At 32.9% G+C, this 144,179-nt stretch overlaps 4 protein-coding genes across 5 annotated transcripts in view; 3 read left to right on the forward strand and 1 right to left on the reverse strand.

The window, feature by feature from the left end:
• Positions 1-315: 315 nt before the first annotated feature.
• Fkbp14 (peptidyl-prolyl cis-trans isomerase Fkb14) lies at positions 316-60,585 on the forward strand. The gene is made up of 4 exons (XM_077444889.1): positions 316-808; positions 58,165-58,253; positions 58,415-58,602; positions 58,785-60,585. The coding sequence occupies exons 1-4, from the start codon at positions 426-428 to the stop codon at positions 58,968-58,970; spliced, it is 846 nt and encodes a 281-aa protein (XP_077301015.1). The 5' UTR covers positions 316-425; the 3' UTR covers positions 58,971-60,585.
• A 4,924-nt stretch (positions 60,586-65,509) lies between these two features.
• On the forward strand, positions 65,510-81,481 carry LOC143922741 (phytanoyl-CoA dioxygenase domain-containing protein 1-like). 2 transcript variants are annotated; one of them, XM_077446077.1, is made up of 7 exons: positions 65,510-65,567; positions 66,574-66,684; positions 80,229-80,399; positions 80,511-80,600; positions 80,683-80,833; positions 80,904-81,149; positions 81,234-81,481. In XM_077446077.1, exons 2-7 carry the CDS (start codon positions 66,622-66,624, stop codon positions 81,416-81,418), a joined length of 906 nt encoding a protein of 301 aa, XP_077302203.1. In that variant the 5' UTR covers positions 65,510-65,567; positions 66,574-66,621; the 3' UTR covers positions 81,419-81,481. The 2 variants fall into 2 exon arrangements, with proteins under 2 accessions (XP_077302203.1, XP_077302205.1); XM_077446079.1 differs by having other exon boundaries at positions 65,510-65,571; positions 81,234-81,480.
• Positions 81,482-89,131: 7,650 nt separating this feature from the next.
• LOC143922338 (uncharacterized) overlaps positions 89,132-144,179 on the reverse strand; it is a 186,979-nt gene continuing 131,931 nt past the window's right edge. The window contains exons 3-14 of the mRNA XM_077445562.1: positions 141,084-141,325; positions 128,448-128,735; positions 97,145-97,296; positions 94,646-94,759; positions 94,455-94,564; positions 94,255-94,381; positions 94,064-94,170; positions 93,836-93,993; positions 93,297-93,386; positions 90,805-91,820; positions 90,455-90,617; positions 89,132-89,222 (exon numbers count right to left, since the gene is read on the reverse strand). Coding sequence (XP_077301688.1) covers positions 89,132-89,222; positions 90,455-90,617; positions 90,805-91,820; positions 93,297-93,386; positions 93,836-93,993; positions 94,064-94,170; positions 94,255-94,381; positions 94,455-94,564; positions 94,646-94,759; positions 97,145-97,296; positions 128,448-128,735; positions 141,084-141,223 — 2,556 coding nt within the window. The 5' untranslated portion in view covers positions 141,224-141,325. The remainder of the gene's footprint in view (positions 89,223-90,454; positions 90,618-90,804; positions 91,821-93,296; positions 93,387-93,835; positions 93,994-94,063; positions 94,171-94,254; positions 94,382-94,454; positions 94,565-94,645; positions 94,760-97,144; positions 97,297-128,447; positions 128,736-141,083; positions 141,326-144,179) is intronic.
• Positions 121,725-123,054, forward strand: LOC143922783 (uncharacterized). The gene is made up of 3 exons (XM_077446114.1): positions 121,725-121,841; positions 122,116-122,397; positions 122,470-123,054. Exons 1-3 carry the CDS (start codon positions 121,725-121,727, stop codon positions 122,623-122,625), a joined length of 555 nt encoding a protein of 184 aa, XP_077302240.1. The 3' UTR covers positions 122,626-123,054.

Raw genomic sequence — 144,179 nt, forward strand, 5'->3', positions numbered from 1 at the left:
AATCGGTCAAGATTCTCTTGATGTTAGACCTGAATTGATGTAGGGAAATACCAAATAGATCAACCTCATTCAGCTCTCCGTTAAACATACGATAAACGCGCTGCAGATAAAAAAAATATTTTTGGGAATTAGTATTGAAAGGATCAAGTGAAAAGAGTGCAACGCGTCTAGAGTACCGAACTGGGATTCTGAAATTAACCTTATTCAGTAAATCATATAATTTACTAGTTGAATATTGTATTCGAATATGGATGACCTAAAACGCCAGTTGGAATAAAAAAAGGCTGATATGTACATGTGTAAATGTGCAACGCCAGCACCGATGCACGCGTAGAGTGTAGTGCGTCGACGCGAACCGCGGCAAATTCGAACTCGTCCGAGAGAGTAGAGGGAGAGTCGGCAGCGGCGTGCTGCGTCCCTCTCTTATGCACGCACCAGAAAGGCCAGCGAGAGCGAGACGCGACTATCGGCAACACAGCGTCATTACATATAGCGAACTTGGTCAAAGTTGCAGTCAGTTTCGGGTGGGAAGTCACGTCGCGCGCACCGGCGTTCGCACACCTCATAGCCCAAATAAACACGACACAACCAAACACACAATGGCACGATTCCTCGTAGCTTTGATGGCCATCGCCGTGTTCGGGATCGGTGCGGCCGTCGACAACGCCAACTCCAAAAAACACAACGGGGAATTCAAGGTGGAGGTTCTGAGCGCACCTGAGGCTTGCTCTATCAAGACCAAGACTGGCAACACCCTCACCATGCACTACGAGGGCAAACTCGTCGACGGCACCAAGTTCGACTCTAGGTAACTTTTTTTCTATTTATTTTTCATTCATTATTATCATCATTGTTTTTTAACAGTTCGGTGACCGTTTTGGAAGGAAAGACGTGGCTGGCCGTCGATACGTGTACCGTTATCTCAGTTGAGTATCCACGCGGTCGGCCTACGTGGTATCGTTTCAAGTCCACGTATCCTCTCGCGTTCGTTAGTGTGTATTTTATATATATGTACATACATACGAACATATATACATATAAGAATTTAGTGTGTGATTTCCCGGATTTCGGTACGATGCGTGATTCCGCTAATCGGATGATTTTGATTTGAATTGTATGGTTTTTTTATTGGTCTTTGCCGTGGTTCGGCTTATGATGAAATGTGGCTGGTTTGAAAAGTGAAATATGTGTAGCCTTGAAAGGCTACGTTTTTTCGTTTTTTTTTTTTGCATACAATTTAATTTCTATGTAAAAACTTAGAAATTAATTCAACATTGACTCACTTACCGTTTGATATAAAAGCGCATTTACTCATACGCACTTTTAATCATACATAAATCATGATTTTTTTTTTTAATTTATTTATTTATGCATATTTACTTGAAACTGTATTGTTTTAATTTATTGTCGTTGTTTTAATTAAACGGGTAAAATCCAACTTTTGGTTTTTTTTTTGCAAAAAAATTTACTTTATTGCAGATAAATTTATTTAATGCGAAATTTCCATTGAATAATAAACTTTTATAAATGTACGATTGGACCATGAAGTGTAACTTTTTTTTAATTTTTTTATATAACTAAATTGGCACACATACAGAATAAAATATAAAAAAAGAAAGCAGTACAGTGAGACAAAAAATATACAAATATAAATGAAATTATGTATATTATATTCCTTGTACAGTGAGCACCACATGGTAATATAAAGCAAAAAAAAAAAAAAAATTACAAATATATGTTAAATATCAAACAAAAATTAACACAATATTGATCTGGGAAATTAATTAAGCCTTTAATTGATTAATTCATTGCTTTCCATATAAATAATACTCGATTTAAAAAGTAATACTTTGATCATGAACCAATAAAGTGGTAATATATTTAATTAAAAGGATTTCCTAGTACATATAACATAACATTTTAATCGTTTTTTAAAAAGTTCGCGTCCGATTTTAAATTATAATTTCAATAACTAACTGACTAGTTGTAAATTTTGAATTATATTAAAATTTAAATCGTTTTTTATCAACGCGAATTTAAAAAAATATATATTTATGATTTTTTAAAACTCGGTCGGCAATTTTCCGGTTTAAAATACCGGATTGCAAATCGAACTGTAAATAAATCAACTTGAGATTTATTGCGATTTTTATTAACTCTTCATAAGTGAGTCGAATGTTAACGACCGGCGACGCTAATTCGCGTCTCGAACAATGTGTTTTTATAATAAAAGAAAACGACATGTCGTAAATATGCAGTCAAATAAAATTCGAACACATTATTTTGTCAAAGTGTTTATTGCATTATATATTTATAATCAATGCGTTTTGCCAGTGATGACGTATGGATGTGAAACTTGGACACTGAACGCCAAGATGCAAAATAAAATCCAATGCACTCAAAGAAGTATGGAACGCTGTATGCTTGGCATAACGAGGAAAGACAGGAAGCGGAACACGTGGGTGAGAAATATGACAAGGGTAGTGGACATAGTGGATAGAGTGAAGAGATTGAAATGGCAATGGGCGGGTCACGTAGCTAGGAGGATGGACGAAAGGTGGACAAAAGAAGTGCTTGAATGGTACCCGAGAGAAGGCAAAAGAGTAAAAGGAAGACCGCAAGGAAGATGGGTGAACGAAATTAGGAAAATGTGCGGAATGAGATGGATGAGTGTTGCGCAAAACAGAGACGAGTGGAAGCGTGTTGGAGAGGCCTTCATCCAGCAGTGGATGGCGAATGGCTGTAAATGATGATGATGATATTTATAAGTACATATATTTTTTTAAATTTTAGATAGTAAAATTAAACTCACCGTAATTTTACTTCTAATTCAACACATCTCTGAATATTCTTTTGAGTTTCTTTAATTGTATATTATATTATATTATCACTAATAAAATTAATAATTATTTGCATTAAGCGGTAGAGTAGGTTGAATATTTGCGTTCGTTTTAATGATAAATTCATAAAAAAATAGTGTACGTATTTTTTAAATTAAATTCAATAAAAAACAATTGCTCAAATATAAATTGCATTATTATATTCATTTGAATATTTCAATTTAAAACGTAAGCTTTACCAGATCTCGTTATTTATATTTCAGACTTAGTGGGTTCTTATCAGCGAAAGAATCCTCATATATATTAAAATTGAGCATTACTGGTTTTTATTTATAAATGCTATTTAAAATGTGATTTGATGAAATGTTTAGATTTTGTTATTGTACGTATATATTTACATATTCACAATCTTTCTTAAATTTATGTAAATTTGACACCGGTTGATTTAAAAGCGAGACAATTATACTTTGTATTAAGGAAATGGTGATTTTTTCCGATATACATATGTATGTATTTCCTCGTTGCTTGTTCATTTCAATGGTGCTAAAATATATTCTCTTTTAGATTCAACGAATATGTTAACATATGTACACATATTGGACTTCGAAGGTTCAAGAATCGTTCTTGAGTCCAAAACTCCGACAATTTTATTTAAATGATCGTATAAATTTTCTGAAGAGGAAAATTTTAAGGCGTCACGTGCAACTATTGGAGGAAAATTGAAATCAAATATACATTTAATGCGCCATTTTCAAAAGCATTTTCCTTGAACTCGTTTATATTTTACACCAGTTTGTAGCAATTACTCGTGTAATCCTATTGCGGATGACAAGTGGAAATTCCTAGAATTGGACATACATACATATTTTCCCAAAATACACGTGTGTTTAGTTTCGTTTGCTCACAGTGCTTATATATACATACATATGTAGGTATGATATGTGCACAGAGTGACACTCGTTTTGTCAATTCTTTATTTTATTTGATTTTAAATTAAATCTCGTGGATTCAAATCTACATTTAAAATCATTATAATACTTATATGATATACATATGTATGTTTTTCATTTCTTAAAGCTTTCTGACATTGAAATTGATAAAAAAAAACTGTCAAGAACGTATTAGTATTTATGTGGAAGGCTATTGCAAATTGAAAATAAATTATTTAAAACGGTTACCCTCTTCAAATGTCGTATATTATAAACAAATTTATTTATTTTATTTTATATATATGTATATACACACATACCAGAAAAGGCTAACAGGTAAATTCTATTTTTTTCGATACAAATAAATTCAATAAAAAAACAAATTAATATTTACTATTAGATTCGCCATGTTTAAGCTGTTTATATTATAAATACTGAGCGACCGAGCCGGGTAGAACAACTAGTATATTATAATTGCTCGTTCAACACTTTCAATTCATAACACTATCAATTCATTAACACTTAATGGCAAAAAAAAACTAATTGCACAGTTGTTAGTTGTGTAAACGTGTAGTTTTAGATACGAAATTGCTATTTTTATATTGATTTATTATGCAAAGCGATAAAACACCAGCTGAAATTTCATTCAAATGTTCGCTGCCGGAAGCTGCAGATTAGTACCAAATCGTTCTCGATTTCATTCACTATCGCAATTTATTTTCATTTTCGTATAAACTTCTACGGAATATAATTGAACTTGTGAGGAATGTTAGTATTGACTATCTCCACGTTAGATTGATTCGAAACAGATTGATGTTTTTGAACTAGCGCATTACAACAACCGGTTTAGTTAATTCCATCCAGCCACAACGCTACTTTGTCCACTTATTTAACGCGATAGAATAAATATGCATTCAGAGGTGACTTTTCTTCGATAATTTTACATATTTTATGTACGTGTTGATGTCCCGAATGCAAATATTTATACAAATTTGATCGGTGCAAATTAATAATGCGAAAGGACATTTAAATTTCGATTGTGTTTGAAAATTTCAATTGATGATGCTTTCACTCACATCTATCTTATGTGGTAGGTTTGATACTTGCACATTCACTTTCTCCACGCGTTTACTTGTAATGCTGACAATATGCATACATATGTACATACATGACGCCATCATTGAAAATAAAATGAATGCCATTTCAGATAAGATCGAATGTGTTAATCAACCAACAGATAATTGTTAAATCACGAGTTCAAAGACCAAAGTCTTGGAGATTATGCTCCGTAAGTGAAACATTTCTTCGTAATTGAAAGTGAGGTATAGAAACTAAAAATCACGACCAAATACCAAAATGTTTTTAATTAAACGTTTGAGTGGTGACGTCTTTTCTGTTGAAAACCAGCCACGCTGAAAATTTCGCCAACATTTACAACTACAATCATTTAGAAATCCAATAGAAAGCAGGTATAAAAAATTGTATCTAGTCAATAAACCCTAACAAACCCTAGATAACCGCCGAGGATTTCGAGTTTTGTAAAGGTGTGTTTAGACTCTCTAATATATCTTGCAACAATATAAAATAAACAAAATAAGTTTTTTGATGAATGAATAATAAAATAATAAATAAATAATAAATTGATAATATCAACAACTTACGTAGTTTGTATTAAAATTTTGTTAATATAAATATTTCAAAATACGAAACAGAACTCAAAACTAACAAAAAATAAAAATCAAATTCTAACGACCGCTACACGCACGGACAATGTTGTATTTCTTGCCCAAAATGCAATGCGAAACTGAAACGAAATGTAATTGGCCATCGCGTATATACATTTTACGTAAGTCTCATGCTAGATCGATTCGACTTTATATAGCCCAATCCCGTAGAGATTTTATGGCAGATAAATTTGTCGACAAATCGCTACGAAGAAAAAAAGGCTACGATGGATCCCGCTTGATGCATATCTGATTGATTGTATTATGTTGTGAACTGCCTTACAAGTTGCTCGTCGCTGAAAAACAAGCAAACGACGAACAAATTGCCAAACAATTGATTTAACTGTAGACAGACCGGACAGTATTAAATTAAAATTTAATAGCTATTCCGTTCGTATATATATGTACATATACTCAATTCAGCCCGTAATTTGCATTATTGCGAGTGTTCAATTAAGATGTAAATGTGGCCAATGACAAAACGAAATGATCGATTGATTGATGCCACTGAATTATATTGCGTTTGTTTGGATATCGACTGAAAGCTTATATTTACGAACAGCAAAAGAGTATCGAATTTGCATATTACATGTTCATTGATCCGTTTTAATATATATTTTAATTTAAAATATAATGTTACCGATATCAATCCCCTTCCGAAAGACATTTCGTGGCGTTTCTATCCAAAGGTTAATTAAATGTGGGAAAAATGGTTATCGATTCGTCAGAACGTACATATACATAGTACATACATATGTTCATGTCCATGTCACTCATATATTCTCGGAGCTATCGATTCTGAATCATCTTCGACGACTTTCACTCTGAACAAAGATGCGTCTTGAAGATTCGAAAGTTAATCCATCGACAGTTATGACGCTTTAACTAGATTTTTTCATCGCAACAGGGTCCATTTGATCCGTTCTATAATTGAACGTTGAGATTATACTGTAATATAAAAACGAAATGCTCTTATTTGCGAATTGTGCTAAACATGTACTAACTATTGTATGTATACCACTAACCGAAATGTACTGAACACGAACGTGATATTTAAATTTAATCATGATTTTGAAATGCATATACTACATACATTTGTATTTGTGCATTTCCAAGCGCTAATCACATTTGAAATTTATTTACAGTTAAAAAAATAACTAAAATAATTGTTAGAGATGTCATTTTAGAATGAAATAAAAAGTACATATACGATTCTTTGATTTTCGTTATAAATATTTAAAAATATTGCAAAAAAATAATACAAATCCAAAATGTAATAATGTCTTAAATATCACACGTCATTCGTGCTCACTGTATTCGAATAAATTTCCTATATACATTATAAGCAATTTTAAAAAATCGTTTGTACTTTTTGTTTTTTAAAAACAAAAAGTACAAACGTAAACAATATTATGATTCTAGCGAAAATTTATTTGTACATTTTCGATGATTGCGATCCCTACACGGAATGTTGACAAAGCGGCTGTAATGTAAATGATTGTCTTACAAATAAACCATGAAATGATTATATTAAAAAGAATTATGTGTGCAAGAATCTCTATAGTGAGGATATGCCTATGTATGTGTATATGCTATATGTAATAATATCTATAGCGAGGAAATGCTTTATGCAAGAATCTCTGTGGCGAAAAAAGGTTAATTATATTGTATTATATGTATGTATGAATTTCTATAGTAAAAAAATTATGTATGTAAGAATCTCTATAACTATTGCAAAATGCAAGAATCTCTGTAGTGAAAAAAATATATATGCAAGAATTTTTATAGTGAGAATATGCTACATATATGCAAGAATCTCGTAGTTAAAAAAAATTAAATGTATGTACCTATGTATATCCAAGAATCTCTATAGTGAGCATATGCTATATACAAGAGTCTGTGTAGTGAAGAAGTGTTAAATGTACATATGTATATACAAGAGTAAAGAGGATATGCTCTACATATGTACCAATCAATGTAATGAAAAATCAATAATCACTGTAGCGAAAAGAAGCTTATTGTATATTCAAGAATTTCTATAATGAAGAAAAGCTATACGTAAGAATCTTTATAGTGAGAAGATGCATTTTCGATGGTAAAAAAATGTAAATATTCTATAGTAAAAAAATGTTAGATGTACACGCAAGAATCTCTTTAGTGAAAAAATTCTATATGCAAGAATCTTTATAAGGAGAACGTATTATATGCAAGATTGTCTGTAATAAAAATTTTTTTAAATGTATGTATGTATGTATATACAAGAATCTTCATAGTGAGGATATGCCGTATGCAAGAATCTCTGTAGTGAAAAAATGTTAAATATGTATATATGCAAGAATAATATTTAGAGTGAGGATATGCTTTATGCTAGAATCTCTATAGTGACGAAACGCTATACATATGTAAGAATCTTTATAGTGATGAAATTCAATATTCTCTCAATTGAAAAGCTATTGCATGCGAATAATTTAATCACCAAAGCAATAATCAACCAGTCAACATTCTACGTAACGATCGCATCAATCGAAAACGGCCCTTAAACAGGCACGCGTCCCACAAATCCATCAAAACCCTTCAAACACTCCCGAATTTTTAACAATTAAAAAATCACTGACAACTATCATCATCATCATCACCATATAGCCAAGCGAAAAACTGTCCATTGCTGCACAACGTTAAGTGGTTCCACGTTTAAAGGTACACGCATAGCGACGTGGGGCCAACATTTTTCGAGACACACCTGTGACACATTGAACCAAGTCCAATATTTGCCTATTCGAGCGATTGATTGATGGCTCGTTGCGATGACTGCGAAACGTCATTTGATGATTTGTTCAAGTTTTCGACACTCTGTTTACTCATTTTAATGCATCGTGTGGCATACATATGTATGTACTGAGTGTGGTGCACAGCGCGAGAATATCCACAAACATTGTGCGAATTATATTTTTAATCTAACTTTGATATATGTATGTATGTAGATATGTACATACATATGTATGTATTATGTCTGTGCCTGTGTGACATGTCCTTCCAGAACGGTGTGCGAAACATTTTCAATTTGGTTTGTCGTTTGCGAGTTTATTGTTTGAACATGTTTGTTTGTAATTATTATTGGACTGCATTTTGCGCAACGTTCACACTTACTTAGTAATAAGTTACGTAACGATGTAACGTTTTTGTTTGTATGGTGTAATTACACGTACGTACATATGTACAAATGAACGTTCGTTGAAACGACACTTTTATACTATTTGCCTCGTATCGTATGCGACTGAATTTAATTTGATAAACTGAATTAGTTTCTGGCAAAATGATAAACATATATACACATATTTAGATAAAATACATTTTATTTTAATACAAATATTATATACATACGTATATGTAAGTGTAAAACGTACATGCAATCGCATTCACCCTCCACACGAGCCGCGATGGCCAATTACATTTCGTTTCAGTTTCGCGTTACATTTTGATCAAGAAATACAACATTGTTCGTGCGTTTGGTGTTCGGTAGAATTTGACTTGCATTATTAAAAATAATATTTACATTAATAAAATTTTAATATAAAATACGTAGGTTTATATTTTTCCTTTAATTTACGTTTTTGTCACTGCTTTCGTAACGATCTTTCAGCGAATGGTTTGTTTTCAAAAAATTGAAATTATTGAAGCGTCTAAATATACACACATATTACAGACGAACAGTAAAATAAGGGGTGAACACATTCGAATATATTAATTCTACATATTGCTTTTCGATAACAATGAAATTGGTTCATCACTTCACACATTAATAAGCATACATTTTGTGAAGCGAATTCTATCGACGTGCATAATATATAATATGTATTGCGAAAATAATCCAAATGTACTTGCTTTCGTATGCGCATATTTTTTTACCCTCGCCGATTAAATTATTAAATCCTATATATAATTTTGTGTGAATTATTTCAATGCAAAATCAGCATTTTAGAAATAATACTCGCCGACTTCTTGCGCGGATGGAATTTTTTTTAAATAATTCCATTTTATCGCCTTACCGGTTTCAGGTAAATCGAAACCGGTTAGGGGCAAAATTTACAGCCGAAATATGCTAATTATACAATAGCATGCGTTTCGTGTTTCAATTTGCCAAACAATGCTTGATTACCCAAATTGCCAGATATGAATATTCTTTTTTTCGATCTGCATACAAAATCTTTAATTTATTTTTAAACCGCGTGCATCGCTTTCAATGTCAATGCATATCTTAGACATATCTTTGGCAAGGGGCAATAATATGTGGTGCATTGATTTTAGCAATATTTTATTAATAGATATACCTGAGAAGCCCACTTTCGAAGAGACAGACAAGTACGCAGCTAAATACATAAGTATCTGCCTACGGCTTTCTTATCTTAGCGTAAAGACGCAGACACACACGGCATGCCTAGGTAGACTCCAGCTGTGAATAGGCGTGTCTTCGTGCCATTGCTAATTCATACGATATTTCTATTTCGAAAATTTATCCTGCATTTCTTCAAATATGAGAATCCCCGTCAAACTCATGTATGTCAATAAAAGGATAAAATATCACCGAAATCATTCCAGGGGTCTTGAAATCATGCCTGGATCTTCATAGCATACATTGGGCGTGCTAGCGCTCGTGAAAGAAAAAAAAAAAAAAAAAAAAAATATATATATATATATATATATATATATATATATATATATATATATATATATTGTTTTTCTTGAATATTTTTTCTTGATCAAATTACGGATTGTATTGTTTTGAAAACAATACTCTTATCAACTGACAGACGGTCTATTTGTACATGTGAAAATAAGTACGACAAACAAACCATTTATCTCAAACAAATCTATTCGTCAATGGGTTTCATTACGCACAATACAGCCGAAACGATCTCCCTCGACTCATTATAGCCAATTACATTTCGTTTCAGTTTCGCATTGCATTTCGGCCAAGAAATACAACATTGTACGTGCGTATAGCGGTCAGTAGAATTTGACTGTTATTTTTTGTTAGTTTTGAGTTCGTGTTTCGTGTTTTGAAATATTTATATTAATAAAATTTTAATATAAAATACGTAAGTTGTTGGTATTATTAATTTATTTATGGAATACGTTTATATTTTATTTTAATGGAAATTTATATTTTTAGACGATGAAAGTAATTGTCTTAATCACGCTATGGACAGCAAAGCTTACAGCAATAATATTAAAGACCTTGCATTGAATTGTATTGTAATAATATTATATAGACTTCATCCTTAAAATAATAAAATTCAGCCATGCCATTTTTATTTTTGACATATATTTTTGCAAAAAAAAAATCAAAATCAAATCAAGTTTGAAATATGACATTTACAATTTTGTCCATTCGATATTATACATTTGTATGCTAATTTATACATTAAAATGTACTTGAAAACAGCCGATGGACACGCAAAAAGTCAAAGCGTATTATTTATGTATATAGTACTAATATACTATACATAAATGGCGAAAGCATAATTTTGACATTGTTATTGTTGTGTTATTTATTTTTTTTATCGTTCAAAACACAACATGCTCTTTGTTATGTCGATTTCACTTCGCCAATTAAAGAGGACGCGTGCGTACATTTATTTGCATTTAATTTGTAACGAAAATGTTTTTAAAGCATACACATTACGGCCTAATGACAATTTAGCGATTATTTTTACCGTTTTTATTTTATCTAACCAGTTAATATCTCAAATTAGTCGAAATTGTAACGGATCATAATCAACACGTGAAGTATAGGGGCTATGCGTTGAATATAATATGTAAAATATGTACATACTTATTATAGTTATCTACATTATTTTCACTTTAACTGTATATATGTACATACGTGCATTTCTATATGTATGTATGAATTTTTTTAATTATACGTTTGAATTCGTTTATTAAAAATACGGTTATAGCGAGAATATGAAATGGTCAATCTATCTGGTTCAAACTTTTTTTCCATTCAATCACGTATGTGCATACATATAAAAATAACGAGCTCACTATCTGAATATAAGATATCAGGTTTCATAGATAAAAAATGAAAAATTGCGAAAAAATCCAATTATATTTTTGTAAATGTTATAGTCTAGGAGTACATTTCATTCGTTCATACTACATAGTTTGTTCATTCACGAACCAAACTGGCCAGTTATGGTATTCACAAAATAACAAATTGACAAATGAACTAGTTTGTTCATGCACAAATTACCAGGCATAAATATTCTTAATCGCCTGTTCCATCCTCCGATATTTTTAATATTACCGGAAACGGGAATTATAGCAACGCTGTAATGCGGTCCCATAGGATATCCTTTTTAAATACTTGGCATTTCATAAATTTTCACAGCTAAAAGTTTCACCTACATATGTATATATTTTGTCTATTAGCACTAAAACTAGGACCAATAAATAGTTCGTATATGAACAAACTAGTACATATGTTCATAACGAACCGAAGTGAACACTTGGACGGGATGTACTTATGTTTTTTGCATGGACAAGTATGGAGATTTAAAAAAATAAATATATGTAAATTAATAGACCTGTAGTCACATATCCAAGGTCTGGCCAGCAGCACCGGGCAGGGATCGAACCCATGACCACTCAGTTTACATGTTAACCACTAAGACCGGGCGAGTCGTGCGTATTTTATATTAAAATTTTATTAATGTAAATATTTAAAAACACGAAACACGAACTCAAAACTAACAAAATATAAAAGTAAAATTAAACATGTCGCATTTCTTGACCAAAATGCAATGCGAAACTGAAACGAAATTAAATTGCCCATCGCGGGTCGAGTGGGGGGTGAATGCGATAGCATATATATTAGACTAGATCGGTTCGAATCTATATAATACATTTTGAAAATTAGTTCATTTCAAAGTGGCCCTTCTCAAAAGGCACTATTTTAAATCTATCAATATATGTAATTCCCATACAAATTACTCTTTTGCATTTTTTTACATATCAGCAAAGACGACTGATTCGAACGACACTTATCAGACAGCGGTGAATGTGGCACGTGGTTTTTTTTAGATAGTTTTAAGCATATAGAAAAAATGTGACATTCATGACAAGCGTGCATGGGACTTGTGCGATATTGCTGAACAACCGTCTCGTTCTCCGACGAAAGGGTCGTTGTGTCCTCATGTTGAGGGCTTTAAGGGTCAATTCCTTGACCTTTAAAGTGGGCTTTAACACATTCGACCTATTTCGTTGAAATTGTATGATTTATCCTTGCTTGACGGTGATACATCCATTCCAAAACCAACCTTTGGACCATTTTCGTTAAAAGAATATGGGATACACAGTTATCGATCAATGTCAAGCAAGGATACAATTTTACCGACAGTGGTCCAAAGGGTCGTTTTGATATAGATCACTGTCAACCAAGGATAAACACTGCCATACAATTTCAACGACATAGGTCGAATGTGTCGTTTTGAAAGGAATATCCCATGCATGAGTTAAGGGCTGAGGACAACCCTCTACCATTATATTAAAATATCACCAATTCGTCACTCGTATGACACCATCATATTAACAATAAAACGACTAACCAGCAGAGATAAAAGACACACCTTATTTAATAAGTACCATTGATTTGTGGCACACCTAATTTAATAAATAACGCCATTGATTAAGCACTGATTAACCGAAATTATACAACACGTGTCTTGTTTTATTGTATTTACAATTCATTGTTTTAAATAAGAGTATATAAACTCGACACTGGTTAGAATTTAAGTTAGTCCGTAATCAGCCCTTGTACTGAATATTTGAATGGTTTGAATAAATCATTATTTTTATTCAAACCATTCGTCTGCAACTCTTTATGCCACGAACGTCACATTTTTTTCTATATGTTTAAAATTATCTATAAAAAAACCACGTGCAACATTCACCGCTGTCTGGTTTCGCGCTTAGTCGTCACTTGCCTAAAATTTTCCGAATTTTATTCTTGAGTTCGATTGTATGTGAAAAGTTGAATGGAAAGGTTGTGTCAAAAGCTCTATGGCATCATATGCGAGTGAAAAAGTCGATTTTTTTCAAAGCCATAAGCTCATCGGGCCGATGATGTCACAGTTTTGAGAGCTCGCGATCTGCGGCGAACTCGATACTAAATGACCCTGTTTGGCAAATGCCGTTACAGAAATAAATGAAATTGGCAAACACGGGCAGAAACGAGAAAAGAAAGCGGTCGACATACGAGAAGAATGTATTAAGTGTATGCACACACACACAGGTGATTGTATACATACATACATATTTGGCGTTACGACAAGTTTGAAACTGGCGTTCGTGGAAAATGTGTCCTGAATAATGAAAACTCTTAGGTGTCTTCTCTGTGCGCTTTAAATTTTATATCCGCTACGAAACCGATGAAATAACCGAGGGAAAAGGAGTGAAAATACCCGGCAACTTTTGACTTTGTTGTTTTCTTCTTCTATATACATATTTTGCTTTTCGCGAAAATCATACCGACCGACGCTTAACATGCATACTTAATGAATAGAACTGTCAAGATTATTTCCTTTCGAATTTTTTTGTTTAGATTTATGTATTTGCGTATATATGTACATCTACTACTGTCTCACCTGAATATGAATGATGCGTTGTTTTATATTGCTATGACGGATTCGACGATTTTCCGGATATTTGATTCAATTGTCAATATTTTTTCCATATATGAGCCGTTATATTTGAAAGTGGAGGAAGTCCCATTTTCAATTCAAAAACCATATTTCTGTTTGACTTAATTCACAAATTGTTATCACTTATTTTAATTCGATATGTCCATAATCTCGGAAAAGCAGAATAGACGTATTACAGGCCACAAGTATTTTTAAATATTTTTAAACGCAAAGCTTTTAGTTATATATTTAGTGTTTTACTAGATATTTCTCGAAATAAAGAAAAGTGGAATTATGCCACTTTCAATTATAACGGCTCATATAGTCAATACTTTAATAGGTAAACGGACTATTTAACAATCGTGAATACAGAATATCTGGCTCTAGAATTTTTATTAGTGTGATAGTTCTCGAATTTTTATTAGTGGGATGACCATCGGTGGGTGGAATTTTCGAGTGTTTAATATTCCGTGATCGAGATTTTAGTGACATGTGCGAGATAGCTATGTGCGAAATACTCGCCGAATCAATAAAATTATATTCAATATTCAATAATATAATTTTAAATCGCATTTATACATATATTTTTTAATATTAATAGGAGCAGAAGATTTTTCATTTTAAAATTTTATGCACATATTACATGTTAAATCATCTTAAATTCAAATGTATTTGAAATTAGCGAAAGTTTTATTTAATTATTTTTTTTCAAAATTATTATTGTAGGCAGGTGACAAATTTGTTGAATTTCTTGTTCATAATATAAACCTGTCAATAAAATGGAATAAATTATATAAAAATATATAAAAATTATAAAAATTAATTAAATTGATTTATTCCATTTCATATACATATATATATTATTTTATAAATTCTTAAATGATTTTTTTTATTTGATTTCAATATCCTTTTTCGATATTTTCAATACTTACATACATATATCTAAGGGTCCGAACTATGTAAGAGCCGAATGAACAAAATGGATATTTCATGGGTTTTTCACAGAATTATTATAATTTATCAAATAAAAATTATTTTTTAAACAATAAGAGAATGATATATTTTGAATGTAATTAGTAGTACCAAATCAATGATAATCTAATATAATATTTTATATGGACCAAAAGTCTCCCTCTGACCAATTAAAAATAGATGCGCCAAGGACAGAAGAAAGTTGATAGTGGATAAGACAATCAAGAAAAATGTAAAGTTATTTAAGAAGCAGTTGTCAAATTCGTTTTGAAAACTCTTTTATAAAAAGCAAAAAAAAGTTTTTTAAAAACATACCTCTTTTATAATTTGTATATAAAATTATTATTTTGAAAAAAACACCAATAATTTTTTTTTCTATCGCCATCTATGTTTAAAACTAATAAACAAACGTCAACGGTAAACGTCACCGAGTATCTCGCCGGGCAGATTTTAAAAGCTTCTTAAACGATATTTTATCTCTATCGTAATGGCGGAGGATCCATATTGATGAGCAATATGGCAAAGTATGAAAACGATCGGATAAGAGGCAAACTTTTTCCTGAATTGTAATCGTAAGTGAAACGTAAAGGAGGTATGTAAAAGAGACTATTTTTATTATAGGTATATTAACGTTAGTTTTTAAATACGATTTAATTTATATGTGCTACCAGTATGACCCATTATCAACTTGCCCCGCTCCAAAAGGACACTGCTCTCGTAAAAGTCCGACCCTTACATACATACATACATATATCTCAAATTAGAATTAATGATTCTTTTTATTTTCCTAAGCATTCGATCCAAATTCGGCAATAAACATTTATCTTATTGCTTTTAATTGGTTTGTACATATTTCCTCCTGCACGCAAACTGTGTAAACTTACTTCCTTCATTAGGATACTTCATTACTTGTTAAACTCCAAAAAATTGAGTAATGTTTCCACGGCGAAACATAAATTGAATATATACCTTCAGCGAGATGAATAAAATAATAGAATTGTCGTGTTTTCATGTCAGTGTTTTTATTGTTTTATTCAGAAACTCTCGTAATTTTCTTTTTTTTTATATTCATTTCGCACGATACCGTCTTTTGTATTTCGACTGAAATTTTTCTGATAAAGTTTATATTGAATAGTAATAACGTAATTATATACATTCATACATTTTTCGATTTTTATTCCACTATTTTTTTTCGAACCTTTAACATGTTTGCTCTTTACGAGAAAATTTAAGTATAGTCCTTGTATCAATGTGATGAAAAGGAAAAAAAAGTCGTTAAATTTAATAAACCGGAAGTGGAATTTTTTCCTCTTCAAAAAAAGTCAAAAATCTTGTGACCACACGATTTTTTCCACACCCCTGAACGTATTTAGTTGAAAATTTATATTTGTGTTTGCTATGTACTAACTTAGAGTTGATAAGGTTTTGGTCAGAATTCCTAAACCGGAAGTAGTATTTTTTTTTAAAACAATATTTCATTATATTATTTTGACCTTTTAAATTATTTTTATCTTCTTGATATATTTATTGTGTATAATACATATAGTGATTTCTAGTGACAAAAAAAATTGAACAAAATCCGACAACCGGAAGTAGAAATTTTGTCTTGTGTAAGTTTACCTACATTTGCGCTTTAATTTGTATTGAAAATGCTGTCATATCCGTTACGTGTGAACTTGTATTTATGTTTCATTATTGAATTTTGTTTTTTATCCTCCTTACATTCCTCAAATACATAGGTAAAGTCGTGGGTTGGTCACATCCGAATTATTTTTATATACAATCGATTGATTTACAATTTTCAATATGAATTGAAATCACTCAACGATCCTGAATATAACAACCAAATCACTGTTATTTTTCTATTTATTTTTTTTTTAAAAAACATCCGATAAAATCAGTCCTATCTTTAGTTATTGAATAAAGCTCATTTCGTTCACCGAAATATCTGTAATGCATCGTTTTCATTATTCAAACCACGATTCAATATATGTATTGACAGGTAGATTTTTAATGTGCTCGAATTATTTTTGATATCTGTCAGCCATTTCATATTAATCCTGTTCATTTTTAAATAGAATAGGTTTAATAACGTGTGCACGATCAAAGCCAAATTTAATATATGTTACATATCTGCCTTTAAATTCGATTCGACTGCTGGCAAGATCTGAATGTTATTACAAAATCCAGATCTTGTTACCAATTAGTTTGCCAATTAAACTCAATTGTAGTGTGGGATCTAATAAAATCAACCCTTCCTCTTTGGCATATTCGGCTGGTCATGTTGATTGTTGCAAGTGAAACATATACTTGCGGTTTATAATTAATATGTGTATACCTACGTTGTATAGTGTGTATACGGTTACCTGTAGCATCGATTTTCATGGCAATTATATACGCCGCAGGTGTATTTTTCCTATACATATATATATATATATATATATATATATATATATATATATATATATATATATATATATATATATATATATATATGTATATATATATGTATATATATATATATATATATATATATATATATATATATATATATATATATATATATATATATATATATATATATGTATATATATATATATATGTATATATATATATATATATATATATATATATATATATATATATATATATATATGTGTATGTAGTACATAGATATGTGCGTAGTAACAATAAAGAAAATTCGAACTATAGAAGTGTTTGAATTCAATTATCTCCCAAACCGCTAACCGAATCAGACTGAAATTTTTTACATGTAATAAAAATTCCAATCGATATTTTTTTAATATTTTTACCTCGACCGGAAGTAGAACTTTTACTCTAGAGAATCGAGGTTTTTTATGTTTTTCTCAGAAACCTTTTAGTTTATTGAACTGAAATTTAAAATCTCAAAGTTTAAAATTTACACCAAATTTTGTATAAAACTTAGTAAGCATTCGGTAGTTTACTCTTATCCGATTTTCCTTACACTATATTTTTCGACCTCTTAAACATGTGTCCTCTTCACGAAAAAGTAGATTTTTTCCTCTTAGAAAAGTCAAAAATGTTGTGACCACACGATTTTTTCCACACCCTGAACGTATCGAGCTGAAAATTTATATTTGTATTTTTTATGTGATAAGCTTATAAACTTAGAGCTGATAAGGTTTTGGTCTGAATTCCTAAACCGGAAGTGGTAATTTTTTTTAAAACAATATTTCATTGTTTTATTTTGACCTTTCAAATTATTTTTATTTTCTTGATATTTAATGTGTATAATATTTATAGTAACAAAAAAATTCCGAATAAAATCCGACAACCGAAAGTAGAACTTTTATCTTGTGTAAGTTTCCCTACATTTGCACTCAATTTGCATCGAAAATGCTCTCACAACCGGTACGTGTGGACGTGTATGAATATTTAATTATTGAATTTTGTTTTTTATCCTTCATATATTCCTCAAATATATAGATAAAGTCAAAGGTTGGTCACATCCGAATTTTTTTTAAAACAATATTTCATTATTTTATTTTGACCTTTTAAATTATTTTTATTTTCTTGATATTTAATTTGTATAACATTTATAGTGACTTTAAGTAATAAAAAAATTTCGAACAAAATCCGACAACCAGAAGTAGAACTTTTGTCTTGTGTAAGTTTCCCTAATTTGCCCTCAATTTGAATCGAAAATACTCTCACAACCGCTACGTGTGAACGTGTACATATGTTTAATTATCGAATTTTGTTTTGTGACCTTTTAATATTCCTCAAATACATACATAGATAAAGTCGTGGGTTCGTCACATCTGAATTTTTTTATACGTTTGTGTATATAAAACGATAAACGTTCGTGATTGAAACTGTAAAAGTGATGGGTTGGTCAACATCCGAATTTTTTGTATTGTATCGAACAATATGATTTTTTTCATTGAAAATTTCACACTGCACGTAACATACATATGTCTACATTACAGTTTGGAAACTTCTGCTTTATTTATGGTATCATTTGAACGAAGGGTTTGCACGTGACACCGTTGCAACTGACGTCGAACGATGCAGGCGAAAGTCGGTTGCAACCAACTGGTTCTGATCGCCACGTGAAAGTTCGAAGTGCTGATGATTCACATCGAACTCGATGCTTACTCGAAATGAATTTTGAGCGGATTTTCCCGCCACTTAACCCTCTAACCACCGCTAAAAGGGGGGTCGACACCGATTTCGAAAGGTCGCTTTCTGTTTCGAATGAGACGTGGCGACTTTAAACGGACCAAAGCGGCGGGTTCGCTTTCACCGGTAATTAAAGGCTTCGTGCCCAAATATTTCGGCCGTCAAACGTGACGGGTGCATCTCTCGTTGACCGTTCGATCCGTGTTCGATTGTCGAAAAGAAACGAAAGCTATTTAGCATTTTCGAGTGTCGCAGGCTCATCTGTATACGGAGCACGAGCCGGGCCGCAACGTGTTATTTATTCGCGCCTTGAGGAAATATGAATATCGTTCTTTGACTTTTTCATTCCGTGGAGCAATAATGTTAGAATTAATGACGCTTTCGTGTGCGGCGACGACTTTCCTGAACGCATTCCTATATTTGTATGTCTTTCAGTGTTGAATTTGTATACGAGTATGCGAAACTTTTCTATCGATTTGGTGCAGTTTCAATCTGATTTTCTTTAAATTAATTTAAATAAAAATACGCATTTAATAAATGGGGGAAAAATCCGGCATATGCTATGTTTGATTTTGATTTTCAAATGCTTTTTATTATTACTAAATTATGCTAACAATACATCTTATATCTATTTTAATAGCTAGTGATCTACTGATTATTTTCTATTTTATAATTTAAATTTAATTTTGTTAGTAATCATAGTATTATATTATTCTAATGTTAATGTACAGCTTAATAGGAAAAAAAGCTCAAAAACCTATTTACAATTCTTATAAATGCTCATAATATATCTAATATATAATATTAATTAAAGACTCTAAAGTTTATTCCTGAAGGGTATACATATATATGTACATTTTGTTGTAATCACCGAGACTCTTCACAAGTGTGTTAGTATGGTTATTAGTGATTCTATCATTGAATCTACTGGTTAGTTTGTAAGTAATGTCTGTAACTAACGGAATATTATTTACGGCATGCAGTTTTTTCAAGTTATTATATATGGGTGTGTTATAAATTATTTTTAGGGATTCATTTTGTATTATTTGAAGCTTGGAAAGGTTAGTATTCGAGGCGTTATTCCATACATGTGAGGCATGGGTTAATAATGGTAATATGAACGCGCGATATAATTTTATTTTATTTTGAGTTGATAAAGAACTATGGCGATTAAATATTGGGTATATTGAGGATATACCCCGCATCACCTTGCATTTCGCTGCCTCAATGTGAGGTGCCCATCTCATTATTTTATCGAACGTTACTTCTAAATATCTTACATATTATTGATTGCCATTTTAGACTTTCTCCAGAGTGGATTTTCAGATCTGAATTTGGCTTATGTTTTCTAGTTATATGGTATGTAAGTCAGTATCAATATTCCCGCCATAGCGATTTATCGAAGAGCAGCATTTTTTTTATTTAGAGGGCTATAGGGGCGTTAGCCCCCCAGACCCCTAAATTTAAATAATATATTACAATTATGAAAATGATGTATATATTACACGATCATTCAATCAATTCTTTGTCTTGAATTTAACCCACATATTTTATTTATTTTATTGAATAAACAAGAAAACCGAAATATTTCTAAGAGATGACAGCTAGCTATCTACACGCCTCTATTTGCCACCCATTAAAACAGTGGTAAAGCTACTTTTTCACTCTCATTTATTTTTCTTCTATATATGTACGTACATACTACAAATATATGTACAATATGCAGGGGCGAGATATTACATACTACACATCTTACTTAGGTGATGCATACACACATATTATATTATACATACATATACTAGGAGCTTTACTAGTTGAGTGCCATTTCCGGTGGATAGTCGAACGTTTGCTCCACACTATATATGTACATACATAGACAAATAAAGTACGCTTTTAAAATTTTGCCACTTTGCATTTTAAATAATAATGAATGTTCATTCTGTTTTTGTCCGCCATTGTGTTTTCGTTTCTGTCGCTAGCGTTTTTTTATTTCCTGATTGTTTTCTTTATTTTTTTTATATATTTTGTTTCCTATTTTTGGCAAATTTGGCGTTTCGAGAGCGAATTGCGAACTGAGCGAATTGCGTTCCTTTTTATTTGTAAACAATTTTTGGAGCAAACGACTGATTGTCATCCGAATTGGTTGTCTCAGATGGACGATGGGAGTTCTCCCTCTTTCGCTCCATTTGCCAGGTCTAAGCAACTTCTTCCGAAACGAGTCGTAATCGAACCAAAAGGTAATCTATCCTCTATTTAACTTCTATTTTTTTCCCTACCAACACACACACACACACACCTACCCACTCATACAAATCCAATATCTCAAATTTCTTATCGACACGCTCTTATCGGCAAATTGTGTTTATTTTTTAAATATACACAGATAAAAGTGTCCGGATGCTCGATTTTGTCCTCTTGAAATTATTCTCTACGATGAGTTATAAAACTGAAACACGTGCCTTGAGTGGAAGAAGGATCGTTTTCATTTCAGTTCGCGGTTCGCGAATCAAACGCGACTCTCATTTAACCCTCATGATGTCGGCCCTTGAAAATGCTAAGAGACGATTTCGTATACTTCAGCCGAAACGCATATACATACATATGCATATAAAATAATATATTCACGATTTCACGATCTAACATGATGTCAATTAAAATAATTAATTTAAAGTATCCGCCTTCGCTTTTTGGTAAATATTTATGGATGGTGTGTTACGTGTTATACATATTTACATATTTACGCGTCTGTAGATACTATCGGTATACTTATGAGTGAAGTAAAAATATATATGAAACATAAAGAGAGCCTATTCTACAAATTATATAAGATATTGTGTGAAAAAGATAGAGTTATAGGCGATTAAACAATCAAAGTCTGAAAAAACGATAGGGTGAAAAAACAAGAGGTCTTGTAAAAATGGAACTTAAGAGGGCTGTACACCCGAAACCTTAATTTTGTTACCGTTCCTTTCTTCGATATATATATTGAGTGTATGTATATATTGAGTGAATGCGAAAATATATATCAATATATATATTGAGTGAATGCGACAGTTGCGCTTCGACCAGATAAAACGTATTTTAAATTGACAAAATCGAGGTTTCGTATTCTCCTATTTTCTCCTCCAAAACTGGACCAATTTTTAAAAAAATTTCATCATCGGTATAAGAAAGATACTTTCTGTGCATCTATCGGCGTATTTTTTTTTTAAATCAACCGTTAAATAAGCACGCTGGACTCTTTTCGTGGGTGTAAAAAAGAGGTGATTTTATAGATGTTTGGCGGCTCCAAGCTCCTATAAAAAATAATTAATCAAAAAAATAAAACGATAGATGCACCCCAATGGTGGATATCCATAGCATATTAAAAAATGATTTCTCTAGTGCCATAATTGAGGAAGGGAGAAGTATAGTACGTTTGTATGGACAAGGCGCTGCTGTCCAGCCCTCTTAATGGTATTTACCATTTTGACATTGAATCAGTCGTCTCATGTGTCAAAAGAATATGAATGCGTAATCTAAATACATATGTAGCCAAATATAAAATTTGGTCCAGAGTAGTAGCGTGCCGGCATTGGACTAGAGCAGTGGTTCCCAAAGTAGTTCATGTGGATCCCTTTGTGTGCCTTTGACCTTTGAAAAGGGGTGCCTTTGACCACTGAGGGGGTCTGTGGCAAATTAAAAATCATTTGGGGGTGCATGGACAACGTTGGGGGTCCGCTAAAGGTTTAATACAAAAAAAAAATTTACACTTTTTCATTAAATTCATCTTAAAATAAATAAATTGGTAGTGATTTTTACGTCCTGAGTAAAATATAAATATACTAAAATGTTTTATTTATATTTTTACGCCAGGATTTAACCATTCAAGACATCAAAATTAAATTTATAATTTTTCTATTATGCAGTTATGTATAGCTATTTCATTTGGGGGCTCGTGGTTAGGTTTTTGCTTTAAGAATTGGTCCATGGGCAAAATAAGTTTGGAAACCACTGGACTAGAGGGACTAGCGTAGTCCCTTAAAATCTTAAAAATATCAACAATCCAATTACAATAAATTCAAATCGTTGTCCATAAAGTTCAAAAATTTAAATCGGCCCTATCTGAGGTAATTGTTGTAGTAGTGGATTGTTATGTATAGTATGGTCCTTCACGTCGTTCACTTGCACGGCTTTGCCGTCTCAGTTATGTTCCCTTCGCAGTACTGGCGAATTGTTATCCGATATATTCGTTTCATCAAAGACAAAACATTTTTTTATTTACTCGTCTCGTCAAGCATCTATGGAATTTTCGCTAAGATTATTCTGATTTGTGTCGATCAAACATCATTCTGAACTATTTTTTTGTTAAAACAACTCACATTTACATGTAAACTTTTGAATACAAAGAAGGCAATGGACTCGGGTCACGAAACGATTCCCTCAGAACAAATAAGTGCAGAGCGCGCGGAAATAAATACCGAAGCCTTGGAATGTTACATTATCGATCGATTGTTCGACAAATCATTCAGAAGATTAAATTTTGAACACAAACTAGATGTTGTTAAGTAATGTAGACTACTTAGAATATTTCTGTAGGACAAAAAAAAATTATACTCATCACTTCAAGATAGATTATTATAATTAAAAAATTAATGTTTTTTTATATATATGTATTTTTGTCCATTCCCAGTCCCCTGTTTTAAAAGTCACGTCACGCCAATGGTCCATAGCATTCATGACTTTTTAGAATCATATAAAAAACAAATTTGAAAAGTGTAATCAGCTTACCTTCCCCGGCACTACAATACTATAGGTACAATCTGCTATTTATTAGTATACTACAGAATATTACCATGCAATCGAACTATGTACTTACGTAGTTTAATACGAACATGGCCATTACGAGAAAATGGCCACGATCATTTGGGTTTGAGCGTTTTCCTATACAATTGCTCTCAAATATGTGTAACATGACGAGCTCACTACCTGGAATAAATACAATGTAAAAATAGTTTTTCAAAAGCCACTCAGCAAAAGCTTTGCTTTTTCGTAAATAATGGGTTCCTGAACAAATCAAGCCAGTTTGTGAAGACGTTGAAAATATACGTATTTCCAAAGCCCTCTCATAAGGAACCTTTGAGAGGGCTTTGGCTTATTATACATTATTATATATATGATAATATATTATACACGTTCCTATATCGACACCAATTAGTAGTCGACATTTTGTATTTGAGTTCTTAATGACTCTTGGCATTCGGCTAATCACAAAAATATCGTATTTGCATAAAATTCCTAAACACAAAACTTTTATTATGAATCCCCCCATCTTAGATATGTACATACATTACATAAAAAAATAATGAAAAAATAATTAAAATTCCCATTAAAAAATGGACGAAAAAACTGTTGATGAAATAATAATATACCTCATTAGGGATTGCAAAAATACCGAAATTTTCAATATTGGTATAACCAAAAGAAAAAACCGGCCATACAGATAGTACCGGTACTTTAAATTAATTAATTAGTAATATAAAAGAGCCGTACGCCCAAACCCCCCCTCCCCCCCACCCGAGTATGGCTGACAAATATCTACATGATTATTCAAAAACACGTCAAACCCAAACATTCAAAATACAGGATACTGTAAAGTATGTATGTAAGTACGGCCCAGGTGCAAGGGGTTATAATAATTCGTATAAATTTGTATTTTTACTTTATTTTTTTTTATAACTGCAACTTTTCCAGAAATGCCTAAAAATAAATACGTAAATCTTATATATGTACATATATGATTTCAAAAGAGACTTTGCATGTTAGTATTTTTAGTTGGGAACATCGAAAACAAGTCAAAGTTTCTATGACGACGATTCGATTGGTTGAATATTATATTTTTTTCGATTCAAATAAATTTAATAAAAAAACAAACGAATATTTACTATTACATTCGCCACGCTGCAATTCGTTTACGCTGTTTATATTACAAATACTGAGCGAAGCCGGGCAAAATACTTCATAAAGTACTTACTTTTTATCAATGATATCAGTTTGGTTGTCAAACACTCCAAGTTTGCACTCTTTGCAAACGATCTAAAGCTATATATCACCGCTTCGACTACATCATGTAGACAATAATTGCAATCAGATCTCAATAGAGTCTGGTCGTGGTGCGAATCAAACAATACGAGTTTAAATATCACCAAATGTATATCATATAAAATTTACCCGTAAAAAGAAACCCTTACAATTTGACTATTCAATTAATGGTGCACTTCTACAGGAAGTGCAATACTTGGGATCCTAATTGATAAGCGACTTTCCTTTGTTTCTCACATGGATCATGTTATTGGGAGATCCCTTCAAATGCTGGGTTTTCTTAAACGTAATACCACCGAATTTCGCTCAGTTGAAACAAACATTGTACTATTCAATGCGTTAGTGCGAAGTCACATCGAGTATGCTAGTATAGTGTGGAACCCATTATATAGCCGTCATTCACAGCGCATTGAATCAATTCAACGCTCGTTTACGAAACACTTAGCATTTATGTACTTCTCCTGAAATATCACACAGATGTCCCTATGACCAACGTTTAAATATTTTTAAAATGCAGTCCCTAAAATCGCGTTATTTCCTGCACAAAGCAGTTAATAACGAAATTGATAGTACTGACATCCTTAATCATATATCGCTTTATATACCCTTTAGATACCCTAGATACCCCTTTACTAAAACCTTCCATATCCCTGTCTGTAACACTAATCTCGGATTAAATGCACCTATTGCAAGATTATGTAGAACCTATAATGAAGTAAACTCTGAACGATGTAATACAGATATTTTCAATGATTCCATTATGATGTTTAGGAAGAAATTATTATTATTATTGTAATCGACAAATATGTCTCAATTGTTCTACTGTATTCTAGATTAATTGTTTAACATTTAAAAATAATTTGTAATATACTATAATATATGTATATATAATGTTGTGCACACCTATAAGTGATGTACATACATATGTATATACTAGAATCATAAATGTGTAAAGAATATATTGCGTAATGTATGTACATTATTGACGAGCCTTTTTAAATAAAATAAAGCTATTTTACTTCGAAATCCCACGCCAATGACAACACATTTAATCCCTCACAATCATCATTTTAAAAGCTTTTATTTGGTTTCACGTATTCTCCGCTTAAGCCTGCTTACAAAAACATACAAATCGAACATTTTCCTATATTTCAGTCATGAAGGTATTGTTTTCAACAAATAAAATGTATATATACATTTGAAAAATCGATACAACCGGTATTTGTTTTTTTAACACCGGAAACACCGAAGGCTGATTCCAGTATTACCGGTATTCCTAAATATAATACAGCGGTGAAGAGTCGATTTAATCTCACGTACTAACACATCTACATAAATTTCGGTATTGCCCTATAAAAATCATTATTTATTTTATTAATTTTAATTAAACCATAAATTTAAAACATCACTGTGGCCGGAAACATAAGAACCAAATACAAAATTAAAACAAAAACAATACTAATTAAAACGTCAACATTGATTCAACCTGTAATAACCAAGGATCAATATTGCAACATTTAAGTATTTTTTACGTCATTTACAACATTACAACATTTAAGTATCCTCATAAATAGTGCTCATTTTTACTAGCCTCTTCTTACTTCAGAATAGATTTTGTCGTGTGACGAAGTTTGGGTTCTTATCCGATCGTTCTCAAACTTTGCCATTTTGCTCGGTTTGGTCATTACATTTTCGATCATTTTCGTATTAATCGATCTTGTTCAAGAGTTTCATTTCAAGTCATAAAAAGTATCGATAGGCGATATTTAACTTGTGAAATTATTTTCTATATCATTTAAAATGCACTAAAAGCAATTTCAAAAACAATCGAAAAAAAGTATTTTTCGTGCACTGCATTGCACGGAAAATACTAGTCATGTCCACACTATACAGCACCGTTCATGCTTGTTTTGAATGAGTGCAAGGCAACATTGACTTACATACATATGTATCCATATATTACAGAGCGCGACAATACGGCGAAATATTGCTTGCAATGTACCATAGAGATGATATTGTCACAATATAAGGTTTCTGAAAATATTCACATGCACATGGCAGCACTTTCGTTAGTACAGGTGCACTCGCCACTATGACGTCACATCACGCGTGAATATTTCCACAATGAAATCCATTTCTGCTCGATATGTTTCGGTGACATGTACTGCTGTATACAAATGAATAGATCGTGCCGGTTGCTGCTGTTTCAATACAAATGTATCCTTTTAGAATATTTTTCGTACTGCTGTTTACGTGCAATTTCCAGCATGATACATATAAATAAGCCTTGAATAATAATAATCAATTCTAACTAAATTCAAATGTAATTTTAGAACACTTTAGAACAACAACGTATTAAGCTGGCTCTTTTCGCTTGATTTTTTTTTTAATTTTGACCGTCCCGTTTTTGGAATGGGTGCTGTTTTTTTTAATAAAAACACTTTTATCTTACCCCAACATTACATAACTACATGCGTATATCGGGTGTCCTCATTTTTAATGATCGAGATATGGCGACCCTACTTAAAACCGTCGAATCGCAGGTAAACTGAATAGGTACATACATTTGTATATAGAGGTAGTAAACGAATCATACCATACGCCGCGATTTTTGATCTCGATTAATATTACGGGTGTTTTTATATATAAAAAATACAATGCACAAACTGCATGCAGATACATACATACATACATACATCTAGCTTTCGCCAAAACGTCCGCAAACTCAAATCCAAAGTAGCGTTTTCTCTAACGGGTTTTATTTGATTAGTGCCGGTGTGTACTCTCGTCTCTTAATTGCCGTGTAGCTCGCGTTAGCAGCCGCTTAACGCGATTAGCCATCGCCCGGCTGCATGTTGGGAAACACTGGAGTATGATAAAGAAGTGTCATACATACATATGTACATATATATGCATATACATATGTAAGCAAAAAGATAAATACGCCGGGAACTTTGAGTTTGATTTCGATGTTTCCATTTTTAGTATAGTAGAATGTACCTGATCGTTTCCTTTTTTTGCTCTATTGTAGTAAGCACTGTTGGAACGTGTATTGTGAATTGTCATTGCCCTAATTACCATTCGTTCGCTTGTTAAAGCTTTTCAGAATATGTATACGAGACAATTGCCAGAAAAACTATCCACCATTTTATTGGGAACGTCTTTTCAGTCAGAACCTCCCCCCCGTCGAAAAATAACTGAAAAGACGTTCCCAATAAAATGGTGGATAGTTTTTCTGGAAATTGTTTCGTATACATATTCTGAAAAGCTTTAACAAGCGAACGAATGGTAATTAGGGGGGAGGGGGACAAAGGTTCAAATAATAAAAATTAAGTCGTAATTATTTTATATATATATAAAATTGAATGTCTGTTTGTCTGTCTGTCTGTCTATCTCGTATAGGCTCAACCTCAACCACTCAACCGATTACGATGGAAGTTTCAGGATTTGTTGTATGCATATCCGGGAAGCTTACCGCGAAATAAAACCGGGAAAAAACTTCTTAATAATAATATTCGTAATTACGATTTTACCGACGCGAAAGTTTGAAGCGCCATTGTGTAGTCAAGGAAATGTGTACGTTGATAACCACGTTACCAGTTGGTTTATGACGACACGGCGTTGAAGAGACGCTAGTAGAGCTCCATCATCGTCACTTGAAACGGGAACGGGAACGGGAATTGCATGCCTCATTCTGGCATTGCAACGCATGCCAGGTTCAGCTACTACATAATAATAGTTAAATATAAGGATACATTTTTAAGAATGTGTTGCATCCACAGTCAACGAGAAGAGGACAGATCTAAATTCACTCATACATCTCATTCAATTATGAAAATAGTGATGAGCGCAGGCTGCCATACAAATAGATTAAAATAATCACTGGTAATATACTCTCACTGAGGTGGAAAATATCACATTCAGCCACGACACCAACGATTTCATTAAGAAATCCAGTAGAATAGCAGCCATCCGATAAAGAGCTGTGTGTTATGATAACTTCTTATCAACATGCACATATAAGCTTGGCTTGAACTCAAGTAACGAATAATCGATTTGATTAAGATTCCTAGTATTTCACACCTGTTCCTGGCCTGGCCAAATCTAGGAGGGCAGAATCACCCCCAACCCCCCTATATATCTCCCCTTCATTATATCTAGACAAGCCGGAGAATCACTATCGCTAAACCCAATCGTGATCTATCATTACTGCTTTAACACTTACTTGGATTGATGTGATCGTTATTGTTATAACATATGAGCGACTATCGTAATATATATATATGTGCATATATGTATATGTGCATATTTACAATCTATTTCAATAATGACGACCACGATCTACTTATCATGACTTAACATGATACATAATTTTTGCATACATTATAGTAACTAACATTTATGTACAAACATATATGCAATGTATGTACATATATAAATTTTCATGAATTTTTATTGAAAATTGTCAAATACTACAAAGTAGCTGAATTGCCCGGCATTGCTCAAGCGATTTTGCAGGCCCTCAGATCCAGCATCAGACATTTTCTAAACACCTACAAAATCCATGAATCAGTATACCAAATTTTGTGATCTTAAGTTGACATAAGATGTTGAAAAACAAACACGAAACAAGAAAAACGCAAACAAATCAGCGATTAATAACAAATGCAATCAGTCTTGAAATAATATGCAGCTATTTTCCTTCGATACAAAAACTTGCATTCCTAAAAACATTGCTGCAAAATGAGAACCACTTCGTCTTAATACGACGTGTACATATTTGATTACGAATCCGATGAAAGGATACATATGTATATAATATAATATATGTATAATATAACGACAAATCTATGTACATATATTGACTTTGGTCCTTCATCTACAGACTACAAAACAAACATCTACATACATATACAAAGTTAGGTGTGAATAAATCACAGTTACTTTGGAGATGAGGCTTTGAAGTATTCGAATTACTTCGAGGTTTTCGAATCGAATTACGCAGCTACGGCTGCACTCGAATCTGCATTGATCGTTGCAGTTTCCGACTCGACATTAAATCAATTAATTCGAGATTTAATTATAGCCGCTTTCAATTGATTCCGGCGACAGACGTCAAACGTTTAGAGCTTCCGATGCTAATTTTTGAATTTAACTCTGATCGCAACCTCGCCTGATGAAAAATCCAAATTCTATTTTTATTCAATAGTACATATTTATTAATCAGCAGCGTAGTCTAGTGGTGATTATTGAATTCTTCCATGCTTGATGTCACGGGTTCGATTCCCACTAAGAGTTTCGTTGTTGCACCAGACCTTGGTTTGTCGAGGTCGATCGTTTCTTATCAGAATTTGCCAATTTTTCTGATTTTCATTGAAACGGTTCCTGTAAAATTGGCTTTTCCTTCCCAATTTTCTGTTGCAAACCTTGAGCTATTGTTGTACCGCAGGTTTCGCCAGATTTCTCACCGTAGATGTTTCTGTGATTGTTTATCGAATGTGAAAATTCGTATTGTTACATGAAAAATGTTATTAATCGTATTTATACGATGTTTGTCATATCTGACCATAGATGTTAGGTACTGTTTCGATTTACATGTGTATGTATGTAATAATTATGAGTTTTCAATGTCTCGTAATAAATTAGACATAGTGACGACGTGGAGCTAATCTGTAATGTCACTATGTCGAAATGGTAAAAAATTAATAAATAAATAAATATGTAAAAGTACACACCAGTGGTGTGCCGTGACTTTTAAAACGGGGGACTAGGTATAGACATCTTATCTTTAAAACTTATTCTTCTGAATGATTTGTCGAAAAATCGATCGAGAATGCAACATTCCAAGGCCTCGTTATTTGTTTCCGCACTGATTTGTCCTGAGGGAATCGGTTCGCGAGCCGTGTCCCTTGCTATATTTTTAAAGTTCTGTGTAAATATGTATTATTTTAATAAAAAAAATATTTCAGAATGATGTTTGATAGACACAAATCAAATTTAGTAAAAATTCCGTAAATGCTAGAAAATACGAGTATATTAAAAAAATGTTTTGTCTTGGATGGAACGCCTATATATATATGTACATAACAATTCGCTAGTGCCTTGAAGGGAACAGAATTGAGACGGCGAGTCCGTGCAAGCGAACGACGCAGCGGACCATACCATAACAATTCACTACCACTACTGCCTCAAGTTGGGCCGATTTTCGCTAACCCGAGTGTACAATATCAATATGGATAAAGATTTGAATTTATTTTAATTGAATAGTCGATATTTTTTAATTATAGCTAAAAGAATTTATAGCACTAGCCCAGTGCTTCTACATAGTCCAATGACGGCTTGCGACGTATAAATATATACCGGGTTTTTATTTTTAATTTTTTAAGAGCACAATACGTCGATCAATTAGGTCTATTCTAAAACGGGAAATTTACTGGCCCTTACCCAACCCTACGATTTTTATTCGTATTACTCTATTGATATATTTACATATCTTTACCACCAACTAAACTAGTCCATGCCGGGAATATGTCTGTAACGGATAATGATTAGGCATGTACATATGTATGTATGTACATATATATAATATATGTATACCACATTTGAAAAAACTTCGGACTTATGTAGACATACGAGACCCTCAAAGAGACAAATCTTCGTTTCTAAGAAGTCCCTGAAATATATGTACAATAATAATAATTTTTATTCCAGACGATAGGAAGAATAATGCAATCCGTATCGACCATATAGATAAAACTTAAATACATAAATATAATAATAATGAGATTTACATAAATAGATAAATGTATACTATTTTTCAAATATATGAGCCGTTATAGCCAGCAGCGTGGCTCGGTGGTTGGGCTTTTGCCTAGCACCGACAGGCGCCGGGTTCGATCCCGTGAGTTGACCTCAATTGAAAAGAATTTAATCAGACTTGGATATTTGTCACTCCAGGTCGATCGTTTCCCATCAGAGTTTGCCAGTTTTTCTGAGTTCATCGTTGAAACGGTTCCTTGATTAAAATTGGCTAAAAACCTTCCTACCTACTATGTCACCACTATGTACATATGTAAGAGTATGATTAATGTGCAGTAAAATGTAGTATGTTCAAGTTAAAATTCATAGATGTCTCTTCAATTTCGAGTGTTCAGTGAGTGTCTCGTAATTCGGCGACTTGCATATGTAATAAAAATGCTGCATTGTTTGTAATTGGCCAGGAAGGCGCATTGGGGTTTACCTGTTAGGCCTTCCTGGTATATTAGATATATTTTATTTTTATTTTACATCAATTAATCATGCACCCTCGCCTAACAGATTGCTCCAAAGCGACGAGTGTGCTAAATAGATTAAGACAAAGAGATAAATACATGCATTACACAATAAAGCATAAAGTAAAAAATAAAAATAAAAAAAGAAATAGAACCAAAATATACACACATATATGTAATACAAATAAATATTTGAAAGTGGCAGAAGTCCATTTTTCAGTTCCAAAAATACCATTCTGTTTGACTTCTTTCGTTTTTGTAGGGGAGAGTGATAGTTGGAAAGTTGAGAGAGGATGTAAGACGGTGGAATTTACATAGTTTCGTGCAATGTTTCGGCATTGCAACATTTCCTGATGCTGATGTCACCATCAAAGCAATCCACTACCGTCCGTTAAGAAGTTTTACTTTTAAAAAAATCAAAAATTTTCAACGAAATGAGAAATTCAACAGCTATGATGAAAGGAAACTGTCTCCGGGAAATCTACCCCAATTTTAAGATTTCCACTTTTCCTGCGGAGCCCGTCGTATATTTCGCGTCTACCTTGCGCCGGAAAAAATACTGCAAAAGGCATTTTAGCGGCTGAAAGTCGTTCCGTTTCCACGCAGACTTTCACAATTGCACGCTTACCCAATGTCACATGTTGAATATTTAACGAACAAAGTGCAAGAAATGATCTCCGTTCGTTCAGACGCTGAAATTCCCCTTTCAGACTCCCACCCCCAACCCCCCCAACGAAGTCAAAACCGTCTGTCATATCGTGCATTATGTAAGCGCCAATCGTTTCCAGCGTAATTAATATTAAAATTATAATTTACCCATCAAAAACACAGCACTTCCGTTCGGCTTATATGTAGTTGTGTATTGATTGGAATCGGCATCGTTTGAACTTATGTACATACATACGTTCATATGATATTCATTCACGTGAACATATCGAAGCATGAATGGTGACACTTGTTGCTCTAAGCTGCGTGACTAAGTAAAGCTACGATTTTTTGGTCCATTATTAAAATACACACACAGTTGGTCAGTCAGAGCATACATTTATATGATTTGTTTGCGAAAAAGTCCATTATAAAAAAAATTTCAAGTCCCTCGCGTATTTTTCTCGCCATAAAATCATTTAACAAACTATGTATGTCAAACTATTATATGAACCAACTATCAAAACAAACTGGCAATCATACCTGGCAACCTAAAATTAGCATTAGCGCAACCACAATCCGTCAATCAGAGGTTGCCGAATTCGATTTTCCGAGTATTATCTTTAGTGCTGCTGGTCATACTAGGATATTTGTGGATGCAAGTCGATCGTTTCCTATTGAATTTTACATATTTAACTAATTTTATCGTTGTAACGGTTCCTCGTCAATTTGGCACAAACCATACTACCCAATATGCCAAAACTATTTAAAAAAATTATTATCAATAAATTTATATATGCACGTTAAATATCAAAGATGTCACTAGAGACAACCCAAAAAGAGATCATGGGAAAATATGAAATTGAGTCCATCGGTTAGTCACCTTTATTTATTTATTGAAAAATCAACAGGCCTTAAATGTAGACATTCATAAAAATAAATAATAAATATAAAAATATAACATCTGAACCCAATTATAGATTTTTACAAAATACATAATATACATATCTATGTTGTACAAATAGACAAAAAAATGAAAAATAAAAGAATAAAAACTAAAATGTGACTAAATAGGACAATGTATAATTAAAAATAAAGTTATATAATATAATTGGATAAATAATATATAATAGAAATATAAATGGATCACCTACCCCAAGTTTTTTTTATTACATTTTTTTATAATAAAATATATTTTTTATTGTCTATATATGTATGTAAGTAGATATAACCGATAATTTATTAAAATTACTAACCGTTTCTAATACCCAGTTGATACGATGTGAGTAGCTTGGACCAAGTCTACGCTCCAAGTTATTATTACCGAGTATTTTGAGATATTTAATGATTCTAAATTGAAAATTAACATATAGACTTTCATACCAAATAACCAAAAATTAAAGTCGAATTGTCTCACGACCACTATGTATATGAGCCGTTATAATTGAAGGCGGCATAAGTCTACTTATCTTCATTTCTAGAAATATCTCGTAAAAAATTCAATGTAATGTTTTGCGTTCAACAGTATTTAAAAAAAAAACTGATGGCCTGTTATACGTTTATTCTGCTTTTCCGACATTCTGGACATATGCAATTAAAAGACATGGTAGCAATTTGTGAATAAGTCAAACAGACATCGTTTTTGGAACTGAAAATGGACTATTATAGTATATGCATGTACGTCCATATTAAATGTGTAATTACGCATTTATCTTAATTGTACCTAATTGAAGATAATGATAAATGTATTCTGTCGGACAATCAGTGGCCAATTTTCTATTCATATAATAATTTGTATAATGGCGACACAGTGATAGAGTAGTATGAAGTTGTATCAAATAGTAGTAAGCAGTTGTTCTTATTCACATATTCATTTTTAATACGAAAATAAGTATGAAGTACATACATACACACATATACATAGGTATATATTAATCCAAAGCAAGGTCTACAAATTGTCGTGTAATTATATGTAGGTATCTCCAAATTAGAGTACTATACAAACGCTCGTTGATTAAACTGATTCAATATTCACGATACGTCCAACGCCACTCAAACTTCTACTCCGACAACTGTTATATTGTATTATATTATATTATATGTTCAACATTTATATTTATATGTGTGTTTTTTTCTTCTTTCAGGTTAGTAAATTTTCATCAAAAGAGATACGTTTGTTTTATCTGAGTGCGCGCTTAACCTTTTAAGTGACGGATCAAATCGGTAATGTACGGATCAACGGATCAAACGTAAGTACACATGTATAGAATAAATTTTCAACACTTTCAACGACTTTTGGTTTAAATAAAAAATCGTATTGCTTTATTTATATACATATGTATGTATTATAACTTTGGCTTATATAACGTTAACCTACAATGGATATATTTTTAAACTGTTGTTTGGATATATTTTATACGCTAGCGGTGGGGAACCTTTTTAATAATTTCTTTATATATCATACTAGCTGAACCCGGCATGCGTTGCAATGCCAGAATAAGGCATGCAATTCCCGTTGCCGTTTCAAGTGATGATTGGAGCTCTACTAGCGTCTCTTCAACGCCGTTTCGTCTTAAACCAACTGGTAACGTGGTTACCAACAAACACTTTTCCTTGACTACACAATGGCGCTTCATACTATCGCGTCGGTAAAATCGTAATTACGAATATTATTATTAAGATGTTTTTTCCCGGTTTTATTTCGCGGTAAGCTTCCCGGATATGCATACAACAAATCCTGAAACTTCCATCGTAATCGGTTGAGTGGTTTAGAAACCTATACGAAAGAGACAGACAAACAAACAAACAGACATTCAATTTTATATATATATAGATAATAAAATCGTTGAATTGCACATATTTTGATGTGATCTAGCCACAACCGATGCTTCCCCAGTCTCATGGTTTTTTATTCTCATTTTTTTACTAAATGTATTTACTTTTTCATTTAATTATTTCTATTGTGTTACCAATAATTCAATAAATTATGTTACATGTCAATTTTTAGTGATTTTTTAAATTCCTCTAATTATTTATATTTTTAAATAATTTTATACGTTGGCAAGAAAAGTCCGCCTCACTAAAATCGTTCAAGTTGGGGTCGGAGATCGGAGTTGGTGTAGGAGTCGAAGCCAAATCATAAAATAAAGTCGGAGTCGGTAAATTTTAATCCGACTCCACAGCCATGATAAGATGAGACTCGTTGATCGCCCCAACGAACTGTCGTTCGTCCCGTTGCATGTACATACAAAACGACAACTTAACCATTCATCAACTCGTGCATGCCAACTAGAAAACTGAATCCCACACTAGTGCCCAACATTCTATAGTTAAACGTCAATATTGAAATGTAAGAAATTTTTATTTTGACGTTTTCCAACTTCTACGCCACTGGATTTTATACATATATAGATATATATATATATATATATATATATATATATATATATATATATATATATATATATATACATGCACAGTCAACGGTTGTAATCTTAATTTATCGTGTATGAAGAAGTACCACGTTGAGGAAGTGGTAACAGATGAAGTTAGTGTCGCACGCTGTGGAAACAGTGAACCAAGTCCACGTCGAGACGTATTTACATAGATACGGCAACAACGTACAAGTACACTCATGCATACATACTTGCTTTCGACAGAGAACTTTAAAACTGCCAAAGTTAAGTACATACATACATACATATATGATACGTGTATAGTGTTTTACTTGAGAATTTATAATGGTATTTAATACGTTTATAAATTCTCATATAAATATGTATGCATACATATGTATGTATTAGATTATTGTGTGAGTTCAAGCCCGATTTTTATAGACGATGGTGAACGTTTTTTTAAATCAAATTGTCGACAAACAAAAATCTCTTGCTACGACAAATTGCGCGAGACAAATCTTGTAACTCTCTATGGGCCGACAACACATATGTACATACGTTGTTTTTTTTTAATAACATTTCATTCAAATATCGTCAACACAACGTGTTCTTAAATCCTTCAAACTTATTTGATTTAGTTTCAAACATCCATTCATACGAGCATAACTTTATGGAAAAATTCGACAAATAAATAAAAAATTCTATGGCTTAAAGTTTGACTATTTTTTCCAAGAAATTTATCAATCAAATTCCAAAATTATAATATTCAAATCGAAATTGAATTGGTTTTTTTTATCGCGTAGCATACATAATCCTTAAATTGAATATTATTATTATTACGTGAAAATATACCGAAATGAATATAGAATTTAATAACTTCAGTTTGAAAAATGTCGAAATTCATTCGGTCGAAGACAACTGTGAATAAGATGCATTCCAATTTTAAATTGCATTGATATAAATTTTGAGGAGTTTACAAAACCTACCACTTATCCGTTACTTTGCGAAGAATGCGCAAACTCTCATGGATAGTTTTCGGAAAATTCGAGCGGTCCATAATGAGTTAATTTAAACGCTTAAACTTTTTCTTTAAGAAAATTTGGGTATTTCACCAAAACAAATTTCTTACGATGTACACAAACAACTAATACCCGCTTTTACAGCCCAAGGATCGGTTAATTTTTTTTATAAGGGTCGAAATGTAAGTTTTCAACATTTGCGTGGGCCGATTTGCGCGGGCTCATTTCCAACCTCAAGATTATGTATATACCTACATATGTAACAACTACCTACTGAAATACAAATGGAAATAAACAAATTTCCGTGAATAATATAAACTGAATTGCTTAAAACAATTTTTATAGGACGATTCATCATCAATCAACGATTTAAATTTACTTCACACTTTCAAAATAACATTTGATTATACTTCGACAGTATATAGTACACACTTTTAAACCGTTCCGAATATAAAATATATTCATAATCTACATAGACAAATCCATGTATATAGAAATATAGGATAGGGGGCTCGCACCCCAAAAGCCCGATTTTCAATTAATATTAATCGAAAATATTATGCAGTTTTCTACCGAAAGTAAAAGCTGCTTTTATGATGCATTCTATTTACCTAGGACAAGGGTTAAAACGAAATATACAATGTAATTTATGGATCCATTTTGATTTTGCCATTTTTTTGCACCTAAATTTGTTTTATTTTGTTATATGGGGGGGGGAGAGACAATTTTTTTCAGCCCTGGGTGGGCCCCCTTTGACTCCTGGCAAGCACAGATTTCAGTCCCAGTCCGCCACTGCTCACGATCAAAGTTTACGGAGAGAATTGGTGATTTATCAATTAAGTTTTTTATATACATTTTTTTTCTCAATTAATTTATAAATATGTATAAATCAAACCCCTTGGGTCTATCGACTTTTCCGCCTCCCCCGAGTATGTTAAATTAATAAATATGCATGACTTTTAAACAATAAACGTTAGACACCCTACTACTATGTAGATACATACATACACAGTGGCGTCATCCCAACGACGGGTTTCCAATTTTTTTTCAATAAAATTATTTTGAAAATATAAATATATTATCACATGAAAGTTCATTAAATTTTCAAGATTTATATAGTTTATGAGAAAAATTATATGAATTTTTGGATTAAATAACGGGTTTCAGGAAACCATTAGGGTGACACCACTGTACATACGTACACACATACGTATGTTCAATGTATGTTTTAAGTTAAAATTGCATGCATGCAGTTCCCTTTGACATCAGAGAAAGGTCATTCATACAAAGGTAGCCCAACTTTAGTAAATGCAATCAATTCCCGTCATGTGAGCGAAACCGCAACGATGTTTACCGCATCACGGAAGGGTGGGGGGGGGATGATGGGGGGTTGGATAGAGGGAGTAGGAAGCTGGATAAAAAGGGAATATGATGCGGAGCAAGCACCGCGGGCGTCTTTATCTTCTACATAAATGCACCGAAAATAAATAAACATGGGTGGGTACACACTCGTGCCCTAATCTTGTTCCAAGCAAATCTCCCGAGATGGAGAGAGAGAAAGCGGGGGTGGGGGGTGGGGGTGGGAGGAGAGATGGGGATGCGGAAGACGACACAAAACCTTGTGACAAAAAATAATGGCTGCCCGACTTAAGCCTCGCTCGCGACTGTAGCTGTCGACTTGCCTGCGAATATCTGGCAACTTTGGAAATTTATATGATCTTGATAGTACTCGTCGTGTGATGACACGAAACGCACTCACATGTGTACATACATACATACATACATATTATAATTTGTATTCACTTTCTAACTATGCACCTTTTGTAATAAATTGTGTTAATAATACGCGGTACGTCTCCATAACTACGCTACAACGCACGGGATATAATCAGGGTCATCACTAGAGGTAGGATAACCAAGGGGCCGCTCATTGTTCCATTGTTGTAAAAAAGGTTCGGCAAACCTTTAACAGTGCATTTGCAACTTTTGAACAATACGCGGCACCTTCCGGGTCCGGTGACTAGTCATCACATATAACCAGCAGCATAGCTCGGTCGTTAAGCTTCTGCCTAACACCGAGAGGCGCCGGGTTCGATCCCATGAGCTGACCTCGATTGAAAAGAATTATTGGATTATCGGAGAACAAGCTGAACCACCCAGCGTCACTCGGTTTAGTAAATTGAGTGTAAAATTTTCTATTGATCCCTGGCTATAACTGCATATGATATAGTGTACCATTATTACATAGTATAGTGTATTTGCTAGGCAAACAAAAAAACTAACATTGAACTTAATGGACATACTAGTGTTATGCCCGTTGAAATTTCAACGGGTGGTTTTTGAAAAACGAATTGAGAATCGGAACTGAAAAAAGAATCGATATATATAGCCAATAGCATGGCTCGGTCGTTAAGCTTCTGCCTAACACTGAGAGGCACCGGGTTCGATCCCATGAGCTGACCTCGATTGAAAATAATTTTTCTGAGTATATCTGTAGTGCTGCTGGTCAGACCCGGATATTTGTGACTCCAGGTCGTTCGTTTCCTATCAGAGTTTGCCAATTTTCTCTGATTTCATTGTTGAAACGGTTCCCGATTGAAAATTGGGTAAAAACCTTCCTACCTACTACACCACTATTTGAGTATGATTAATGTACAAAAAAATTCCATGAATATGTGCAAGGCACGGCCCATTTTTTTCGCATGTTTAAAAGTATCTAAAAAAAACCACGTGCCACGTGCATCGCTGTGTGTTTTCACCCTAACTGTTGCGACGGATCCAAATAATCGGTATCCTTCCCCTAAATTTCTCGCAAATTCGAGTAATTAGCGAATATCGAATTTGTTGAATCTTATTAAAAATACTACCTACATAACATATTTCTCACAAATTTGCTGATTGTCCATAGATGTTTCTATCAGAGAAATGTTTTCTCCATAACTAGCTACAACGCACGGAATAAAATCAGGGTCATCACAAATTCACTACATAAATTAAAGTTTTATATTGATATAGATTTATTTACAATTTGAGTATATGGCGGTGTTGGGCGTTGTTGGTCAATCCGTTTCTTTTCTCACTTGACGGATTATTTTTATCCACCTTTTTGTATTTGTCCGTCCTTGGAAACTCTTAAATCAACGTGTAATGTATAGTTTCTACAAAAATATGTATAATATAAAATTTACGATGTTTATATAAATTAAACTTAAATAATTGGTTATTAATATAATTGAGTATTCGGCGCCACCGAGAGAAATGTTTTTACATTTATTTAAAAATAATTTTTACATTTCTCTGGTGGCACCCCTGAAATTGTATGTAGAATGCATGCAGTCGCCATGACACTTTTAAAAACTGTCAAACTACGATGTTAATTGAATAATATGTTACTTAAATTATTAATTTACCTATAAAAATGTATCCCGTGTTGTTTATTGTGTGTTTTTGAATGCATTGTGCAATTTTTAACGATGCACTTGCCCATCTTGCGAGTAATATGAACAAACAGAGAAGTTTTTATCGGACATACATATATATGTACTTCGAGCACCAAGCATCAAAATTATTTGCAAGGTCTGTGGACATTCCTCACTTAACAACAATATTGCGCCTAAAGCCACTTCTATTATTATGGCATTTAATAGACGTTGCATTTATTATAGCATTTATTGGGTGACTCTCTAATATATTTTTGCGTAGGATTAAGGAAATCCACGCACTGCCAGTGCTCCGTCCAGAATGCCTCGGTATGGCCTAAGTACCTGCTTATAAAGGGCAGATCGCTCACTGCATCTTCCTCGACGAGTTTGTTTACCTATTGTTATAGTCACGTACTAGATATGCAGTCGCACGGTCTCGGCACGCAGTTCCATGCTTTCGCGCTGTCAGTTCTGAGACCTCTAGCGGGAAGTGACCGAATGCCGTTACCGACCAGTAAGTCCATTCGGGGGGGGGGGGGGTCTCCATTGTTATCTGACTGCACTTAAGTCTGGAGATAATCCTCGAAAACTAATCATAACGGCGGCTCCTTTTAGCATATGCTACAGTATGTAATGTTGGTAACAATTTATTATCCACGGCTCGTCATTGCGATCGAGCTTATCGAATCGACGGCTCCCTGTCGATGTAACCGATTTTTTTTGTGCATTTTTAGTTTTTTTTTTCACTTCTACTATTCTTATTCCTTTTGTACATGGCGATATTTTCATTTAAAGTCCCCTGTCGCACTGGCGGGACCTCCCAGTATTAAATATTCGTGAGGTCTCGTTTTTATTGCCGCGCTACCCTTGTCGCATTGCAAAACTTAAGGTACAACCCCCTGTACAAGATGTGCTTTTTTTTTCTTGTACTTTGTCTACATACTTGTTTTTTTTTATTATTATTTATTTATTGTTCGTCTTTCGATGCCACTATGTTTTCTTTTTTAAAGTGCATATGCAATGATTAGCTTATCTATGAACATATTATACAAACAAAAGTACATTATATGTATGTACCTGCAGTTTTCGTTTGAAATAAATTCAGATCTGAAGATCGAAGATTTCCCACTAATGTATGTGCATATATGTATGTAGAAGCTTCTTCCTTATATTTTATTTGTGGTGCGACTTGACAAGTCAGCGTCAAGTTGCATTTCTTATGCATTATTTATCGTCGTCACGTTTCAGCATATCAGGCCGCAGTGCATTCCGGTTCCGGTTTTCGGAAATTCAGTTTTCCGTGCGACTTCCGTTTCACTTTAATACGTCCCGCCGACTGTCGTTACAAGAACTTCGTTAAATTTTCATTTGACTTTAAACTAGTTCCTCGAACCGTTCGACAAAGTAAATTAAATAGACTGATTCGATGCTGGCACGCTTTTTTGTTCAATTCAACGCGGGGTCCCGACAAAACCGCGCGGGAAAAAATCGCTAGGACGAAACCGCGCAGCGACAAAATCGTGCAAGCCAAAAATAACGCGGCGACAACATCGCACAACGCATATATAAACAAATGCAAGCAAGAGAATAAATACAAAAAACAACTAATATAAATATCGGGTAAAATCACTAGCATAAATATATATATGTATGTACTATGTACATATGTATATATTTTTATTTTGCTCAACTCTCTGTATTTTTTCGACTCCTGTAATGCCACAATGGTCCAAACTTAAACATAATCAGGGGCGTCATTTCAGCTTTTCCCAGGGTGGGTGGCAAAATTTTTGACTAGTAAGGAATGACTTTCTAGGGGAGGGTGTATCTATTATATCAAAAAAAATGAGTGTATATAAAGTACAAAATAATCTCCTAAAAATCTTTCAAACAAACCAAAATATATTTGGGAGTTAACATTTTTTTCTAGGAAAAATCGACGTGTTTATATACCTGACAGTGTTCTAAACAATTTCAATATTATATTTTTGTTGGTTTAGTATTTTAATTCAAATTCATAATTATTGATAAAAAGCTGGCAATTAATGGATCGCCAAATCTTCTAAAATAAAATTTGCTTATGACCGACGGGTTTGATTGCAAATATTTACATTAAAAAAAAAATTCATAATAAAACATTAAACAACGTGGATAGTCCCATTCAAATTTAGGGGGGCGGTTCATTCTACATACATGTGTATGTATGTAGAATGAACTGTTTTAGCCGCACTGTCAAAAATTCACGTCGAGATCAAAAATGGAAATGTAACAAACTTCACAGCGACTGAAACTATAATAAAAGTTCGTAAAATATCGCAAAGTGGTTTTAAAATAGTTGAGCTCTTCGCGGGACAGTTGACAACAATCCGACTGACCACGTTCGAAGTGTCAAAGATTTACCGTTAGCGGTCGGGTGTAGGCATTGGCCACAACAAGTATATCGATCAACATTTTAACATTCATTATCAACACTATGAGTGAACTAAAAATACATATGAGAGATAATGAAAACCTATAAAGAAAATTTTATAAATTATATAGTGAAAAAAGAAAAAGTTACAGGCGTTTAAACAATTAAAATCTGACATAGCGAGAGGGTGGCGAAAGGGGAAAAAACGATCGGAAGCGTGTGGATAAATACGGCAATGTGGATAATAGACGTCACCGAGAACGATAATGGAGTTTTATCAAACGTGTCTATGTATTTATTTATTTTTTACAATTTCGCCATAGTGACATTACAGATTAGCTCCAGGTCGTCACTATGGCCAATTTATTACAAGACATTGAAAACTCATAATTATTACGAGACACCTACATATGTACATAATTATTACATAAGACATCTATGATGATAAATCTGGCGGGAACCTGAGATATAACAATAACTCAAGGCTTGCAACAGAAAATTGGGAAAGAAAAGCCAATTTTACAGGAAGCGTTTCAATGAAAATCAGAAAAATTGACAAATTCTGATAAGAAACGATCGACCTTGACAAACCAAGTTCTGACCAACGACGAGACTCTTAGTGGAAATCGAATCAATCACGAAATAATTCCATACCACTAGACCACGCTGCTGGTTATATATAATATATATATATATATATATATATATATATATATATATATATATGTGTGTGTATATATATATTGTATATTATTGATCAAACCGCTGCTGGTTAATATACTGATGATCAATCCGAGCAAAATGGCAAAGCTTAAAAACGATCGGATAAGAACCCAAATTGAGCAAAGAAGAGGCTAGTAAAAAAATAAAACCTACCTGTGGTAAGCATACTACCGAATTCTATATTTAATTCTACAGACCAATCATGGACTATTTTCCGGTCTCACTGTCAATACGTCATTCGCAAACAACATCCAAATCACAGCCTGGACGAAACGTATCCTACAAGCGATACATACATACATACATACTACTGCCCATCAACGCGCACAGACAGTCTGACATGAAACGCGGAAAAGTGGAGGCTTCGGTTCGAAAAAACCTGAAAATTATCGACGTGTACAGGGTGTCCGCGAAAGTGGTGCGGCCGAACGTGTATGTACGTACTCCAGAAACCTTCTTTTCGGTATGCGGTGAATGTTTTATGCAGCGAATTTGGTTTTGGGTGATACATATTGTATGGTCGCGACGGGCTGTACCCTCCCCGCCTTTATATATTTCGGGGATCGAAAAGCAAATAAATAGACTTTTAATAAATATTAAAGCGCGAGGGCACCAGGTGGCTGACGCTCAAGACGGCACCCCTTCCACCCCCACGGTCTCACCTCATCCTACGTCTTCTCGTTCCTCTCCTCCCCCCACCCCGTCTCGCGTGTGTGATGGGAGGTTTGTATGTGAAGGGTTTGGTTAAAGGAGGCTGTTGAGGGACGGAAGGAAAGGGGGGGGGGTGGGGGTGGCGATATGGGGGTAGGATGAGCTTGTGCCACACATACGTTTTTAAATTTGTAATTTTTGCCCTTCACGACAAATCCTTTTTTTTTTTGCTCATAACGTGTATGCTATAAGTAATATAATAAATTATAACGTCTCCGCTCTATACAGGTTGGTTTGATTTTATTTATTTATTTTTGTATTGAAACTATTCGCTCAATGTGTATAAATATGCGATTTGTTTACGGCGTTGCTTACGCAGATGAAAATGAGAAAAAAAGATTTCTGAAAATCTTCCAAAAACCGTCTACAATCTAAGCTAGACTGTGGGGCTTCCAAGCCGGCTTAAACCGAAACCGGAAAACCGGCTTTTTGACCGTCTTCCAAAAAACCGAAAACCGGATTTTTTGGCTCGATCAACCGGCTTTTTAAGATTTCCTTTAATTAGTGTTTTCTTCCTCAAAACTAACTTTTTCTATGAAAGATCAAAAAAAATGTATATTGGTTCCAAACTTTCTTTGAACAACAAAAAAAGGTATGGCACTTAGCGGTGGCTTTGAGATATAGTAATCGACGAAGACCAGGTCATAAACCGATAAAATCTTATTGAAAGTATTTTCAATAACCTACACAAGGCCTGTCAGAATTTCGGCAAATTGGGTTTTCCATAATTTGTAGTTTTTGCGCGTTTTTCTTCTTGATAGAGTAGCTGATTTAAATCATTCAACTATCTGTGCGTATCCATTTTACGGCTGTGATATTTGTAATAATAATATATATGTATAATTATTATTACAAATATGTATAATGATCTTATGAAAGTTCATAATGTTTATAACTCAATTTAATTTATAAGTAAAATAACATATATGTATATTGAAAATATTTACAATGTTAACTAAAACCACTCGTTGATATATCATCGGGCACAACACAAGTCCGTACATACATACCTAATATATCAAAAATCGACTGTACAAATTCCATCTAGGTGGGATGATTTTAAGTATTTCATAGAAAATAAATGATTAGATCCGTTTAGGGTTTACGATAAATATACAAATTAATTAAAATAAATATATACATATGTATTTATACTCGTTCTACAGCCTCAAAAGCAAATAGCTTACCGATGAAAATTTCACCTTATTGAAAAATAATAGACAGACAACTAATACGTAGACAATGGTTGAATGGACACGTCACAAACACGGACGTTTAGTTTAATGCTCGAACAATTCTTTATATCGAAACAGCCACTGTCACACGCAATACGAGACAACACGTGAATGCACACACACACACACACAAATATACATATATGTATGTATGTGTGTAATATACCCGAGAGAATATTGAATTGTGTATGATTATTTTGAATGCGGCACCGTCTTTAAGTGATCTATTGTCGCGCCAACCCTAGCACGCATGCAACACTGGACCAAGTCCTACTATTTTACAAGGTTTTTATTAGTTTCGCTTGTTATTACAAGATTTTTCTTAGTTTAACTTGTGCAACGATGAGTGATCCCTTCCTAAAACTCTTCGGATCGCTTTGAATCTTTGTCATTGTGCGAGGTTTGGCCGCCGATAGAGATTTCAATGGGGTCCGCTAAGTTGATGGTTAAATATAATCGAAATTAACATGTTTAAACATTGAAAAAATAGTGAGACTACTTTATCCATGTATTTGAGGAATATAAGAAGGTCACAAATTAAAATTCGATAATTAAACACACATACCAGTTATGAGAGCATTTTCGATGCAAATTAAGCGCAAATGTAGGGAAACTTACAAATGTCAAAAGTTCTACTTCCGGTTGTCGGATATTGTTCGATTTTTTTTCTATTACTTAAAATCATTATAAATATTATAAATTTTAGATATGAAGGTAAATAAAAATAATTTAAAAGGTCAAAATAAAATAATGAAATATTGTTTTAAAAAAATACACTACTCCCGGTTTACGAATTCTGACCAAAACCTTATCAGCTCTAATTTATTCCACAAAGAAAATAAATACAAATTTTCAGCTTGATACGTTCAGGGGTGTGGAAAGAATCGTGGTCACAACATTTTTGACTTTTCAAAAAGGAAAAAATCCCACTTCCGGTTTATTAAATTGAATTAAATTTATTTTTTATTTTTATCACATTGACACAAGAATTATACCTGAATTTTCGCATGAAGAGCACACATGTTTGAGGGGTCGAAAAAAATAGTGGAAGAAAAATCGAACAAGAGTAAACTGCCACTTCCAGTTGACGGATTCATACCAAATTTTATACATAACTTGGTATTAAGCTTAAACTTCTAGATATGAAATTTCAGTTCAATAAACTAAAAGGTTTCTGACTACTTCCGGTTCAGGTAAAAATATTCAAAAAATATTAAACTATAAAATTTATAATTTCTGTTACATCTTAAACTGCTACACCGACCGCCTTGAATAGACATAAAATTATTATTATTTATTATTATTGGACTTATTTATTATTATTTACTTATTATAATTATTATTATTATTATTTATTATTATTATTATTTATTATTATTATTATTATTTATTATTATTATTATTTATTATCAGTAATATTTATATATTTACTTATGTATTTATTTATTTATTTTTTGTTTACTGTTTTTCAATACTTTTTTTATTATCTATATATTATTTATATGGGCGTTGGGGATTGCACTATTCTCCTCATCGTCTGGAATAAAAGCTATTATTATTATTATTATTATTATTATTAAAAAAATTCCGTCCGATTCAGCTAGCGGCTTAGGAGATAATTGAATTCAAAAACTTAAAAAAAAGAAGACACCTATAAGGGGAGGTACCATTTCCAACTTAAAAATTTACGTCGATAGGACTAACGGTGTTCAAAAAATCGCCAAAATACACAGACACACACACACACATTTTTTCTAGATCACGAAAACGTGATCAGTGGTCGATTGTGAGTTCGAATCAGTCATAATCTCGAGTTCAAATTTTCGCATGATCACCAAACTTCATCTATTGTTACTATGTATGTATATAGATAAAGTAAAAAGTTTATATAAAAGGCAACGCTAGCCATTCTGTTATAAAATACCACACAAATTTACATTTATAGTGATCAATTACATAATTTTTCGGTTAGGTCGCGCGCGATCGGCGAATCGGTTCACTTTTGTGAGCCCGGGGAGTCCCACGGGTATCCACTGGCCCTCGTTGAGTATATCAAATGCAGCGACGGACACGCCGAACCCTAAATCAGGGCTGGCCCTTATCGCAACGGTGATTATCAAACCGGTCTCCAACGTCCTGGTCCACAATGCACGTTAATCTCACATAGCCGACCATATTAATGAGGTTTCCCATTCATTGTTCGGCGTTTCCGAACATCCAGCGGATCTGATTTGCGGCGAGATGGTCCCGTAGGACTTTGCGTAGAGCCTCCGTTCTCCTTTGACTTCAGTTGCATCGAGACAATGGATTTAGCACTCTGATCAATTCACAGCTACAGATCTAGATCTGCTCGGGTGTTTGATGTTGTATTAGTAAAATTCGTTTGTACTAGTGTTGTGCCCAGGGCCAACACAAAGGGGGGGGGGGGGGTGAACCGGGGTATAGTTCCAGGGCCCGGACTACTCGATGGCCCCGTGTCGGAAATCGTACCTGTTATACAATATTTTCTTATTCAATTATTTAAAAAAATTACAACCAGCATATAGGTATTTTTCTAATAGTTTGATAAATTTTTCGGATATTAACCTTTGAAGATCGAACGAGTGTTCCGAACCGGGGTCGAGTAAGATTTTTTAATCAAAATACAGCTTTTCTCAATACAAATGGGTTCAATATATATCTTATTAATCATTTTACATAAAAAGTCCTATAGCAAGTTTTTGACTATTTTTTTATTAAAAGATAACGACAAGCATCAACATGCAAACGCACATATGTAGTTAAGGCCAACAGGCGACTGCATGACTCAATAGCCACGCGCCAAAAGAGACGAAAACAATAGCTTACGATGTACCCCTTTTCTAAATCATGCAAAATCTATTAAAATAAATTTCTTGTAGTTCATTCTAGGAATACAAAAAATATAGGGTGTTTAGCTTAATGAAATTAAAGAAAACCACATACATAGTTATTACGAAAAACGTAAAAATTGGGGCACTTGCATACCCCACTTCAGCGAGGGAGGGTTAAAAATATATCTACATATAAGTTTTTTTGTAAAAAATTGTAATTGGGCCCGGAATTATTTTTCACGTGGCTCGGGATTCCTCTCGGCGGCCCTGGCCTGAGTCTCTGGCTATGATATTTACCATAGTTAAGACAAATCTTTAAAGCTACAGTGATTTTTCAAATGATTTTATTAATTTTATTATTACCTTAGTGAGCGTAAATTGTCGGAAATTACTCTAACCCATTTATCTGGTAGTCTGCGCTCATCATTGTTTTCATGATTGATTGTGATTTATGAGTGAAATTTTGATTAACTCTCTTCCATTTGGGCCTTACAGGGATGTTTTGTATTTGTAGTCGTTTCTTACATATTTATTGAAACTGGCTGTAGGTGCAAGGCATTCCTTATGCTATATTTTATTTGATATTTTTACTTTATCTGTTATTATTAAATGCTACTTTTTATGTTTATGTATGGATGTATTTATGTTTATGTTCAAATGTATTATTGATGAGTATATTATTTTCGTTATGTATTTATTTATGTTTAATTGTTATTTTGTTTTTTTTTGTGTTATATTTTTTGACCATTGTGGCGCTTTAGGAATTCCTGTTATGCCACAATGGTCTGTTTAGAATAAAATAAATAAATAATATAATATAAATAAATAAATAAATGAATATAAATAAATAAAAATGCTTACAGATAAATTAACCTGCCAGTTGAATTAAATCTCCTACCTTCACTGCAACCTAACATGTTAGATATAATATATAAAATTAGTATATCAATAAGTTGCATATCAATTTAATAATACGTGAAAATTCACCAGTTGTATGATGTCTCCATAGCAATAGTTTTAGCGCCTTATCAATCATCTTCTTGAAATACACGTTCAAAAAGATTGCACACAATTTAACAAACACTGATATTTATTTTTGATACCATTTAGAATGATATTTTATATTTATATTATTGAATTTATACAAAAAACAAATTAATTCCACATGCGAAGTACGGTTTCCCAACGGATAATATTCAATAAAACTATAGTCAATACTTAAAGTATTAAAACTATAGTCGAGAATAATTTTCTTGAAAAGTTTCAACTTCATTCTTGAATGATATACGAGTATTTGTATTGATTGTTGATGAATTGAAACGTTACATATTCGCGTAAAATTTTTGCCTAGCGTGAGGCTCGACCGGTATTCGTTGACTGAAGTTGAATAAAAATAAACAAGTGAATAAAATTTATTCGTTAATTTAATTTAAATATATGAAAAATGTTTCGTGATCGGTTTTATCATAATGAACTTTAATATGTATTACTTTCAAGATAATTGAATTAATTTTTCGACCCTATCGCTCATTCAATCACCAACCATCCATTTATGATTCCAATATCCGCGATGAGATGGAAAAAAAAAACACGATGAGCAAGCACACTTACCTGACAAGAAAATTTGTAAAAAATAACTCATAGCCAAAATATGTACACACTTTTGAAAGTTTTCACTTTTGATGATCCCCAAGGATGCACTTCAAGGTTTTCAGTCAATGTATCTGAATATGTCCTTTCTTGTATATTATGTTAATCATTTTAGATTCATACATCGTAAATATTTTTCTTTTTGTGTACAAGATTTTGATTATCTTTTTTATATACATACTACTTAATTATAATACATATATGAGTTGATTTACCCGGCTTCGCTCAGTATTTGTGATATAAACAGCTTAAACATGGCCAATCTAATATTTTTTTATTAAATTTATTTGAATCGAAAAACAATAATATTCAACCAATCGAATCGTTATAGAAACTGACTGACTTGTTTTCGATTCCCAACCAACAATACTTACAAAGTCTCTTTCCAAATTATGTATATGGATATTAGATTGGTCTCCGTGACGAGACAGAATGTTAAATTACAGAAAACGCAAATATCGGAAGGCAAAGATCGAAAATCGAAAGATCTTAAGTCGAAAGATAAAAAAAAATGGTGCATGGTAAACGGTACATATTCACTTAATTTGCGCGAGCAGGATACAACAGGAACAAGAGGAACAGGCCTTTCCTCCCGTATTAATGTGCGCGCGCAGAATACTTACAGCGCCATTTTTTTTTTGATCTTTCGACTTAAGATCTTTCGATTTTCGATCTTTGCCTTCCGATATTTGTGTTTTCTGTAATTTAACATTCTGTCTCGTCACGTAGACCCATATTAGATATATAAAAAGTGCCACGATGTATGTATCTTTATGGGTATGTGCGGTGCATCGACAAATATGGAGATTTCAAAAAATAAATTTTAGAATACCAGAAGTATACATATGTTGTGCCTAGATATACATATTTAATAAAATAAATACACGCGAACGAAGCGTACAACCAATCAGCAAGAAGTGGACTAAAACGTTTGACCAATAAGAGCAACGAAGATACATTCTATGTATCCGCTATAGGGATGTGGCGTGACGATCGATCGTGTCGAGGAGACGCGGGGAAGCGGGGTAGCGTCTGACATGTGCTCTTGATATTGAGCACCTGACTTGGAACGGGTGATGTTAGCGTCAGATGCGCTGTGCGCGAATGTACACAAATACAAACATCCAAACACATTCATTCATCATTTCGAACGGGTGAACGGGAATGCGAGCACTCAAAATTTTACTATTAATACGTGCGCGTGCCTATAAATTACCTTACATTAAGTTTATATGTAACACGCAACTTTATTTTAATTCGTGTACTAATTACTTTCCAAAACCACCCGTTGAAATCAACGGGCACAACACGTATGTTTAACATTTAATTTCGAAAGAGACTTTTTATGTAAGTAGTTTTGGTTGGGAACATCGAAAACAAGTTAAGGTTTCTATGACGACGATTTGATTGGTTGAATATTATTTTTTTTCGATTCAAATAAATTTAATAAAAAAAATGAATATTTACTGTTAGATTCGCTATGTTTAAGCTGCTTATATTACAAATACTGAGCGAAGCCGGGTAAAACAACTAATCTTGTATAATTTTGTATTTTAAAATCCAACATTCCTTATCCAGTCATTGCACTTGTTTAATATACAATTACATATATTGTTTTACAGTTCAGTTAAATTCGATATATGCAAAGTTGCATTGAAATGAATGTCAATGAACTTCTTTCAGTTGCATATTTATGTAATAATGTGCGGCATTAAAAAAATTAAAAATGTTTGAACGTCAAAACTACATACATATGTTGCCATTTGCATAATAATTATTTTTAAAATATAAATAAAAGGCGAATCAAAAGCCAAAAAACCAAAAATATATTGAAAAAATAGCCAAAAAAAAACTTCATACATAATCATACGAAATCCTTATTTCAAACCCTCGAATACAGTTCTGTGTATCGAGTAGTAGTCACAAAACTCATAATAATACATATTCGAAAGCCATAGGTAAATCTGCCCAACCAAATGTACATATGTACATACATACATGCATATCCATATATATATATATATATATATATATATATATATATATATATATATATATATATATATATATATATATATATATATATATATATATATATATATATATATATAATTATATATATATATATATATATATATATATATATATATATATATATATATATATATATATATATATATATATATATATATATATATATAATATATATATATATATATATATATATATATATATATATATATATATATAATATATAATTTTATATATATATATATATATATATATATATATATATATATATATATATATATAAAATTGTCCTAACAAATGCCCTGCACTCCGTTAAAGACGTTAGTGTTTTAAGTAAAGTAGATATAGGTAGCGATCACAGATTAGTCCGTGCCAAGATGGCCATTAATATAAATTGCGAACGTAGGAAATTAATAAAAGGATGCAGTAACTCTCCAGATTTCGCTCAACTAAGGTCTAGGAAAAAGGAATTCGAACTCGAACTTGGAAATCGATACGGGAAATTAAACCCAGAAGCAGACATCGAGGAATTGAACACTGTAATTAGTTCGGTTCTAACCTCAACAGGTAAGAAATTAGGTGGATTCAGGAAACAGATTAAATTAAGCAAAATTTCAGCGGAAACAAAAAACCTAATTAAGCATAAAAGGAATTTAGATAGGGATAATAATAAGCAAGAATACAATCTAGTAAATAAGGAAATTAAAAAGAGAATAGTCAGGGATGTCAGGGATTTTAACAGCAAGCTAATAGAAAATACCATTAAGAATAACCGTAGCCTGAAAAAGTGCAATCAGGATCTTTTCTTAGGCAAAAACCAAATGATCGCAATCAGATCAGAGAGCGGAGTAATAATTAGGAATAGAGAAGAAATCATAGACAGAGTTTACACGTTCTATGCAAAACTATACGAGAACGACAACGGCCAATTCCCCGCTCTGGAATCGACACACGGCCAAAGGGTTCCTGCAGTATTGCCTAGCGAAGTAGAGGCCGCGCTAAAAACTGCAAAGAACGGTAAAACCCCAGGGGAAGATAATATTCCCATTGACTTACTAAAATGTGGCGGCCCCCCCCTAATTGATATCTTAGCTAGGCTTTTCAGCAAATACATCCAGAACCAAGCTATACCAGAAGGATGGAATAACGCAACTATCATTTTAATACACAAAAAAGGCGACAAAAGCGATATCAAGAACTACCGACCCATTAGTCTACTTTCAGCGGTCTACAAGCTCTTCACGAAGGTTATTACAGAAAGGCTGAAAAATATCCTCGACGAGAACCAACCTATAGAGCAGGCAGGGTTTAGGGCAAATTTCAGCACAATGGACCACCTCCAAGTAGTTGGCGAACTAATCGAGCGCGCCAACGAATATCAACGGCCATTGTGCCTAGGTTTCGTCGATTATGAGAAAGCCTTCGATACAGTTAGTCATAATGCAGTACTTAACGCTCTAAAAACACAGGGAGTGCCGGAACCCTATGTGGGACTGTTAGCTGCAATATATAAGAATGCCACAGCTTCGGTTAAAATTTTTTCAGGTACAGATAGATTTAGCATAGGAAAAGGAGTAAGACAAGGAGATACAATCTCGCCCAAGTTATTCAATGCGGTGCTTGAGGGAGTTTTCAGGAAATTGGATTGGGATACAGCCGGAGTAAGCATCAATGGTCGCTTTTTGAGTCACCTTCGGTTCGCAGACGATATAGTTTTAGTAGCTCGTGATTCAGCTGACCTACTTATCAGACTAACACAGCTGGACAGGGAAAGTAGAAAAGTAGGATTAAAAATTAACGTAGATAAGACTAAACTAATGTTCAATAGTTATTGCATGCCTGATAGCATCCCCTTAGATGATAAACCAGTAGAAGTAGTAAATAATTATTTATATTTAGGTCAAATAATTGACATGTCTGGTAGTAAAAATGAAGAGATAAAGAGACGTATGAAATTAGGGTGGAGTGCATTTGGACGGATGAATGCTGTTTTTAAATCAAAAATGCCACTCTGCCTGAAGAAAAGGATCTTTGATCAATGCGTTTTGCCAGTGATGACGTATGGATGTGAAACTTGGACACTGAACGCCAAGATGCAAAATAAAATCCAATGCACTCAAAGAAGTATGGAACGCTGTATGCTTGGCATAACGAGGAAAGACAGGAAGCGGAACACGTGGGTGAGAAATATGACAAGGGTAGTGGACATAGTGGATAGAGTGAAGAGATTGAAATGGCAATGGGCGGGTCACGTAGCTAGGAGGATGGACGAAAGGTGGACAAAAGAAGTGCTTGAATGGTACCCGAGAGAAGGCAAAAGAGTAAAAGGAAGACCGCAAGGAAGATGGGTGAACGAAATTAGGAAAATGTGCGGAATGAGATGGATGAGTGTTGCGCAAAACAGAGACGAGTGGAAGCGTGTTGGAGAGGCCTTCATCCAGCAGTGGATGGCGAATGGCTGTAAATGATGATGATGATGATATAAAATTGAATGTCTGTGTGTGTGTGTGTGTCTCAAATAGGCTCCTAAACCGCTGAACCGATTACGATGGAACTTTCCGGATTTGTTGTATGCATGTCCGGGAAGATTACAGTGAAAAAAAAACGGGAAAAAACCTCTTAATAATAATATTCGTAATTACAATTTTACTGACGCGAAAGTAAAGCTATCCCATCCCGCCTTCAACGCATCGCGCCGCGAGTGACAATAATCGCGCCACGCCTACCTCGCACTCGAATGTACTGACCATTCAGGGCTGTACCACAAACACACAGCGGATGGCCCACGTCAGCAAATATATCTATACCTATATATAAAATTGAATGTTTGTTGAACTGGAACGAGAACGGGAACGGGAATTGCACGCGTTATTGTGGCATTGCAACGCATGCCGAGTTCAGCTACTGCACTACTAAAAGTTTGAATGTAATTTTTCTTATTATTGTATCCTCAGTGGTTATTGTACGTTAAATTCCCACCCGTTCGTGTTAATATTGATATATAATCGAGATTTCTTTTGGAATGGGAAATCGTTTTGAAACTGAATCGTCGATTTTCCGACTTCCGGTTTGACGATAAATCTCTCTGGCCGGCGGATAAATAAAATTGCGCTAAGCACCCGACCCTTATTTATATGACGAGCTTGCTCAGAGTCATAAATAGCAGTTTTGTAGCACTCCACCGTTTCCTCGAAGCCCTCTCCGATTTCTACCGTCACTTATCCAAATGGGAATCCTGGAAAAAATCAATTTTCCAGCTAGTATTTTATTCACCGTGCATCTATTCTTCAAACGCTGACCGAATTCTGTTAAAATTAACTTTGTTAGCTTATACCGTTCGAGTCTCATGAGTAGAGCCCGGATAACCAAGGTGCCGTTTATTGTTCAAATGTTGTAAATGCATTGTTTTGCCGAACCTTTTTTACAAAGCATTTACAACAATGGAACAATGTGCGGCACCTTGGCTATCAGTAATCTACTCATGAGTGTGCTACACGGATTTAATATACGGCCAGTTCTACTGACCACATCTACTGAAAGCTTCTATACTGAGGTTCAAATCGAATGTTTTAAAACTTGAACTGTATATTTATTGATATGGCGATTTTCATAAGAGAAATAAATTTTCAAGGAAACGCATTTATCAAAGCATTGAATTTTCAAAGGTAATATTAATTAAATAATAAGTTAAAATTTTCAAATAGGATGAAATTTTTTTTATCAACCATCTTAAAATAAAGCAGTTCTCTTGATACAGTTTTAGACAATGTAATAATTTCATAAAAAATTAAGAGAAGAGTTGAAATGATTCTCACTCTATTCCTCGACTTATAGTTACTATACTTATAGTTATAGAAATTAAATTAAGAATTAAAAACATTAAAAAGAATTTTGAAGAAATAAAATAGAATAAAAACAAACTCTATTTATATAATACTTTATATAACTATGTAGGTATAATATAAGCGAACAAATTAAACGTCGATTTTATAAAATAAATGTGCATTTTAAGCAATTTAAAAAAAAAAATTTACATTAAAAAAGTTTCTGTACATTACAAAATATTTGTCTGCATTTCTAAATGACGGATACAGATTGCATTAGAATCTTTGTTTTGATCATTAAAAAAAATATTTGCTGCTTAAAAAGCGGATGAAATCTGTATTAAAATGACAGATGAACTGTGTCGGCAACGTTGCGAATACCAAAATACGAACCGACAACGACCAACGCTTCTCTCTGCTGGATTCCTTCTTTTTTACTCTTCGGCTTGCGACCTTCGACACCCACGTCCTTGGCTTCGACTATACGACCTGACATCATCATTCATATTCATACGTAATACGTAACCATTATTTTGAATAAAAATACCATTAATTTTATTTTACTACCGCCATCTATGTATAAAATTAATGACTACGAGCGTCACCGAGATTAAAAATTTTCGACCTTGATACGCTTCTTTTTTGCACCATCGTAATGGCGGAGGATCCATTTACTTATATTGATGACCAAAATGAGCAATATCTTTTCATTTTTATCTTTTTTATTATCTTTTTCATTTTTTTTATAATATTTGTAAAAATCTGTTATTGGACTCGGATGTTACATATATTATATATTTACTATTTGTTTTTTATACATATCTATGTATGTACATCCTGTTGTCTGTTGATTTTTCAATAAATAAAATAAAATAAAATAAATAATACCAAAATATTTTATTCGATGCGCAATACGAGATTGTTTAATGCACCGAAAATAATGCAAATTTTTTATGCACACACATTTTTTTTAAGATACACAGTATTTCTCTCAATGCACAGTTAAATCGCACCCATAATATAATCATAAGTCTGATAAAAAAAATCAAATGGATCAAAGCCTTCATTAGAATGATTCAGTCTAAAATCTTTTTGGACTGAATTTTTAAATTACATATTTATAAAGCTTAATCAAATAAGCGACACACTTTACGAAAAACCATTTTATTAGTTTATTTAATTTACAAAATAATACATACATATTCAAATTAATTTTATACTATAAATAACTGATCCGTCACTTAACATCTTATGGTACATATGTAAAAAGATGGTTTCTATCGAGTATTGCATCATTTTCATTTCATCTTCGAAATGAAAATGTTACGCTAATATTACGAAATTAATTCAATTTACTTGAGTAATATTTAAACCATGGCAATATACTTAAATTTTAAACAATATAAAAGCAAACTATATGTCATTAATCGTATTATAAATTTTACAAGTTTGCTAATATTTTACATAACAGATCTATGAACAATGCAATGGTGTAAATATTGTACAATTAGTTTTTCAAAATATGTAAATATATCCATATAAGTAGCTGAGAATATTATTACATGGATTCTTATTTAACTTTCAGCTATGACCGCGATCAACCCTTTTCATTCCAACTTGGTGTTGGACAAGTCATCAAGGGATGGGACCAAGGATTACTCGACATGTGTGTCGGTGAGTATCCAAATTATAAGACCAATCAAATTAAATTAGTACATTTATGCCTTATTTCATCTCAACTACCTATCTCTATTAAACACACAAATACATCATACAATTAATTAGCACAAGTTGTCTTATTTCATGTCCTCAATTTTCATGTTTACAATTTCCAGGAGAGAAACGTAAATTAACTATTCCTGCTTCACTCGGCTATGGAGATCGTGGAGCCGGCAACGTTATACCCGGAGGTGCAACCCTCATCTTCGAAGTTGAGCTTATCAACATCGGTGACTCCCCACCAACCACCAACGTCTTCAAAGAAATCGACTTCGATAAGAACAATATGCTGTCTAGAGACGAGGTTTGCTGATCAAATATATATTATAAAGTTATTTATCTTCACAAAAACAAACATTCAAATACACTTGAATACCATTAATGTATAATAGTAGTCTGTAAGATATGTTGTTTTGAAAAATCTTCTATACTGTTTGGATTATTGGTCATATTTTGTATGCTTTAAATGTAATGTATGTGTTTCAGGTCAGCGAGTATTTGAAGAAGCAAATGCTCGCCGCCGATGACAGCGAAAATCCAAGCGAAGAAATCAAAAACATGCTTGAAGATCATGACAAATTGGTAGAAGAGATTTTCCAACACGAAGATAAAGACAAGAACGGATTCATCAGTCATGCTGAATTTTCCGGACCCAAACACGACGAGTTGTAAAAACAACGACGAAATATAAGCGAAAAGGAAATACAAAAAAAAAAAAAAAGATAATTTAATATTATCAACAAAAAAAAAAAAACCAAGAACTCCTGTTTAAATGAGAAAGTAAAAAACAAATAGGATATATTATATATGTATATGTGTTAGTAAATGTTCATTTAAAACGAAATAGATTAAACACAATTTTGTATTTACCGATCACAATTATTCATTCAATGTTTACAAGGAAGCTGTATCTATGAACCAGAATTACGAAAGTAAAATCAATTACGTTAATTTCTCATTAAATATACGAAAACCTTTAAATTGCCTAAGTTTTACCGCTAAATTGTAAAAACATATTTTTCATTCACTTTTGGCCTTATTAATTGTAAACAGTTACATTTTCATTTCACTACAACTTTTCTACGATGGGTATAGTTTTAATGATCAATTTGTAATTGAAAAGAATCATATGAACATTTGACGTGTATCAAATATTAAAAAAAAAAATAGTATTTATACGAATATTAATCGTCAGAGGGTATGAAAAATATTTTTCATACTGTCCATTTTTAATATCGAATTTTATATAAGTCAATTTTCAACGTGTTAGTACTTAATTAAGACGGTTTTAACGATGAAACCTAAAAAAATCAACTAGCATTATGTTTTTCCGCTTTTCTGCATACAAAATGACTCATCCGAGACTCGTCGCACCTGTAGTATACGGGCGACAGTACGAGTCCCCAAATTCATCTGTTCTATCTCATAAACTCTTGTTTGTATTTATATTATTAATATTTAGTAGATTTTCTATTTATTATATTAATTATACATATAATTTTTAATGCGTATCAATAGATCGGTGTACATAAGAAATATATCTGGTTAGAAATACATATATAATTTTGTTTTTATTGAAACATTCGATATATAATATAAAAAATTATATATATATATATTGTGTTATTCCTTTGAAATTTGTATTTTACATTCCGTGTTTTGTATTTTTATTTCAATTATGTTGTTTTTTTTTGTTAAATAATTTTTGTCCTTGTGAACTCTTCTAAAACACAGTTTTTATAATATTCAAAAGTGATTTTGTATTAAAGTTTGGAAAATAAATATTTTTGTTATTTTTTTTTATTTATATCCTTGTGTTTTGTACTTATATAAAGCTTCCTGAACTGATAATGTTTTAATTTGATTTTTATAACTAAACATAAGAGTAAATACATACTATAAGAAGACCAACAGAGCAAAAATTGGCATTAAATATTTTGATAAATATGAGGATAGGAAGTAAATTTATTATTAAGTTATAGCAAAACTTACTTATTAATACAATATCCTTGGGTAAACTGTTCATTTTAAAACCAAGTTCATTTTATGATAATAAATGTCATTAAAAGAAATGAAAATGACTGTCTACTTTTCATATTAATGTAGTGTTGGACTTGAACCAGAAGCTGATGTATGGGCTATGGCTGAGAAAGAAAATGTTATGGGAATGATGACTGATTTTGGGGAAGGGATGAAAGTAGCAGGGATGGAAGCATCAGTGGCAGTTAGAACTGCACTCATAGCGGTTTGCTGTTAAGCCCCGCATGTATTATTATAATAAACAACATGATTGAAAACTGTACGTGTTTGGTTTTAACCTCACCCACCACATCCCACCGTGGTCCTGGACAGCCCTATCTGCCAGGATTCACACCTTCATATTACATATCCCAGATTGAAATATTTATTTAATTTAAATTATACCAGGAAGGACTCACTTCCTGGCCAGAAACATTGTACATTTGATTGAACAATTTGACAGAAACATTGTATTATTAGTATTATACAAATTACATAAATACATATAAAGCAATAAAAAATACATATAAATTACATAAATACATATAAATGGTCAAATTTTTAAATTTGCAGCATTTTATACAATTCGGTGAAATTCGAGATTGCGGAAAACTCGAGATTTTGCGAGAAAATTGGTAAGGTTGCCAATTTTTTGGAACCGTTTCAATGAAAATCAGATAAGTTAGCAAACTCTGATAAGGAAACGATCGACCTGGAGTCACAAATCCAAGGTCTGAATCCAAGATATGAAGCTGTGACCACTCTGTTCAAAGCATTATATGCTAACCTCTAGTCTATTCTGCTGGTTGACTATAAATGACTATTACTTTATATTAACATTGTTGGTTCAAGTTTGTGAATAAAACATTTGCTTGATTTATTTCCTAATATTTATTTAGTACTACTTATATAAATATCGTTAATTTATTTCGACTCATTACTTACTACATTACATCATAATCTTGACTTAACTTATAGACGTGTATCTATTTGGTAATCAACTTCAATTAATTTGATTTGCAAATAGATGACCAGTGAGTTAAGGCACACACACTGAATCGTACGCCATGTACGTCCTCTGGCTTCCAGCTGGGAAGGGAGTTTCTTCAGGTCATTATTAATTCATACGATCTTATTTTTTCGAAGTTTCTCCTACATTTCTTCAAATATAGAAATTACCAGTTTTGATCACTGTCAAACCTATGTAATAAGTAAAGTCATTCAAATTATTTATTTAAATTATCAAAATGAATTAAAACAAATGGATTCGCATTATATTTAAGGTTAATTTTACATGTTTTTAGGTTATGTGACAAAACCAAGGCATATTTTTCTAAAGAATGTTTCTTGATACTTGAGTTATTAAAAACGTTAGAAAATCATGAATGCACATTTATGAAAATAAAAATATCGAATATACATAGATTCCAATATCACTGAGCAACAAAAAATCACACTGAATTCGAATATGATAATGATTTTTGTTGGTTCGCGATCGTTTCCGAGTTATGAGCGCTTAAAAAATGCGCAGTTTTTTGGCTTTTGCGGTCTTAAACTCAAAATCTAGTATTGCTGTGCTCAAAGTGAGTATTGGAATCAATAGTCAGATGTTTTTAAATTAATTAAATACATTAATACTAATAATAAATTAAAATTAATTAAATAAATTAAAATTAATTAAATAAATTAATAATAATTATAAATTAAAATTAAAAATATTTTTTTTAATAATAAATTTAATTAATTAATTAATTAAATAAATTTTCATTAGATGCCCCAAATTCTCGGAGACTTGTCAAGAGGAAACATTGGTAGCAAACAGTATATGTTGAATTTTTTTCTTTCGTTATTATATTCGTACATTTTGTTGACAGTGTTTTAGCTGTGACGTACATACATACATATGTATGTCGAATCAAAACGACTATTAGGTCGAAATCACACAGGAAGGAACTCGGTACATGGTTTTTTGTAGATATTTTTAAACATGCGAATAAATTGTGGCATGTCTTGCACATATTCATGGCACGCCCAGCACACACCGTCCCAAAATCACCCCCTGGAGTGTTTTCGGTAAAATTTTATCCTTGAATTTATCCTTGCTTGACAGTGATCGATAACGGTGTATCCCATATTTAAAGAAATGTAGGAGAACTCCCACAGCGGGGAGCCAAGCACATGACGTGCCGTTCTTCCCTGTGTGATTTCGCCTTTATAGTACGGTGAGCGCTATCGCAGATACACACACAGACACACAGAATGGGGATATTATATACATATGTATATGATGTTAATATTGGTCCACATTATATGTACATATGTATGCATAATCCCTATGTGAGAGATAATCATGCATATATTGACACGTTTTCGTGTCGTAACTATCACATAATATGTCGTCTCTCGCGTATATGTAGATGTATGTAGTTCTGTCTAAAAGTAATGAAAATTTCTGAAAATGCCAAGAAAAAAATGGTCACATTATTATCATGCTAAGACCGAATATCATTAGTGTTGTTGTGATGTAGTAGCGTCACAGACGAAGCACAAGTGACAGAAATAAACGTCAAACTTGCCAAATATTCGTGGGTGTGGTTTATGGGCTCCTTGGCTGTTGTACCAACGTAATATATGTTACGGCAAATGTCAGGATAATGTACAGATGCACCAGCAATTGTACACATTCACCAACCCGAACACGCAAATGTGAGTTTCAGTGTGCACATACATAAGGCTCAGTTCAGTTCATTGACTCAACAGTGCCTTGCATTTCTGGACAATCTATCTGAATTTTTTTGTTTTTATTTTGACTCATTTACTTTGGATGGCTTGAAAGCTATGGCGTACATGTGTAAAGCTGTCACACATTGGACTATACATACATATGTTTGGTATTAAAAACGTCCAGGAACCTACATACGATTAAACATCTTCATAGATATCTCCAGAAGAAACTTTTCAGATGTTTTTTTTCATAGATATCTCCTGAAGAAACTTTTCAGATCAAATACGTTATTGATAGAAGCATATTTCCTACAACGATTAATATACATAGTATAACTAGTTGTTTTACCCGGCTTCGCGTAGTATTTGTAATATAAACAGCTTAAGGGCGAAATCACACAGCGTGGGATGTGGGATGTGGTTTTATTTAGATTATATTAGAATTGTGGCATACATGGTACCATACCTGGTACGCTGAAATGTATAGTAGTAGTGTTTATCCTCGCTTGACAGTGATATATACCAAAACGACCCTATGGACCATTTTTGCTAAAATTTTATCCTTGCTTGAAAGTGATCGATAACGGTGTACCGACAAGTTCTTCAAATATAGGATAAAAAAGGTACAAACTACTTACCTACTTACATATAAACAATATAAAAACACCAACAAAAAAAAATTATTAATTAAATGAATTTTCAATAGATGGCGGTAAATGCTCAGAGACTTTTACCGCCATCTATTGGAAAGAGAAGTATAGGATGGCGCATCATGGTGCCCCATTGCTAATTTATATTGTGAACCTTTTTTTTTTTTGCTCTCTCACTTTGTAGTTTGTCTTCCTTCTTGGAAAAGCACCCTCCTGCGCTAATCTCTGCTTATAAGCAAACAGTATATACATACATAGAAGTTTTTTTCTTTTGTTATTATATTCGTACGTTTTGTTGGCATTGTTTTGTTGGCATTGTGACATACATATCTATATATGTCGAATAGAAACGACTATTATAGTACGGCAAGCGTTATCTTTCACAGACACACAGACAGACGGACACCGAAACACACATAATAGCGATATTATATGGGTATTTTTATTTATCATTTTATATTTGTTTTCATTCCCTACTATTTTTCCTGTTGTATGATCTTTTTTTTGTAATTTTTTACCTTATTTTTCTGCTTTTGCTTTTTGTTCTATGTATATCAATTTTTTTCATTAATTTTCTTATGTAGGCCAATGTGGCGCATTGCGTTCTTCCTATAATGCCACAATGGTCCAAAACTATTAAAATACAAATAAAAATATATGGTAATGTTTTGCGTTTAACAATATTTAAAAATATTGATGGCATGTAATACGATTGTTGGTGATAATGTGATTATTGGTCACAAAGCGCTCGTCAAAAAGTCACTAAAATCTCTATAACGGAACATCTAGCAGCCGAAAAGTCCATCATACTACCGATAACTATCATACTAACGAGAACTCGAGTGCCAAATATTCCGTATTCGCGATTTTCATGGCAAAAATTGTCTTTTGGGCGATCGCATTGTGACTAATAATCTAATTACCGTAATACGTTTATTCTACTTTTCCAAGATTCTAGACATATCGAATTAAAATAAGCGATAACAATTTGTGAATTAAGCCAAACAGAAATAGTGATTTTGGAACTGAAAATTTGACTTCCACTTTCAAATATAAAGGTCTGACCGCACTATACGACAACCGAACAATCCGACACTTCACAACAGTACGCGACCAAATATTGTTTGTATGAAATTGTATGAGACATAACGCACTGCGCGACAGTCGCATGCCGTAGAACGACACCTTGCGTCAAAGTTGACTTTTCGACCAACTTTGACGCAAGGTGTCGTTTGCGACGTGACGCAAATGTCGTTGAGTGGGGGTTGCCTTGCGACAATTATTCTCCTTCTTCATATCGTGACTTTGAAATAGCATGTAGCCATAATCTTTTGGTTTTTCTCTATTGTTCTTCTTTCTCGCATATCAAAGATATGTACCATAATAGCGTCCGTTTCGTCGATCTTGCTCCGAGGTACCGAACTAATGATTGACATAATTTACTGCGGAGTGTCGCATCGCTGTCGTTCAAGTGCGCTTTACCTAATATTGTCGCACACTGTTGTAAAGTGTCGGATCGTTCAGTTGTCGCATAGTGCGGTCAGACCTTAACGGCTCATATATTGAAAAAAAATTGGTTGGAAACCCATTGTTGCAGAAATTGGATGACACCGCTGATTACATATATATTTTGGATAATAATATAGGATCGTGATACATTATATGGACATAGCTGATGTGAGTAATACATATGGGGTCGTCATGTTTTATTTTAATTAAAAATCATCATAGTTTGAGTGCAGCCGATCTAATGTCGTCATTTGAACGATCTCGTGGTGGGGCGACTTTTAGCTATTCTTGGGAAAGCATATGATTATCACTACAATTCATTGTGTGGTGAGCGTTGGGTGTGTGTGCCGATAGCAAAGCAGTACAAGTAAGTTAGTAAACTTTTACTCGAGTGTGCCAACACTTTATAATAATACACCGAAAATGACCGAATACGGAATTTCTACGATAGTCGCCAACAGGTTGATGACTATTTTGATCGTTTTAATGCAGAAATAGCACTAAATATTGACAAGTTTCGTTGATCTTCTGTCAGAATACATCAATTTTTTGTCTGATTTGGTTCTTGAAGCAGTTCTGAACCCAATTCCTGTTCAATATATATTTTTTTTTCAATGCGACTTCTATATTTGTCTCTTACAATATAAATAAATGAAAAATTATTTAGAATTCACCTCTGTGTGTGGATTCGAAATACATAAATTGAATAAATAATTTATATTATACGATATAAAGTAAGATTAAGGGCGAAAACACACAGCGAGGAACGTGGCACATGGTTTTTTTTAGATATTTTTAAATATGGAATGCCTTGCACATATTCACGGCCGGCACACACCGTCCCAACATCACCCCCTGGAGTGTTTTAAGTCAAATTTTATCAAATTGGAAGCCAAGCACACGACGTGCCGTTCTTCCCTGTGTGCTTTCGCCCTTAATCATTCCTCTTCTGCTTTGTATAAAATTTTTAATTTTTGATAGTTTTTCACAATATTTAATAGTATTTCAAAAATAAACTTGAACTATTTTCAATGGTTTTTCGTTTGGTTCAGTGCAAAACTGATTTACATCTCTGAAATCGACTATGATGAGTGTGTTTGCACTTTTTGCGTGCCTTTTTAGCAACGAATACTAATTTCCGGCTTGTTTTCACGTATAATTTACGTCAACAATGTTTACCTATTAATACTTGAGATTGTTTCGAGAATCGTACATATTTGCCAAGAGATGTTTTGCTCGATTATAAATTTTGCGAAAGATACGCTTCAATTTGAACGCGACATTTTCTCAGTTGTGCGATGTTTATTTTATTACTATTTTTTTAATCTCCTCTTCGTTATGTAATGATTTTTTTCATTTCGTTCTTGTTTTAGAAGTCGTTGGGTCGTCGTGTCAACTTTTATCTGAACAACGTCGAGTGTATGAAATATAACAATTTTGTCCATACAAGAGGGAACAAAATGGGAAAACATATCGAAGAACAGGTTTGATTATTAAAAAAAAACAATACATTGCAATTGCCTCATTACTAAATTGAACCAATTTGAATCGTACTAACATTTGACATCTTCTTGAATATCATTTATCCCACATTCACGTAATGATTCGTGTCCTGTTATTAATATCCTACATTTACTTTATTTAAATGATCTCATTTTACAAATATATTCTACGTAGTTTATGTATTGTAAATCAATTTCGTGTTTAAATGAAAGATGCTATTATTATATACTATGCATAAATTTGTATATATAACATATGTATGTACATATGTAGCGGAAAATTTAAATCGATTTTTAATAGCTTTTTAATTATTACAACTAACTCAATAATGTATTTACTAATTAATACTGTTATATTGCGATTGCGTCTTATCAATTTGCTAATTCTTTCAAGCGTGCTATATTCATTGCGTATGTATGAAAATGAAGTGCGGCAGTAAAATGGGCGATTTTTAAACAAAAAAAATTCAATGCTAATCACAGATTTGCAAAGCTTAACTTTTATTTTTGCATTTATACAACTATAGCAATGATGATTTAAATTATGTTGATTTTTAGTGTGCATTTTTTCATAGAAATCCACGCGCGAGTTTATAGATCGTATATTTTTATATTTAAACTGGTGGAATTCTACGTCGAATTTTTAAGCAATTTGAAAATTTAAATATAAAAATTGAGTATGATTTTAATAACGGCATATTTAAAATAATCTTAGTTTTAATTTATTCATAAAATCGTTTAAATTAACAAGCAAAATTTAATAAGCTCCCGTATTTCTGCCGCACTTTACATTTAATTGTTTTGTATGGAAATATTCATATTTTCTTTTGTTTTTTTTTTTAATTTTTAAGTAAAAACGTCAAATATATAAATTTTTAATTTATAAGGCATTGGTAGACGCGCCAAGCGTTGCCCAAGTATATTTATAATAAACATTAAATTGCATCAGAGATTAAATCGAATTAAATGTATCGACAAAGTTTAGTTGTTCGTTTCTTCGTCAAAATTGCATTTAAAAAAACAATCTTTTGTTCGAACGAAAATTTTCAGAAACAAAATCTTGTTTGGTCTTTCGTAGCATTACTAACTACTACAAATATCTTAGCTAGACACTTTAAGAAATACATAATTGTCTCCAGAAGAATCCCAATGTCCACATAAATATGTCACAACATCCAATTTCCGCTGGCCAAGTCTTTACTTAATCATCTGCTCCATCTTGGATCGTCTTTGTTTGAATACATTTTCAACTGCATACAGCGGGGACTGAAGATTCCCACCTCGAAATGATTCATTTCTTATTTGGCGATTGCAAACGATCTATTTCAGCTGGATGTTGTCATTCTTTTCGTCGATGTGAATTCACGGGCGTGCCATTGCCGCCCCCGGTATATCTCGAAAAGAAAAAGCGTATCCCACTTCATAATTCTGGCATAAGTCTAGAAAAATCTCCACTCCCACCCTGCGAGTCGAATCTTTGCGAAGTTGCACCATTTCTGCCAAATTCGAGACGTAAACATAATATGTATATAGCGCATCATGCATTTGGGAATGTGGGTGGGTATGTGAAGAACTTGGAATTTTTGAATTGAGAGCTGGTACATCCATAGTTGGCTATCCAATACTTATCTAATGCTATGTATATACAACCGTTGACAGGATTTGGATTTCGTTCAAAATCCAAATCAACTTGTGAAAATTTTACTATTTGATCTGACTCAGCTGTCGAGATGCATTACAAAAATTTAAAAATCGGCATGAATGTTTTTTTTCTCATAATTAATTCCCAAAATGACTCTGATTTCTAAGCTAAAGCAATAATTTTATTATAAAAAAAAGTTTTTTAAAAACATGCCTCTTCTTTTAATTTGTATATAAAATTATTATTTTGAATAAAAATACGAATAATTTTATTTTACTACCGCCATCTATGTTTAAAACTAGAAAACTGGATAGACGTCAGGCGCTTTTCAGAAATTCAAATTTCAAACGCGTCTTACACGATATTTTTGCACCATCTTAATGGCGGAGGATCCATTTACGTATATTGATGACCAAAATGAGCAATATGGCAAAGTATGAAAACGATCGTATAAGAGGCAATTTTTTTCCTGAATTGTAATCGTAAGTGAAACGTAAATAAGGTACATATGTAATTAGCATTTGGGTTAAACTTCGGATTTATATATCTGCCAAACTATTATATAGATCAGCGTTTCTCAACCTGGGTCCACATGGCCCCTTTGGCAGGCCCAGAACCTCTCAGAGAAGTCACAAACCTAAATTCTACTTTTGGGGAGGCAGTAAAAGCTCTAGGGGAGGCACAGTCAGACTAAAATTATACAATTTTTATAGTTAACAAATATCGAAAGAAGAGCTTAAATGTTGTGTTTCTCATCAAACTGGATATCTGTACGTTTGCATTTCGGAAAATATACTAGCTTGTGCAACTTGAATGGTTGGCAAATATCGAGGATTTATCGCATATCTGAAAACAAATGTGCCAAATATTTTTACTTTATCTATGTTTTTAAATACGGTTGCGAAGGCGTTTCAATATTAACTAAAAAAAGATAATAGTCTCTTAATTAAAAAACAAAAACAAAGATAATTGTCAAATCACGAGTTCAAAGACCAAGGTCTTGGAGATTATGCTCCGTAAGTGAAACATTTCTTCGTAATTGAAAGTGAGGTATAGAAACTAAAAATCACGACCAAATACCAAAATGTTCTTAATTAACCCTTTGAGTGGTGACGTCTTTTCTGTTGAAAGCCCACCAGGCTGAAAATTTCGCCAACATTTCCAAGTAGAATTATTTAGAAATCCAATAGAAAGCAGGTATAAAAATTGTAGCCAGTTCAAACAAACCCTAGATAACTACCGTCGAGGATTTAGAGTTTTGTAAACGTGTATTTAGACTCTCTAATATATCTTGCAACAATATAAAATTAACAAAATAAGTCTAATAATTAGTCACCGGAGCCTGAGGGGGCCGTGTATTGTTCAAAGGTTGTAAATGCATTGTTAAAGGTTTGCCGAACAATGGATAGCACTGTGACTATCCTACCTCTACTAATAATGAATGTATTTTTCCAAAACTAGTTCCATCTTCTTCATTGTTGTTAAAATATAATGCTCACGATCTAAATTCCAAGCCACAATCTAAAATACTCAGCAGTTAAGGATTTCAATAGAGAAATTCTGCTATGGTTATAAATTCAGAAATTCCGGTGTAAACCAGTTTTTATAAACATTGGCACGGATTACACGACCCATGTTCAATGCATTTTTTTTCAATGCTACCTGGAAAGGCTTACTGTTTATATTTTACATACTCAAAGAACAACACCTATCGGCGTATTTCAGACTCATGAACTTGTTGGCAAAACGCCGATCGGCGTTGGTCAGCATTCAAAGGGTTAAAAATATTACGTATGTATGTGTGTTGAAATTTTTAATTATATAATAAAGTTTATATAATATATAATATTTTTAACACTTTGCACTCTTATTGGAATTTCTCTTCACCACTAGTCTACTCTAGGATGGAAAAAATTATATGATTTTTTTTTTAATTTTAGTTGTTCATATTATTAAATTATGTCAAAGATCAAATTGGTGAATTCATTTTAACAAAAAATACGCAATTTTTTTTTTTAGATAAAAACTAAATATTATGCTTAGTTATTTTGGGACTATCTCTTCGTCTCCAATTGCGACCATAATAACATGATGTTGATTTGGGATAGCATTTTTCGAATATAGTCAATAAACTCAATTATTTCAAACCATCATAATTACTAAATCGAACTAAATGATAAGTTCTACATTTCTTGTATTATTTATGACTAGTCACCGGAGCCTGAGGGGGCCGTGTATTGTTCAAAGGTTGTAAATGCATTGTTAAAGGTTTGCCGAACAATGGATAGCACCGTGACTCTGACCTCTATTTATGACAGCAGTTTTGTAAAATAAATGAGTTTTATTACTAGAAACTTAGAAATGTTTTCATACCTACCCTATAGTTCGTTAGGCAGTTTGGGTCCAAGGATGCAAAGCTATGTCTGTTTACTCATTGTATTTTAATGCGTACCCACCCCCATAAAGTGTCTATTGGTTAGTTTTTAAACTGTTAGTTAAAATCATATTTTCTATTCGTTACCTACTTGTAGGACACATCGAAAAAAAAAGTTGGATCATCCCAGAAGGCGGGCAAAGACGAAAAGATTAGATTTAACAGATACACGGTGTTTTTGATCACTATTTTTGAAATTTCAATGTTGCCAACACTTGTATTTATTATTTCTCCATATGCACTAATATTACCGAGCACGTCGTAAAATTATGGTCACCTCATCGAAAATACCTCCTTAGAGCACAATGTATCGATACCGACTGCCCAAATAAAACGGCGCACTCAAATGTAGAAGCAGGTAAAGAATTCAAATATTCTTAGAAACAATATAGACGCTAGCCCTTTACTGTAATTATCCTATTTATACATTTTCTAGCATCTCGTATTCTTTAAGTACCCTATTGTAAAATAAAACCTTCAAAAATTTGCCAATGAATATTAAAAATAAAGCTCCAAAGTAGCCGCTTAACAAAGCCACTATACTGGCTTTCCGAGCTGGCAGCCGAATATCCGAAAGCCAATATAGTGGCTTTCAGAGTTCAAGACGTTAATACGTACTTTTTTTCGAGAATATATGGGGGGGGGAGACAGAAAAATATTTAACGCAAAAGGGGGCCACGGTTTAAAAAAGGTTGACAAACGCTGATATAGATCACCGTTGCTTCAATGTTTTTCAAATTATTAAAATAGTTTAGATGACGTATGTATATATAATATATGTATACAAACTAAATTTAATTGAAAGCTTGTTTACTTGCAGAATTTTTCCATTTTACTTGCTACAAATTTGCTTCAGATATACATAACTCATTGTAAAATAATACTAATTTATGAATTACAGCAGTGTTTTTGTTGGCTGTAATGTTTCACTATTATTCAATTAGAGTTTTTACATATTTACCTCCCAAACTTTGAATTTTAGATCCAAAAAGGGAATACACCTATTATAATTTAAACAAATGTGCAATTATGAGCTATGGACGTGCACATTCGCTCTATTGTCACGGATATTCCATTAGATCCGTCTTGTTGAAGCGTGTGGAATCTATGGTCGATTTGGGTATCACTTTTGATCCTCAGCTCACCTTTCACAACCATATCAAGAAAGTCGCTGACGTTTCCTTTCGTCGACTTGGATTTGTTTTGAGATATGCAAGATTATTCTCCAATCCTTTGTCTTCTCGCTTGCTTTTCAATTCGCTTGTGAGAAGTAAGCTAGAGTATAATGCGATTGTGTGGAATCCGCATGAAGCAAATTACTCTCTGATGATTGAGAAAGTGCAAAAAGCATTTCTTCGTTTCATATATAGGAAAGAATATGGGTATTACCCATATCTCTACCCCACTCCTTTCCTTTTGGGCATGCTTGGGTATAATTCCCTTGAACTTCGGAGAAACTTCTCTTTAATTCGTTTCGTTCTCCTGCTCTTACGTGGTAATACGTCATGCCCGTTGTTGCTGGAGCAGTTGGGACTTTATGTCCCTAATCACTATGTGCGTGGTAGACATCATCATTTGCTGGCTGTACCTCCTGCCCGCACAGTCTTTTTTAGAATGGATCCTATTCCAAGAGCTATTCGACTGAATGAAATCGTTGCTGCCGAGACTGAATGTGATATTTTCCACCTTAGTGAGCGTAAATTGTCGGAAATTACTCTAACCCATTTATCTGGTAGTCTGCGCTCATCATTGTTTTCATGATTGATTGTGATTTATGAGTGAAATTTTGATTAACTCTCTTCCATTTGGGCCTTACAGGGATGTTTTGTATTTGTAGTTGTTTCTTACATATTTATTGAAACTGGCTGTAGGTGCAAGGCATTCCTTATGCTATATTTTTTATTTGATATTTTTACTTAATCTGTTATTATTAAATGCTATTTTTTTATGTTTATGTATGGATGTATTTATGTTTATGTTTAATTGTTATTTATTTATTATTTTTTTTATATTTTTTGACCATTGTGGCGCTTTAGGAATTCCTGTTATGCCACAATGGTGTGTTTAGAATAAAATAAATAAAATAAATAAAATAAATAAAATAAATAAAATAAATAAAATAAATAAAATAAATAAAATAAATAAAATAAATAAAATAAATAAAATAAATAAAATAAATAAAATAAATAAAATAAATAAAATAAATAAATAAATAATGAGAGCGATTGCACTTGAACCAAATTGATTGTATCAATTTTCGTAATAAACAAGCTCGAGTGTGTTTTGTGAAGGTGTGATTTAAAAAGCTCTTGAATCGAAAATCGTCGAATTGACCAATGTTGATCCAAACAAAACCAAAAATAAACCGATCTAAGTTTGTCTCTAGATATGCGTAGTAGAAGCTATGCGCGGGAAACTCTGAACTGAAAGTCATAAATAAATTTATACACGTATGCATATAAACATAAATAAATACAAGGGAGACCAGTGTTTCTCTATGAGTGCGTGCATTATATTTTGCACTATTTATAACCGATGTGCATTTCACGGTAACATTACTTTTTGGTACGCTTTTAGATTGTCACGTTACTATACATTTGTATAGTATTTTTGCATATTTACATACATATATTTATAATTAGGATGGAGTGCATTTGGACGAATGAACGCTGTTTTTAAATCAAAAATGCCACTCTGCCTGAAGAAAAAGATTTTCGATCAGTGCGTTTTGCCAGTGATGACGTATGGATGTGAAACTTGAACACTGAACGCCAAGATGCTATGTACGTAAAATCCAATGCACGTAAAATCCAATGCACTCAAAGAAATATGGAACGCTGTATGCTTGGCATAACGAGGAAAGACAGGAAGCGGAACACGTGGGTGCGAAGTATGACAAGGGTAGTGGACATAGTGGATAGAGTGAAGAGATTGAAATGGCAATGGGCGGGTCACGTAGCTAGGAGGATGGAAGAAAGGTGGACAAAAGAAGTGCTTGAATGGTACAAGAGAGAATGAAAAAGGGTAAAAAGAAGACCGCAAGGAAGATGGGTGGACGAAATTAGGAACATGTGTGGGGTGAGATGGATGAGTATTGCGCAAAACATAGACGAGTGGAAGCGTGTTGGAGATACCTTCATCCAGCAGTGGATGGCGAATGGCTGTAAATGATGATGATGATATCTATAAAGCGGAAAAATTACAAATAGGGAATATGCTGTAGGGCAGTGGTCGCCACGCGGGCTTTTTTCCGGTATTATCCTAGTACTGTAAAGAGTGGATCAAGTTTGCGCCGTTCTTTGTTCATTGTTCGCCGTGCATTGTTAATTTTTATGATGAACCTTTTTTTGCACTCTAGCTTTGTAGTTTGCCGTGTTTCTGGGAAAATAGACCCAAAACGCCCTGTTTCCTGGAAAAAGCACGCTTCCGGTCCTACCTCTACCTATTAGCCTATTTTTTTCTACAGATGCGGTTCATAGGGGTTTCCAATATCCAATATATAATATGTATTTTAATAAAATAAATCACAGTAAAATAAATAAACAAGTACTATTTATTTTAATAAAATAAATCAATAACAATATGAATACTTTCGTGTTAAATATAATAGATTTAAAAGCGTACTCGATGTATGTTTGTGAGTATGCGCGGTGCATCGACAAGTATGGAGATTTCACAAACGCACAATCAATCAGCGTGAAGTGGTCCACGTGGACTAAAACTTTTGACCAATCAGAGCAATGACGATACATTCAAAGCATCCGCTATAGGGATGTGGCGTGCGATCGTGTCGAGGATACTCGGGAAAGTGGGGTAGTAGGAAAGTGGGGGGGGGGGGGGGTGTAGAGCGTCTGACATGTGCTCCTGATATTGAGCTCCGAGCGATTTCAGGCATAGCGAGGGATGACGTCAGCGTCAGATGCGCCTAAGTATATTGTATATTTACAAATCAGCGCATTCAGAAGGCGAAGGTACATCCAAATTCATCCAATTTTACATTTCAGCTATGAATATTATTTATTTTAAATTCAAAACTTACAGTGAAGCCTCATTAAGATGCCGCATATTAGTTGACGGAGCCGGAGAAAGCCATCGGCTTTTGGATAGCCTTAGACGATGCATCCATTGATAATGGATGCCTTTGGGATGTTAAGTGGGGGGACGGGTGGGGGGTGTAGAGCGTCTGACATGTGCTCCTGATATTGAGTGCCGAGCGATTTAAGGCCTAGCGAGGGGTGACGTCAGCTGCGCCTAAGTATGCGCCCAAGCATGCACCGGAACGTACACACATACACACATCCCCGAAGACACACACGTTCATTCATCATTTCGAAAGGGTGAATACGTGCGCGCGCGTGCCTATAAATTACCTTACGTTTAGGGCTTCCAAACCGGTTTAAACCGAAACCGAAAAGCCGGCTTTTTGACCATTTTTCAAAAAACCGAAAACCGGCTTTTTGGCTCGATCAACCGGCTTTTTAAGGTTTTCTTTAATTAATGTTTTTTTCCTCAAAATTAACAATTATGAATTTTAAATTTCTATGAAAGATCAAAATAAATGTGTATAAACGCTCTTAGGTATAGGCGAATATTTCTTTGAACAAAAAAAAAGCTACATTACTTTCTTTCTTGAGCGGTTTCTTTGAGATTTAGTAATGGACCATGTCATAAACCAATAAAATATTATTGAAAGTATGTAGTTTCAATGGCCTACCCAACTTCAGGTATAGAAAGCATCCTTATCTATCGCAAACCCTTATACTTGAAAACATCAAAAAAAGTAGTCAAATGATTTATGGCAAAATGCATAGGAATTTCCGAAATATAATTGATTTTTCTTCGAAGGAATTGCCCTTTAAATATTGAGGCCACATACCTACTTTTATTATGGATTTAAAATGTTCGTGATCAAATGAATTTGCCGTTTCAAATGAATTTGTTTCCGAAATTTGCAACGGTTGCTTTTGGATTTTTTAAGCTAAAACAGATGCGTAAAAACAACTTTGAAATCTTTTTATCTATAATATACCTAGCTTATATAATACAAATTTTATTATTTGTAATATTTGTAATAATAATATAAAGTAATGATCTTATGAAAGTTCATAATGTTTATAACTTAATTTAATTTATAAAAAAAAATTTTTTCTGCATAATTTAGATATTATGCAAATATATACATATTTACATTTTTTTTTTTCGATATAAAAATTTTAAACTTAAAAAATCGTATTTTTCTAAAACCGGTGAAAGCCGGCCAACCGGCTTTTTATTTCGGGCGGTTTTTTGGAACCCCTACCTTACGTTATATTTATATATAACATTATTATATTATATTTATATATATATATATATATATATATATATATATATATATATATATATATATATATATATATATATATATATATATATATATATATAACTTTATTTTAATTCGTGTATCAATTCCTTTCTGAAATCAACAGACACAGCACTAGTTTTGAATAAGATCCGTCGTTTCCATTTTCTCTTTGTCGGGGAGATTTATACCTACTTTTGTATACAGGTTTCCACTTACAATTAACGACATCAGTCCGTCCAACCATAATTAACACTATTTTCTGTTTTAACTATTCGGCTTCTTTGAGAGTACTATTTTTAAATAAAATAAACACCCCGTTGGCAGCTAAATAATGTCTTGCTTACAGAAAAAAGTATTTAGTTAACAGTAATTGCATACAAGAATAGTCTCAATGAACGGAAATAGCAGGACTAATATACCATTTATTTGTCGAATAAAAGGTTCACATCAAAAATAGACAGCGATACATATCGCTAAATATGTATGTACATACAATGTTCGACAACATTTTCGGTATCGCGGCCCCTTTACAACCTGTCTCAAGTTCGCAAACCTTTTCAATTTTAATTAGTGTATGGAAAAATATATATAATTTGTCTGTCGACAACAACTAATTCCCCAGCTGATGGTTGACTCTGCGTTTGCCTCTCCAGTGAGCGATGATTGAGTATCTCATAAGCCTAAATCGGAATTGCAAAAAAAAAAACAAACATTATAATCATTTATATCGGGGACGTACCTACTTCACAGTTTTGTAACTGAATATCCTGTATTTGAATGTTTAACTTTGGAGTATGTTTCAATAAAAATGTGATACACGCAAGCGGTGCTTGTTATATTGAAATCGATGTTTTTTTTTATTGAAAATTAAAAAATAAAAAAAATAACGATATTACCGGTAATACCGGTATCGTTCTTTTTTATTTCGATAATTACAAACCTCCTTTACGTTTCACTTACGATTACAATTCAGGAAAAAATTTGCCTCTTATCTGATCGTTTTCATACTTTTCCATATTGCTCATTTTGGTCATCAATATAAATAAATGGATCCTCCGCCATTACGATATAGATAAAATATCGTTTAAGACGCGTTTGAAGTTTGCAAATTTGAAATCTGGGTGACGTCTATGTAGTCTTTAGTTTTATACATAGATGGCGGTAGTAAAATAAAATTAGTAATTTAAATATTTTTTGCAATCCCTAATAGACCCATCTTACACCAAACTATTATAAGTCTAACAATATAATCCAACCTCAATATTAGCAAGCGTCGTTAGTAGTTTATGAAATAAAATATGATCTAATTTGTTGATATTGAAAAATTGGGGTTTGGCGCATCCGCTCGAAAATCGCCAGATCAACAGAACGGCAGCTTTAAACGTAATTCTCGTTTTCTAGAATGATAGATTTGCACATCAGATGACGAGTAACCTTTCGATGTGCACAGATGCAATTATTAAAATTGAGTTGGATCTTTCTGGCGAGTTTAATAAGGCAATATTCGGAACTTATCGAATCTTCCCTTATTAAACTCGCCTGAAAGATCCAACTCAATTTTAATAATTACCATTTTAATAATTGCATCTGTGCACATCGAAAGGTTACCCGTCATCTGATGTGCAATATATCATTCGATAAGACGAGAATTGCATTTAAAGCAGCCGTCCGTTAATCTGTCGTTCAATTTGTCTGGCGATTTTAGAGCGGATGCACCGCATCCGAAAAATTGGTACTGGCCGAACATTATGAAAACTGGACTAATATAACAAATAAATAAGAAGAAAACGAATGAAACTTTCAATTTAAAAGGAGCTCACCTCTGATTGAGAGGTGCAGTTTTCTCATTGACAGGTCATTTCGAGAGAATACATGCATATAATGAATGAATGATATGTTTCGAATTCCGGAAGCTTCTTTGAATGTCTAAAGGGCTATATTTAACCGTGTGATTCAGGAACATGGCTATTAGCAGCTTTTCGGTCAATCGATCTACTCAATTTGGCACCCCAGACTGCGATCCGACCCACTGGCACACAACTAACTGGTGCATAGGAGAATACAATTTGAATAAGCAACAGCGACACCGAAATCGCAGGAGAAAAAGAAGCAAAAAGTCAACTAACGCGTAGGAATGCACTACACGTGTTGATTCAATGACTGAAATAGTTTCAAGAGCATCTGCACTCCATAACGTGTCCAAATCTTTGTGGAACCCCCACGGAGTATATTTTTTGGGAGTCTAGCCAGTGTTCTGAAGTGCAAAATTATATTTTGAATGTAGTTCTTCTGTTTATATAACATTTTTTGAATTTATGAAACAGATTATCCTTTTATATATGCATACTAGCGTTGTGCCCGATGAAATGTCATCGCATGGGTTGTGGCATATTAAGTTATTATATGTAAATAAAAAAAAAATCAAAAGAAATGTGTCGGTCCTGTGTTCGATCCGCACACGATCGTATGTTTTTCAAATACCTTTTAAATATATTTAATTTAATAAATATATTTAATTGTTTAATATGAAAAAAAAATTTGAAAACCACCTACCTACATACATATAAACAATATAAAACACCAATAAAAAAATTAACTAATTATTTAATTAATTAACTCTTTGAGTGCTGAAGTCTTTTCTGTTGAAAGCCCGCCACGCTGAAAATTTCGCAAACATTTCCAACTAGAATTATTTAGAAATCCAATAGAAAGCAGGTATAAAAATTGGAGCGAATCCAAACAAATCCTAGATAACTACCTGCGAGGATATCGAATTTTGTGAAGGTGTGTTTAGACTCTCTAACATATCTTGCAACAATATAAAATAAACAATAGAATTCTATTAATGAATGTATTTTACCAAAACTAGTTCCATCTTCTCCATTGTTGTTAAAATGTAATGCTCAAAATTTAAATGCCAAGCCACAATCTAAAATACTCAGCAATAAGGGATTTCCATCGGGAAATTCTGCTATGGTTATAAATTCAGAAATCCCGGTGTAAACCAGTCTTTATAAACATTTACATGGATTACACAGCCCATGTTCAATGCTACCTGGAAAAGCTTAGCGGGTAGTATTCTTGTTTACTTTCTACATGCTGAAAATACAACGCCTATCGGCGTTTATCAGGCCCATGGACTTGTTGGAAAAACGCCCATCGGCGTTGGTCAGCAATCAAAGGGTTAATTAAATTTTCAATACATGACTTGCCTAGAGGAAACATTGGTAGCGAAAAGTATATATAGAAGTTTTTTCTTTCGTTATTATATTCGTATTGTATTCGTACATTTTGTTGGTAGTGTTTTAGCTGTGACGTTTATATGTATGTCGAATCGAAACGACTATTATAGTACGGCGAGAGTTATCGCAGATACACATACAGACACCCAGACAGAATAGCGATATAATATATGTATGTATTTATAATATTATCCTAACTATCGTACATCGATATTAGTACTAATATTTACATTTCATACCTGCCTATTATGATAAGGTCTGTGATGTTTTTAGCACTATTGCGATCAGTATTCCGTTTTATTAGTATTTTTATGTTTATTTGTATTCAATTGCATATGTGCAGTATAAAAGCTATTACTATGATGTGTTTACATGCGTTCTACACTGTTTTTATGTCTGGTGGCTCCCATTCCAAGAGCCATCTGTCTTCTCAATAATATCGTTGCTGCTACACCTGAGTATGATGTTTTTATTCTTCAATGAGCGTAGGTTGACTGAAATTGCATTGTTCAATTTGTCTGTTAACCTACGCACATCCATTATGAATGGAAAATCTTACAAGAGTTGTACGAATGTGCCAAATTTTTAGTGTGTTCCATTTATTGATGATTTGGACTATCAGCCAATACTGAAATACATATGTATATTGTAACGTTGTACTATTTATAAGTGCAAAATACCTCCTCCCCTTCCTTCATTTATACCTATAATTCATATTTACATTTTTTTACTCAATCTTATGTCATTTATTATCCATTCTTTTTCGTTTTATCTATTTTTTATTTGACCATTGTGACGCAAACAAACATGTAATGCCACAATGGTTTCAATTTGTCAATAAATACAACAAATATATAAATTTAGATGGAAGAAGATGGAGTTGTCGTGCTAGAAGGATTCTTTACTCCCGAAGAAGCCGATGAACTCAAAAAAGCCGGCGAAGAATTGGAAAGAAACAAACCAGAGAATGAGAATGGAATTTTTACAGCGGTGGAGACAAATGGCGATGAGATTTCCACTGATAAAAAGACTCAGGTAATAGTTGAATATATTTCATAACCTCAAAAGGGAATGGTTAAATCTGGGAATAGATGATTCAATTCTCCTTATTTTCAAACAATTTATTAAGTGTGTTTCATGTTTTAGAATCGAGACATGTATTTTTTGGAGAGTAGCGACAAAATAAGATATTTTTTGGAAACTGAAAATAATGACGGAAAGCCTAGACTGAATAAGGTATACACCGTGCTTTTTGTCAGCCAGGGAATTCACAATTTATTTCTATTTTCAAGATGTTAATCCCAGTTTATATTTACAGGTAGGACACGCACTCCACTGGCACCATCCATTGTTCAAATTCTACACATTCAGCAACAGAGTTAAGAAAACGTGTTTAGCTTTGGGTATGAAAGATCCTTCCGTCGTTCAAAGCATGTATATTTACAAATCGGCGCATTCAGGAGGCGAAGGTACAACCAAATTCATCCAATTTTACACTTCAGCTATGAATATCATTTATTTTAAATTCAAAACTTACAGTGAAGCCTCATCAAGATGCCACATATTTGTTGACGGAGCCGGAGACAGCCATCGGCTTTTGGATCGCCTTAGACGATGCAACCATCGATAACGGATGTCTTTGGGTTGCCAAAGGCTCTCACAAATCTGGAGTACACAGAAGATTTTTAAGAAATCCTGATAACAAGTCTGATGAATTCCTTATATATGACAGACCATTGCCGATGTATCCCTCGTCTAATTTCATGCCATTGCCCATATCTAAGGGTAATGTTGTTTGAGACGTCATTTTGATTTTGATTTTAATAACAATTATATTTGCAATGTAAGAAGTGTGTGTTCAATTTCCAGGTGACTGTATATTGTTGCACGGAAGACTCGTGCACCGTAGCAATGCAAACAAGTCTGATAAGGATCGACCTGCCTATACCTTCCATGTCGTTGAGAAGACTGCCAAATATTGCGAGGACAATTGGTTGCAAGAGGGTTCTGAAGCACCATTTGTCTCCCTATATGTAACCCACCAAATGCAATAAATAATATAATATTGTTATATAGTTTTTATAAATATAAATTTTATAAATATACTATACTTTTTTAATTACGTTTTTCATTCCAAATTCCAAATAAAAGGTTTATGCTATGAGCAATTGCATACCAAGAATTCAAATTACTAAATACTCTACATGAAATATTACACACAACGGAGAACAAAATTTTATGATTTTTATTTGCCTCAGCTTTTAAAGTTAATAAATTATTAATAATTGATTACAAATATGCGTGATATTGAAGTATTTTCGTTATGTACGTGTTACACAATGAAAAGAATCGGATTTCACAAACCGAAGAACATTTCATGACTAAATATACATTAATGCTTTGAGAAGAGCACAAGGTTCTTGCCTACAAGGTGTAATTATAAGAGATATTGCAAATAAAATAAATAAATGGCTATATGTACATATGTAGCCAGCAGTATGGCTCGGTGGTTGCGTTTATGTTTAACACCGAGAGGTTACTGAGTTCGATCCCGTGCTAATCTTTAATACTGCTAGTCAGACTTGGATATTTGTGACTCCAAATCGATCGTTTCTTATCAAAGTTTGCCAATTTATCTGATTTCATTGTTGAAACGGTTCCTCTATCAAATTGGCAAAAATAATCCTATCCACAAATGTATGCATTTGATTTATGTACAATATGTAAAACTTTACGTACAATTCTAAATCCATAGGTGTCTCTATGGATTAATTCATTGTTAATTTGCCTCTCAAAATACAGCGATTTATTTAATAAAAATGCTGTAAGGTTTGTAATTAATTGTCTAGGAAGGCACATTGGGGTTTTCCTGTTAGGCCTTCCTGGTATATATCTGTGTAAAAAACAAAAATAAATAAATGTTTTTGAACTCATGTCTGTCGATTCAAATATTATATAATAAAATATGTACATGGTTTAAAGTTTAAAGACCACAAAACACTAAAAAATGAGCAAACTGAATAAAATGGTTCAAATAAACAAAGATTCTTATAAAAAATGGGAAAATTTCTTGTATAGGTTATCTTTCAAATTAAAAATCCACTTACTATGTATGTATATATTTTCGGTTTATCAAAGGATTAATAAAGGATTAAGTCAAATGTTACAACAATGAAATTGAAATTTTATTACATATTAATCACTGTACTTTATTCAAAACACATTTTTTCTCAAATACACACACATGTTTAATTTCAATACTCGAATTCACAAACAAGTTTGTGAATATAAGGCTTCTGTCATTCTATTGTACATACTACGGTCTGGTTTACAACATTTTACATAAAATTAAAGATAGCACAATAAAATAGTAAGCAATTTACATATATTCTCAATACATATGTATGTATGTATATTAAAATTAACGTTAAACCCCAGCCTAATTGTCAGTATACAAAAATAGTGGAATACTCTCGTAGTTTCCATTAATATATGTATGTAAACTTTTGTATGTACATTTTGCGTACTAATGTTTAAGTTTTACACGCTAGAGTAGTTTTTGGCACAGTTCTAAATACCATTATTCAATTTTACAGCGTTGGTATGAAGTCGATTAAATATGTGAATATATTGAATGTTACGGTGCCGTTTAAATGTACACACTATCTATTGGCTATATATTATGTATGTGTAATTTTTATAATTAACTTTTTATATTAACTAGGCCGACTGGTCGATCGCCGAAGTCCTTCGAGCAATGACAGGCCGTTGCTCGTTTTTATTTTTTTACGTTATATGTATTTGCATAATTATATTTAAACAAAGCTTCTTCTACTTAGCGTATCTACGGTAAGACGTGCCATTGAATTTTAACCAATATTTTGCGAATATCTTGAGGTAAACAAAATTCAAAAATATAAATATTATAATATATATAAAATAAATATAATAAACATAAATATAATAATTATAATATATATATATATATATATATATATATATATATATATATATATATATATATATATATATATGTATATATATATATATATATATATATATATATATATATATATATATATATATATATATATATATATATATATATATATATATATATATGTATATACAGGGCTTTTTTTTTTAAAACAAAGATGCTGGAACTGAATTCTTGTCAAGTATTTTATTAGAAAAAATTATTTTCAAATTGTATTATAAAGAATATTCGTTTGAAGCATAAAAAATGCCAAAAAAGGTGCCCGAATGCTTTGGATATAATATTAATATCTGTATATGTGTAATAATATAAAAAAAGCTCTGTATATCTATATATATATACATATATATATTGTACACTTAACATATATTTTTATAATTTCACACTTGCTTATATATACTGGAAAATTGCAATAATTTCCATTGACTATAATCTATAATGCTTCATAATCGTTAGATTACACGTAGTTTCTTTTTTGGTTTTTACAGGATGGGGCGGATACAATAAGACGAATAGAAACTTGAAAATGAAAAGTAAAAAAATCACTAGCAAAACAATTGGCCAACTACATAAGCTAATATTGTGCCACAACGTAATTTTTTGATTTGGACATCCGGCAAACCATATGTTGTTGTTGGCTTATGTAGTCTAGCTTCGAGGACGTCATTTCAGTTTTTCAGGGGGAGGGGGAGGGGGCAAAAGGTCAACTTTTGCCCCCAAAGTTGACTTTTTTCTATATATAATTAATATAATTTTTATATATAATTAATATAATTTTTATATATAATTAATATTATATTAATATATAATTAATATAATATAATTTATATTTATATATATATATATATATATATATATATATATATATATATATATATATATATATATATATATATATATGTATGTATGTATATATACAGGGCTCTTTTTAAAAAAAAAAAGATACCGGAACTCAATTCTTGTCAAGTATTTTATAAGAAAATATTATTTTCAAATTGTATTATATAGAATATTCAATTGAAGCATAAAATATGCCATAAAAAGGTGCCGGAATGCTCTGTATATCTATATATATATATATATATATACATATATATATATATTGTACACTTTAAAAACATTACATATATTTTTATAATTTCACACTTGCTTATATATACTGGAAAATTGCAATAATTTCCATTGACTATAATCTATAATGCTTATTAATCGTTAGATTACACGTAGTTTCTTTTTTGGTTTTTACAGGATGGGGGGGATGCAATAAGACAAATAGAAACTTGAAAATGAAAAGTAAAAAAATCACTAGCAAAACAATTGGCCAACTACATAAGCTAATATTGTGCCACAACGTAATTTTTTGATGTGGACATCCGGCAAACCATATGTTGTTGTTGGCTTATATAGTCTATCTTCGGGGACGTCATTTCAGTTTTTCAGGGGGAGGGGGAGGGGGCAAAAGTTGACCTTTTGCCCCCAAAGTTGACCTTTTTAAATATATAATTAATATAATTTTTATATGTAATTAATATAATTTTTATATTTAATTAATATTATGTTAATATATAATAAATATAATATAATTTATATATATATATATATATATATATATATATATATATATATATATATATATATATATATATATATATATATATATGTATGTATGTATATATACAGGGCTCTTTTTAAAAAAAAAAAGGATGCCGGAACTCAATTCTTGTCAAGTATTTTATTAGAAAATATTATTTTCAAATTGTATTATATAGAATATTCGTTTGAAGCATAAAAAATGCCAAAAAAAGGTGCCGGAATTCTCTATATATAATATTAATATCTGTATATGTGTAATAATATAAAAAAAAGCTCTGGATATCTATATATATATACATATATATATTGTACACTTAAAAAACTTTACATATATTTTTATAATTTCACACTTGCTTATATATACTGGAAAATTGCAATAATTTCCATTGACTATAATCTATAATGCTTCATAATCGTTAGATTACACGTAGTTTCTTTTTTGGTTTTTACTGGATGGGGCGGATACAATAAGACGAATAGAAACTTGAAAATGAAAAGTAAAAAAATCACTAGCAAAACAATTGGCCAACTACGTAAGCTAATATTGTGCCACAACGCCATTTTTTGAACTGGATATCCGGCAAACCATATGTTGTTGTCTTATGTAGTCTGGCTTCGGGGACGTCATTTCAGTTTTCAGGGGGAGCGGGGGGGGGGGGAAAGTTGACCTTTTGTAAGAAGCTTTTGATCGACATGTTCACTTCTTGCAGTTTCTGCTAGCCTAAGTTTTCATAAGGAATAATCGATTTTAGTAAGATTCGACCTGGTCAAATTTAGGGGAGGGAAATGCCTCCTCCTGAACTCTCAAATGACGCCCCTGTCTGGCTTCAATAACACTTGCCGCACTGTGATGGATAGCGAGTGACCAAGACTTACATTTTATTTTATTTCTCCAATGATAGTGAATACAGAGTCTTCATATTTTATATATTCCTCTTCAGAACCTCTATGATTCGAATCATGTCATTATGAAATGAAAACATTGATCAATATCAACAGAATTAATTATTTTCGTGGGAAGCCCCTGTACACGTGCCTGACAGGCTCGAGAGAGAGAGAGAGAGTGTGTGAATTCAGTATGCGCCGCATTCGGTGGTTAGTGTGAGAATGATATCCGCCTTGGAATGGCGGCTCTGTCTTAGCTGTTATTTTTTTCATTTATTTTGTATTATTCGACTTTCAATACATGATAAAATGTTTTTTAAAGCTAATTACAATAATTAATCTCGCAGATTTTGCATTATTTTAACATAAAACACACATGAGGCAAGTGTTAAGCTAGTGAAAATTTTTCATCATCAAAAAACTAATCATCTTATTGATTTCACTCCATCCTGCGGATTCATATTATATATATACACAGAGTGTCAAAAAAAGTACTATATGGATACACTTTGATTGTTAATATTTGTTGTATTTATATTCATAAATATAATTTTATATTTAAATAAAATCAAACCTTAAAATAAAGATTATATCAAATATTCAGAATTTATTTTATTTTTATAATGATTTTAATTATTTTGCTGTCTAATTCTTTTTGTATGTATGTATAATTAATAGTCATTTATAAAAAACTTTTATAAAAAAAATACAATAAATAAGTAAGTTTGTTTTGTACTATTTTGAAACACTCTATATATATGTAGAATATTTGCTCACCTCTTCGATAAATAAAATTAATTAAATTGAAATTAAAATATTAACACGGACGTTTTGATTTAAATGTGAGATTAAATAGAAAACCCAACTATAAAATTTATATTCTTCGATATAAATGGTTCACAATTTGCATATTTCTGGTAAAAGAGTTTTATAAATTAATGTTTAACATTTTTTTTTATTAATTTTAAATTTATATTTATATTAGTTTTAATTTATATGTTTATTAAAGATTTAGTCAAGCCTCTGGATGGATTAATATCAGACAAGAAAGCATATAACAACCTGAAGGTTTAATCGTGAAAAGCAAACAGGTACATTAGTGTAAAATCAGCTTCTAAAGATTGTTTGGCACACGATGTTTGAAAATAATGTTATATAAAGTCAACTCTCCTAAAACACGCTGGATGTACATACATACATAAATACAATAATGAAAATGTTTTTTTTTTATTTTTAATACACATAATAATCAGAGCAAAATTTGATATCGTCGAAATAATGAAGATTAATCATTTTTAAGGCTAAAATAAAAGCATTGCAAATTAAAAAGAAAAAATTATATCAGCTTCTATAAAATATGCATTTATATAATATTATATTTTCATTTGTTAGTCAATAAAAAATCTTAAATTAATATTTTTACTCCTTCGTTTGATTATTGAAAAGTTATTTGTCTGATTAAGTCTTTATGTATTTTATACCCTTTATATTTTTTTTAATGCAATTCAAATTAAAACATCCCTGAATATAATAATTTGAGCAGCCTCACATTGAATTGAACTGCAAAATCAGCACAATAATTAATACATAAATACATACATACGTATATGTAAATATGTATGAATGACAGATAAATTAAAACAGTACATAGTACATCGTTTGCAAACACATATTTCCTTTCAAATGTCCAAAATAACGATATTGAGATTAGAAATAAAATAAAATAAAATTATCTCTTTTCAAAAAGGAATATAATGAATACTAGAAATTGTACTAAAATATATGTACAGTTGAATTAATTAAGATCAATGTAGCGAAATCTTTCCCATAAAATTGTTTAGCTGTATAAAAAGTTCACTGTTTTGATATAATGCAATTTTTCGGAGATAAATTTACAAGCAATAAAGTTACAATAATAAATTAACCTATTTGTTATTGATCGAATTTGGAGTATATCACAAAAACAGAATATTGTATTATACAAGTAAATTCAACTGTATTTATTTGATTATAATTTCTTTTAGAAATTTTTTATACAATCTAATAAAAATTATAGCTATGCAAAAATACATTCATATTTGTAGTTTATAATTGAGAAAAACCATTTTATCATCATGACAAGAGATACTTAGCCTTTATTTCGGTTTGGTTTAAATTTAAAAATGTTATTGACTTATGCGATATACACTTAAGTATAGTTTTGGTTTTGACTTATTGTGTATATTTATTTATTACAATACAAGTTTTATTTAATTCTCAAGTATACTATATGTATATGTATATGAAGATCAGAACAATTAATACGATGGATGTAATATTTATGACATCTTATTACTATCCAGGGTTGCCAGATTTCCAAAATTACAGATTGGGACACTTTTTCGCACGATAAAAAATGAAGTTAAAGAATTGGTGAAGAAATTAAGAAAAAATACACTATTATAATATATGTAAATAAGTACACATGTATAAAGAAGAGAATATATAAAAAATAGTCACATAATTATCCACAAGAATCACAGTTATTAAAATACATACATATATTGGAAACAATTTGGACAATCTTAACAGTTTATTTCTTGCCTTTAGCTTGTTTCAAAATATGTTTTCCATCTTTACTTAATAAAATTTTCTAAAGTCATTACATTTGTTTCCACGGTTTTTAATAATAATCTGCTTCTCCTCTTTTTACAGGTTGCACTCATTAGAATAAATATTATTTCGTAAATTGCATTGGAATGTTGAATTGAAAGTATGTGGGCCATAATTTTAAGCAAACTATGGAATGATCTTTAAAAAATATTATCCGTTTCTCACATATGTATTGTTTTTTTCTCGTTTGCTTCATTCATATTCAGTACAAATGTGTTTAATTAACAGACATCTTCGTATTGAAGGTCAACATTGCAAAATTGATGACAATTCGGCTTTGATGTTTGGTTTAAGGACAAGATTTTAATCGATTGAAATTTGTTATTACTGTTGAAGTCAAATCATTTCTATATACGTGCATATTTGGACATACATATACAAATTTTGTTGTCGGGATTTTCAGAGGCAATGCGGGACTTGGGATTTTTCTGTTGAACTCGGGACAGTCCCGCTCAAATAGGGACGTCTGGCAACCCTGTTACTATTCCAATTTTATAATCTTTATACACGTTAAAATATTATATAAAATACAATGTATATATGATGTTTTTGTGTTGTAATGAAGTTATAATAATAGTAAGTGATATAATGTTGCCTATTGTTATCTGCAAAAGCCTGGTTATACAAATTTAAAATATTACTAAATTATATCGGCGATTGCCTTTCTTCTTATTTCATATTCGGTATCTCCTTCGACGTACAGTTTATGATCATTCATTTCTTGCGACAAGCTGAAAATTATACAAATCCATCATTACTTAATATAATAGCGCTATTCTGTGTGTATGTGTGTCTGCGTTAACACTCGTAGTACATACATAAGAGTATAAGGGCGAACTCACACAGCGGTGATGAGTGAGTTCATGTGGGACGTGGGTTCATGGGATGCGTACAAGGTACAATTCCTTTGAAAACGTCCAAAAAATAGACCCCCCTGAGTGAGTTCGGTAAAATTGTATCCTTGTATTTGTCAATAGCGGTTTTAAGAAATGTAGGAGAGCTTGTCGACGTTCCACATACCACATCCCGCGCTGTGTGATTTCGCCCTAATAGTCGTTTCGATTCGACATATGTACGTCACAGTTAAAACACTGCCAACAAAATGTACGAATTTCTTTTGGGAAAATAGCTTCACGCGCATTTAGCGCCGTCTATTGAAAATTAATTTAGATAATTAATCAATTTTTATATTGTTTATATGTGTGTACTTACATAGGTAGGTATTTTGTTTTTACTTATAATACACTAATACACAATAATACTTATAATACATAGAATTTCAAAGAACTAAATTTAGCTTGGAGGACTCCAAGTATTTTATGTTTGTGAGTAACGAAATTATAACCCTTTGAGTGCTGAAAGCCCGCCACGCTGAAAATTTCGCCAACATTTCCAACTAGAATTATTTATAAATCCAATAGAAAGCAGGTATAAAATTTGTAGCTAATCCAAACAAATCCTAGATAACTACCTGCGAGGATATCGAATTTTGTAAAGGTGTGTTTAGACTCTCTAACATATCTTGCAACAATATAAAATAAACAATAGAATTCTATTAATGAATGTATTTTACCAAAACTAGTTCCATCTTCTTCATTGTTGTTAAAATGTAATGCTCAAAATTTAAATGCCAAGCCACAATCTAAAATACTCAGCAATTAGGGATCTCCATTGGGAAATTCTGCTATGGTTATAAATTCAGAAATCCCGGTGTAAACCAGTCTTTATAAACATTGACACGGATTACACAACCCATTTTCAATGCATTTTTTTTCTATACTACCTGGAAAGGCTTACCGGGTAGTATTCTTGTTTATTTTTTTTACATACTCAAAAAACAACGCCCATCAGCGTATTTCAGGCTCATGGACTTGTTGGCAAAACGCCGATCGGCGTTGGTCAGCATTCAAAGGGTTAACAAATCTGTAGAAATATAATATGTTAAGCTTAAAAATATGCATACTTGGAGAAGCAATCTTGGGAAGTCTGTTTGGACGAGCTGCAATATAGCGATTGATTTAATTGTGCCTTGAAAAGAAGCGTAAGTCCCAAAAGTATTATCGGAAGACTAAGAAGAGCACAGATCAATTCTCCGCTTATCGTCGGCTCAACAACTAGACCACCATCTGAAATGTATACATACAGATATGTGTAATATAAAAATAATAAGAAGACATTGTAGTGCTTCAAATCGTACAAATCTAAACAACTTGAACATGATGGTATTATAATTTAATCAGCTAGACGGTTTCAGTTTAACCTTAGTTGGATGCCCTACTCCTTAGTGTCTCAGTAAATGAAATAAAGTATTACCTGTAGTGTGAGTGAAGACAGCCCACCAAATACCAGTCAGAGGTAAAGCTGGAGTCATCATGGCAATGGTGAAGACAGACGATTGACAGAGTTTTAAAAACCGCAGGGAACTCACTGCAAATCCGGTGTAAGCCACGAAAACGGTCCATCCGTATGCCGGAATGTGGTTACAGTAATTCTTATCCAATTTTGTAATAGTATAAAGATAATCGGAATTCACATGGTTGCTAAATCTGTTCGATTTGATGGTACCGTTTAAAGTGGACATTGCAATGACGTCTTCCGGCTCCGGATCTTTCTTCACCGCTGAATGTTCAGACTCGTTGATGTACTCGTGTTTAAAACAGCTCAGATCCCTTTTGGTCCTTTTGTGATGGTGGTGGCCTTTGCCATGTTTGCCGTCTCTTGCGTTCTTTTTCCTTGAATGATGTGATGATTTCTTTTTGTGAGTTTTCTTGTCTTCTGTTCTTGAGGACGGGGTCGTGCTCATGTCGATTTTGTTTCTGCGTTCGTAGTACCATTGTAGTGAATTTAGTCTGTCTTGGTTGAAGGCCAATTTGTGTCCTTTGATGTTAGCATTTGTCTTATTGAGAATAATGTGTCCCACTAGATTCGGATTCATCTTGTTGGTTATTATGTGATCTTTCAGAATAGAAATGGTCGGGTGTATTATTTTGAAGCCTAAGCCCAAAGATTCCAATGCTTTACGCTTGACTCGTACTTTTGGAATGTCCTGACTATCAGTTTTGTTGGGAGTCGCTGGTTTTGTAAAATGTTTGTGAGGGTCAACGGTTGATGGTGTCTCTTTTTTTGCACTGGCTTTAATATTTTTATGGGTTTGTTTATTATCGTTTTTGTGTTTTTTGTTTGTTTTCTTGAAATATTTGTAGTTCTTATTTTTCGCATGATCTGTTGTTGATAGCAATTCACCCGTCGAATTTTCGAAAGCCTTTTGTTTTTTGTGATTCTTTTTCGATGAAAATAACGGATCCAATGTTTTTTTTGTAAGGTGTGTCCTAAAAATTTCATACTGTATGAATACATTTCATTAATCACTTTAAATTTATGTACTAAATACAGAGAAATGTTATAATAATAGAAGTGTCTATAGGCGTTATATTGTTGTCAAGTGACGATTGTCCACAGACATTCCTAAATAATTTTGGTCGACGAATGTCCGATAAAAACTTCTCTGGGCAAGTGCATCGTTAAAAATTGCACAATGCATTCGAAAACACTATGAGATATATAAGTAAATTGATCATTTAAGTAACATATTATTCAATTAACATCGTAGTTTGACAGTTTATAAAAGTTTTATGGCGATCGCCCGCATTCTACATAACATTTCAGGGGTGGCACCAGAGAAATGTAAAAATTATTTTTAAATAAATGTAAAAACATTTCTCTTGGTGGCGCCCAATACTCGATTATATTAACTACCAATTATTTAAGTTTAATTAATATAAACATCGTTCATTTTATATTATACATATTTTGTTGAAACTATACATTACACGATAATTTAAGAGTTCCCAAGGACAGACAAAAACAAAAAAGTGGATAAAAATAATCAACCAACTGAGAAAAGAAATGGATTGGCCACCAACGCCCAACACCCAACTCAAATTGTAAATAAATCTATATCAAAATAAAACTTTAATTTCCGTAGTGAATATGTGATGACCCTGATTGAAATTCCGTGCGTTTTAGCGTAGTTATGGAGAAGTACCGCGTAATATCGAAACAATTTATTTATTCGTAAAGAAGCTTCTATTATTATAACATTTCTCTGACTAAATACAATAAACGCATACTCAGTTTCGTAATTACGTAAGTTAATGAAATAAGAGCACCTTTTTTTTACTAGTTTTGATAGAAAAATACGTATACATACATACATATATACCATTATAAATCATTGCGCTAGGGAGCCCAAAATTGATACCTATCATAGGATTAAAAAAACTAATTTAAGCACTGCATAGTCATAAATGTACATATGTATGTTCTCCAACCAGTCTAAGGAATGCTAAATGTTTAATCCAGTGAACCCAAATATAAGCATCACAATGATTTGAACTATATATTACAAAATATTACAAACCCACCATTAAATTATACAGGGTGTTATGAAGCTAAGTGCAAAGCCTTAAATATTATAATTGATAAAACAGTTTTCGTTCTCTTTCAGTGAAATATAATTTAAGATTTATTTGATGGAGGTGGAATTCGATTTTGAAGTTGGAAAAATTATGTTTTTTCTAACTAAAATACTTAAGAACACCCCCGTTTTACATAATCACTGTCACTCAGTTAATGTTAAAACTAAGAAGACCATTCTTTTATAATTTTTCATATAAATTATGGTCGAAATTGAAATGGCAGTTCTCTAGTCAAAACTGTCAAATGCTGTTTTGAAATTGAACAATTCATAACAATGCCTTTACAAATTATACAATCATACTTATTGAAATAATATATAGAATTACCTGCTTTCAGTATTAAACAGATGAACATGTTCCATAAAATTTTCAAATTTGGTTCTTGGGTGTTCGGTTATGTCTTCTTTGCCAGTCAAGCTTTAAAAGCATTAAATAGATACAAAATAATTTATTTTATACAAATAATTCAACTCCATAATCAAACCGTATGACATTTAATAACACAGAGAAATTTGAAAAATAGACTAGTACGGGGCATATTTAACAAGTGAAAAAAAGTTTTTTAAAAACATACCACTCTATAATTTGTATATAAAATTATTATTTTGAATAAAAACACCAATATTTTTTTTTCTACCGCCATCTATGTTTAAAACTAATAAGCAAACGTCAACGGTATCATTTAAAAATTTATACAGACTCCCCGTTGGGACCCAAAAACTTGCATCTTTTCATTCAAAAGTATATCATTACCTATAATAATTCAAAAGCAATTTGCTAACAAATATGTAAATATATATTTTCTTAAATATATGTATCCTTTTTATTCGCATCACACAATTCGCTTATTAAAAATCATATTATACCTCTCGATGTGATGAATAAAACTTCCACTTTTACTCTCATCTATCGGCAAGGAGCTGACTGAATGGTGTACCGGCTTTTGTAAGTGTAAATGAGGCAAATGACACATCAGTCCACTCATTGTAACATTCATGATGGATTCATTGTGTATATGCAATGTCTAAAACAGTACAAAGAACAATTAAAACACCCAAACAACCATCGACACAATGATTTATGTATACGCATACCATAAAATTCGACATGATAACGAGCAGCAGTCCAGAAATTACAATGAATATCCAAGTAACTCCTTGTATCCAAAGCGTAACCAGTATACAAAGCTTCGAATTTTTACCTTGAAAGATCAACAAACGGCATTTGTCGTATGGTAACTCTAATAAATGCTTTTGCTAAGCATTCCGATATATTAAAATACTACCTGGATCAAGTTTAAGCGAATCTTGGGATGCGTTCAGGTTTGTTAATTGGTCGCACGATTCGCTTTGAGCCACCATTCGTGATACGGTCGATAGTAGAGAGTCCGAAGGTGACTGCTCCAATGTTTCCTGTCAAAAAGCAATTTGTTAACAGTTAAAGTATATTTCATATGTTCTGATATGTTGGTAAAAGCTGTCGTACAATTGGGTGGTTTGTAATATGTTCTTCCGTCAGCGTGAAGTGCAATGTAAAAAGGCCCAATCCGGTTAAATACAGCAGTGTCCATCCAGCTCGAGCTTCCCATTGACCTTCTGATGAAGATTTAAAATTGAATTATTTATAGTCAGTGGAAAAAGTTCGATGATACTCTGTAATACTTTAAGACGGCTTACCTAGGTGAGATTGGGTTCCGCGGCATTTGAATTCATCACATAGACCGTAGTCGGCAGCTATGAAGAGTCCGACGGCGAGAACTGAAGCGGCGAATAGTTTTCTCAGACCTAGCACTTGAATCAAGATTTCTCGTATGAATTTATTAAATGAATGCATTCAAATGTTTTTAAATTCTTACACATGCATGTATGATATGAAAATAAAGGGTCTACCTCACGGGCCCGAATGTGAAACGCCCGAAAACGCAAATATCGGAAGGCAAAGATCGAAAATCGAAAGATCTTTAGTCGAAAGATTAAAAATAAAGGGTGCATGGTAAACGGTACATTCTCACGTACATACTCACTTAATTTGCGCGAGCAGGATATAACAGGAACAAGAGGAACAGGCTTTTCCTCCCGTATTCTGCGCGCGCACATTAATACGGGAGGAAAAGCCTGTTCCTGTTGTATCCTGCTCGCACAAATTTATTTATTTATTTATTTACATACAAATATACCAGGAAGGCTTAACAGGTAAGCCCCAAATGCGCCTTCCTTGTCCACATAATTATTACATAGATACATGTAAATCTAAACAATATCTGACATCTATGGTCAGATATTACAAACATCGTATTAATACGATACATAACGATGAATGACTTTCATGTAACAATGCGAATTTATATTCGATAAACAACCACAGAGACATCTATGGTGAGCAATATGGCGAAACCTAAGATATAACAATAACTAAAGGTTTGCTAAAGATCTCGTGGAAGGAGCATGTAAGAAACGAAACAGTCCTCCAGCTTCTTGATAAAAAGAGAGAGCTTCTTGACACGGTGAAGCGCCGTAAGATGGATTTCTTTGGCCACATTATTCGCGGCCCCAAATATCGCCTTCTACAAACAATCATAGAAGGGAAAATAGAAGGCAAACGGTGGCTTGGGAGAAAGAAGCTCTCTTGGCTCCGGAACATTAGGTCATAGATGGGACTCGGTCTCGAAAAGCTATTTCGGCTTGCCCATCATAGGGAAGAATTCGCACGGGCCATAAACGATGTCTGCCCATGGTAGTCGCCTACGTCTGAATACGGATTCGGCATTAGAAGAAGAAGAAGAAGAAGAAAGGTTTGCAACAGACAATTGGGAAGGAAACGCCAATTTTACAGGAATCGTTTCAATGAAAATCAGAAAAATTGGCAAATTCTGATAAGAAGCGATCGACCTTGATAAACCAAGGTCTGGCCAACAGCGAGACTTAGCGGGAATCGAACTCGTAACATCAAGTACGAAATAATTCAACATTCACCACTAGACCACGCTGCTGGTTGATTAAGTGAATATGTACCGTTGAAATTAAGTTAGTATGTACCTTTAACCATGCACCCTTTTTTTTTAATCTTTCGACTTAAGATCTTTCGATTTTCGATATTTGCGTTTTCGGGCGTTTCACATTCGGGCTCGTGACGGAGACCGGAAAATAAAATAAAATTGTTTTTTTTTTAGAGATCCTTGTATTTGTTTTGAATTTTTTAGTATAAGCATGCAATTCGAATTTCTCCATACAGATTGAAAGATTGTAAATTATTATTTAAAAAGTCGTAAATGAAATCAATAAACCTTGAAAATCATCTAAATGAAATCGATATTCAAATACAGAACAATACATAGTATATACATATATTTATACCGAGGAGTATGTCCATATACATATATTAACTGAAAAATAACACCATGTTTTAATTCGTAATCGGAGGATTGTTCACCTTCAAATGTAATCAATACTATTTCATTTATTTGCGAGGAAAAGTATTTTATATTCAGATTGTTTATTTCCGAACGAAATGTGATACGAACGGCATTATTTAGCTTTCAATAATCTCAAGTTTCAGACTTTTCTAACCCCCCCCCCCCCCCGGGTACAGATATATTATGTTTTTCCGTTATTTATGATGTATTTCATTTACCTGATAAATCAAAAGTAATATAAAATATGTATTTATAATATTTTCTTTTGGCGATGATAAGTTCTTGAACACGCTTTGATTATTATCTGTTTTAAGCAACACTCCTCCATTTAACCTTAAAAGCTTTTCTTACTTCGTCCATATTTTTCACTTCTGACCTACATATATACATGCATATGTTATCTTACATTATCTTAGGTACTGCTCTTGCCCATCTTTCGTCTAATTTTCACTCATACCAGTTACATCTCTTATATAGCAAACCACCAGTTATAACGAGCATACAAAGTTTCATCCTATTCAAACTACATTGAACTTGATGCAACATTTTAACTTTCAATGCCGAAGTTCGTCACATGATATCTACACAACTTCTGGACATATTAATAAGTTATCCCGAGAATCCTTATTGAGAGAGTCACCTTGAGAGTTGTATCTATCTTTATACATACATATATTGGGAACATTGATAGTCTTATACAAATAAAAACACATCACAAGTAAAAATACTGTAGACATATTTGAAAAATAGCAATAAAACTTACTTTTCTTACAGAAGAAGAAGTAGTAGAGGAGTGCAAACAGAATGACGACTGCTTTGAGCGGATCCTGTAGATGGCATGGTACCCGTCCTGGGATCTGAGCTAAGACTACCAGACCACAGCCTACGGCATAGCTCACAGCTCCTCGGGACAATCTATTCCAAATAATTTCATCATAACTACATACACGCATGGAAAATAACTTATCCACTACAATCGCAATAACAATAACACAATATTTACTGCGCATGTGCACGTATAAATTGTTCGCCAAATTTATATAATTTGCTGCAGCGGCAATGGCGGATCCACGGTGGTGGCACGAGGTCAATGGCCACCACCCTAGATATAATATACATACATAATATTATTACATGTATAAAAACGGACGCGATGTATGTGGGTATGTTTGTGATTATGTATGTGGCGGACGCGTGGGCAAGTATGGAGATTTCAAAAAAACAAATTTCAGAATGCCAGTAGTATACGTTATACATAGGGATGTGGCGTGACGACCGATCGTGTCGACCGATTAATTCCTTATTTCGAACGGTTGAACGGGTTGGATCGGCGAGCGTGTAGTGCACGCACTCAACATTTTACTTTTAATACGAGCGCGTGCCTATAAATTACCTTACATTTTATTTATATACTAGTGGTTTTACTCGGCTTCGCTCGGTGTTTGTAATATAAACCTGGCTAATCTAATAGTAATAGTTTTATTTCATCAATATTTTCACAAAAAAAACATAGCTTAGCAGCCAAGACCTATTTATTTAAGGGTCAGGATAGCTTAGGTTAAGTTAACGTTGGACCTATTCATTTAAGATTTAGTTAAGAGATATGTATCTGCTGACGATATTTTGATAGAAATGCTTTGACAACATGGCAGGAAAAAACAAAAATTGTAATAAACATTTCTTTGCTACGATACAAATAAAAAAAAAATCGACTACGATTCAAAGGTAGATCGCATACTAAAGTAGCACCGTTACAAAGTCTTTAGAAATTATATATAAGATAACATATAACTTTATTTTAATTCGTGTATCACAATTCCTTTCCGAAACGACCCGTTGAAATCAACAATAGCTCAAATTTGCATTCGGCGTTTAAAAACGCAATTCAAACACGCCTTTTTGATCCAAAAAGTAACATTATTAAATCGGGGGTACGAGCAGACCGGTTCGGTGATTACTGGTCACAAAGTACTCGTCACAAAGTCACTAAAATCTCTATAACGGAACATCTGGCAGCCGAAAAGTCCATCATACTAACGAGAACTTGAGTACCAAATTTATTTATTTATTTATTGACATATATACCAGGAAGGCCTTACAGGTAAATCCCAATGCGCCTTCCTGGCCAATTACAAATACAAATGCAGCATTTTTATTACCAGTCGTTGTATTGCGAGACACTGAAAAACTCTCAAATTAAGGAGACATCTATGAATTGTACATAAATTTTATTGTACATCAATCAAACTTCAAATAGTGGTGACATAGTAGGTAGGAAGGATTTTAGCCAATTTTTTTTCCGGGAACCGTTTCAACAATGAAATCAGAGAAAATTGGCAAACTCTGATAGGAAACGATCAACCTGGAGTCACAAATCCAGGTGTGACCAACAGCATACTCTGAAAAATTAACTTTCATTCAGGGATTGAACCCGGCACCTTCTTGACGCTAAGCAGAAGCTTAACGACCGAGCTATGCTGCTGGCTTATATATAGTATATTCGCGATTTTCATGGGAAAAGTTGTCTTTGTGACCACCGCAATGTGACGAATAATCCAATTACCGAGCAGACCATTCTGCCCTTCAGGTATTTTTATTATCATGTGCATAATCAATGCATCCTATCCATGATCTTTCTCCTCCGCTGGGAATTCTACTATATAAAGTCGATTTCGAGATATAACGTTACATAAGTATTATGCCTGCAAAATCTGGGGATTTTCAGGCATAATAATGTAATGAAACATAATGTGTATTTAAAATTAGAAATGGCCCCCACCCTGCAAATTTCCCAGACGCGTCACTATACAGCGGGATAATTTTATTGACATTTCGCGGTATTGTTTCAAGTTTGCGCGGTGGGAAGCCACAATAATGGATACCGTCGGTGCTCGTTGGCAATCAATGTTCCATTTAGTTGAAAGCCATTGTGTTTATGGCTGCTTTATACACCCCATGGCAATTTGTAATTGAAAACTTCAAGGACAATTATGTTTTACACAAACGAGGCGAGTCTCCGATGAACGTCACATATGTATATACATATTTATGGATAAATTAAATAGCGTTTTGGAGAAAAATCCGGGATTTAAGACGATAAACAACATATCAAATCTTTTAAAATTAAAACAAATTAATTGCTCTATAACTGAAAATATGAATACAATACGACATTTCACAATGATAGGCGTCGACGTATGACCATACAAAATTTGGAACAAAATTTAATAGTGTATTACGAAAATAGTTCTGTATTATAGTATAATAGATTATATTATATGTATGTTCATATGTAACTCAAGTGATGAATTATTTGCTATATCCAAATAATACCTATATTAGTTTAGTCGCAGCTAATTAATATATCCTAATATCTTATTCATATTTGATGAGTTTCGTAATTATTAATTTTAGAATAAATATTGTGCATGCTATATGTAGTATTGATGGTTATAGTCCTCTTGGGGAACCTTCCACAAAAAAGGTAAAGCATTATTCATAGTACCTCCTGGGTGATGGCGGAAATCTATGATCTTAACTTTGCCTAATTTGTATGATGAGTAGATATGTTTTTGTATGTATATACATACATATATTGTACTCATATGTAGAAATATCAAAATATCTTAATTAATTTATCTAGTTTATATCTAAAATATCGTATATTGATACCATGATAAATAAATATAATATTAACTGACCGGGATCAAATGTTTAAACACGTGTCAAATAAACATATGAAGTTGTTGTGCGGGAGAGGCTAGAAGTGAGAGTAAGTGATAGAAGAATTTTATAAATTATAATAAGTATGTGAATAATATTAAGTAGTTGCCTAGTTCGGTCCTCATCCATTTTTTTGTCGTTTTGTCCCTTTTTTTGTTCAACAGCGCGCTAGGATTCCTACGCTTATACATAGTATTCTATGTACATACATGTGTGATTCTATTTTATTATTCTATACATAAGTTCTTGTTAACGACAAGGCCTTCGTTTGGTGTATGCTCTTTTATTAACTTTTCGATCGCAAAAAGGAAACTGAATGAAAAGACTCCTCGGCGTTGTGGCCTGAATAACCTTTTGGAATCCTCTATGAGGAGCTTTGGATTCTATATAAATGCAAATTTTTTCACACACCGGCAACAATACATGTATGTGTACATATGCGTTGAAAAAATATTCTCATCAATGTGAGACTTGTAGCAATGTTTTTTTCCCTCTCTTTTTGTATTGAATGTTTTGTTTCATTTGAAAATTGCCTTTTGTATGATGACACTTGTTGCTTAGTCGAGTGGCAGGCAGTATTATTGATGGAAGTATTCTACAAATAAATGTGTAACACATTTGTTTCCGACTCAAAACTAATGATGGATTAATAATTTATACAGTGTAGACAATATTGGGAAATATCACTGTTTCAACAATCAAATGTGTGCAACGCACACAGGTGGCCGAAAGAAATGAGAGTCGAAAAAATTATACTCCTTAGAAAATACGAAACAAGACATCGTACTTTTTAAAATGCATTTGGGTTGTATTGGATTGCTGTTGCAAATTACTAAAGCCCGGACCCAGAGGGTGCCGCGTGTTGTTCAAATGTTGTAAATGCATTGTTAAAGGTTTGCCGAACTTTTTTTACAAAGGATTTACAACAATGGAACAATGAGCGGCACCTTGGCTATCCTACCTAAATTACAACTTGAAACACACCCGAAATATAATTCGGGGAAATAACGGGATAGCAGGTATAGCTTCGGTCCGCAGAGAGCTAGGTCTTTTATCTTTGCGACTGCCAGATGTATTTCTTAAAGGATGTTGAATATTGGTTGGTCATCGATCGAAAAATGTCCTAGATGTGGGATTGGGGGTAAAAACACTATATTTTCATGAATTAATCGAGTGCCGTAACAACGTATTCGCAACAGGGTGGTTGTCAAGGGCGCTGAATCCAAGGGGCGTCTTACGCACCCTCGCCTATTTTTTATTAAATTATCAAAAACTCTTTAAGATTGACCGGCGGTCAAGACTGATTATGAAATTAAAGCATTTTAAAAAATAGAATATGAATTAGAGAATAAAATAAATTTTGATAGCGAAATAGCAGACTTTGATAACACCAAAACACGAAAAAATCGACTTTAGATTTATTTGCAGTAGTTTTATTTATGTTAATAAGCTAATAATTAATGGATTTAGAGTTGGAAAACTAAATTGAAAAGAACCATTGAAACTAACGGACTATTTGAAACTTCCAAGTTACATACATATGTACAATAATTCGAATACTTTAGTTTTGTTTTCAAATCTTGCAACTGGAACTTCAGCATCAATTCAATGCTTTCGTTATACGTTTTTTGTACCTAGCTATATCACTATAAAATTATTTACATATTAGCCACAGTGACATTACAGAAGACTCTAACTCGTCCACCACTATTTGAAGTTTGATTGATGTACAATAAAATTTATGTAGAATTCATAGATGTCTCCTTAATTTGCGAGTTTTTCAGTGTCTCGCAATTCAACGACTGGTAATAAAAATGCTGCATTTGTATTTGTAATTGGCCAGGAAAGCGCATTGGGATTTACCTGTAAGGCCTTCCTGGTATATATGTAAATAAATAAATAAACACATCATCTTCTATAAAGGATCTTGGTGTCATATTCAATAATAAACTCGATTTCTTTGAACATTTTTTCCTTCATTATCAACAAAGCGTTTAAATCTCTCGGATTCCTAATCCGAGAGATTTAAACGCTTCTCATCCTCAACAGAACCCTTTAATGATCCTTATGTACTTAAATTACATTATTTTTCCTTTGTAAGGTCTCACCTTGAATTTGCCTCAATTATCTAGTCACCTTTTTATTTATCCCATATAATTTGTATTGAAAAAGTCCGACATAAATTTATTAAATCCTCACGCTACCTTTTTCCTACCTATACCCATTCTACTGTTCCTGATATTTTAAAAATCCTATCTTTTAACAATCTTTCTGTCAGGTGACGACTTACTGATGCTACATTCTTCTTTAAGCTCATAAATGGTTTCCTTGATTGTTCTGATTTACTGAGTGAGGTTGATTTCAGGATCCCAGTTAGGTATTCTAGACACGTTGCACTCTTTTCCCTTAATCCTTTCAATACTAATTCCCAAAAATATTCTTATCTGCAGCGTGTTTATCGTATGTTTAACGGGGAGCTGAATGAGGTTGATCTGTTCGGTATTTCCCTACATCAATTAAGGACTAACATCAAGAGAATCTTGACCGATTGATCATTTTCTTCTTCTATTCTATTTTATAACCTTTTTCCAATATTTTAACACTTTAGTTTATTAAGGCAATGTGCTATTTAATCATGTTATAGCTTTTATTCTTTTCCTTTTCATTTGTATTTATCTTTTTCATTTGTTTATCTTTGTAAAAATCTGTAATTGGACTCGGATTTTATATATACTATATTACTAGCTGAACCCGGCATGCTTTGCAATGCCACAATAACGCATGCAATTCCCGTTCCCGTTCCCATTCTCGTTCCCGTTCTTGTTCCCGTTCCCGTACCCGTTCTCGTTCCCGTTCCCATTTGTCGGTAAAACGCAGGCTGCGAACACGTTGGTCGCGACGCGAAAACATTTGAAATTATAGCGTTGCAATGATACTCATTCCCGTTTTCCCCGTTTTTGTTCCCGTTTTTGGGCATTTTTTTTCACAATAATCTCCCCGGACATGCATACAACAAATTCTGAATCCTGATCGTAATCGGTTCGGTTTAGGAGCCTATTCGAGACACACACACACACACACAGACATTCAATTTTATATATATATATAGATATATTAACTATATGTTTTTATGCATTTATACATCTTATTGTCTGTTGATTTTTCAATAAAAAAAAAAAATATATTGCATGCGGGCCCAAATTTTCTAGTTACGCCACTGCCACGTTGGTTATACATACATATATATAATGCAATTGAGCAGGCATATTGCAATTGAGTAGAGCGTTCAATGGGGACGACTCTAGTAGATGTTGTGCGAAAATGAAGAGTGATTCGCAACCGCCATGAAGATAAATCGAGACTTTGAGTGGAGCGGAACAGACTTTTTAAGAGTGCTAGACCGGTTCACGTAGACCGGATATACAGCAGTTTGTCTTCGTGTCGGGCTGCGTATGTTCTGGCATATTCTAAATTACGAGCTACTCGACCCTTACGCAACGGGTGGGTCGCCAACGGGTTAAAAGTGAGCCGTGCTAAAGCCAATTTATAAGGCAATTTTTCCCTCGCAAAATAAATTACCGCACAAACGCGTTACGTCCGCTGGGATGCTTGAATTACCTTTATTTATCCAGATCTAATATAATTCTTCTTCATAAAGAATAAATATAATAAATAATACCTCGGAAAATATGTACATATATGTTACAAACGTACGTACATATACATATGTATATATATATATTTTTTGATGAATTTTATCATTCAAAAGAAGCACATAGTCGTCATGGAGACTTTGTCGTCATGAAATCTCACGTTTGTATTCAAAGCAGAGACATGTTATAATAATAGAACCGCCTTTACCAATACATAATAATCCACGTAACGTTTCCATAACTACAGATACACGCACGGAATAAAACCGGGGACATCACATATTCCCTACAGAAATAAAAGTTTTATTTTGATATAAATACATATATATACAATTTGAGCGTATAGCGGTGATGGGCGTTGGTAGCCAATCTGTTTCTCAATTGGCGTATTATTTTTATCCATTTTTTTTTTGCATTTGTCTGTCTTTGGCCACTCTTAAATTAACGAGTAATGTATAGTTTCAACAAAAATATATATATAGTATAAAATGAACCATGTTTATATTATTTTTTTTTTCACTTTTAAAAACTGCCAAACTACGATGTTAATTGAATAATATATTACTTAAATGATTAATTTACTTATAAAAATGTATCCCGTGTTGTTTATAGTGTGTTTTTGAATGCATTGTGCAATTTTTAACGATGCACTTACCCATGTTGCGAGTAAAATTAATTAAAATTATCAAATACGACTGCCGGGCAAATTATTATGAAAGGTCCACAGACTTTTTCCACTTGACAACAATACGAAGCTTAAAGCCACTTCTATTACTATAACATTTCTCTGATTTAAATGAATGAATTCACATTTTGAAATGTTGGCTATTTTTGTATAAAATTACTATTGAGAAGCGGGTAAGAGGTATGATTTAGGCCACGGTTCTTAGGCCTTTTCAAGCCAAGACTTTTATTTTATAACACATTTGCATAAAATGGGATTTTTAATAGGACGTTAACGGTAGATTTTTAGTATAATTAAAGTGACGGTAACATCGGTTTTTTCATTTGAATGTGAATAAAATTATGCATATATATTATATAGGTACATATACTATACATAGACATGTATTTATTTCGAATATTAAAGCCTTATTTCAAAAAATTGTGAGTAGTGAGAGTAACGGGAATTTCAATCATGTATTTAAGATATTCTCTACTTTTACGTAATTTTTAATTTCTTATTGCCGAGCTAGATTAAGTAATTGTATGTGTATAATGTCCGGTAGTACATATAATACTAACTTGAAAAAACTGCATGCCATAAATAATATTCCGTTAGTTACAGACATCACTAACAAACTAACCAGTAGATTCTATGACAGAATCACTAATAACCATACTAACACACTTGTGAAGAGTCTCGGTGATTACTTTAGATCGTCTGATGAGTAGTCACCGGAGCCTGAGGGGGCTGTGTATCGTTCAAAGGTTGTAAATGCATTGTTAAGGGTTTGCCGAACAATGGATAGCACTGTGACTATCCTACCTCTACTGATGAGTCTGATGAGTAAAGCCCGGACCCAGAAGGTACCACGTATTGTTCAAATGTTGTAAATGCATTGTTAAAGGTTTGCCGAACCTTTTTTACAAGGGATTTACAACAATGGAACAATGAGCGGCACCTTGGCTATCCTACCTCTACTGATGAGTCTGCTTTAGATCGTCGACTCTTGAGAGACTTTAATTAATATTATGTATTAGATGTATTATGAGCATTTATAAGAATTGTAAATAGGTTTTTGAGCTCTTTTTCCTATTATGCTGTACATTAGAATGATATAATACTACGATTACTAACGAAATTAAATTAAAATTGTAAAATAGAAAATGATCAGTAGATCAGTAGCTATTAAAAAAGACATAAGATGTATTGTGATCATAATTTAGTGATAATAAAAAGCATTTAAAAATCAAAAAATATGATTACAAACCTCCTTTACGTTTCACTTACGATTACAATTCAGAAAGCATATCTAAGTTTCCCGTCCGTTTTTGCGTTATTACTAGAGGTCAGAATCTGAAGGGGCCGGAAACGTGCCGCCTATTGTTCCATTGTTGTAATTCCTTTGTAAAAAAGGTTCGGCAAACCTTTAACAATGCATTTACAATCTTTGAACAATAAACAGCCCCTTCAGATTCCGGGCTCTAGTTATTATTACTACTCGCCACCGGTGTTGCGTCGATAGCTCACACACTCACTAACAGACATTTGTTTACGTTTTCACATTTGACATTTGACGTGTGTGCATTGATACTGCGACATATATAATCCATTAATGAGTCAGTGTTCACTTTTATTCGAAGCCGCTGATATAGCTGAACGCATATCTAACATCTACTACCCCTCCTCTATCATGTCCAACTTTTCTAAAGAATACAATCATAACCCCGTGGGTTCCACATCAGATGACGGTTTATCCATAAAGCTTTTTGCCGGGATGGATTTCATTGTATGCTGGTCTAACAAATTCAAGGTGGATCGTTTCCAAGTGATTTCAATACTATTTTCATAGTATAGTGGATGTGGTGGAGGCAGTTATCATATATAATGCAATTGCCCGACCACATTTTATGTGTTGTGGATCTTTTCTGTGGGCTAGGCTTAGATAGGCTACAAAAATTACAGAATAGAGCCACGAAGAGTATCTTAGATGTACATAAATAGGTATATTAGTATAAGATCCGTGTTAAAGTATTTTATAAATTTGATGATACTCTGAAAATATATATGTCGGTTTTTATTTATAAGTTAGATAAGAAAATGTTACCTAGGTATTTCGATGGATATTTTATTAGAGGTATGGGGGAAGGCGAGTGCAACAGTGACGGTGTTGTTTATTCTGACGAAGAGAATGCTTCCCGCAAAACGCTGACCGACCGTGCATCGCATTGGTACTGCCAGAACCCCGGCGGTCACCACAGAGGGTTACATTTACATAAATATAGCATTAGAGGTAGCAATAAATCACAGAATTTAAAATTAAATAAGAGTAGGAAAAACGTATATGTATGGAAGTGTTGTTACTTATAATAAGCTGCCAGATGAAATTACAAATATACTTATATATTGATAAACTTATGGTATCTGTAAGGTAACACCTCAAACAGTGTGTATGTATGTATGTACATATGTGAATGTATGTGTATATATTAATACATTATTATTTGTGTGATTTAATATAATTAGTTATTAAGCTTGGCTATATCTTAAATAAACAAATAAAACCTTTATTGTTTCAACGGTCTACAATCACACATCCTATTCAAATCTAAACTGTCAAATATCATTCTGATTGTATAGATATGCATTCAGGAAAAAAATTGCCTCTTATCCGATCGTTTTCATACTTTGGCATATTTATTATTTTTACTTCCCCGTATATATTACTGAGAATATATCATGTATGAGTATGGGTGATCTAACGATTTTTGCCAACCCGGGGTGTTGTCGGTCACATCAAACGAAATAAATCAAGTAATTAAATCATTTCAGAGGTAAAATTTATCGGATAATGTGTAATTATTAATTTTATTTCGACGAAAGAAAAAAGAACCCTTTGACAAATCACCGACAAGCGACACCGCGTTTTTTTATGAATTGTTTTTTTTATCGATCAGTAACATATTGTGACAACTTTAAAAAATTATATCAAGATATTTTTTCGCTCGTAAGCAGAGAAATTATAATATTTCTCTGGTTTTAAATGCGTATCGTATTAAATAAATTTTCGAGATTGCCCTAAAATTAGATCATCAACAATCACATACAGGTAATCCTCGACTTAAGATGTTTTGACTTACGAAGATACGCACTAAGATCGATAAAAAATCAAAGAATTATTATTTTTACTTCCCCGTAAAGCACAGATACTGAGAATATATCATATTTATTTTATTTTTATTTTATTTTACATATATACCAGGAAGGCCTTACAGGTAAATCCCAATGCGCCTTCCTGGCCAATTACAAATACAAATGCAGCATTTTTTTATTATAAGTCGTTGAATTGCGAGACACTGAAAAAACTCGCAAATTAACGAGACATCTATGAATTGTACATAAATTTTTATTGTACATCCATCAAATTTCAAATAGTGGTGACATAGTAGGTAGGAAGGATTTTTAGCCAATTTTTTTTTCCGGGAACCGTTTCAACAATGAAATCAGAGAAAATTGGCAAACTCTGATAGGAAACGATCAACCTGGAGTCACAAATCCAGGTCTGACCAACAGCATACTCTGAAAAATTCATTTTCATTCAGGGATAGAACCCGGCACCTTCTTGACGGTAAGCAGAAGCTTAACGTCCGAGCTTTTCTGCTGGCTGTATTAGTATCATGTATTATGTATCATGTAGTATCATGTATTATCATGTATTAGTATGGGTGATCCAACGATTTTTGCTAGCCCGGGGTGTTGTCGGTCACATCAAACGGATTTTTTTTATTCTTCAATTGTTTCTCTCGTCGAAATAAATCAAGTAATTAAATCATTTCAGAGGTAAAATTTATCAGATAATGTGTGATTATTAATTTTATTTCGACGAAAGAAAAAAAAACCCTTTGACAAATCACCGACAACCGACACCGCGTTTTTTTATGAATTGTTTTTTTTATCCTCCGAACCTCCGAACTGTTTCTTTAGCTGTAGTGTGGGGGTGGGGTGAAGCAAATAGTGTGATCAAACTTTCACAAAACGAGTTCACAAAAGAGCCGTAGAAAGCTGTCTCTATTTGCTAGAAATAAACGATTCGTACTCGCGTCAAATATCGTCTATAGAGTTTCCCACTGCAATTTTCAATTTGATTCTCAAAGTCTGTACTAGCACAGGATATTAACTGCATGCCGGCAGCTTTTCAAATCAGATACGTGATCTTCTCGCTCGCTGCGAATTCGCTTACGTAACATTTTGCCATCCCGACGGCTCAATTAGATTACCTTCATCGGATACACCTTCATCGGATACCGTTCAATTAACCCGTAATCTAAATTAATGACGGGGAGTTTTTATGAAGCTCATAATACAGGTAGGTAAAGCCGCCGGGCGAGAACTTCATTACAAGCTCGCTGAATTATTATTATAGCGGGCGAAGGGACAAAAATTGTTTTACCTTGGCCCTAGTTTCGCTCACACGAGGCCCTCGAGTCGTTAGCGCCGTGGGTACTAAACTAAAACCCGACAATTTTGATGTTTGCACATCTCAGCTTGCCTGAATTAAACGCATCAATCATTCAATGCGCATCGGCTGTGTGTGTGTGTGTGTGTGTGTGTTTCGTTGTGCTCTAATTTCGTATAATTTATGCGTTCATATCTCGTTAAGTATATATGTAATTATTTAGTCATGATTAGGGTCGATCATTGAAATTAAACGTCACCATCTTCAAAATTTTCGCAAATTTAGAAGTGTTTATTATGATTACACTGTTCGACGCGAAAAATGGTTCAGAGACGAGATATAACTTTTCTTATATGTAGATCTATGCCCAGTAAACACGAATCTGGTAATAAAAAAATGTTGATTGGCTCGAGATTCGGATATACGTATATGTGTTTTTTAAATCGTGCGATTTTTCTATATCTTGGTGTTGTTCGGTCGATGTCTTAAAATCGGTCAATTTCCTGTTCAAAATGAATATTGGAATCTATAGTCGGGTATTTTATCTTTCATTTATAGTACTTTTCAGCTTTCAAATCTCTCTAAGTAGTCGTCCAGTTCAAATCAAAAGTCAAAAGTACGTATTTTCACTTGCAAATTTTTTTCGACTGTTAATACTATTTTATATTGAGTATTTTCTATTTAAACATGTTTATTAAGATATTGTTCTGGCCACACTATTTTTTGTTTTCGTTAAAAAGGGTTAATTGGAAGTGTACTGAATTTTAAATTTACAGATTTTGAGACATCGACCGAACAATACCAAGATATAGAAAAATCGCGCGCTTTAAAAAACACATATCTCCGAATCTCGAGCCAATCAACATATTTTATTACCAGATTCGTGTGCACTGGGCATAGATCTATAAGAAAAGTCATATCTCGTCTCTGAACCAAAAAAAATTTCGTCATTAGTCGAACAGTGTTATTTTTCACCATCGAACTGTAATAAAGCAAATTTGGTAAAAGTCAGGTTTCTAGACGAGATGGACCCGCTAGGTTCGGTCGACCCACTCCTTGCTGTGATTGGCTGCTTTTTGCGAGCTTTAGTAAGTATCGCCGTGCCGTGAATAAACTCGACTTTTACCTGATGGAATACTCCGACATATACTGCCTGGTTCGGACGGTTGATAATCAAATATACAAATTATAATAATTATTGCTTGATAATCAAATATACAAATTGATTATCAAGCAATAATAATATAATAATTTCGGACGATTGGGCAGCATACGGAAATATTCCACATATTGCGAATGAAATATATACGTATTCGTTTGTGGTTCCAATACAAATTCATCTAAATGTGAATCAAAACGGGCTCGCGTTGTGCCAAATTGACGCTTCATCTTTCTTTTCACACGCATCCACATTTTGCGTATATATTTCACTATCATTGTCCTGGTGAACCACTTTTACCGGAATTCTAAATATTACCGTACGCTGCCCGACCGTTCAAAATTATATGCGAACCAGGCAGTATATGTCGGAGTATTTCATCAGGTTAAAGTTGGGTTTATTCACGGAACGGCAATACTTGAGTAATCGCAAAAAACAGCCAATCACAGGAAGGAGTGGGTCAACGGGTCTAGCGGGTCTGCCTCGTCTATAAACCTGACTTAAGCCGCAAATTTTATAAAATATAGAGTGAAAAAAAAAGGTTATAGGGGCTTAAACAATTAAAATCCGACATAGTGAGATGGTGGCGAAAAGTGATACAATTAAAGCCCGGACCCAGAGCGTGCCGCGTATTGTTCAAATGTTGTAAATGCATTGTTAAAGGTTTGGCGAACCTTTTTTACAAAGGATTTACAACAATGGAACAATGAGCGGCCCCTTGGCTATCCTACCTCTAGATATAATGTAAGAAGAGGCTAAAACGATCAATCTGGACGATCAGTCTGAACGATCAATTTGGACGATAGACGTTAAGAAGAAATATGACGGAGTATTTTCAAACGTGTCTATTACGATTATTTTTCGCTTATATTGCTTATATCGCTTATCTTTCGCTTATATCGCTTATATTTCCACTTAATGACCAAACTGATCAAAATGGCAAAGTTTGGAAACGATCGGATAAGAACCCAAACTTCGTCACACGACATAATCGTTTCCGAACTTAGGCTTGTAATAAAAAATTAAAAGGTTATAGGCGTTTAAGCAATTAAAATCTGACATAGCGACAGGTTGGCGCAAAGGGAAAAAACGATCGGAACAGTGTGGACAAATGTGGCAATGTGGACAATAAACGTCACCGAGAAAGAGGATGCAAGAGTATTTTTAAACGTGTCTATTAAGATTATTTTTCACCATCGTTATGACGGACTTCATTTCCACATACATATGTATATTGATGACCACGCCGAGTAAAATAGCAAACGATCGGATAGGAACCCAAATTTCGTCAGACGAAAAAATCGAAAGTGAAGTAAGAGGGAGGCTTGTAATAATAAAAATCGATTGAAATTTCCATCGTTGACCAAAACGTTAAGGTTTCAAAACGATCGGAAGACTGTATTAAATTTAGCTCAATCGTTTGCGAAGTCAAACATAAAAAAGCCTTGTAAAAAAGGAGTGTTATCATGCCCACCACATACAGTTTGAAAAGTTACTGATTTACTGAAAAGTAAGGCTTACGATTTTTTAAAAGATTTTTTATATACATACATACGCAAGGGTTGTAGTGGGGGGGAGGGTGGGGCCCAGATGACCAATATTATGTAAAATAAAATCCTTGATTTTTATTTTGGGAAAAATAGGTTCATATGTATGACGCCAGGAATCGGGAATATACAATTTTCTTTTTAATTAAATTTATAATTTTAAATTTTAATTTATTTGTTTGTGTTAAATAGGGAAACGATAATTTTGTAAAATTGAGGAAAAAAATAAAGAAGGGGGAGGGGGAGAGCTAATAGCTTGTTTGCCCCGGGTGCAAACTGCCCTAGTTACGGCTCAGTACATATTATATAAGAAGTTCAATTTTCTTTTTCAATTTCAATTTTCAATTTTCTAAGTATAAAATCACATTTTATTAAAGTACTTTTTCTTCAATAAAAGATTCTCAGAAACGAACTCGGGAAATGTTGATATCTTTATCTACATACATACATATATATGTCAAATGTTATAAACAGAATATTCGAGATACTTTCTGATTCAAAGACAAATTTCTTAGTAATTTCCAAGCTTTAGAGGGATATTGATTTCTTTGACAAAAAAACGATTTTTATCAAAAAATGGTTTCATATTGATATTTTTGGTTTTTTCAATGATATATTATATACATAGGTACATATATTATATATGTGTGTACTAAGGCTTCCAATCCCGGGATCCCGGTAGTGATCTAGAAAAAATGTGTGTGTGTTTGTATGTTTATTGTGTGTCAGTGTATTTTGGGGATTTTTTGAACACAGTTATTCCTATCGAACTGAAATTTAGTATTGGTTACTGAAATTGTTATCGATACACCGTAATTTTTTTTCAAATGTTTAGCTTGACCGGAAATAGTACCTCGTTTATTTCGCTTTGGTATAATTTATATTATAGCTCATGTGTATTATATGTATATACATATGTACAATATGATATGTAATATGAAGACTAACCAAAAGGCTTCTGGTAATTTAAATTATGAACTTTCAAAGGTATCCGGAAAGCTTTGGAAACCCACTCGTGGATATCAAGTTAACGTATTATGTAGTATTATGAACTTTGTCTGTCGTACATTTATGTAATATTATATTCCTGAGTAAAATCTGCCACATTTCATTTTTAATCATAAATATATGTTGTTGTTTTAATTTGTAAGGTATTGTTTTCTTAACATTATTTGAACATTTATACTGAACATATTTGATTATAGCGATGAATTAGGGATGTATTTAATGTTGTTATTATCCAATATGAAAAATAAAATAATATGTATTTATATATTAATTTGTACTAGATGCATTTATAGTGTTTATCAGCTGACAATTCATTCAACATACCTACATATATATAAGACTAAATTAATTTATAATAAATATTGCATGCTCGATAGTATTACATTATACAATATGGCAGTAGAAGTATTTAAAAATTATTTATACACATCTAGATCGAATATTGTTGTGTTGGGTAATAAAGAAGAGGAAATAAGGAGACTGCAGATGGAGTGCATTGAAAAAAAATCTCGAGTTCGAATTTTCGCATGATTTTGTGTATGTACGTAGTAACTTCATCTATTGTTACTACGAACATGGATAAAATAAAAATAGCACTGTACCTGAAGAAAAAGTTCTTCACCAGAATGCTGCACAAGTTCTAGTGTACTCAAAAAAATATGGAACGCTGTATCCTTGGCGTAACGAGAAGAGGTGGAAAGAGGAATATATGGGCTAGAACATGTACACTTGCCTTAACAGATCACTCCAAAGCGACTAGTATACTAACATAAATATAATACAACAAAACAATTAATCCGAGGATTTTTATACAATGCCAATTCATACAAACATCATCCACAGTGATAAAATGTTTGCAGGATTTTATTATAGAAATGGGCCAACCTCACGACGCAGATCAATAACTTGAGATTTAAAGTACATACGTAGATGCCCAATTTGAGATTTTACAAGAACCGTTTCAATGAAAATCAGATAAATTGGCAAACTCTGATTGGAAACGATCGACCTGGAGTCACAAACCAAGGTCTGGCCAACAGATACTAGTGGGAATCGAACCGGGCCCACTTTGCTCGAAAGGATAATATTCTAACCACTTATAGGTTATAAATATGATGGTTGATTTAATGGTTAGAGTAAATAAATTTAAATGACATTGGGCGGGTCACATAGCTAGAAGGACGGATTAAAATGGACGAAATAAGTGCTCGAATGGTACCCGAGATAATGTAAAAGGGTCCAAAGGAAGGCCACATGGGAAATGGGTGGATGAAATCAGAACAATGTGTGAGATGAGATAGAATTCCCAAAACAGAGACAATTGAAAGTATAATATATTTGAGAGGCCTTCATATAACAGGGATTATGTATTTTGTTTGTAATTTATTATATACATATTTTTATTTATTAATTTATTTCATGGGACTGTACATATATATTTTTTACATTAAACACGACATCTATGCCCAAATATTATATATAATATAAAGTACATTAATAGAGACATATTTGATTGAATTTGCAGTATTTTATACAAATCAGCGAAATTTAAGATGCTGAAAATTCGAATCTTTCGAAAAATAGTTAAAGTTTTCCAATTTGTTGGAACCATTTCAATGAAAATCAAATAAATTGGCAAACTCTGATAGGAAACGATCGACCTGGAGCACATATACAAGGTCTGGCCAGCAGCAACCGGTGGGATTTAGCCAGTGACCACTTTGTTCAAAGCATTATATGCTAACCACTGGTCTATTATGCTATTGGTGTTTAGATATGATATCGGACAATATACATGATAGCGCAATATGGAAGATCAATTTTCGAGCAGCTGGTGCCGTATATCGGCAATAGCGCGGCGATGGATTCCAAATAGTCCATTGTCTCTAATTTATCAGCGTAGACTAGCGACATATTACAACAACGTACTAATATGAAGATTGATCTCCAAATACACACAAACAGCATTGACTAGTGGTTAGCACGCCTTGATATGGTCAGTGTGGTTACGAGTTCGAGTCACACTGGTTGCTGCTGGCCAGACCTTGGTTTGTAACCAGGTCGGTCGTTTTCTATCAGAGTTTGTCAATGGTTCTGATTTTCATTGAAACGATTCCTGCAATATTGGCCTTCCCTCCCCAATCTTGAGTTATTATCTTATATCTCAAGGTTCGCCGGGTTTCTCTCCATAGATGTCTCTGTGGATGATTACTGCACACTAATTCGTATTGTTGCATATATATGCAATGCGTTGGCAATGCACTTTGCTATGTTTGACCATATATGTCATGTATAATTCCGAATTATATATTAATATATAATTTGGTGGGTTTCTTGATCTGTATAGTACACTCGTTGCATTGGAGCAATCAGTAATGACGAGTGTACGTAGTAGATTTATTGAATAAAAAAAAAATAAAAAAATACAAATATATATACACACATATATATACGTATATATATATATATATATATATATATATATATATATATATATATATATATATATATATATATATATATATATATATATGTGTGTGTGTGTGTGTGTGTGTATACAATACCAAAGCTTGAACTTGAATAGAGCACGTTCACAAGTCAATATGAGTATATGTATGTACATACAAGAATTCAAACACTACGTTGATCCGCTTAGAAGAGAATATTAAATTTTTCTGTATTTGTTCGGGTGGGGTGGGGAGGGTTATTTCCATGCGGAATTTCATTTTATGAAACAAATTTGTGCGCACGAAAGGGTTAAAATGCAAAACGTGCACACGTACGCGGACGAGTCTATTCGCGCAATGTAATAATTTTCAAATGCGATTTACGCGCCGCGCCATTTTGCTCGACGTACGCCAATTTCATTTTGGCGACCTTATTACTCGGTTTCCGGCGATAATTGAGTGATTTTCCTGGGAGCGAGGTCTCGGGGAAAATTCAATTTTCCCCTTATTTATCCTAGAAAATAGATTGTAAAAAGAAGTTCATCTGGAGTGGCTGCGAAAAATAGACGTCGATAGTGAAAGATGGAAATTGAAAAGAACGTCGCCTCTCTAAACAAACACTATAGAAAAATATAACTCGATTTTCAAGGAAAACTTTTTCCACGTAATTTCTTCAAAGGACACAATTCGCTTTATACGGTGGCGTAGCTAGGAATGTTCAGCTCTCAGGCAAAAAATATGCAAGTACTCTTTTTCCTTTATGTTTGTTTGCGTTCAATCGCCAGCAATGCGGGATTATTTAATCTGGATTGTCTGGTTGAGTTCCTTTTGTCATCTTTTATAATTTTTAATAAACTATGTAGAAGTCATATAGACTTAAGATTTGCCTACTCAAAAGCTCCAATTGATATTTTTACGATGGTCATGAAAGTTGACCGAAAAAGTACTAATTAGCTATATTGAAAGGAAAAGTCGTCAATAGACATCCCATTCTATCTTGATAACTATTCAGATTATCCTACAAGCAATCGACACATGAACATACACACATATGTAAAAATGTATGAAAGTGCTTAACCATTGTTAGGTTTTCTGCAACTCAATTCATTATAGAGAGAGCAGTCTTCGTGACAAACAATGCACATCGAGTCCGTGAATATATCCCGCAGAAACGCGATCGGTCACGTTTTATGAGAATCACATTGTTTTAAATTTAAACAAGCATTATGTAGGCTTTGACAGAGTTCACGCAGTACGTGATTATTGGAGAAATTCGAAATGATATGACTCAATGGTATTAATAATTTTATTTGCCCTCGACTAAAGCTCTTTCCCATGTGTATGCTTTGATGACAAACACACTGGGCTTTGCGAAAGCACTCCAATAACGAGTGGGTGTACAAATGTACACTGGCAGCTTTTTTAATAAAGCAAATTACAAAATGTGGAGTGATATTTCGCAGAAAAATATTTTTCAGCCGCATTCAAAGTACGCAGCTTTAGCACATTGAATTGTACGAACTCATTATTTCTAAAAGTGTATGTATGAATACACGGATAAAATATCATCGAAAACAAGACATGGGGGTGAGTTTTGGCCTAGATGGCGTATAAACAACCCCTGGAACATGTCAATATATGTACATATGTACGTGCGTAAGGGCGAAAACACAACGATGCACGTGGCACATGTTTTTTTTTTGATATTTTTAAACATTTCTTTTAAGCATATACTTAATTCACGAGAAAAGAATTTACGGTTATCACGGATGGCGAAATTTTGGCGATTTACCGGTAAATCGGAAAGCCTTCTATTCTCGGCAGTCCATCCAATGAGAAAATACCCGCAGACAGACTCACTATATCTATTATTCGGGGAATTCAAGATTGAATAGATTGCTTCTTTAATTTTATTTACATATTAGCCACAGTGACATTACATAATACTCTGAGGGACATTATAGAATACACAGCGATGCACGTTGCACGTGGTTTTTTTCAGATACTTTTAAACATGCGAAAAAAATGGGCCGTGCCTTGCATATATTACATACATGGAAAACCCAGAACGCCCCGCCCCAAAATGATCGCCTGGAGCGTTTTCGGAATAATTGTATGCTTGTATTTATACTTGCTTGGCAGTGATCGATAACGGTGTATCCCATATTTGAAGAAATTTAGGAGAACTTGTCGACGTGTAACGTGACGTGCTGTGTGTTTTCGCCCTAAGGGCGAAATAATTTTACCGAAAATGGTCCAAAGCAGGGATAAATACTACCATACAATTTCAACGACATAGGTCGAATGTGTCGTTTTGAAAGTACTATCTCATGCACACGTGCGATGAACGTCACATTTTTTCTATGTGTTTAAAACTATCTAAAAAAAACCACGTGCCACGTGCTGTCTGATTTCGCCCTAAGACGCCCCAAAGGCTCTCGTGATCATTATTCGTACCAGAATAAATTGACGTGGGCGTATTTTTTTCAAGGCTTGATTTGCCAAATATTCACGACATTTCCGGAATGCTAATGTCAGCGTGGAATTACGTGTATTTACATCTGCGTAAACAAAAATCTGTCGCCGATCGTCCACATCAAATACGTCAATGGTTTCCCGCTGGGTTTCTCCCTATCTTTACGCAATATTTTACGACCTTGTTGACAAGAAGATGACAATTGGGGATAACGAGAAGACATTAGTTACATTTACATTTGCGAGTACGTCATACACGTGCACTCTGACCGACTTTTATGTTGCCCTTTTCTGCGAATCGATCGACCCCCTGAGGTGAGTTCCCTAGCGCGCAGCTAACATTCAATTATTAGCCGAGTTGGTTTGGACAATGCCCCAATGTAATTAAAACTATCGCGAATGTTTTCAGAGACAATGCATCAAAGAAAACTAATCTCCTTATTAATGAATCAAAGGTTTTAATGGGGGGGGGGGGGGAGTTCGTGAGAGCGTCAGAGACGACAGCCGCTGGAGGCTGTAAACTTTAGTTTCTGAAGAAAATATCCGTGGAATGATAGTGAAAGGTGATAATCGAATAACAATGCAAATGGTGGCTCAGACTTAAGTCATATCTGTCGGTAGGATCAGCATTCTAAACGGATAAGCTCAACCTGAGTAATCTCTCATCGTGATTGGTGCTGAAGTCGTTACGCGAAATTAAATGTTTTGAAGTACAACGGCTAGAATCAAAGGTTTTTTTATGAAAGGTTTTAAAGAATACACAGGAAAGTGTTTCAAATTGAATGGAACATTTGAAATAGATATGTTTATATATTGCAGCTAAACGAAGTTCCGGCACTCCTGTGTTTGTAGAGCGTTAAATACTGCATTGACTAAGTGCTTTAAATATTAAATTAAAATGAAGTCTTTTAGTGATATTAAAATACAAAATTTATAAGTGAGAGCTCTCGGAAAAAATTAGAAGTCTAAAATTAGCCTAGCTATATAAAATGGGGCACAGCATCATTCTTCAAAATACATATTTTCAAAGGATCATATACATATATACCATATAAAATTGCTCAAATGTTGTCGTTTTACTGTTAAAAAGTATTATAATAGCGACTGTTCATTTTTCGAATGAATTTTTTTATGGTTTATTTTTATATTAGCCCAGTATTGAACTTGTAAAAGCGTCAATCGGGTGGTCGCAATCAGAAACCTGATTTTTCTGCCTACGAGATATCAATTAATTATTGAATTTGAAACATTCTATAAAATAATCTCAATTGAGTATGTGAATATCACTCAACGTTCGAAAATTATAATTTCATTGTGACGTATGCACATGTATGTATATCAGAATTTTCGAGTGATCCCGAGTCAGAAACATTAAATAAATATGTTCATAAGTATATACATAGATATGTATGTACCTATATATTAAAAAAATATTGACTTTGATTTATTTTTTAATTTAAATCGACCTTTTTCAGATGCGAAATCAATTTTCTCCATGTATATTATAGGAATAAAAATTTTGCACACATTTTGTCTAATAATATCTATCTTGAGTGGATCATGTTACTGACATATGACCACACATTTTTGAGGGTTAATGTAATTACTACTTCCGGCTTACGAATTTTTACCAAAGCTTTATCAACTCTATGAAGAATACAAATATGAATTTTAAGCTCAATACGTTCAGTGATGTACACAGAACAATTGGTGTGGTCATATTTGATTTTTCTAAGAAGAAAAAATCCAACTTCCGGTTTATCAAATTTGTTAATATTTTTAATTACATGACATTGATACAAGGATTATACTGGAGTTTATTCATGAAGATCACACATATTTAAAGGGTCGAAAAGTGCAAGAAAAATCGAACGAGAGTAAGCTGCCGCTTCCAGTTGACTGACCTTCACTAAATTTTATATATTATTTTGTATAAAACTTAAACTTCTATGTAGATATGAAATTGTAGGTAAATACACCGAAAGGTTTCTGAGAAAAACATAAACTTCCGGTTGAGGTAAAAATATTTAAAAAGTAGTATATGAAATTTATCATTTATATTACATGTAAAAAAAATTGAGTTTGATTTGTTCGCTTTAAGAGATAAGTTAATCCAAAAACTTAAAAAAAGAATACACCTATAAAGGGAGATACCACTTCCGGCCACCTTAAAAATTTAAAAAAAATTTTCGTAGTACTGATTAGCATTTTAGTAACTGATACTAAATTTCAGGCGGATAGGACTAACGATGATCAAAAAATCTCCAAAATACACAGAAACACACACACACACACACATTTTTCTAGACCATGAAAAAGTGATCACTGATGGATTCAGTCTAAATCTCGAGCTCGAATTTTCGCACGATCACAAAACTTCAACTATTGTTATTACATATTTATATATGTACATGTATACATATAAAATAAAAATACAGAAAAGATATTTTCGTTTTTGAATAAAATTTGCGGGCGGCATTTTGAAGGGCGGCATTTTGCCATCTGTTTAAAAGGGTAGCATATAGTCCAAAGACGTTTCTCTATATTGTATGTATATACATATATGTTATTAATCTGTTCAGATTAATAAATTGGTATTTTCGAGTCGAATGTTCAATTTTCGAAATACTCCAGGTGAAGTACCGAGCCGGTACATATTACATAATAATACCCATATATGTTAAGTGTTTTCGAGTTCAAATGAAATTCAATGTCGAAATATTCATTTGAAACATATGATAATTTTAATAAATTAATTTCCAGAATATATATCCCACGTATGTATTTAAAATACACAATGGTCCAAAACTATTAAATAAATAAATAAATAATTTGTAATGTTGGACCCAGAAGGTGCCGCGTACTGTTAAAAGGTTGTAAATGCATTGTTAAAGGTTTGCCGAACCTTTTTTACAAAGGATTTACAACAATGGAACAATGGATAGCACTGTGACTATCCGACCTCTACAGTTATAACGGATAGCACAGGAGCGGCTGAAGAGAAATCGATACAACGTGCTTACAATTTTTAAATCTTGATTACTTCCATTTGGTAATAAGGTTATATGAATCAACTGGTATATAAATTATTAATAATCGTATATATGTATGTTACAGTCGAAGTGTATTTTCAGTTGAAATATACATACATATATCCCAACTGGCGTTTTAGGTCGTTCACATTCAAATACAATTCAAATAGTAAATTATATCTTTACAAGCGCAAATACCCTTTCAACAGTGTGCGCCATTTGTAATATGACAGTTGAGTTTTGACAGCCTGATGTTTTTACGAAAGCTTTATAATTCAGTTACGCGTTAATATTTGCTAGGTATTACGAATAAAGGTAATGAGTATCGTATTACGATAACTCTAAGAATGTGTTAAAAAAAAAAAGTGACTTTCCAACTCAATTTACTAGTTGAGTGACGTTTTCACGAAAACCAAACCTTTCCATCTAACCTGGTACCAACTTATAACTGAATTGTATTTTCAGTTGTAATAATTTTTGACCATTAGGAATGTAATTCGGCATATGAATCAACTTACACGGGTTAGACGGAATACATATGTATATTCCAACTAGTTGAAATATATTACAATTGAAAATACACTTCAACTTTAACGGTAGTTGGCACCAGGTTAAATGGAATATATTCCAACTGTTCAAAATATATTACAACTGGAAGATACACTTCAATTGTAACATTGTATATGTATAAAACAAATTCCGTTCGTTGTATGGGCGTGTAGTTCGTTTCTGATTGGCTGTTGTTAAATATTCAAACTAATTTAATAATAAAAAAACAAATCAATGCTATGAATATCGAGCGAAACTGAATAGCGCCACTAGTATTAATAAAAATAGTTGAAATGTATTCTGAAGAAAAGTTACAATAATTGAAATTAACTTCATATATTATAACTTCATATATCATAATATTTAATTTCATATATTATATTTAATTTTATATAACGATAAAAAAATTAAAAATATAAATTTTGGGTGAACGGTGTGTTTTAAACCGCGACAATTACATAAACATCTCACAATGTCTGAGAACGCTGTCAGAGCGCAGGACCGTCTGAGGAGAAATTGACGCCCCTAGTCTATTATTGTAAAACCTCAGTATTTTTACCATACTGATTGTACACGTCAGTATTGCTCTGCTTCTCAAACAGTGAACAAGTCAAATTCGATCGCGAAATAATGTCTTCGAACGATAACAAGTCGGAAAATTCGACTCCGCTCCAACCTGACAACAAATGTGAAGACACTTCGAAATTTGACGAAGTGGTTCAACGATATTTGATTTTCATGAGAAAGGTACCATTGTTTTAAAAATTTTATTAATAAAAATAATAACTTTTTTATTCCAGACGATAAGGCGAATAGTGCAATCCCCATCTTCCATATAAATAATATATATATATATATATATATATATATATATATATATTTATATAGATAATAAATACAATATATATATATATACATATAATGTCTATTTAAGGTGGTCGGTGGAGTAGTTCCATCCACCGAACATATGTACATACATTGAACAGTGAAATTTTCATTATTTTAAATTTTTTCATTGCAGAAGTCATTGGCGGAGCCGATTGAAGAAGAGTCCGAGGATGAATCGGACGATTTAATGATTGACATTGAGGTACAAGATGATGTACCTGAGGTACCAGATGATTTACCTGAGGTACGAGATATTTATTTGGTACAAATATCCGACACTTTTATGGACCTGCCTTCGAACGATGATTTTACGGCCATTAATACTCTCGTGAATTTCAACACTGGGGGCGATACGGAAAAAGCTGAAAATACTGATGAAGTTGCTGGTGAAGATGATGCCGACGATGTGAAGGAGGTATATAACCAATGTACATAATATGTACATAATAAAGTGTTAGTTTTTAATTTAATAAAATTTTTATTACAGGAAACATCGGAAAAACTATTTGTGATGCAGAATAAACAGATGCACGAATCGGTCATGGATGTGGTAAATTTTCCAGTTAATGACGGGCCGTCATCTTCGAAGTGGATGGAGGTTGAAAAGGAGCCTCTCGACGACGAGACAACTCTCCATGAGTGATTATTTTCATTCATCTTATCTCAAATGGGAAATTATATTCAATTTGATAGATATTCTTCTTTTGTAGTGATTGTGATAGATATTTTTTTTTTTGTAATTGCCAGAAATTAAATAAAATTTTCATTTGCGCAGTCGTAGTGATATTTATTGTGATCAATTTAAATAATAGTGAATTTGTTCCTGTCGTTATTATGCATAGAAAAATTATATCAATAGTATGGAAAATTTTTTACTTTTATTCTCAAATAATATCAACTGTTCGTTTGTAGCTTTTGAATTAAATTAAAAATAATTATTTCACATTCGAATAATTTTTGGTAATTTAGACTTAGATTCCATTCTCTAATTGTGTAGTTCTAGCTTTTATGTATGTATGTATCAACAAATGTATCTTTTGCTTATATTCAAATAAATTTAATGTAGCTAACCATTCAATGAGTTTGATTTTTTTTTATTTGATTGTTTTTATTCATTTTTTGAATTTCCTCCACTTGAAAACACTCAACACACCATTCAAATAAATAAAAAAAATGCCAAAAACACGCATGGACTTCGAATTCAAACGTATCATTTTGAATCTGTTCATGGTGTGTTCGAAATATTGACACATTCATCACAAATCTGGCTGGAAATATATCCGGCATCCTCTCGTTCAAACAAAAATCGAAAATTTGGAACGAATCGAGATAAATCTTTATATAAAAAAATCAAATATTGATTAATTGCATTATTTCGTGCCTGATTTTCATACGTTTCTTAACGGCAAATGGGCAGGAACTTATGCAATCAACCGATACATGTATCAAATGATAAAACAACTTTTTTCAAATTTTATTTCAATTTAATCAATATCATCATAATCAAAAAAAATTAGCAGCGCTTACTTATGAGTTTATTAAAAAACACAACGTACATAGTAACAATAGATTAAGTTTTGTGAACATGCGAAAGTTCAAACTCAGAGTCAGTCACTGATCGCATTTTCATGATCCAGAAAATATGTGAAGAATTTCTTTGAACTCTATTAGTCTCGAACTCTATCGAACTGAAACTTAGTATCGGTTAATAAAATGCTCATCGATACGATGTATTTCTTTTTAATTTTTGAGTTGACCGGAAGCGGTACCTCCTCTTATACACAAGTCCTCTTTTTTTTGAATTTTTGGATTAATTATCTCCAAAACTGCTCAATGAATCAGACTGAATTTTTTTAACATGTAATAGAAATTTTGAATTTTATACAATGATATATTTTAAATATTTTAACTCGCCCGGAAGTAGTAAATTTACTCAAGAATCGAGGTTTTTTATATTTTTCCCAGAAACCTTTTATTTTTTATATGAAAGTACAATCGAGTCCACAGCCGTGTTGTAAAGCAAAGCGCACAATTAGCTTTGCTGTCTTTTAATTTAAAGTTTTTCAAGAACTTTTTGAACGCCTCTACCTCTAGTGTAGTATTCATAGCGTCTAACTGACACTAAAGAAAATGGTTGGCTTGGGAAATGTCGAAAGTTGAAGGCCTCAGGAACATAAAGATGACAAACACAGTCTTAGTTTACAAGCTAAATTATTTCACTACCTTATTTTCTGATTTTCAGGAATATACATATGCAAAAAATTACGTATTATAATTCGTTAAAAACGATCGACTACCATAATGAAGTGCATAAGATTATGATACAAACCAAAATTCCTTTATTCAGTCTTTGAAATACGATCTATTATAATCGAACCTCCACCCTAGAAGCATTCCAATTAGATTGAGCTCGTTACTGATATTAAGAGTAACGGCTATTGCGAGTAAAGCCTATCGGTCCTTTGAGTGTCGAAATAATCGAATCCGACTGAACTCGTGTATATAATATAATACAGTACGTGTGTAATTCGAGCGAATTAGAACTAATTTCGACTTGGGTGGCGCCTTGTGTATTTCCCGATTGTTGATACCGATAAATAATAAACAACTACAGATGAATTTATCAAATTATAAAGTTTCTACATAATTTAACAACTTTTCGGCATCGTGACGTAGCCATTGATAAATTATTCGACAGGCTTAAAATGAGGTATGACAGATTAAGCCGCGCGCAAGCATACAAACGTACTTTCAAATTTTATATGCATACATATAATATGTACATAATACAGTAAATAGATTATAATAAACGTGCTAATCTCATTTGGGATTAGTCTCAGTCGTTATTTAGGCGTAGTAATATTTAAAAAAAATTAAATAACAAGTTATATAATATGTATGATGTGGTTATTGATGAATTATGTAAGGGGAGATGAACATTGTTCCAATTACGGTATGCCTCGTTTAAAAAGACACCGTACGCCACTGTCGTACATACATACATATGGATGTAGGTGTAGCCTTGTATAACAAGGAAATTTTTTTTCCGTGTAATGTATATTTTTTACATCGTTAAAATTTGAATTACATATGTACAGGTTTGTATTTTTTTGAAGCGATGCATATGCTATTGATTTTCAAAACAAATTTCATATACCATATATGTATATTATATATGTACGAACATATAACAAATGACGTCTGTGTTGAAGCCTTCCAACTCTGGTAAAGGGTGAAAATTATATAAAACATTTTTTTCCAAACGGTTGGTGTAAATAAACAAGATTTTTCCTGTGCCAAGCTTCAATTAAAAAGTTTTAATTGAAAAGCAATTTCCAACGCAGAAGTATGTTTTAATTTTTTCCAGACAAATTGATAATAATAATTATACACGTAATGTAGTCGCGTGGCGAAAAATGTGACGCTTTTGTAAAATATCGCGTTATATAAAACATTCTTGGAGTATTTTTTTTCACTTTGAACCCGGGGAAAATATATGTGAAAAAAACATGTAACAGCCCACACCTTTCTACGTTTAAAGGTATTGATTTCAAGTGCGAAATTTCTGCAGCTTTACAATCAAATGAAATTTAAGTGTGAGATTCCAGTCATTCCATATCCATTCAAATGAGATTCCGTCCATTCAATATCGAAAACTCTCGGACCTTTTTAATACTTCTCATAATATATTATAGTTGATCAAATAGAAGATCTACGTATTGATCATCTCTGATACATATGTATGTACTTTGAAAGGGTGAATATGTACATATGTGATGTATTTCATATATAAGTTATCTCGGTATATCGATTTCTAGAGCGACTGTTATAATTCGTATTAAAATTCACCTTTGTCTTCTCCTTTAGATTGCATAAATAACTTACATATACATATGCAATTAATAAATAATATTGATAAAATAGCGACTTTTTACGCAATTCACAAGACACTGCAATGTCAACTAGTGTATATATATACACATAATACATAAATACACCGCAAAATATACATGAGCTTTATTATGATCACTATAAAGTAAACGCTAATATAATATGTACATATATATAAGCAATGTGTTTTTTTTTAATAAGATATACAGTATAAAAAATCAGATTCAATTTTCCGGGCTTCATTTATTTATTGATATTTTTAAATGCAACATAAGATTTATAGTAACCCATTAATATAATACATGATAAATCGGTTTTATATGGAAACATAAAAATATTTACAAAACCTTACTTTATCCGATACGAATAAAGTTATATAATGTTGTTATATGTTAGAAGTATATATGTAAAATTAATTTAAGAAGGCGAATCACATAAGTATATATGTGTGTATACTAATGTGAATATATATATGTGTATATATATGTGTGTGTGTGTTATATTAAAATTGACAGCAAACTTTAAAGATATGAAGATAGCTTATAGAATTTTCTTCAGTATTCTAGTAACCGCCGCATCAGCTGAAATGTCTTTCACTAAACATAAAATAATCAAAAGATCTTCAATGACTCGGGATAGACTGAGTAATTTGTAACTCTCAATAATTGAAAACATGACAATGCAATTCTTGGATTAAGATAAAACTATCGACGATTTTGCCTCCTCGAAAGCAAGGGAGATAGATTTTTAGTATAAAAATATCACGTTCTTCTATTTGCGTCGTAATAAAAACGAATAAATCTTTGTTTTTTGTATCATTTGTTTACTTATTCATAGTTTACATTCAAATTAAGTATTTTTTTACATTTACGCACACTTTCTAAAACCATGTACATCAGTGGTGGTCCGACGGGCTCTTTTTGGGCGTAGTTCATTTTTCTAGTACTATCTTACTACTACTATACTCCTACGCTTTATCTATAGATGCAGTGGACAGGAGTTTTCAATTTAAAATATGATATGCATTTTAATAAAACGAATAAACAAGTATTATATATTGTAATAAAATAAATCAATAACAATAAATATTTTCGTGTTAAATATTGTATATAAGATCCATCGTTTCCTTTTTCTCCTTGCTTTATGACTACTTTTCTATTTAGGATTGCACTTATATTTAACGATGACGTCTGTAATAAACATTATTTCCTTTTTTAAACTATTCGGCTCCGAGAGCTTTGAGAGTGTTATTTTGGAATAAAATGAAAATCCCAGCTAGAAGCTAAATAATGTCTATCTAAAAGAAAAAGCTATTTAGTTAACAGTAATTTCATATAAAAATAGTCTCAATGGACGGGCATAGAATATCATAAGTATTCATTGCAGTTATTTCCTTTCAAAGGATGCGAAAACAATATCAATTTATTGACTTTTATGTCCTTTATTAATCTAAAAAAATGGTTCACGAGAAAAATATTAACTACGCCTAAAAATAGCCCGCGTGGCCACCACTGATGTACATACATATATATGTACATACGTACGTATTTTTTCTTGATATAACAAACCCATTTAACCCTTTGAGTGCTGACGTCTTTTCTGTTGAAGCCCGCCACGTTTAAAATTTCGCCAACATTTTCAACTAAAATTATTTAGAAATCCAATATAAAGCAGGTATAAAAATTGTAGCTAATCCAAACAAACCCTTGATCACTACTCTAGATAACTACCGCCGTGGATTTCGAGTTTTTTGAAGGTGTGTTTAGACTCTCTAATATATCTTGCAAAAATATAAAACAAACAAAAGAAGTCTATTAATGAATGTATTTTTCCAAAACTAGTTACATCTTCTTCATTGTTGTTAAAATTTAATGCTCAAAATCTAAATGCCAAGCCACATTTAAAAAAAATTCTCAACAGTTAGGGATTTCCATTGGGTAATTCTGCTATAATTCTGTTATAAATTCAGAAATTCCGATGTAAACCAGTCTTTATAAATATTGACACAGATTACACGACTCATGTTCAATGCATTTTTTTTCAATGCCACCTGGAAAGGCTTAACGGATAGTCCGGTAGTATTATTGTTTACTTTTACATACTCAAAAAACAATGCCTATCGGAGTATTTCAGGCCCATGGACTTGTTGGCAAAAAGCCGATCGGCATTTTCAGCATTCAAAGGGTTAAACCGTCTTCGTCTAAAAAAAAGTCGGAATAATTTGTTTTGTAGTGTTTTCTTGTATATATAAAAAAAATAAATATGATTTTGGAGTAGGGATGGGGGAAATGTGAGCTTTTTCCCGGTCGCATTTTTTTCTTCGCATAGCTCTATATACATATAATGTATATAGTACATATATTTCTACATAATTTGAACTGGAATATGCAATATGAAATGTCTCATAACAAATATATACGTAAGTAAGTGGGTCATATTGAGATGATCGTTCGCATCGCAAAAAGAACATAGTACTTTGCAATTTTATCCAATTTTACGCTTCAGCACGCCGCTATTGTATTGTAATGGTTGGATAGGCAATATAGAACCAAGGGTGTGTAATATATATGTTACCTTCTTATCGGCAGGGGACACTTGGTCAATGGGAATCCATCGAAGCAGTCGAACCAGTGCAGGAGAGTTGAGATAGCGAGCAGGAAGACGAAACACGCAGTTGATGGAAAGAGGATGGCGACAAACGAGTTGGATGTGGAGATGACACTCTTCAGATATGTCGGATAGATGATGGCAAGGACGGTCGCTGACAGTGACAGTGACAGGCCTGTCAGACAGAAGTCGAACTTGTCACGCAGCGGAGATCTCGCTTTTGGTAGCTCCTCCTCGCCGCTCAATGTTGAATCCCTGATAAAAAGAAATATGTATGTATGTATATTTTTATTTATTAACTTTTCATTTCCTTTCCACCGTAGCGCCATGGCAGGCTGTTACAAACCGACACTTATGTCCAAACTTGAACATATGCGTGGTGTATTTCTGTATATTTTTTTTGATTTTTAAATCCTTTTTATGATTACTAAATTATGTTCACAATACATCTTATGTCTTTTTTAATAGCTACTGATCTACTGATCATTTTCTATTTTACAATTTTTATTTAATTTCGTTAGTAATCATAGTATTATATTATTATAATGTTAATATGTACAGCGTAATAGGAAAAAAACCTATTTACAATTCTTATAAATGCTCATAATACATCTAATACATAATATTAATTAAAAACTCTCTCAAGTCGATTACCTAAAGCAGATTGTGTTTAGGTAATCTGTGTGTTATACCTGAAGGGTATAGACATTTTGTTGCAATCACCGAGACTCTTCACAAGTGTATTAGTATGGTTATTAGTGATTCTGTCATAGAATCTACTGGTTAGTTTGTTAGTAATGTCTGTAACAACCGTAATATTATATATGGCATGCAGTTTTTTCAAGTTAGTATATATGGGCGTATTATAAATTATTTTTCTGTATATATTTGAAATTATATTCAACTAGCTGAACCCGGCATTCGTTGCAATGCCATAATATGGCATTCAATTCCCGTTCCCGTTCCCGTTTCAAGTGAGCCAGCAGCATAGTTTCGAGAGGCGCCAGGTTCGATCCTATGAGCTGATCTCGATTGAAAATAAATTTTCTGAGTATATCTGTAATGCTACTGGTCAGACCTGGATATTTGTGACTCGTGGTCGTTCGTTTCCTGTCAGAGTTTGCCATTTTTTTCTGATTTCATTGAAACGTTTCCCGATTAAAAATTGGCTACAAATCCTTCCTATCTACTATGTCACCACTATTTGAGTATGATTAATGTACAATAAAATTTATGTACAATTAATAGATGTCTCGTTAAATTGCGAGTTTAAGTCGATGTATCGTAATTCAGCGACTTGTATAATAAAAATTAAAATTCTGTATTGTTTGTAATTGGCCAGGAAAGCGCATTAGGGTTTACCTGTAAGGCCTTCCTGGTATAAAATGTAATGTAATGTAAGTGATGGTTGGAGCTCAAATAACATATCTTCAAAGCCGATTCGACATAAACCAACTGGTAACATGGTTTCCAACAAAAACATTTCCTTGACTACACAATGGCGCTTCATACTTTCGCGTCGGTAAAATCGTAATTATGAATATTATTATCAAGAGGTTTTTTCCCGTTTTTTTTTTACAGTAAGCTTCCCGGACATGCATACAACAAATCCTGAAAGTTCCATCCTAATCGGTTTAGTGGTTTAAGAGCCTATACGAGACAGACAGACAAACAAACAGAGATTCAATTCTATATATACAACACGCGAGTAACACGTCCATTCAAATTCCTGTAATGGGATATTCAGATAACCTAGGAATTCGCCCCACCCAAAAGATAATAAATCACTTATATAGATCACGATTCGATCACATCAGTAAGTCATTACCATCGACTCCGAGAGTGACAGTCATCACTAACAACTCCGAGAGGGGTAGTCATAACCATCAAGACTCCAAGAACCCTTGTCATTAATATCGACTCTGCAAGTAACGGTCAGCACAGCAGCAAAACAAAGTTAAATAGTGAAGCAAAGTTAAATTTAAATAGTTCTACATATCTCACATTAAATTCATCATCGTTCCATATTGTAAATAGGTTTTTGAGCTCTTTTTCCTATTATGCTGTACATTAACATTAGAATAATATAATACTATGATTACTACCCAAATTAAATTAAATTGTAAAATAGAAAATGATCAGTAGATCAGTAGCTATTAAAATAGATATAAGATGTATTGTGAACATAATTTCGTAATAATAAAAAGCATTTGAAAATCAAAAAAAAAATCATCGTTCCATAATCTGTCTTTTTTACTTTATTTAGAATATATCTACAATATAACCAGTAGCGTGGTCTAATGTTGAATGTTGAATTATCTCGTGCTTGATGTTACGAGTTCGATTCCTGCTATTGGCCAGACCTTGGTTTGTCAAGGTCGATCGTTTCTTATCAGAATTGCCAATTTTTCTAATTTTCATTGAAACGATTCCTGTAAAATTGGCGTTTCCTTCCCAATTTTCTGTTGCGAACCTTAAGTTATTGTTATATCTTAGGTTTCACCATATTGCTCACCATAGATGTCTCTGTGGTTGTTTATCGAATATAAAAAAATTCGTATTGTTACATGAAAGTTATTCATCGTTATTTATCGTATTAATACGATGTTTGTAATATCTGACCATAGATGTCAGATATTGTTTAGCTTTACATGTATCTATGTAATAATTATGTGGACCAGGAAGGCGCATTTGGGGTTTACCTGTTAAGCCTTCCTGGTATATTTGTATATATGTATGTATGTAAATAAAATAAAATAAGATAAATCTTGGTTAGTTTACCAAGTAGTTTTAAAAAATAAATAAATCTTTCATTGGAACTTGACAATATATATGTACATAAGTATATAGGATGATATTGCCTTGCACTCATCTAAAACATGTCTGAACGTGCACTGAGAAATTTATTCGATTCAAATATGTATATGATTATGGAATTCTGCCGTCAAAGGCTGTCGGTTTTATCCGACTGTATTTGATGAAATATGTAATATAAAAATACGTTTCCACTGTATTTTCTACCCGCTCCATAATGAAAGTGGAAAACCACTGAAGGTGAAAGAAAATCTTTCGAAATACAAGTTCACTATATGGCAGTTCACTATACATAATTGACATTGGAAGCTCTGGCGTAAAAGTACAATTCACCGTCACAGCTTTTTCATTAAAACCGCATAAAACTATTCGACTTTCATTTAAAAGTATTTTAAATATTAAAGTAATAGTCTTCATTCTTATTAAACTTGGTAAATTGAAATAAGTAATGAGCAATTATGTCAAAAATCGGATTTAAAATTCGCTAAAATAATTCTTGAAATTTCAAATCGTGACTACTCTCACTATTCTCTATTTATTTCAATGAAGCTTATTTAAAAATTTAAATTACTTTAAATAAACGCTGAAAACAAATAGTTTAATTTGCGTTTTAATGAAAAAACTGTCAAGGATTTGATATGTGTAAAAAACCATCCAACAAACCAAGTATATTTTAGCATATGACAAAAATTATAATTTCATTGCTGGATAAATAAATTGAATATGTCACAGTAAAAGCTTACGTAGCGACTATATTTTGGAAATTAAGAGGGAGAGTTTGCTCCCATCAGTCGGTTAATGGGTTTTATGTAATTATCTACTGATGATATGATATATTTTATAATAGTATATATAATAGTACGGGAGACGTGCTATGCCTGTTTCAGATCATAAATAATGAATATAAATCTACATAGTATATGTAATCATAAAGGCGGTCCGAAACTTAAACTACACTCAATTTCATTTAAAAAGGCACTACAAGCGAAATTTTTCATTGCGAACCTTTTTTATGAGCACATGACCCAAAAAATATCAGTTAATTCCAAATAATAAATGACTGGCTAAGAAAAACTGGTCATTGTTTATCTTTTGCACCTTTTTTAAGAATACTTTACACTGATCAATTTATTAAAAATGCAAAAGGCTTGCCCCGTTTTGGGGCAAAGGGCTTGGTCTGAGCATTTTATTGTCAATTTCATGAAATGAGCAGTTTCACGAATTAAGGCCACCACGAAAAGTATTCTATAGTACATTCTAAATTGACACATTAATATGATATGTATCATATATACATGGCATAGACGTATAATCGCAGAAACATACAGTGGTATGCGGCACGTGTTTTTTTTTAGATAGTCTGGCACATGTAAAAAAATGGCCAACACGCCTGATCTATGCTATGCCACCAGGGTCAGAACTAGCCACCCAGAGTGTTGGTATTTTATCCTTGAATTGACATAAGTTTGACAGTTATTGATTACAGTGATTCCCATATTTGAAGAAATGTAAGAGAAACTTGTAGAAATAATAAGATCGTATCAATTAACAATGAATGAGGATACGACCATTCTAGTTGGAGTCTACCAAGGCATGGCATGCTGTACGATTTAGTGTCTCTGTTCTGAATTTATAACCATAGCAGAATTTCCCGATAAAAATCCCTAACTGCTGAGTATTTTAGATTGTGGCTTGGCATTTAGATTGTGAGCATTACATTTTAAAATCAATGACGAAGATAGAACTAGTTTTGGAAAAATATATTCATTAATTGACTTCTTTTGGGTATTTCATATTGTTGCAAGATATACATATTAGAGAGTCTAAACACACCTCTACAAAGCTCGAGATCCACGGCGGTAGTTATCTAAAGTAGTGATCTAGAGCTTGCTTGGATTAGCTACAATTTTTAATACCTGCTTTCTATTGGATTTCAAAATAATTCTATTTGCAAATGTTGGCGAAATTTTCAGCGTGGCGGGCTTTAACAAAAAAGTCGTCAGCACTCGAAGGGTTCAATGATTTCAGGGGATTAGCCGAGACAATCTATTCCAAATGGTTCGGTGATTACTGATCAGTCTAAAGCCCGGACCCAGAGGGTGCCGCGTATTGTTCAAATGTTGTAAATGCATTGTTAAAGGTTTGCCGAACCTTTTTTACAAAGCATTTACAATAATGGAACAATAGACGGCGCGCTTCCGGTCCTACCTCCAGTGATTACTGATCACAAAGTACTCGCCACACAGTGACTAAATTCTCTATAGCGGAAAATCTGGCAGCCGAAAAGTTCATCATACTAACGATAACTATCATAATAACGAGAACTTGAGTGCCAAATATTGTGTATTCGCGATTTTCATGGAAAAAATTGTCTTTTTGACCACCGCAATGTGACGAATAGTCCAATTACCATTCCAAATGAAGGTGCGCCACTTATATGTACATATGTATAGACTTTTCCACTGCTCATTTATAAGACTATGAGTCCTCAAGGCTTCCATAATGCATACGCGATGAATGCATATATACATATGTAGTATATATGCAGATACTGAAGTTATGAAATTAGCAAAAGTGGCTCGAATACGTTGCTCTACGTAATTTCCAACTGGAACTTTGTCTAGCTGGGGAATTGGGGTATTTGCCATACGGAACCGGTCTACTCAAACGAAGGTTAGTTGTTTGCCAATTCTAAGGGCGGAATTCCATAGGGATGTTACATCCAACGGCCAAAAAGGAATATTCTTCAGTTTACGACTGGACCTTTTCTATTGTTGTGTGTTTTTTTTGCACTCATAAAATCAATAGAGAAATGATCTGACTTTCTAATGGCGGACCCGGCAGTCCAATACCAAACCCTTTTATAATATATTCATAAATATACAATCGCAATGAAGAAAAAAAGCATACCGTTTTCGGCCAATGATTGTGACATAACGTCGTAGAGATTTTACGAATCGTATACATGTTGGAGCGACGAGACGCTCATATTCGGTTTCACTTCACACTGTTTTCACAGTTAAATGAAATTTCATTTCAAAAGTCATTTAGCCATTTTCAAATGTCATTATGGCTTAATGGTAACGTGTATGTTTAGCACCAAGTGATCAGTGGGTTCGATCCACCATACTGCTGGTTAGATTTGGGGGTATTTGTGACTCCAAATCGATCATTTCTTATGAGTTTGCCAATTTTATCTGAAACGGTTCCTCAAAAAATGGCAAAAAATCATCTTTCCTGTGGTCGCAAATCTTCTGTATTTATTGTGTGTACAATTTGTAAAAATTATGTACTCAATCTAAATCCATAGATGTCACAATGTATTAATTCTGTATTTAATTAATTACTTAATTGTTATTTCGTGTTCTTCAGCTTCTGGAAATACAGTGATTTATCTAATAATAAAATGCTGCATTGTTTGTAATTAATTGTCCAGGAAGGCGGATTGGGGTCTTCCTGTCAAGCCTTCCTTGTATATGTACATCTATGTAAAAAATAAAATAAAAAGTTGAACGAATCAAATCTCTCTTTTATATAAAATAAAAGTGAGGAGGCTGCGGGGGGGGGGAGGGATATGACTCGATTCTTAAATAATTCACAGCTTTGTTATTCGTTGAATTGTCACAATGACAGCTGCAACAAATTGTTCAATTGATCTATATTTTTATTATGTAAAAAATCTGGAGAAAAATCGAAACAAATTCGCCGAATTCGACTGGTCAATTTGTTTTCAGACGGACAATTCATGCCGATAAAAAGTAGTCTGAATATGTAAACATACAGCAAAAGGTTTACAATTGCCTAAAAAATTGTCTGGACTAAAAAGGTCTTGACCGTAATAAAGCTATATCGTCTGGCTCGTTATTTAACATCATGCTACTTACTGCGTACCAATTTGTCGCTCGGGTGATTGTATCGTTTGTGGACGAATTCTACGAGCGATAATCGTCTCGATTAGTTGTACAACTAGTTGTAAGCCGAATCACACCCCGTTAACGTTACGTTAGCTACCCCAAAACTTTCAGGAATAAAGATGGGATTGAACTAATATTTGATTAAATCGGGCAACGACTTTTTTTGGATTTTAAGTGATGCTAACTTTGTAAAGAATTATTGTCAAGTAAAACCAGCAAACTCTAATGGGTTTGTTTTTAATATTGTAACGTTTTCACGAAAACCTAACCTCTCCATCTAATCTGGTAGACAACTTTATTATTGTATTTTCAGTTATATTTTGTTATATTACAGTAATATATTTTGACCAGTTGGAATGTAATTCGCCATATGAATCAACTTACATACATGGGTTACTTACTTACTTACATGTCGTCTCGTTCACACTCGTCTGAGCAACGCCGGGCATTTCGATTATAGTCGATCCGATGTAGTGTGAGAATCGAGCACGCTGTCGCATTCGTTCAATGTGTTGTAACATTGTAAGGACGTAAATTTATTTATTTATTTTGTTTTAATTATTTCATATTTAATCTAAAATATTATTTAATTTAATAAATAATTTTTAATCTTGTTTAATCTAATATATAATTTCGAAGGAGACTTTGTAAGTTTGTATGTAAGTATTTTTGGTTGGATTCGAAAACAAGTCAAATTTTCTATGACGACGATTCGATTGGTTGAATATTATTTTTTTTCGATTCAAATAAATTTAATAAAAAAATAAATGAATATTTACTATTAGACTCGCCATGTTTACGCTGTTTATATTAAAAATACTAAGCAAAGCCGTGAATAAGAACTAGTATAATACAATTACAATATAATTCAATGCAAGGTTTATAATAATATTACTGTAAGTTTTGCTCTCCGTAACATGACGTTGACAATTACTTTTAGGGATAATATTTTTGGCACAGGTGTAAAATATATGACACGAAAAAAATGTCAGAACGACATTGATTGTCAAATTAACATCTCTAAAATAGCTCGCACGACAGAATCGTCGTTCGCCCGGAAAATCAGACGTCAAACGGGTTTGCTAGTAACAAAAATAAAATTTGACGTTTCAGTGAAATCATAACCAGTTACATTTTCACTTGATAATCGTAATAGCAGCCAACACTTATTTATTTACGGGCTAGGTTAGGTTAGATTAAGTTAGGTTAGTTAATGTATTCATGGCATGGCGTTGCACTCTTTTCACTTGATCCTTTCAATACTAATTCCCAAAAATATTTTTATCTGCAGCGCGTTTATCGTATGTTTAACGGAGAGCTGAATGAGGTTGATCTGTTTGGTATTTCCCTACATCAATTCATGTCTAACATCAAGAGAATCTTGACCGATTGATTCATTTTTTCTCCTATTCTATTTTTTCAATATTTCCATTATTTTTATACTTTAGTTTAGTTATGTAAAGTGCTATTTAATCATATTATAGCTTTCATTCTTTTCCTTTTCATTTGTTTATTTTGTATTTACCTTTTTCATTTGTTTTTTATATTTGTAAATTTCAATTTCTTCTTATATTCTATCTTATAACCTTTTCCAAATATTTTAATACTATAGTTTAATTATGCAATGTACTACATATTTTGTCATGCCTTTATTCTTTACTTTTTAATTTGTTTTCCTTATATTTATCTTTTTCATTTTTGTAAAAATCTATTATTGGACTCGGATGTTACATATATTATTTATTTACTTTTTGTTTTTTTTTATACCTATCTCTGTACATCTTGTCTGTTGATTTTTCAATTAATAAAATAAAATAAAATAAAATAAAATAGATGAAACATCGCAGAAACACACAGTGGTATGCGGCACGTGTTTTTTTAAGATAGTCTTGCACATGTAAAAAAATCGCTGACACGCCTGATCTCTGCTATGGCACCAGGGTCAGAACTAGCCACCCAGAGTGTTGACGGTGGTATCTTATCCTTGAATTGACATAAGTTTGACAGTTATCGATTACAGTGATTCCCATATTTGAAGAAATGTAAGAGAAACTTATAGAAATAATAAGATCATATCAATTAACAATGAATGAGGATACGACCCTTTGGTTGGCCCTATTCATTTAACATTAGGTTTTCAGGGTCGGTATTTATTTTTGTCAAATTTTATTTTTGTTACTGACAACCCATTTGACGCTTGATTTGCCGGGCGAAAACCGAATCTGTGGTGCGAGATGTTTTAGAGAGGGGCATTCTTTTCATTTGCCAGACCGATAAATGGTAACCTTACTTTTATCGTCTAAAAAATATAAATTTCCATTAATATAAAATATATACGTACTTTAAAAATAACATACTAAAATTTCAAGTGCATATCTCGAATAGTTTTTGAGTAACAGCAAAATATACGCGGTATATTGGCGATGGTGATAGTGCCACTTACAAAGGATTGTTGGATTTGAATTGATGTGATGTTCCAATACAAAAACTTGAGTGCTGTCTACATCAGCGGTTTCCAAACTGGGAGTCGCGCCTCCCAGGGGAGGCGCCAAAACTTTTTAATAAAAAAATAATTTTCATACCATAATATCTACAAATAAATAAAACTTCATATCGTAGCTTAACAGTAAAAATTCAATGCATGAATGTTTTTTTTTATTTTTCTTTCATTTTTAAATATACATTTAATTCCTATAAAAAATTATCCGGAAAAGAAGATTTAAAAAATTGCGCCTTTGCATACGCTCTGTTTTAGCTAAAGATGCCCATTTAATTGCATATGTTCGATATGTCGCGGATAATAATCTATTAGAAGATATATTATTTTGCAAACACATTCTAGGGAAGACCACATCCATTGAAATTTTTAATATAATAGACAGCTTTGTTGAAGAAAACGACATAAAGTGAAATAATTGCGTTGTGAACGACATACAATAATAATTGGACTGTGTACCGACGGAGCTCACTCAATGTCCAGACACAAAGCAGGTCTTAAAGCATTGATCAAAAAGAAAGCACCACATGCTATCTGGACACACTGTATGATTCTCAGAGCTAAAAGTATTAAAAATATAAACAACATTAAGAATAGTCCTTTGAGAGCAAGGCTGTTTGCAAAGCTGTGTGCTGATATGGAAGCTAATTATAACTCACTTTTGTATGACGAACGATAATTTTATTGTTAAACTTGCCTATTTGGTTGAAATTTTTGGAAAATTGAGCGGTTTAAATAAATCAATGCAGGGATCACAAATACACCTACTTGTTCAAAAAGACAAAGTAAAAGCTTTCATTAAAAAATTTAAGTTATGGAAATCAAATTTACAAAAGAATGGGTTGGATACGTTTTCACTTTCCAAAGATTTCAGGGCCACAGCCAATATTGAAGCCAGTAAAAATATTTTTACCGACCACTTGGATGTTTTAGTGCTGTATTTTTCCAATTATTTCAAAGACCTTGATTTCTCAAAGTTTTTGTGGATACAGAATCCATTTAACTACAATGAAGAAGACGAATTCGAGCTGACAACCATCGAAAAATAAAAATTGATAGAATTATCATGCGATAGCTCACTAAAACAAAAGTTTCAAAATGAAACCATAATTAAATTTTGGATGAATGCTAGTGGACAGTATGAATCTTTGTATTGCAAAGAAATGCAAGTGCTGCTACCGTTCGTAACGTATTATTTATGCGAAACGGGCTTTTCGGCACTAGCTGCAATGAAAACCAAATATCGAGCCAGGTTAATAGTCGAAAAGGAGTTACGAGTGGCACTCTCCATATTGCCCCCAAGATTTGATAAACTTTGTGCCAATAAACAACAACATCCTTCGCATTCAATTTTGATGTGTTAGATGTAGTTTAATTAGTAATTTAATATAAAAATAAATATACGTGTTCGTATAAATTTATGTTATAGCAAAACCTTTTTATTATTCTTTCTATTGTAGAGTTCAGTATTTTATTTTTAAATAAAGGTTTATTATTTAAAACGTGTCTATATTATTATATCTATTAAAAAATAAAAGGTAGGGAGGCGCGGAAAAAAAATTTTTTTTTAGGGAGGCGTAGTAGCACAAAGTTTGGAAACCGCTGGTCTACATGTAAAGAAAATAATGTGATCACGATGTCGTAGTTTGAAGAGCGTTTGAAAAACGTAATAGAATTATGCAATTATTTTGCTACGTCAATATTCAACGACGGCTATTCTTCTATTTAAAAAATGTTCAATGTGATGGGGAATAATAGTTGGACCTGCAGCAAACGATTATGCCGGTGACAATAGCAGATCATCTTCAACAAGCTGCTTCGAAAGAGGGCCGATCAGCTCGAAGAAAAGCTTCAGCAGCCCAACAGCTGTCTTTCAAAGAAAAGGAAGGTGCATTGTATGGGCCTGGAATAGCAGATTAGCACTAGGTATGATATTTCTTGATTTATAACCACGAAATCAGTAACTTAAACTTTAAACGCGTTTTTCACGCAACTACATTTTTCAAATTTGCTGCAGTTGTAACTCGAGAACGAATCATCCGATCGATTTGATTTTTTTTTTCAGCTTCTTTTATATATGTTTCTCTGTGCCATGAACCTCCAGTTTTCCGATTGAATAAAAAATGTAATGTTGGCTGGCCAAAAATCAACAAATTTATGCACGAAATTTGAATTTTTTTTTAAAACTCCGCCATTTTGTTCAATTTCAATTTTTTTTGACCGACGTTCATGGTATGGGAAATATTTTCTAGTTTAATACACTTTTTGATTTTTTTAATTTCAGGCACTGTGAAGGTCGCTATCACTGCAGCAGTGGGTGTACTTTTTTTTTGGAGCCTTGGGAGATTACGTATAACTCGCTGAATTTTCAATGTATTTAGTATATATCTATAAATATATCTATAAAAAGATAAAACATTCCATCCAGTAGTTTTTTTTTATTTGAATTCCCAAAAATCACCTTTTTTTCGCGCGGTCACACTAGTCCTCCCCCTTAACAACTTACGTATTTTATATTAAAATTTTATTAATGTAAGTATTTCAAAAGACAAAACACGAACTCAAAACTAACATAAAAGAATAAAAGTCAAATTCTACCGAACGCTATACGCACGAACAATGTTGTATTTCTTGATCAAAATGCAATGCGAAATGTAATTGCCCGGCAAGCCCGGACCCAGAAGGTAGGCCACGTATTGTTCAAATGTTGTAAATGCATTGTTAAAGGTTTGCCGAACCTTTTTTATAAAGGATTTACAACAATGGAACAATGAGCGGCCCCTTGGCTATACTACCTCTAGACTAATTGCCAATTAGTCTAGAGGTAGTATAGCCAAGGGGTAATTAGTAATTGGTCATCGCGGGTAGTCTGGGGGGGTGAATGCATGTACATTTTATGTATGATGTACATTACGAAATAATATTCAAATAGTTTTGCCGATTTTGTCGTTACTACTACCAATTCAGTCATAATTTCAATTTTCATAATTTACATATGTATGTATTTGAGCTGTCTAATTTTTTCTCCCGTTGACATTTCACAATGGGTGATTTTATAAACGAATTGATACATGTCAGTATATTGACATTATAAAGTTTGAAAAGTTTCCGATATAAACATTGAAAAGTTGTGACAGTATATGAAAACATGAACAAAACCGCATTAATAATTTACATATTCGAATACAGTACTTCTGTGGTCTGGGGACACCGATACATGTACATACATATCCTGTAAGCCAATTTTCGATGAATAACAATGCTATACAAATTGCGTCAGTTTTATATGAAACAGTAATTCTCATTTCCTCTTTATCCATATATTCAGTCATTTCTATATTCTATCAATACTAATTGGGATATTGATTGGATTGTTACCTGTTGAGGGAGGCTCTGGCCGAGCAGGTGGTAGGTGTATCTTCGGAGTCTGTGCTGCTGTCCGTATCCTCATGAAGCAGCTCGTCCTGGTCTGACAGGATGCATCCTTCAGTCTCACCAATGTCGTAAATCACCGGCATCTCGTCTAGTGCTTGGGTAGCATCGGTGGACACGGTGTGAGCTCTCGGAAGTGGTCGGTTTGTGTGTGTGCTCAAGGTAGGAAAATGTGCATATTATCGATTCTGCAAAGAGGAAAATGTCCGTGAATTTTATTACGGTTGAAGTTTTTTACTGCTCCAGTTCGCTTTGCAGTCCAGAGATTAAATCGCATGGGGCATTTTATGTGAAAATGGAACGAGTCCATTCGTGGTGTCAAAACTACGGCTCCCACTGGTTTAATACGTCGTGAAAGTAAAGTACATATATAAGTTTGACTTCTGCTAAAATTTCTTGATTAACTTTGCTGTTTTAAAGCGTGCGTTTTCTCGTGGGGTGAGAAATTTACTTTTCAACAGGATGGCGCTTTCAGACGACAAAAATTCAGGCACCTGAGATGCAAACTGGTTTTCTTTTATCAAAATTTGATACTTGATATGAAATGATCATATACTAAAAGGAGCCATCGTTATAATTGATTTTCAAGTATTATATCCAAGCTTAGTTGCTGTCGGCTAACAATGGAGACCTCCGAATGGAGTTAGTGGTGGGTAACGACACCCAGCCATTTACCGCTTCTCATAACCGAGTTCGAGTTCTCAGAACCGACAGCGCGAGACCGTGGGACTGCATATCTGGTATGTGACTATAACAATAGGTTAATAAACGTGTTGAGGAAGATACACTGAGCGACCTGCCTTTTATAAGCAGGTACTTAGGTCATACGGAAGCATTCTGGACGGAGCACTGGCAGTGCGTGGATCTCCTTAATCACCCAATAAATGCTGTGAAGCGACTTTGGTCTTTTATTTGGATCCTTCACCCACCCCTACGCTACAATGTTACATATATGATATGATATTTGATGACTGCACAAGAGCATTGTCGGCGAAACATCTGTACGAACAATCATCGGTTTGACAAAATAAGCATTTTATATTAAAATAACTATTGTATATATGTACATATGTATAATGAGAGGTATAACAAGGTTATAGTGCTAATAGTGTTCTACCCGATGAAATACCATCGCATGGGTGTTGGCATATTAAGTTATTAAATTAAAAAAAAAAACTATATAAATGTGACCATCCTGTGTTCAATCCGCACGCGGTCGAATTTTTTTCAAATATCTTTTAAATATATTTATATTTAATTGTTTAATATGAAATAAATGGTAAAACTATCTACCTACCTACATATAAACAAAATTAAACACCAATAGAAAAATTAATTAATTAATTAATTAAATAATTAAACTTTTAATAGATTTCGCTAAATGCCCAGAGACTAATTTGCCTAGAGGAAACATTGGTAGCAAACAGTATATATAGAAGTATTTTATTTCGTAATTATTGTTTATTGTATTACATCATTTTTGGACGTTCAACGAATTTTTTTATATGGGGAGGGAAATCTTTTGCGGAACATCCCGTTTTGAGTCTTGGGAAATATAGTCATTAATTGGGGGCTTCATACTTTTCAAAAAATTACAAAATAATATTTGTTTTATGAAAGTTTCCAATTGCAATGAAAATAATTGGAAATATTTGTTTTCAAAAGTATCAAAAACGCCAAACTATAACGGAATATATTAAATTCCGCTAAAAGATAAAAATTAAACTTTCGCGAGATCGTCAAAAAGCTTCATGACGGCTGTAGATGTAGCCTTGATGCTTTGTTCAATATATACATATATACATATGTATAAATTTTTTAATACACCTTTTTTTCTTCTATCGTCCTATCTCCTAAAAAGAACTTTTGTTTTATTAAATTAAATTGTGTATTTTTGTTTTGCGCTGTATTGACGGGGTTGTTACGCGCGGCATTGTTGTGTGGGTTTGTCGGCGCGGCAATGTCTTCCGCGGATTTGTCTGGTCACCAACATTACTATTTACCTTGTAAATCTAAAATTGACATTTTGTTCAGGGCAAAATGAAAAAAAAAAAAAGGTTTATAATGTATCACTTTTATTATTGTGTTTAAATTGTATACACATAGTTGAATTTGAAAATACTGGTATGAAAAGTATTATTTATTATGAAAATTTTATATATAAATATTTATATATATGTAGAGTTGCCATACGTCCCGTATTTCACTACTCGGTCCCGTATTACAATTTGTCCCGTATTTGTCCCGTTTTCTCCCTAAACCCATCGTGAGAGAATCGGCGCGGCAAGGATCTAAATCTAAATATTCCCATGGATAAGCTTATCGCTTTTTGTGGAGATAATACGAACACTAACTTCGGAGGTCTAAACCGAGCTGGAAGAAATAATGTGTTTTTTAAACTGAATTCTGAATTGGAAAGAGATATTGAAGGCATAGGATGTCCAGCACACTATCAATAGCCGCTGATGTTTTGACTGTCGATGTTCAATCAATAGTCGTCAAGATATTCAAGTACTTTAACATTTACACCGTGAGGACTGAAAAACTCAAAGACTTTTGTGAATATGTTGGTGTTGCCTACCAAAACTTATTATCCTACGTTGGGACTAGGTGGTTATCACTTTTACCTGCAATTGAAAGAATATTGAATCTGTGGCAGCCATTAAAAGATTTTTTCGCTAACGAAGACAGACCACCAGAAGCCCTTAAATATATTTTTTGATGATCCAATGAGTGAAGCTTATTTTTGCTTCTTGCATTCACAGCTCAATACATTTGAATCTCAAATTAAAAAAATAGAAAAATCAAACATCACAGTCCTGGAAGTAGTCTTTATTAGAAGAGACAAAACGACATATGATCGAGAGAAAAAAATCCAATTTTATTGGAATGACGACAAAAAAAAATCTTGAATCTCTTAAAGCTTGATTCTGGAAACAGTGCCAAAGGGGAAACTTTCGAAAAACAGACTGTCGATTTCTTTAACACTGCTGTGGAATACATTGATAAGTGGTCCCAATCATTCAAAAAATTTAATGCTTT

The sequence above is a fragment of the Arctopsyche grandis genome, chromosome 2 (assembly GCF_051622035.1).
Source record: "Arctopsyche grandis isolate Sample6627 chromosome 2, ASM5162203v2, whole genome shotgun sequence".
Lineage (NCBI taxonomy): Eukaryota > Metazoa > Arthropoda > Insecta > Trichoptera > Hydropsychidae > Arctopsyche > Arctopsyche grandis.

What these genes read in the sequence shown, in the direction of transcription:
- Fkbp14 (XM_077444889.1), top strand. Translation starts at nt 426, where the DNA reads ATGCACGCACCAGAAAGGCCAGCGAGAGCGAGACGCGACTATCGGCAA. An exon ending in GGCACCAAGTTCGACTCTAG is followed by an intron (nt 809 to 58,164) that starts GTAACTTTTTTT and finishes TTTAACTTTCAG; the next exon opens with CTATGACCGCGATCAACCCT. An exon ending in ATATGCTGTCTAGAGACGAG is followed by an intron (nt 58,603 to 58,784) that starts GTTTGCTGATCA and finishes TATGTGTTTCAG; the next exon opens with GTCAGCGAGTATTTGAAGAA.
- LOC143922741 (XM_077446077.1), top strand. Translation starts at nt 66,622, where the DNA reads ATGAAATATAACAATTTTGTCCATACAAGAGGGAACAAAATGGGAAAA. An exon ending in GAAAACATATCGAAGAACAG is followed by an intron (nt 66,685 to 80,228) that starts GTTTGATTATTA and finishes ATATAAATTTAG; the next exon opens with ATGGAAGAAGATGGAGTTGT. An exon ending in CCACTGATAAAAAGACTCAG is followed by an intron (nt 80,400 to 80,510) that starts GTAATAGTTGAA and finishes TTCATGTTTTAG; the next exon opens with AATCGAGACATGTATTTTTT.
- LOC143922783 (XM_077446114.1), top strand. Translation starts at nt 121,725, where the DNA reads ATGTCTTCGAACGATAACAAGTCGGAAAATTCGACTCCGCTCCAACCT. An exon ending in ATTTGATTTTCATGAGAAAG is followed by an intron (nt 121,842 to 122,115) that starts GTACCATTGTTT and finishes TTTTCATTGCAG; the next exon opens with AAGTCATTGGCGGAGCCGAT. An exon ending in ATGCCGACGATGTGAAGGAG is followed by an intron (nt 122,398 to 122,469) that starts GTATATAACCAA and finishes TTTTTATTACAG; the next exon opens with GAAACATCGGAAAAACTATT.